Consider the following 144,179-nt stretch of genomic DNA (forward strand, 5'->3'; position numbering starts at 1 on the left):
GCCTGCTTTGCTTAAAATGAGCGCGTTCAGCACCTTCCATGACGTCAACGGCTTCTGATTGGTCACGTGCCGCTCATGTGACCGCCACGCGACCAATCACAAGCCGTGACGTCATTCTCAGGTCCTAAATTCCTAATTCTAGGAATTTAGGACCTGAGAATGACGTCACGGCTTGTGATTGGTCGCCTGGCGGTCACGTGAGCGCACGCGACCAATCAGAAGCCGAGACGTCATGGAAGGCCCTAAACGCGCTCATTTTAAGCAAAGAAGGCTGCCGGTTAACAGCGGTGAGGTGCAGGGGCCTCCGGAGAGGTGAGTATATCAATATTTTTTATTTTAATTCTTTATTTTACACATTAATATGGATCCCAGGGCCTGAAGGAGAGTTTCCTCTCCTTCAGACCCTGGGAACCATCAGGATACCTTCCGATACTTGTATTGGTATCGGGTATCGGTATCGGCGATATCCGATACTTTTCGGGTATCGACCGATACTATCCGATACCGATACTTTCAAGTATCGGACGGTATCGCTCAACACTAGTCATCACATTATATAGCACTGTGTACTAACAATTGCTCATTTTACCCTTCTACCAAGTTAATTGTTTTCTCTTCCAGGAGAAGAGAGGAGAGGAGCAGAGCAGATGGGTCAGGAGTTGAAGAGGGGGATGATAAATGCAGGGACAATAGACTTCCTGTTTCTATAGAGAGCAGAGGAAAGAGAAGAATTAACTGCGTAGAAAGGCAAAATTAGCAATTGGAAGTACACAGTGCTATATAATATGATGATTGCAATACATTAAGAGCATAAAAACCTTGATGGGAGTGGTTCTTTAATTACATTCATTCTTTTTGTGCAATATTCACATTTTTACTGGTCTTGTACCTTTATACCCTTGAAAGGTTTCATTGTATTATTATTGCCTCCATATATTTATTAATCTCTTTTTATATCTATTTATGTGTATTACTTTGGGCTATCAAGTTTTATGAAACCTTATTAATGCCTGTTCTCCCCACACCTTCTGTGATTTTAATGTCTTTTCATGTTACATGTTTTTTATGTGTAGCTAATTGCTATCAATAAAGATGAAAAATATACAAAAATGCTCATTCAAAAATAAGTTTGGGTTTTTATATAATACAGTTTCTGGTCTTGTTCAGAATGTGTGCTTAGATCCTATATTTTAGCTTTGTACTTGAGTTATTTTCTTCTAAAATAGGATTTCTCTCATTGATCTGTGCATCTGAGTTCCAGCGCAACAGGTGCGATGAGAATGTGGAAGTGGTGGGCGTGAGTACTACAACATAAGAAAGTATGCTAGCTGGTGGTATATAAGGGAAGTAATCCATTGTATGCATAGAAGGGTTAAATGAAACCCAAAAAAGGCAGGCTCCCTCAACCTGGATGGCGTTGCACCCCGACGCGCGTTTCGACAATTCATCTTCGCCTGACGAAGGTGTATTGCCGAAACGTGCGTCGCGGGGTGGATGCCAATCAGGTAGAGTGAGCCTGCCTGTTTTGTCAGACATTTAACCCTCCTATGCATACAATGAATTACTTCCCTTATATACCACCAGCTAATGTACTTACTATGCGGTAGTACTCACATCCTCTGCTGCCACATTCTCTTCCTACCTTTTAGTACTGGGACTATATCTATTACTATCTTGCAAGGTTAAGTGACATTCACTATGACTACTTCGCACTAGCACTTTACAAGCAACTTCCACTACCGCAACTTTGTTTCTACATCTATCTGTATGTATGATACATTTATTATTACCTATTTCATTATATAGCTCTTAGTGTTCGGATTTATTTAATAATTTATGTACACTATTGTGCTGCTCCCTCTTGATTACGGTCTTCTGTATACTTGGGCGTGCTGCCTGTCTTTTAGCATTGTTTTTAACTTTATTTTTCTTTGTATATTGTTTTGTATTCTATTGTTGTCACCTGATATAATCAAATAAAATCTCTACTTATTTCACCAAACTATGTATATGGACTTTATGGTTGGGTTCATTTCCTCCTCTCTTTTCAGAGTTGGGGCACTGTTGGGAGAGCATACTGTTTTGGAGGCACTGTAGAGGCATCATACTTTATTGGGAGCATTATGAAGGCACCATATTTAGCTGGGGGCACTTGTGTGTGGGGTTCATTTTTTGGGGAATCATACTCTGTGGGGCCCATGATTATGGTGATTATGGTGTCATTGTGAGTGAGAACAGCAAGAGGCTTTTGTAGGGGAAAAATTACTGTGTTAGAACACCAATACATGTTTTTCTTCCTCTCGGTAAAAGTTGGGAGGCATGCCTATTTGTGATTACACCTATGCGCTATGACTCCTCCTACTCTGCTATTTTTTTTTGGGGGGGGAGGCGGAAGAGGGCACAAATATGACTTTTGCTACAGGGCCCAATTATTTTTTTGGATGCTCCTGCATTTCAATCCTTTGCGAAAAATTGGTACAATAATTTTTGGTTCTTCGTTGGGGTAAACTCTACCCTTCTTGAGATACAATATGGTTCATGAGACTTTTTCAGCAAAATTAGTACTCTTGGCAACTATGATATGGACTGGGGTTGTCTTGATGAAAATACTGCAGTAGGTTTTGTTTGCAGTCCTATGTAAAACCACGGATAATATTTTTGGATATCACGGATATCACGACAAAGGTTGTGATACATTTCCTTAAGAAGTGTTCTACGATTTTTCCACTGATTTGTATTATTGCAGATAAATAGAACACGGCTTTAAGAATAGAATTCAAAATCTTTTAGTAAATGTTTAAATTAATTATGAAAATCCTACATTTGTTTGACTCAACCGTATCCCATTGTGTCGCATGTGGAATTTCTCCGACACCTGCTGCAGAATTCCGCCCAGAGATACTGCACGTTAGACGTGCCAATGTGGGCATGCTCTCTCGAAAATCTAAAGAGGGAATTCCAGGTGATGAAGAACAGAATCGGCTGAAAGTTGCCGTTGGCAACCGAGTTTATTACATAGAAATTAATCTCTAAAAGAAAATAATCACTTAGATGTTGAACACGACAGTCTCAAGCTCTTTCTGTGGATTTCCTTTCATGCAGTAACAATTCTAAGACTTATCGCTAAGATCAGATGGCGTAGGCGGACTGCCATAAAGACGAGGAATGCTTTTTTTTTCATTAATATGTTATTGCTGGTCGGGTAATGGAAATTTTACAAAAAAACATTTCAAATACCTTACGTGAGAGGGATCCCTCACTCGTTACTTGCTTTATTTAGGTGGTTTGGAGAGGTCTACAAAAGAGAGTTCTTACTACTGGAGAACCGGAATATGTGTCTTAAAGAGTAACCATAATTTTAATTGAAAATGCAACTGCTGTTTTACTTTTTGTTTCATAGATCAATAGAACAGATGAACATAAAAAACTTTGTAATATATGTTATCAGGGAAATCTGCTTCGTTCGCCTCCTGGATTGATCTTTCACTCTCATATGATGGTCAAAATCTACAAAATCTGTCCTCAGTGAAGACAGATTATTACATTACTGAGATAGGAGATGACTGTTGGTTCTTTCAAAAATTTATGGCGGAAGAGTAGGAGCTACAAGTAGACATTAACATTCTCCTGCAAGTCCTATGAAATGACCAGGGACATAAAGATCATGGTCGCAGAGGGTACAACTGTGACCTGACCCATGTGAGTGGAGGATCCTCCAATGCCAGCGGCTATCTTAGTACATCCAAGGACACACAATCAGCTGAAATGTGCTTCCACCAGCTCCCTGCACTGCATTACAAGCTGGTGGCCAATCAAAAGTTGGCAGATGATGTCTGCATGCCGGTCATGGGAGCGGCGCACGTCAAAGACGTCATGCATTGCTCATGGGTGGCAAGATGAAGTTAGCTGCCAGGGTCTGTGGGGGCTATGGGGTAGGATGCTGTATGTTGAGGAAGGTAAGAAGAATTGTTTATTTATTTTTTTAAAATGTGTTCGAGAAGAACGGGAACTACATAATTACAGGAAGGAGCCCAGGATAGGTGACAATATAGCAAAATGGGGGTCATTATACCAGCAAGGAGCCCAGGATGGAAGACAGAATACCAGGAAGGGACCCAGAATGGGTGACATTATACTGGCAAGGAGCCTAGGATGGAGGCCATTATACCAGGAAGGAGCCCAGGATGGAGGACATTATAACAGGAAGGAGCCCAAGATGGAGGACATTATACCAGGAACGGGCACAGGATGGACGACATTGTAACAGGATGGAGCCCAAGATGGAAGAAAATATAACAGGAAGAAGCCCAGGATGGAGGACATTATACCAGGAAGGAGTCCAAGATGGAAGAAATTATAACAGGAAGGAGCCCAGGATGTAGGACATTATACCAGGAAGGGGCGCAGGATGGGGAACATTATGCCAGGAAGGCGCTCAAGATGGAGCGAATTATAACAGGAAGGAGCCCAGGAAGGAGGGCATTATACCAAGCCGGAGCCCTGTATAGGGGTTCAGGATCGGGGGAATTATATCAGGAATGGGCCCAGGATAGGCAACATTATTACAGGGAGGAGCCCGTGATGGAAGACATTATTACAGGATGGGGGACATTATACCAGTAAGGGGCCCGGATGGGTAACATTACTGCAGGATGGTGTCAGGATGGAGGACATTAATACAGGATGGGGGACGAACACGTATGCCTTTAAAGGATCTAAAACGCTAAAAGGACCCATACATCTGTCCAAATTTTGCATCGGGAAGCATCAGATTCTAATTACGACACTGAAATTGACTGTTACAGTTTAGGGTTATTATTTATTTTTGCAGGACCATTGATTGGTCCATTACATGTTAAGAGAGTTTACATACAAAATGCATATATGAATTACAATGAACAAGCTATTAGTAACAAACTGGTACAGAGGGGGACAGGACCCTACCCTCATGGGCTCACAATCTGTAGGGTAATGGGGGTAGGAGACAGATAATTTCTTCATAGAATTTTGAGCACCAATTGTCATCTCCTATCTCGGTAATGTCAAAATCTGCCTTCACTGACAGCTGATTTTTACCAGAGAACTGAGAATTTTGAGAATGACCAGTCCTGGAAGAGAAAGAAGCAAATTTCTCTAATAAGATATATTACAAAGTTTGTTATTTTCACTAGTACTATTGATTTACGAAAGGAAAAAAAATAAAACTACTGGAGCTGTCCAGCAATATGCTAATGCTGTGAGCTTAACACAACTACAACACAACCCCCAATTTACATCAGACTACCTCTCATCTTACCACTTTCGATCCTAGAATTCCTGACATTTATCAAATCTACCTGATCAGTTTTACTGTTTTACTATTTTTGCTGCTGTGCACTGATGAGGGGCGAGATCCCCGAACATGCACCAGAAACATGTAGGATCTGTGCATTTCTTTCTGATTTTATCATTTTAACGCACTTCAATAAAGTTTGGAATTTTTTTACCTTGTTTTGAGCTAGATTTTCACCATATCTCTACTTGTTTGATGTCCAGGGCAGAGAATATGTTCAGGGCTCCGGAGGACATCTTGTTGTATTGGTGAGCTGGCTTTTATTTTATTTTTTTGTATCTTCTTTTGCAGCCTGTAGTCTTATATTTGGGCCACTTTGGACATAAAAGTCCAGATGCAACTGCAACCTCTGCTCTCCCTATACCCACACTCAGCGGCATAAGTATAGGGGTGCAGAATTAACAGTCACACATTGACTTTGGTACTTACGGGGGCAAAAAGCCCCTCGGCTACACAAGGAGGCATCGGTCATATTAATAGCACTTGGAGAATAGATTTTGATTCTGGTGCTGTCACTATGTGTGCTGTTACAATGTGACAAATACACTATATTGCACAAAATCTCTCAGCATTCACTTCCCTATTGTTTCCGTATGACACTAATTATTGAATTTTAACAATATGTGCAATTAAAGTGTCTGGTAAGACGTGTATGTATTCCCAGTTCAAATCCTGAATAAAAGCGTTGTTTCAGATGATGTTTTATAACCAGTGACACGGCGCTATAATATAGTCTCTGACATTACAGTCTTAATGGGATCACAATGGGAACAATGGCAATAACCTGAATTCCCTATGTCTGTATTTGTAGACGTATAGAAGTGAATGGCTGACACACTGAATGAGAAAATTATCATATTCTTCAATAATACAAAAAAAAATTAATAAAAGATTCAAAAACACCATACTATAGATTATCAATTGTCAGGCATTATCGTACTTGCCAACACTATATACGGTAGTACGTAAGGGCTTTTAATTACCAATCCATTGCAATAATTATGGTACCTCATTCCAGCTGGAAACAATCCTGATCCGCCTGAGTTGCCCTCTCTTGGATGGGGAGTTACATAAACCTTGCGCTTTCAAGGCCTGGGATTTTGCCTAAAATCTTGGGACCCTCACAGCTAATTCTGGACTGTTAGCAGCTACTTGTTTGTATTATACTGGACTTGTTCCACATGAACACACATAGGCTACTGCTAGAAAAAAAATTATGGATGAGAACAAAAAGAGGGAACAACTATGCGGCACGCTATGTGCACTTTGACAGATTTTGACCACCCTCCTAGCCACACTCATTTAACAGGAGGAGATGTAGGGGGCATAATGGCAGTGAGGAACATTCAGAAAACACCCGGGATTGCAGGATGTAAACCAAATATCGATTGTCCTGTTGCTTTCGTGCTGGAAAAGTGAGACGTGAAATGTGTCTTTGTTGGAAACCCTGCAAAGGAGTCATGGCTGGAGAAGTCGTCATGTTGGTCTGGGCCAGATGGAGAAAAAAGGAAAAGTGAACGATTCCACCAGCAAGAAAGTCAGCGGTAAGTCACCATCTGTAATGTCTTGTATGTTCTGCAGGACTGGCATCTAACACTGCATGGTCATCAGTAATAACATGGACATCTGCTGTGGTTCCCTTTTACCCACTATGATTAGGGGTTGCCACTATAGTTGTAAACCTGGTTACCAAGACTCAAGACATTTATGACATCTTCAAGATGTGACAGAGTCTAACTTCGTGGCCCCCCACCTGTCTCCTGAACTGGTGTCCCTAATACCCATCTTTTGGCCACTGTAAATGTAGAGGAGGCCATTCATGTGCCGCTCTCTAGACACTGCTATGGGAGTTCTGAAAACAGTCGCGTATCTGATAAATCTGAGTCCTAAATGCATCTATCAGACATTTATGGAATATTCAGTACATAAACTATAAATGTCAAAGATCAGTGAATGTGATTTTGAATACACATTTTTTTTCTTACACAATCCATGCATTTTCTCTGACTTTCTCATTTGTGCTACATTAGAGTAATGTCCATGACATTTGTTACTAGAGTTCATTATTTCCGTTCGTTGCTTCTGTTTATCAGCATTATGAACTTCCTATGGTGGACACCCTGGTGGGATGTCATAGTAATGAGCAGCATAATGATCAGCCATAACCTGTTCTCACACTAGTATACATCGGAACATGACACACATCTTTAATATCTGATGGGTTATTGTGCAGTATACATTAATGTCTAGAAGATCAATAGTATTAAAAGGGGTTATCCAGGATTATTTTATTTTACTATGTGCCTAAAAGCTAACAGGCAGGTATTTGCTAACTACCTAGCCTATTCTACACCGACTGCTCTTGCCGGTGATTCAGCTACTCAATGTCAACTGAACATCAACTCTCTACAAAGGGTGCTTTGTCGATGGGGCATGACTACCAATGTAATGCTGATTGACAGCTGACTCACCGCAGTTAGGCAGTGGGGAGACTGCTGTGAATCAACATGACGTCGGCAGTTACGCCCTGTCAACAAAACAGCTTTTCCTCTACAAGGCTGCTTTGTTGACAGGTCATGTCTGCCAATGTAATGCTGATTGACAGCAGGCTCCCTGCAGTTCTATAGACTGCAGACTTAACGCAACCTGTGGTCTACAGAATGGAGACTGTTAGTGCAAGGAGATCATGTCTCACTGCTCCACTGCAGACCATAATTGTATCAGCATGCTGATCACATCGATACAGTTAACAGTAGCATAGTTCCGCCCTCCCAAGAAGCTACGCCACTGACATACTCACAAGAACACACACTGAATGGCCAAAAGCAAGTCAACAAGCTTTCCATGGATCATTTTAAGTATGAATTCACATTAACATGGAAAATCAAGTGATCGCACTTAAAAATAAAGCATTTATTTGTCATCAATGCTAATTTAGCCGGGGCCAATTACGTAACCTTGTGGAGTTTTCTCTTGCAACAATGTTGAGAGTTTACCGAGGATGGAGTGATTGAAAAAACATCAAGAGAAACAGGATCCTGGGGACATAAATGACTCATTGATGAAAGGGGTCAGAGGGTCTGGCCAAAAATAGTTTTGACAAATATATGATACACAGTCAGGTTGTGTCCAACTAACATTTTGGAACGCAAAACTCGTCATTCCATATTGCAGATGGGCTGTAACAGAATATTACCAGTCTAAGTACCAATCATATCTAAAGGACAGTCTCCCGAGGGTAAGAGTACAAAAATCGAATCACTAAGCAGTAGAAAATCATTGCCTTGACAGATAAATCCAGATTTTTTGTTGCACCATCCCGATGGGAAGGTAAGAATCTGGGGCAAGTCCTATCACATGGTGAACTCTTCCTGAGAAGTATCAACAACTCATGTTGGTGGAAGTGGAGTAATGGGGTTGGGGTTGGGAATGTTTTCTTGGCCCAACCTGGGTCTTCTGATACCTGTGGATGTATGTTTGAACAGTATATTGCCTTGCAATTTTGGGTCCCATATTATTAAGGGGTATTGTATGCAATTTAGACTGCAGGTTATCACAATGCGTGTCCAGTCCGACTTCAACAAAGCAAAATCACAAATACAGCTTTGCTACATCATTATAGCAATATGTATTTTTCATTAAATGTTACTAATTAACAGCCCCCAGTGCATTATATTCCGCTTTAACAAACTAACAAAAGCTAGTTTTAACAAATCTGTGAACATCCTCGGATTTGCAAACACCATAAAGGCTAACATATGGACTGGGATTAAAAGAAGTAAAACGGTTTCAGAAAATTAAGCAGATAAAGTTAAATGAAAGTGGAAAGCAATGTGCGCAATGTTTTAGAAGGGCTTTTGTGTCATCAAGCAGAAAATACAATCTCAGGGCAATATTACCAGCTTAATTAAGTTTTTAGGTCCAGGCCTGCAGGAGAAGATCAGTGTAAGCAAGCTTCTATACGTCACTGGATCAGCGGCTGTATTATACTTGTGTTACTTTCAAGTCATTGTTACATTGGTCAAGTTAAAGGAGACAAAGAGCAAATACTTATGGGTCGTTCTTGACAAATGGGCATATGTTAGTGCTAATAAACCTGTGTCTCTCCAATATCCAGCATGCCATAACAGCTCCAAATCGAAGTGGGATCCCTTCCTGGTGCATGTGCTTGGTCAAAGTTAAAAAGAAGCTCCTCAAAGCCATCTCCATCATCAAGACATTGCTCTGACTTGCTCCTAAAAAAGGAACCTGATGAGTGATTCATCTAGGTAGGTTCCCATTAACATCACTCGATCAGGCTTGGCTAGATTGAACGGTCTCACCCAATGTTTTGTAAATTAATACACCTGTTTATCTAATCTGAGATTGATGGGGAGAAGATGGCTAGAAGCTGCCCAATTAATGTTCTCCTCGTTCCTGGTTTCTTTTCAAACCATGTTTTCTGGTCTGAAAAGGAGCCTGTACTGCTCCATATTGCATTGGTTCAATTAGCATGAATCACTCGACAGGCTCCATTTAATGCCTAATGGTACTTCCTAGACCACTTTTGCACCTCTGACTTTCATGGTCCGTGCTCAGATAGCAGTGTCTGTGCAGGCTGCTGGTCATCTGGCCATAACTCAACAGCCTCATATATGCCAATGAGGTTATTTAGTTCAGGTCAGGTTTGTAAGTGTGATAATTCCCTTACCTTCTCTTTCTTTGTTTTTTCCCCATCCTCCACTCCCCGATGCATTCCTCTGAAACATGTGAGTGAATATTTGTATACCTGGTATTTTCGTTTGCCCTCTTAAGTGTTGCCTTGTTCGTCTGGTTGGTGTACTGCAGTGCACGGTTGCTCCCCTCTTCCCTGGGTGGAGGGAAGGGTACAGATGGAGGGCAGATACAGGAGATAAGGCAAGGTTGGTGTGGCCTTGGCATCTTCACCTTTAGAAGTAACCCGGGGAATAGGGTGAGCTAGGGCGCCCCCTAGTGTTAGGGACAGGATAGGAACCCCTGGTCCCATGTCACCAGACAACCGAGTCATGACATTTAGTGTATTTTTCTCCAAAAAGCTTTTCTTGTTTAAAAAAAAAAAAAAAAAAAAAAAGGTAGACAAACTTTCACACAATATTGCCACCAATCAAAATGCTATAATAAGCAAAAGTGTTTGGCTGAATAAGAGAGATGCTTGTAAGTTTCACGAGATAAACCAAAAGAAAAATTGTGCTACAAAATGTCTCACAAATATGTCAACTTTATTAAATATAAGATATCATAAATGATTTTGTTAAAAAAGCAAAGTAGCTCAATGCTTGGCCCACAACAAACCTCCCCAGGCTATAAACAGTATACAGTTAGTATGCCCACATATCTGTTGCAGTACTTTCCCTAGTGTTTAACATATACATCAAATCAAAAATTATAGGTTGTAGATTTACAAAGTAATAATGTGGAGCCCTGTTAGGTGGGTAGCCCTGCACGCAACGCGCGTTTCACCGAGCTTCATCAAGGGTATAAACCAGCATTGGTTGGCAGACCCAATTTCACAATTTGTATTCCAAATCCTATCGCTTATATGTTCAGGGCCGTATAGGCGAACTAGGCGGCCGCCTAGGGCGCCGACCCTAAGGGGGCGCCAGAGAAAAAATAGAAAAAATTATAAAAAATCTTTTCAAAAGGCAAAAGGTGTATGGAGCGGAGCTGAATGTGTATGAGGTGTATGGAGGGGAGCCGTGTGTGTATGAGGTGTACGGAGCGGAGCCGTGTGTATGAGGTGTACGGAGCGGAGTCGTGTGTGTATGAGGTGTATGGAGTGGAGCTAAATGTTTACGAGGTGTACGGAGCGGAGCCGCATGTGTACGAGGTGTATGGAGCGGAGCGCGTGTGTACGGAGCACAGCCGCGTGTGTAGGAGTAGCTATGTGTGGCCATTATACGGTACGAAGTATCATGTGCGGCCAATATACAGTATGGAGCATCATGTGTGGTCATTATACAGTATGGAGCATCATGTGTGGCCATTATACAGTATGGAGCATCATGTGCAGCCAATATACAGTATGGAGCATCATGTGTGGCCATTATACAGTATGGAGCATCATTTGTGGCCATTATACAGTATGGAGCATCATGTGTGGCCATTATACAGTATGGAGCACTGTGTGGCCATATTTTTTTGTTTATAATTATTCTTTATGAAACAGTGTGATCAGCAGTGCTAAATGGGTGTGGTTGGGACATGGATATGGGTGTGGCTAGTTATGAATGGGTGTGGTCAGAGACGTGGCCTAAAATTTGCCGTGGCGCGCTTCGCACAACGCAAACTTTGTCCCTCTTTCCCATCTTCAAAAGTTGGGAGGTATGTTAAAAGTAGTAGGGGCGCAACAAAATTGTTTCGCCTAGGGCACCGTAATCTCTCAGGACGGCCCTGTATATGTTTGTCCCTTTCTCCAACCAGCTAGTATTGTAACACTGTATATTGAGTGGAGGTCTTACGGTTGGGGTTACACCAAAACATTCCTTATCGAAGCATATATTGAAAGTAAAACTCATAGCTGTGGCATGGTTTTGCTATTAAGTCCATTGTATTTTTCCCAAAAACTTTTTTCTTAAAAAAAAAAATAGGAAAACTTTTGTGCACTTAGAGTATGAAATTTCCTACTCTTCTATTGTAAGAGTCTGGAGCATTGCATCTTACTGGAATTAAGTTTAAGGAAATACTGTTGGGATTTATCATCACCAGAGAAAACAGTTATTAGGTAATTATGGTAATACAGTAAGTGAAGGTAATAGTGTTACACGGTGGAGGAAGATGAGGCAGTGCGATAAAAAATGGAGCAAATTTATGTTTAATAAATCCCGTAAGCATTAATTGGAGAGAGAAATAACATTAAGATGTTGCCTGGATGGAAATTGAACACGGCTGTTGTTTGTAGGTTTACATGATGCCTCAGTCTATGGTTTCCTCTAGACACTGATGTATAATTAACTGTGAGCGTTTCAGTGTCAATAACGGCTTGTTCATTACCTTCCATGGGATTCTAAACTGATAAGGGAACGTGAACGGCTTCAGATTCAATCACAAAGCCATTAACAAAGAAAGGTCCAGTTTTTATTCAGAATTTAATTACTTTTTTGTGTGTGTTTTAGCTGTTCTTTGGAAATGCAAAGTGACGGCAATGTCCATGGCAGGGATAACTTTTCTATAGTGGTGTACGTAAAAGAGACAGCAAAAATAATAGGATCCTAAACCTGGTTTGGGTATATTACCTTTTCTGCGCTAATAAATCAAAAAAGTAACCCCCAACTTCTATGTAGCTTGACCAATGAGAGAAATAGAGCAATGTTTCGTGAACCCAGGTTCTAAAATATTCAGAGTGTTCAGCGACAATGGTGCTGTGCAAAGTCAAGGATTAAGGGCAGAGACAGACTGTCGTATTTCTCGTGCGAGAATCGCATTGTAAACCTCGTACTGGCTGTCGGCTCTCCTGACCTGAGCTTGGCAGCTGCATAGAAATACATCATGCTGTCTTGCTCAGGTCAGGAGAGATGCCAGGCCAGTGCGTGCAGTGCGATCAGGGGCGCTGCTATCATGAAGCAAGTTGAATACTTTGCCTCAGGTGGCGGAGCATCCTTAAAGACAGGGGGCGGCAGAGCGGCAGTCAGAACACATGGTGCCGACTCTCCCTGTAATCCCTGCTCTGACTCTTGCTGACAGTGCACTGTCACAACAACCTAACGTGCGGCGTGCCCGGCAGGTGACTGTTACTTACCCGGGGTGAGGTGCAGAGGTGGTGCCCAGTCTCCTGACCTGCTGGGACACACACATTGCTGGGAGTCGGACTAGTAGCAGAGCAGTAACCGGCAGTAAGTAACTGTTAAAAACATCACCCGCCCCCACCGGCCCCACATGCTGCTGCTGCACAGCTCTGTCACGGTTCACAGCTTCCCTCCATCAGACTGTCAGAAGTAGTAGTGAACCAGCTGGGGTTTTCAGATCTGAAAGTAGTAAGGAAGTGGGATATAGCAGAGTCGGTGTGTGTTATCCTATGTGGATGAGCTGAGGTTGTCAGATATGATCCTGCTAAGACTTATTTGTACTGATTTTACTACGTGGGGGGCGCCGTTTTGCAGTTCGCCTCAGGCAGCAGAGAGGCTAGGTTCACCCCTGAGTGCGATGCAATCTTCACACAAGTTATACGGCAGTCTGTCTCTGCCCTTAAAGGAATAACCCCAGCTAATCAATTCAGGACTAGGGTTGAGCGAAACGGGTCGGCCATTTTCAGAAGTCGCCGACTTTTGGCAAAGTCGGGTTTCATGAAACCCGACCCGACTCCTGTGTGGGGTCGGCCATGAGGTCGGCGATCTTCTGAATCTGGTATCGGAATTCCGATACCGAGTTCCGATATGTTTGCGATATCGGGAATCGGTATCGGAATCCATATTTAAGTGTTAAATAAAGAATCAAAATAAAAAATATTGATATACTCACCCTCGGACGCGCCCTGGTACTAACCGGCAGCCTTCCTTCCTAAGAATGAGCGCGTGAAGGACCTTAGATGATGTCGCGGCTTGTGATTGGTCGCGTGACCGCCCATGTGACCGCTCGCGACCAATCACAAGCCGCGACGTCACCGCAGGTCATTCACGCGCTCATTCTTAGGAAGGAAGGCTGCCGGTTAGTACCAGGGCGCGTCCGAGGGTGAGTATATCAATATTTTTTATTTTGATTCTTTATTTTACACATTAATATGGATCCCAGGGCCTGAAGGAGAGTTTCCTCTCCTTCAGACCCTGGGAACCATAGTATCCCATTGCACTGCATTGGGTTTCGTGTTTCGGCCGACCCCGACCCCGACTTTTTTATAGGATCGGCCGATTTCACTCGACCCGACTTTTGAGAAGACCCGATCCTATAAAAATAAAAGTCGCTCAACCCTATTCAGGACCCCAATGAAAATAATACAGTGTATGCCAATCTTCTGCTGCGGTGCCCTTCTAGTGATACCGGTGCTGCTGTTCCTGGTGAGTGACCAGACTTATTGTGTCACATGCAGGCTGCAGACAATCAGCATCCCATTGTCAGCTACGGCCTGTACTATTTCATCAGAGCAGGCATCCACCCTAATGGAACATTGATGAGCCGCCGCGGCTGCAGTCTGCACGTGATATAGCAATGTCACATCACTGTCCGGGAAAAGGGGCACTGATATCGTTGGAATGGAGTCGCTGCATGAGGGGAGTATGCATTGTTTTGATTTTATTTGGGGTCCTGAATTGATAAAGATGGGGTCATCCCTTTAAAGAAATGTTCTGCATTCCATTAAGGAGTCAATGACCGCAAGATTATAGTTAGATATGAACTATATAAAAAGTTGTATAGCTATATCAGCACTTAGTGCTGAGCTGCTGCTGCCATTATTATATTTCAGAGCTGCATTCATAGTGTTGCTGGCCACTACTGGAAACAGTCGACAAGCTTGTTGTCAGACACCGCCCCAATAGCCAAGCTCATCACCCGCTGTACAATGCCTTTTCTATTACATTACAGCAGTGTTTGGTGTAAAGAGCCTATTTCCTAAAATGTACATCATGAAAACAAGCTCTGAGCAGTCATTAGCACAGGAAACCAATTAGCCTCGAAAATTGTGAATGCTGCACAGTACAGGAAATATAACATTTGAACTAAGATACTTTTTACATAGATTAATTCCAGATGTAAATTGTGGATATGCGGAGCTACAGTACCTCACCTTCCACAAAAATGTCTACTTCTAAAGGGTAAGTTCACACCTGGTGTTTTTTTCTTCTGCAGCAAAACCTGATCTCTTGGCAGGAAAGAAGCTGCAGAAAAAAAGCAGTTTTTCCTTGTTTTTTTTTTGCATTTTTTTCTGCGTTTTTTATGCTTTTTTTTGTGCATTTTTTGCAGCGGTTTTGGCATGCTAGATTTGTCTCTTGTGCATGCTGATAAATTTTAGCATTGGAAAAAAAAGTCCTATTCCAAAGAATGAAGTTTTGGCATAAAAAACTCTGCAAAAAATGATACCTGCATTTTTGGTGCATTTTTTCTGCGTTTTTTCACCACTAGTGATGAGCGAGTGTACGTGTTGCTTGGGTTTTCCCGAGCACGTTCGGGTGGTCTCCGAGTATTTGTGACTGCTTGGAGATTTAGTTTTTGTTGCCGCAGCTGCATGATTTATGGCTGATAGACAGCTTGATTACATGTGGGGATACCCTAGCAGCCAGGCAACCCCCACATGTACTTATGCTGGCTAATAGCTGTAAATCATGCAACTATGTCAACAAAAATTAAATCTCCATGCACTCACAAACACTCGGAGACCACCCGAGCGTGCTCAGGAAAACCCGAGCAACGAGTATATTCGCTCACCACTAGTGTTGAGCGATACTTTCCGATATCGGAAAGTATCGGTATCGGAAAGTATCGGCCGATACCGTCAAAATATCGGATCTAATCCGATACCGATACCCGATCCCAATGCAAGTCAATGGGACGAAAATATCGGAATTAAAATAAACCCTTTATAAACTTGTAGGTTCATTCTACATGAAGGAAAACAACTAAGAATAATGTAGGATGTATTGGGGGAGGTGGCGGAGACATTAAAGGCACAGAGGTTTAGCCCAATCTAATAGAATAGCAGGATTTTTTTTTTTTTTTTATGACGTTCGGCGTTAGAAAGATTTTGACTATGTTCATTTTTTTTTTATTTTGTCAGATATTGATGTTTCACTACTTCCACGCCCTTCACCTTCTTTTTTACTTCTCCCACACTTTCTTCTTCATTATCCTCATCATCAGCTTCTTTGACATCAACTTCTTCACCTTATTCATCTTCTTCTTCATCTTCTACCTATTATTTTTTTGGTTACATTGTTCATATTCTTTTTATTTTACTATTATCTTCTTCATATTCTACTTCTTCATCATATTCTTATTTGTGACAGGCATTGCCGTAGTTGTTATCTATAAAAGTTTGAAGATTACACCTTCCGTTCTGCCTGTCACAAAACAGTTACATTTGTCCGCGTTCAGTTTGGCCTGCAGCATCAGGCTTTATCCAGGGGCACCACGAGGAGGAACGGACTCACCCCCATACACTGCTTAGTCTTCTTCTGCTTATAATTTAGATAATATTTTTTGCTCTGATATTTTGTGTTATGCTTAATGTTCTTCTGCTCTTTGTTCTGCAGCCTCTTGTTCTTCTGCTTCTCGGTCTTCCAGGTCGTCGTCGTCTCCAGGGTCGTCGTCTCCGGGGTCGTCGTCATTGGGGTGGTCTTCAGGGTCGTCGTCTCCGGGGTCGTCGTCATCGGGGTGGTCTTCGGGGTCATCGTCTCCAGGGTCGTCGTCATCACGGTGGTTGTCGTCTCTGGTGTCGTCGTCATCTTAGGGGTGGTCTTCCGGGTCATCGTGTTTAGTCTCTTGAACTTGGAAATGTAGCAGAAGGTACAAGAAGGCTGAGAAAATGCCGAGAACCAGCTGATGGAACTGGAACTCGGATGGCTACCCGAAGGTCCAAGAGCCAATGGAACGACCGAGGACCAGCTGACATTACTGGAACCCGGTTACTAAGCAGGAGGTACCCGTGCCTGAAAGCACTACCAAGGACCACCTGACGTTGGTGGAACTCGGATACCCAGAGGGAGGCACTTAAGCCAAAGGCTCTGCCCGGAACCAGCTGACGGTACTGGAACCAGGATGGGGAGCAGAAGGTACAAGAGCAAAAGACACTGCCGAGAACCAGCTGATGGTGCTGGAACCCGGATGGGTAGCCGAAGGTCCAAGAGCCAATGGAACTACCGAGGACCAGCTGACGTTACTGGAACCCGGTTACTAAGCAGGAGGTACCCGTGCCTGAAAGCACTACCAAGGACCACCTGACGTTGGTGGAACTCGGATACCCAGAGGGAGGCACCTAAGCCAAAGGCTCTGCCCGGAACCAGCTGACGGTACTGGAACCAGGATGGGGAGCAGAAGGTACAAGAGCAAGTGTCTGCGTGGCTGTTGCAGGACACGTTGCCGGCTGCACAGCAGGGGAACAGCTGGCGGTGCTGAACCCCACTGACACATTGGCTGGTGTTTTTCTCTGTGCAGCTAGCAGTACCGGGCCCCAACTGGCGGTGTTAGAGCCCGGGGTCAGCAGGAGGAGGAGATGGAGCCGAGTGTAGGCCGAAGCCTGCACTGGCGGCAGCTTTGGGTCTGTTGTGCCTGCGTGGCTGTTGCAGGACACGTTGCCGGCTGCACAGCAGGGGAACAGCTGGCGGTGCTGAACCCCACTGACACATTGGCTGGTGTTTGGCTCTGTGCAGCTAGCAGTACCGTGCCCCAACTGGCGGTGTTGGAGCCCGGGCTCTGCAGGGGGAGCAGAGTGTAGGCCGAAGCCTACTTGAACCGATTTCAAAGGTAACCTTTAACCCCCCCTCAGGGGTTACAAAGTAGAAGAGCCACAGCTTATGCAGCAGTAGTGCTGCACAAGTCAAAGGTTGCTCTTTTAATTTGGCTCCTTGCACACGCTGAATGGAACACGTATAACATTTAGCCCTTTATACAGTCAAACTGTGTTGGAGGCGCGAGTTCCCTTTGTAATGAGACGCAGCACAGATGTCAAGAATCCCACCTTGGTGCTGGGTGCAGCCTCCTGAGCGTTGTTATTTGCTGTACAGGAGTCTGCGCTGTCGTGTTATCCCCTGGCCTAGCGCTGTTAGCGCTGCCCATTTTCTGACCTCATTTAATGTCGGCCGGTGCGGTTCGCGATGACCATGAATCCCAGCCCCGCGGTGTCTTAACATTGTTAAAACACTGCGGGGCTGTGATTCATGGCCTGGCGCAGCACATATGTTCGCCTCTCGCACTCGGGTCCTTACACCCGCTGCAGACTGTGCGGCGTCAGCTGATCCCTTATCGCATGCCACGGCCATGAAGCCGCACAGTCTGAAGAAGGCGGAAGGAGATGAGGGACAGGCGAACTGATGCACTGCTCATGCCCATCAAACACACCCTCGCAGTCCCAAGAAATAAGACACCGAGGGGCGTTGTGTGGGTCAGGGCGGCCGCAGAGGCGCAGGCAGCCAAACAATGATGCCAGAAGACGGGCAGCGCTACCAAGGGGGTTGCAGCGTGTCATTACAAAGGAAAGTCACACCCCCGGGACGGTTAAATGGTCACACAGAGGACACATTTCAGACGTGTTTTCAGTTCCACATGTGCGAGGAGAATACCTTTATGAGCCACCTTGCACACATGCAGCATTACCGCTGTACAAGGTGGCCTTAAAAACGTACAAACGCCTGGGGGAGGGGGGACAGGTTCCCTTCAATTTCAGTTCTTGTGTCTGCGTGGCTTTTGCAGGACACGATGCCGGCTGCACAGCAGGGGAACAGCTGGCGGTGCTGAACCCCACTGACACATTGGCTGGTGTTTTTCTCTGTGCAGCTAGCAGTACCGGGCCCCAACTGGCGGTGTTAGAGCCCGGGGTCAGCAGGAGGAGGAGATGGAGCCGAGTGTAGGCCGAAGCCTGCACTGGCGGCAGCTTTGGGTCTGTTGTGCCTGCGTGGCTGTTGCAGGACACGTTGCCGGCTGCACAGCAGGGGAACAGCTGGCGGTGCTGAACCCCACTGACACATTGGCTGGTGTTTGGCTCTGTGCAGCTAGCAGTACCGGGCCCCAACTGGCGGTGTTGGAGCCCGGGCTCTGCAGGGGGAGCAGAGTGTAGGCCGAAGCCTACTTGAACCGATTTCAAAGGTAACCTTTAACCCCCCCTCAGGGGTTACAAAGTAGAAGAGCCACAGCTTATGCAGCAGTAGTGCTGCACAAGTCAAAGGTTGCTCTTTTAATTTGGCTCCTTGCACACGCTGAATGGAACACGTATAACATTTAGCCCTTTATACAGTCAAACTGTGTTGGAGGCGCGAGTTCCCTTTGTAATGAGACGCAGCACAGATGTCAAGAATCCCACCTTGGTGCTGGGTGCAGCCTCCTGAGCGTTGTTATTTGCTGTACAGGAGTCTGCGCTGTCGTGTTATCCCCTGGCCTAGCGCTGTTAGCGCTGCCCATCTTCTGACCTCATTTAATGTCGGCCGGTGCGGTTCGCGATGACCATGAATCCCAGCCCCGCGGTGTCTTAACATTGTTAAAACACTGCGGGCTGTGATTCATGGCCTGGCGCAGCACATATGTTCGCCTCTCGCACTCGGGTCCTTACACCCGCTGCAGACTGTGCGGCGTCAGCTGATCCCTTATCGCATGCCACGGCCATGAAGCCGCACAGTCTGAAGAAGGCGGAAGGAGATGAGGGACAGGCGAACTGATGCACTGCTCATGCCCATCAAACACACCCTCGCAGTCCCAAGAAATAAGACACCGAGGGGCGTTGTGTGGGTCAGGGCGGCCGCAGAGGCGCAGGCAGCCAAACAATGATGCCAGAAGACGGGCAGCGCTACCAAGGGGGTTGCAGCGTGTCATTACAAAGGAAAGTCACACCCCCGGGACGGTTAAATGGTCACACAGAGGACACATTTCAGACGTGTTTTCAGTTCCACATGTGCGAGGAGAATACGTTTATGAGCCACCTTGCACACATGCAGCATTACCGCTGTACAAGGTGGCCTTAAAAACGTACAAACGCCTGGGTGAGGGGGGACAGGTTCCCTTCAATTTCAGTTCTTGTGTCTGCGTGGCTTTTGCAGGACACGTTGCCGGCTGCACAGCAGGGGAACAGCTGGCGGTGCTGAACCCCACTGACACATTGGCTGGTGTTTGGCTCTGTGCAGCTAGCAGTACCGGGCCCCAACTGGCGGTGTTGGAGCCCGGGCTCTGCAGGGGGAGCAGAGTGTAGGCCGAAGCCTACTTGAACCGATTTCAAAGGTAACCTTTAACCCCCCCTCAGGGGTTACAAAGTAGAAGAGCCACAGCTTATGCAGCAGTAGTGCTGCACAAGTCAAAGGTTGCTCTTTTAATTTGGCTCCTTGCACACGCTGAATGGAACACGTATAACATTTAGCCCTTTATACAGTCAAACTGTGTTGGAGGCGCGAGTTCCCTTTGTAATGAGACGCAGCACAGATGTCAAGAATCCCACCTTGGTGCTGGGTGCAGCCTCCTGAGCGTTGTTATTTGCTGTACAGGAGTCTGCGCTGTCGTGTTATCCCCTGGCCTAGCGCTGTTAGCGCTGCCCATCTTCTGACCTCATTTAATGTCGGCCAGTGCGGTTCGCGATGACCATGAATCCCAGCCCCGTGGTGTCTTAACATTGTTAAAACACTGCGGGGCTGTGATTCATGGCCTGGCGCAGCACATATGTTCGCCTCTCGCACTCGGGTCCTTACACCCGCTGCAGACTGTGCGGCGTCAGCTGATCCCTTATCGCATGCCACGGCCATGAAGCCGCACAGTCTGAAGAAGGCGGAAGGAGATGAGGGACAGGCGAACTGATGCACTGCTCATGCCCATCAAACACACCCTCGCAGTCCCAAGAAATAAGACACCGAGGGGCGTTGTGTGGGTCAGGGCGGCCGCAGAGGCGCAGGCAGCCAAACAATGATGCCAGAAGACGGGCAGCGCTACCAAGGGGGTTGCAGCGTGTCATTACAAAGGAAAGTCACACCCCCGGGACGGTTAAATGGTCACACAGAGGACACATTTCAGACGTGTTTTCAGTTCCACATGTGCGAGGAGAATACGTTTATGAGCCACCTTGCACACATGCAGCATTACCGCTGTACAAGGTGGCCTTAAAAACGTACAAACGCCTGGGGGAGGGGGGACAGGTTCCCTTCAATTTCAGTTCTTGTGTCTGCGTGGCTTTTGCAGGACACGATGCCGGCTGCACAGCAGGGGAACAGCTGGCGGTGCTGAACCCCACTGACACATTGGCTGGTGTTTTTCTCTGTGCAGCTAGCAGTACCGGGCCCCAACTGGCGGTGTTAGAGCCCGGGGTCAGCAGGAGGAGGAGATGGAGCCGAGTGTAGGCCGAAGCCTGCACTGGCGGCAGCTTTGGGTCTGTTGTGCCTGCGTGGCTGTTGCAGGACACGTTGCCGGCTGCACAGCAGGGGAACAGCTGGCGGTGCTGAACCCCACTGACACATTGGCTGGTGTTTGGCTCTGTGCAGCTAGCAGTACCGGGCCCCAACTGGCGGTGTTGGAGCCCGGGCTCTGCAGGGGGAGCAGAGTGTAGGCCGAAGCCTACTTGAACCGATTTCAAAGGTAACCTTTAACCCCCCCTCAGGGGTTACAAAGTAGAAGAGCCACAGCTTATGCAGCAGTAGTGCTGCACAAGTCAAAGGTTGCTCTTTTAATTTGGCTCCTTGCACACGCTGAATGGAACATGTATAACATTTAGCCCTTTATACAGTCAAACTGTGTTGGAGGTGCGAGTTCCCTTTGTAATGAGACGCAGCACAGATGTCAAGAATCCCACCTTGGTGCTGGGTGCAGCCTCCTGAGCGTTGTTATTTGCTGTACAGGTGTCTGCGCTGTCGTGTTATCCCCTGGCCTAGCGCTGTTAGCGCTGCCCATCTTCTGACCTCATTTAATGTCGGCCGGTGCGGTTCGCGATGACCATGAATCCCAGCCCCGCGGTGTCTTAACATTGTTAAAACACTGCGGGGCTGTGATTCATGGCCTGGCGCAGCACATATGTTCGCCTCTCGCACTCGGGTCCTTACACCCGCTGCAGACTGTGCGGCGTCAGCTGATCCCTTATCGCATGCCACGGCCATGAAGCCGCACAGTCTGAAGAAGGCGGAAGGAGATGAGGGACAGGCGAACTGATGCACTGCTCATGCCCATCAAACACACCCTCGCAGTCCCAAGAAATAAGACACCGAGGGGCGTTGTGTGGGTCAGGGCGGCCGCAGAGGCGCAGGCAGCCAAACAATGATGCCAGAAGACGGGCAGCGCTACCAAGGGGGTTGCAGCGTGTCATTACAAAGGAAAGTCACACCCCCGGGACGGTTAAATGGTCACACAGAGGACACATTTCAGACGTGTTTTCAGTTCCACATGTGCGAGGAGAATACGTTTATGAGCCACCTTGCACACATGCAGCATTACCGCTGTACAAGGTGGCCTTAAAAACGTACAAACGCCTGGGGGAGGGGGGACAGGTTCCCTTCAATTTCAGTTCTTGTGTCTGCGTGGCTTTTGCAGGACACGATGCCGGCTGCACAGCAGGGGAACAGCTGGCGGTGCTGAACCCCACTGACACATTGGCTGGTGTTTTTCTCTGTGCAGCTAGCAGTACCGGGCCCCAACTGGCGGTGTTAGAGCCCGGGGTCAGCAGGAGGAGGAGATGGAGCCGAGTGTAGGCCGAAGCCTGCACTGGCGGCAGCTTTGGGTCTGTTGTGCCTGCGTGGCTGTTGCAGGACACGTTGCCGGCTGCACAGCAGGGGAACAGCTGGCGGTGCTGAACCCCACTGACACATTGGCTGGTGTTTTTCTCTGTGCAGCTAGCAGTACCGGGCCCCAACTGGCGGTGTTAGAGCCCGGGGTCAGCAGGAGGAGCAGGGGGAGCGGAGTGTAGGCCGAAGCCTGCACTCGAGCAAGTTGAAAGGAAACCTTTAACCCCCCCCCCCCAGGCGTTTGTAGCTGAAAGAGCCATCGTGTACAGCACTAATGCTGGAAAAGGTAAACTTAGCTCTTTTAATTATGGTCCTTGCACATGTTCAACCTAACACTTATGAAATGTGTCCCCTCACAGCGTTAAACCGTCCGGTAGGTGGAACTTTCCTTTGTCGTGTGACGCAGCACAGCCATCAGTTTTACCCCCTTTGCGCCGTGCGCCGCCTCCTCAGCGTTGTTTGAATCTGTCCCGGAGCCTGCGCTGTTAGGTTAGCCCTTGGCCATGCACACATTTTGCGCTGCCCGTCTTCTGACATCATTTGGTGTCAGGCTGGCTGCGCCTGTGCGGGTGCGCTGGCCGAGATCCCGCCTCGCAGTGTCGTCTAATGTAATCCCACCGCGGGCCTGGGATCCGTGGCCATGCGCAGTGCATATCCTCGCCTCTCACTCCCCTCCCTACGGCTTCTTCAGACTGTGCGGTGTCACGGCCGTGGCATGCTATTAGGGACCAGCTGACACCGAACAGTCTGAAGAAGCCATAGGGAGATGAGTGAGAGGTGGAGGTTCAGATATGCACTGCGCATGTCCATGGATCCCAGGCCCGCGGTGGGATTACATTAGACGACACTGCGAGGCGGGATCTCGGCCAGCGCACCCGCACAGGCGCAGCCAGCCTGACACCAAATGATGTCAGAAGACGGGCAGCGCAAAATGTGTGCATGGCCAAGGGCTAACCTAACAGCGCAGGCTCTGGGACAGATTCAAACAACGCTGAGGAGGCGGCGCACGGCGCCAAGGGGGTAAAAATGATGGCTGTGCTGCGTCACACGACAAAGGAAAGTTCCACCTACCGGACGGTTTAACGCTGTGAGGGGACACATTTCATAAGTGTTAGGTTGAGCATGTGCAAGGAGCACCACGAAAATAGGCACTTTTTCCCTTTGCATCATTCATTACTGCTGCACAAGGTGGCTCCTTCAGTAACAAACGCCTGGGGGGGGGGGGGGACAGGTTCCCTTAAATGTAACTTGTTGTGCCTGCGTGGCGGTCGCAGTACACGTTGCCGTATACACAGCAGGGGAACAGCTGGCGGTGCTGAACCCCAATAACACATTGGCGAGGTGTTTGGCTCTGTGCGTACAGCACTTCTGGACGGCAACTGGCGGTGTTGGAGCCCAGGGACAGGTGGAGGAGGAGGAGGTGGAGGAGGTAGGAGGGATTGCCACACACACAGCAGGGGAACAGCTGACGTTACTGAACCCCAATAACAGTGGAGGGACTGTTGACTGTGCGTACAGCACTTCTGGACGGCAACTGGCGGTGTTGGAGCCCAGGGACAGGAGGGGGAGGTGGAGGAGGTAGGAGGGATTGCCACACACACAGCAGGGGAACAGCTGACGTTACTGAACCCCAATAACAGTGGAGGGACTGTTGACTGTGCGTACAGCACTTCTGGACGGCAACTGGCGGTGTTGGAGCCCAGGGACAGGTGGAGGAGGAGGAGGTGGAGGAGGTAGGAGGGATTGCCACACACACAGCAGGGGAACAGCTGACGTTACTGAACCCCAATAACAGTGGAGGGACTGTTGACTGTGCATACAGCACTTCTGGACGGCAACTGGCGGTGTTGGAGCCCAGGGACAGGAGGGGGAGGTGGAGGAGGTAGGAGGGATTGCCACACACACAGCAGGGGAACAGCTGACGTTACTGAACCCCAATAACAGAGGAGCGACTGTTGACTGTGCGTACAGCACTTCTGGACGGCAACTGGCGGTGTTGGAGCCCAGGGACAGGAGGGGGAGGTGGAGGAGGTAGGAGGGATTGCCACACACACAGCAGGGGAACAGCTGACGTTACTGAACCCCAATAACAGTGGAGGGACTGTTGACTGTGCGTACAGCACTTCTGGACGGCAACTGGCGGTGTTGGAGCCCAGGGACAGGTGGAGGAGGAGGAGGTGGAGGAGGTAGGAGGGATTGCCACACACACAGCAGGGGAACAGCTGACATTACTGAACCCCAATAACAGAGGAGCGACTGTTGACTGTGCGTACAGCACTTCTGGACGGCAACTGGCGGTGTTGGAGCCCAGGGACAGGTGGAAAAGCAGAGGAACACAATGTAGGCCGAAGCCTGAGAAAGTCGAAAGAGAACATTTAACCCCCCCCCACGGCGTTTGTAGCTGAAAGAGCCAGCTTGTGCAGCACAAAAGATGCAAAAGGAAAAGGTGGCTCTTTTCATCAGGCTCCTTGCAAACACAGAACTAAACACTTATAAAATGTGTCCCCTGAAACCGTGAAACCGTCCCGGAGGTGGGACTTTCCTTCGTAATATGACGCAGCACAGCCGTCATTCCTACCCCCCCGGCGCCGTGCCCCGGCTCCTCAGCGTTGTTTGATTCCGTCCCGGAGCCTGCGCTGTTATGTTATCCCGTGGCCAGGCACACTTAGCGCTGCCCGTCTTCTGACATCATTTGGTGTCAGGATGGCTGCGCCTGTGCGGCCGCGCTGGCCGAGAGCCCGCCTCGCAGTGTCTTCTGATTTAATCCCACTGGGGGCCTGGGATCCATGGACATGCGCAGTGCATATCCTCGCCTCTCACTCCCCTCCCTACGGCTTCTTAAGACTGTGTGGTGTCACGGCCGTGGCATGCTATTAGGGACCAGCTGACACCGAACAGTCTGAAGAAGCCATAGGGAGATGAGTGAGAGGTGGAGGTTCAGATATGCACTGCGCATGTCCATGGATCCCAGGCCCCCAGTGGGATTAAATCAGAAGACACTGCGAGGCGGGCTCTCGGCCAGCGCGGCCGCACAGGCGCAGCCATCCTGACACCAAATGATGCCAGAAGACGGGCAGCGCTAAGTGTGCCTGGCCACGGGATAACATAACAGCGCAGGCTCCGGGACGGAATCAAACAACGCTGAGGAGCCGGGGCGCGGCGCCGGGGGGGTAGGAATGACGGCTGTGCTGCGTCATATTACGAAGGAAAGTCCCACCTCCGGGACGGTTTTACGGTATCAGTGGACACATTTTATAAGTGTTAAGTTCTGCGTGTGCAAGGAGCTAAACCAAAATAGCTACCTTTTCCTTGTGCAGCAGTAATGCTGCACAAGGTGGCTCTTTCAGTAACAAACGCCTTGGGGGGGGGGGGGGGGACAGATTCCCTTACATTTCAGTTGTTGTGTCAGCGTGGCGGTCGCATGACACATTGCCGGCTACACAGCTGGGGATCAGCTGACGTTACTGAAACCCAATAACACTGGGTCGTATGTTTTGACTGTGCAGACGGCACTTCTGAGCCTCAACTGGCGGTGTTGGAGCCCAGGAATTTAAGTTCAGGTGGTAGAAAGATGAACACAACAGGAGACCTGGATAACGTATACAGTGACCTAATTATTTAATCAGGAGGAGGAGTGGCAAATTCCTGCGAGATCCAGGCCTTGTTCATTTTCAGGAAAGTAAGCCGGTCAACGTTATCGGAGGATAGTCGCATGCGACGGTCAGTTAGTACACCACCTGCAGCACTAAAGACACGTTCCGATAATACACTGGCCGCAGGGCAAGACAGCACCTCCAATGCATACTGGCTTAGCTCTGGCCATGTATCCAGCTTTGAGACCCAAAACTTGAAAGGGGAAGAGCCGTCTGGGAGTACAGCAAGAGGGCAAGACATGTAGTCTGTCACCATCTGACGGAACCGTTGCCTCCTGCTGACTGGAGCCGTCTGTGATGGTGTAGACTTTTGTGGGGGGCACAGAAAACTGTGCCACAGTTGGGCCATACTGGTCTTGCCTTGGGCAGAGGCACTGCTTCTGCTCCCTCTTTGTGCAGAGCCTCCACCACTGCCTGGACGCACTGAGCTGCTTTGGAATGCACTAGCAGCACTTCTCTCAGTTGGAATGGAGAAGATGATGGAATTGACCAGTGTGTCTTGGTACTCCCGCATTTTTCGCTCCCGGTTCAACGGTGTGATGAGGCTTTCTACGTTGTCCCGGTAGCGAGGATCGAGGAGGGTGAACACCCAATAATCAGACATGTTGAGAATGTGGGCGATGCGGCGGTCGTTTCTCAGGCACTGCAGCATGTAATCCACCATGTGCTGCAGACTGCCAACTGCCCAAGAAACGCTGTCCCCTGCTGGAGGCGTGGTCTCTGCCCGCTCGTCATCACCCCACCCTCGCTGTACACACTGAGTACTGGACAATTCGGTAACTCCCTCCTCTGGACGGATGTCTTCCTCCTCCATTGACTCCTCCTCATCCTCCTCACAAACTGTCCCCTGCCTACGCGTTTGTGAGGAACCACATGGCGCTGACTGTCCAGAAGATGATGGAAATGGTGAATCCTCATCCTCCACCTCTTCCACAACATCATCCCTTAGCGCTTGCAATGATTTTTCAAGCAGGCAGATAAGGGGGACAGTCATGCTGACTAGTGCATCATCTGCACTCGCCATCCGCGTGGAATAATCAAAGGGACGCAAAACCTGGCAGACGTCATTCATAGTGGCCCACTCTGTGGTTGTGAAGTCTGTACGGCGCTGACTGCGACTTCTTTGCGCCTGAAGCAGCTGGTACTCCATTACAGCTTGCTGCTGCTCACACAACCGCTCCAACATATGTAACGTGGAATTCCACCTGGTAGGTAGGTCACATATGATGCGATGTTCCGGCAGGCGGTGTCGGCGCTGCAGAGCCGCAATGCGCGCTTTTGCCGTGCTGGAACGCCGCAAGTGAGCACACTCTAGGCGGACCTTGTGCAGCAGTGCATCAAGATCCGGATAGTCCCTCAAAAAGCTCTGCACGACCAAATTGAGCACATGTGCCAGACATGGGATGTGAGTGAGGTTGCCGAGGCCCAGAGCTGCCACCAGATTTCGGCCATTATCACACACTACCATGCCTGGCTGGAGATTCGCTGGCACAAACCACACATCACTCTCCTGCTTGATGGCATTCCAGAGCTCCTGCGCTGTGTGGCTACGATTCCCCAAAAAAATTAATTTCAAGACGGCCTGTTGACGTTTGGCCACGGCTGTGCTCATGTCGGTCGTAACAGGTACACGTTCATCACGGGTCTATGTGGAGGTGGACTGTGACGGCTCCTGCAGCGATGATTCTGAGGAACTGGTGTAAGAGGAGGAGTCAATGCGTACAGAATGGATTCCTGCAATCCTTGGAGTGGGCAGGACACGTCCTGCGCCACTCGCACGGTCTGTACCCGGCTCAACGACATTAACCCAATGGGCAGTGAGGGAAAGGTATCACACCTGTCCATGTTGACTGGTCCACGCATCGGTGGTGAGGTGGACCTTGCTACTGACGGCGTTCAGTAGCGCGTGTTTTATGTGTCCCTCCACATGCTTGTGCAGGGCAGGGACGGCTTGCCTGCTGAAGTAAAAGCGGCTGGGCACATTGTACTGTGGGACTGCCAATGACATCAAGTCACGGAAGCTGTCAGTCTCCACCAGCCTGAATGACAGCATTTCCAGTGAAAGAAGTTTGGCAATGCCTGCAGTCAGAGCCTGTGCTCGTGGGTGGTTTGACGAGAAAGGCCGCCTTTTCTCCCATGCCTGTACTACCGATGGCTGTAGACTGGGCTGGGAGTGTGTGGATGACTGGGAAAGTGGTGCTGCGGTGGGAATTACAGCGGGTCTCTGGACAACAGGGCCAGAGGTTCTTCCACGGCGATCCTGGGAGGAAGCCGAACCAGCTGCGTGTGAGCTAGAGGAAGAGGCAACACGAGCTGAAGAGGTGGTAGCTGCCGCTGTTGGTTGGCCTAGCTCTTCAGTGTGTTTTTCTAACTCCGCCGGGTGCCTGTTGCGCACATGTTTCCACATGTTGGAGGTATTGAGGTTGCTGACATTTCGACCTCTTTTGACTTTTTGATGACACACCTTGCATCTGACATAGCAAATGTCATCTGCAACTGTGTCAAAAAAGGACCAGGCACTGCAAGTCTTGGGAGCGCCCTTTTTGGCTTTTGGAAGAGACGTGCTCCTAACGGGTGCCAAAGCGGAGGCTGCAGGATCCGCAGTCTTCCCCCTCCCTCTCCCTCTTTGGGCCGTACGGGGAATCTCGTCCTTAGAGCTGCTCCCACCACCTTCCTGTCCCTCACGCCAAGATGGGTCAAGGACCTCGTCATCTACACTACCCTCTGCCCCCAACTGCTCCTCCTGGGTAGTCTCAGCAGCAGAGCACGCACCAGTAAGTGGCACCTGAGTGTCATCATCAGCTGATGCGGCCTGCGATGTGGTGACCGGAGCCACTGGCCCACCCGCCTCTTCAGAGGAAGAGAGAAAAAGCTGTTGGGCATCACTGCACCCTGCCTCTTCTTCCATTTCTCCAATGCTGCTTGGCTGGCCCCCTGTTTCCAAGCCAAGAGATTCAGAGAACAGAAGTAGAGACGGCTCCTGTCCTGGGCTCTCTGTCTGCCTGGGCAATTTGGCAGGTGGTGAAGAGACAGATGGCTGCTCTCCAGTGCTCTGTGTCTGAGAGGATGTGGCACTAATTGAAGTTGATGCATTAGCTGCCATCCATCCGACAACGGCTTCAATTTGTTCTTCACGCAGCAGCGGTGTACGGCGCTCTGACACAAAGCTGCGCATGAACGACTGTTGCCTGGTGAATGTGGGTGCTGATGAGTCACCGGTGCCCGCAGCAGGCACAGAATCCCCACGTCCCCTCCCTGCTCCGCGCCCACGCCCACGCCCACGTGCCTTACTCACTGCCTTCTTCATCTTGGTTGACTGATAAAGATAAGCAGAAAAGTAAGAACGGCTTTGTGTGCTTATTCCTGAACAACTCCTCCTAACAGGTATAAGAAACACTAATTTTCTAAAGTGTGGACTAGACTTTAATATGAGCTAATGTGGCCTACACAAATGTAAAGTGGTGTAACTGGTGTGTTTGGTGAACTTTATTATTTATTTATTTTTTGGGGGCTGAACTGACAACAGATAGAGCTGCAGTCACACGGAGACCGTGCAGACAGCCGTAAACGGCGCTGCAAGGCCCAAAAACCCTCCTCTACGTTATCCTATGTAGTGTTTTTCCACAAATTAGCTGGAGACGGGTGGAAAGACACTAATAGGAATTTTTTGAAAAAATGTGCAGCAGCCTGCACTACTTAAAACAAAATGAAAATTGATTTGGCGGTATGACGCAGTGAACAACCCTGAGCTGGAGACAACCAGGCTACGGCTGCTCACAGACTACAGGGCGAGCTGCAGTCACACGGAGACCGTGCAGACAGCCGTAAACGGCGCTGCAAGGCCCAAAAACCCTCCTCTACGTTATCCTATGTAGTGTTTTTCCACAAATTAGCTGGAGACGGGTGGAAAGACACTAATAGGATTTTTTTGAATAAATTAGCAGCAGACTACACTACTTGAAAAAAAATGAAAATTGATTTGGCGGTATGACGCAGTGAACAACCCTGAGCTGGAGACAACCAGGCTATGGCTGCTCACAGACTACAGGGCGAGCTGCAGTCACACGGAGACCGTGCAGACAGCCGTAAACGGCGCTGCAAGGCCCAAAAACCCTCCTCTACGTTATCCTATGTAGTGTTTTTCCACAAATTAGCTGGAGACGGGTGGAAAGACACTAATAGGATTTTTTTGAATAAATTAGCAGCAGACTACACTACTTGAAAAAAAAAAAAAAGAACAGTATGAGCCAATGAACCACCCTCCCTGAACTGAATACAACCAGCTATGGATGGCCTATGTGGCTGCACTCAGACTAGAGAGTGGGCTGCACTCACACACACACACACACAGACCTTGCAGATCGCTGTGAAAACAGCGCTACAAGGCAAAAGCAAGGTGAATAGTAGGTGAACACAGCGGTTGCTAAATTAGCCTTTGGAAAGCACAAAGAAGCAAATCGCTATCTCTAAACTGTCCCTCAGTCAGCAAACAGCGTCCTGTCACTAACTGAATTCACAGCAGAGTGATCGCAAAATGGCGCCAGCGACTTTTAAACTGCATCATGACATCATTTCAGCAGCCAATCACAGCCTTGCCAGTAGTTTCATGCCCTCCATGCTAAACAGGATGTGCCCACACTTGGAATCATTCTCATTGGCTGAATTTCTGCATTTTGAATCTTGGAACTTCCGATTCCGGTATCCGATACGCGGCAAGTATCGGAATCCCGGTATCGGAATTCCGATACTGCAAGTATCGGGTATCGGCCGATATCGGAATGCTCAACACTACTCACCACTATTCACCACCCATTCAAGTCAATGGGGTAAAAACGTGGAAAGAAGTGACTTGCTCTACGTCCAAAAAAACAAATAAAACACCATATACTGATGACAACAAAAACTAAGCTGTGTGCATGAGATTTCTGAAATCTAGTCATAAGCGTACCTGGTAGCTGAATATTAGCATAAAAAAGCAACAAAAACGCCTAATGTGAACTTAGCCTAAAGGGTATTACTCACAGCTCAGACACCATGTGGATATGCTGTTAATGTTTGATAAATGCAAGCTCTGCGCTTATGCTAACAACAGGGGTCCACTGACCTATCGGGTAAAAGGCGAGTCAACGTGGAAACTGGATGGGGACTTTACCACACATGCCATGAATATGTGAGATGGGAATGTCCCTCAAACTGAATCGAAACAGTAAAATGTGACGAAGATTTATGTAGATAGGGACTTCTATCAACCATGAGCCCTAGGAAAAGACTAAAATACAGGACCAGAAGTTCTGTAATTAGACAACGATACAACTAAAACTTTGTTTTATGGGAAATGGGTAATATTACATTTAGTAAAATATGAACTAATTGTAGAGATAACATAAAACTAGGAAGCCACGGGGCAGTGAAGGAACATTCAGCTCCATTTCTCCTGGTATTGTGTATATTTTTAGAGTGCCAATGGGCACTAATTTGCTCTATATATGAAAGAATGAAAAAGCTTATGCAAAGTAGGTACTAGAGATGCAGGAATCAGTGCCAATCCAATCTGTTGTACTGGCCATAGATTAAATGCTTCAGAATGAAATGAATGCTGATTTTCAATTTTACTCTAAAGATATCATTTTTTTTGTCTCCCCCAATTCAGTCTAATTTACATGAACACTGGAGTATCTGGAGATGCCAAACTCTCGGGAACACAGAAAACGGGCTTTTTCTGCTTGGTTTCATTAGATGACATGGGAATTGGTTTATGGTTTGGTCTAAATGTGAACTATACAAAAAAAAGGTTAAACAGCTGGTTGTTAAAAAATGCGATGTATACAATAATTACATAGTAATATTAAATACAATATGATGGAAATGGAAAAAAAATCAAAGAAAAAAACTACCAAATAAAATGAACACATAAATATAAAATAATACACAGCACCAGTGAAAAGTTTGGACACACCTGATCATGGACTGATTTTCCTTGTCATTACTGGTGAGTTCACATTGTAGATTCAGACTGAAAGTAGGAAAACTACAAAGCGTTACATATGGAAATAAATATTAAAAGAAACAAACGTGAGTATCTTTTAAACTTTAGATTTTTAATGTACCCCCCTATTGCTCTGATGACAGCTTTACACACCTTTGGTATTATCTCAATGGAAATGAATGGCTTCCTTCAGTCTTGAAGAAGTTTCCAGAGATGCTGAGCACTTGTTGTTGCTCTGCGTTCTATCTATGGTTCAACTCATTCTGAATCATCTCATTCTGTGTTGAGGTCAAGTGATTGTGGAGGACATATCAACTGGTGCAGCACTCCATTCCTCACCTTCTTGGTCACACAGCCCTTACATGTCCTAGAGGGATGTTTTGGGTCATTGTCCTAAGACAACACAAATGATGCCATTAAGTGCAAACTAGGTGGCATGACATTGAAGAAAGCCATGGTAGCCATGCTTGATAAGTGTGACTTGAATTTGAAATAAATCACTACCAGTGTCACTTGTAAAACACCCCCACACCATCACACCTACCTCTCCATGCTACATGATGGCTACCCAACAAGTAGAAACTATGTGCTCATGTAACACCCCAGGTAACCGGTTTTTACAGTGGTATTGCCTTCCTTACCAGGAGGGTGATGCCATGCTTGGAAGCGAGGGAAGGATCCCTTTAACAGGTATTCAGCACATGCAACACTGTTCTGATGCCAAGCCAGAAGAGGGAGCTCTGAACCTGGTTTCAGGGGAGCTTCTCTCGATATATATTCTGGCTTGGAGGAGGAGTTAGTCAGTCTGTGAGAGGAGAGTCTGTAAGAGGGACAGAGAGAAAGTCTGAGAAAGGAAAGCTGGGGACATGCAGATGAGTAGTGCTGCAGCTCCTGGAAAGAAGAACAAGAAACAGAGCAGTCTGTAGGAAACTGATAGGGGAAGAGAGGCAAAGGAGAGTAAAGAGCTGGAGGGAAGCTGTGACTTAGCTTCCTCCACGCTGAAGCGCAGGAACCGGTGGCCGGAAGACCAAGGCTGTGTGGGACTGTATGCCCCACAGCAGAAACCGGCAGACAGGAGATTGCAGGTCGCCTGTCCTCTATTAACACTCGAAGGCACAGTAACACATAGAGCCCAGAGTCGTCATAAGAGACACCTGTAAAAAGGCTTGAATTACCTGCCATGCAGGTAGTGTCCTACGTAAGGGGGACAGAGAGAAAGTGAGGACTGTTGTGAATTTGGATTCTGGGCTCCCCCGGTGGCTACTGGTGGAATTGAACTGGTGTCTTCATCTTCTCTGTTCACCTGTTCCCATCAAGATGTGGGAGTCGCTATATAACCTTGCTTCTCTGTTAGTTGCTTGCCGGTCTCAATGTTATCAGAAGCCTCTCTGTGCTTGTTCCTGCTCCTAGACAACTACTAGATAAGTTGGACTCTTGTCCATGTTTGTTTTTGCATTTTTGTTCCAGTTCACAGCTGTAGTTTCGTTACTGTGTCTGGAAAGCTCTTGTGAACAGGAATTGCCACTCTGGTGTTATGAGTTAATGCCAGAGTTTTAAAGTAATTTCTGGATGGTGTTTTGATAGGGTTTTCAGCTGACCATGAAAGTGTACTTTCTGTCTTCTGCTATGTAGTAAGTGGACCACAAATTTGCTAAACCTATTTTCATACTACGTTTGTTATTTCATCTTAATTCACCGCCAATACATGTGGGGGGCCTCTGTCTCCTTTCGGGGTATTTCTCTAGAGGTGAGCTAGGACTAATATTTTCCTCTGCTAGCTTTATTTAGTCCTCCGGCTGGTGCTGGGCATCTAGAATCAACGTAGGCATGCTACCCGGCCACTGCTAGTTGTGCGTTAGGTTTAGTTCATGGTCAGCTCAGTTCCCATCTTCCAAGAGCTAGTTCCTATATATGCTGATGCTATGTTCTCTTGCCATTGAGATCATGACAGTTTGACCGGCCAGTAAAGGGTTAAAATCCTTGGCTGAGAAAGGAGAGAAATAAGAAGTCTGCTGAGATTTTTTTTTTTTTTTTTTTTTCCTCTTGAGTGTGCTCTTAATTGGACCTCTTGCCAGTCTGTCTATGCTGCAGCCTTTGTTTTTTTTTTTTTCTCTTTCTCTGCTTCTAATCTTTGAATGGCTCTGTGTCCACCTGTTTGTAATGGATCTTCAGAGTGTAACTGCAGGTTTGAATAATCTCGCCACGAAGGTACAACATTTGCAAGATTTTGTTTGTCATGCACCTGTATCTGAGCCGAGAATTCCTTTGCCGGAATTTTTCTCGGGGAATAGATCTGGGTTTCAGAATTTTCGAAATAATTGCAAATTATTTTTGTCCCTGAAATCTCGCTCTGCCGGAGACCCTGCACAGCAGGTCAGGATTGTGATTTCCTTGCTCCGGGGCGACCCTCAAGACTGGGCTTTTTCATTGACACCAGGGGATCCTGCGTTGTTCAATGTGGATGCGTTTTTTCTGGCCTTGGGGTTGCTTTATGACGAACCTCATTTGGAGCTTCAGGCAGAAAAAACTTTGATGTCCCTTTCTCAGGGGCAAGATGAAGCTGAAATTTACTGCCAAAGATTCCGTAAATGGTCTGTGCTTACTCAGTGGAATGAGTGCGCCCTGGCGGCGACTTTCAGAGAGGGTCTCTCTGATGCCATTAAGGATGTTATGGTGGGGTTCCCTGTGCCTGCGGGTCTGAATGAGTCCATGACTATGGCTATTCAGATCGATAGGCGTTTGCGGGAGCGCAAACCAGTGCACCATCTGGCGGTGTCCACTGAGAAGACGCCAGAGAGTATGCAGTGTGATAGAATTCTGTCCAGAAGCGAGCGGCAGAATTTTAGACGGAAAAACGGGTTGTGTTTCTATTGTGGTGATTCTACTCATGTTATATCAGCATGCTCTAAGCGCACTAAAAGGCTTGATAAATCTGTTTCCGTTTGCACTTTGCAGTCTAAGTTTATTCTATCTGTGACCCTGATTTGCTCTTTGTCATCTATTACCACGGACGCCTATGTCGACTCTGGCGCCGCTTTGAGTCTTATGGATTGGTCCTTTGCCAAACGTTGTGGGTATGATTTAGAGCTTTTGGAGACTCCTATTCCTCTGAAGGGGATTGACTCCACCCCATTGGCTAATAATAAACCACAATACTGGACACAAGTAACTATGCGTATTAATCCAGATCACCAGGAGATTGTTCGCTTTCTGGTGCTGTATAATCTACATGATGATTTGGTGCTAGGATTGCCATGGCTGCAATCTCACAACCCAGTCCTTGACTGGAGAGCTATGTCTGTGTTGAGCTGGGGATGTAAGGGGGTTCATGGGGATGTACCTTTGGTTTCCATTTCATCATCTATTCCCTCTGAAATTCCTGAGTTCCTGTCTGACTATCGTGACGTCTTTGAAGAACCCAAGCTTGGTTCGTTACCTCCGCACCGAGAGTGCGATTGTGCCATAGATTTAATCCCGGGTAGTAAATACCCAAAGGGTCGTTTATTTAATCTGTCTGTGCCTGAACATGCTGCTATGCGAGAATATATAAAGGAGTCCTTGGAAAAGGGACATATTCGTCCATCGTCATCTCCCTTAGGAGCCGGTTTTTTCTTTGTGTCAAAAAAAGACGGCTCTTTGAGACCATGTATTGATTATCGGCTTTTGAATAAAATCACTGTTAAATATCAATACCCATTGCCGTTGCTGACTGATTTGTTTGCTCGCATAAAGGGGGCCAAGTGGTTCTCTAAGATTGACCTTCGTGGGGCGTATAATTTGGTGCGTATCAGGCAGGGGGATGAGTGGAAAACCGCATTTAATACGCCCGAGGGCCACTTTGAGTATTTGGTGATGCCTTTTGGTCTTTCAAATGCTCCGTCAGTTTTCCAGTCCTTTATGCATGATATTTTTCGCGATTATTTGGATAAATTTATGATTGTGTATCTGGATGATATTCTGATTTTTTCGGATGACTGGGACTCTCATGTCCAGCAAGTCAGGAGGGTTTTTCAGGTTTTGCGGTCTAATTCTTTGTGTGTGAAGGGTTCTAAGTGCGTTTTTGGGGTACAGAGGATTTCCTTTTTGGGATATATTTTTTCTCCCTCTTCCATTGAAATGGATCCTGTCAAGGTTCAGGCTATTTGTGATTGGACGCAGCCCTCTTCTCTTAAGAGTCTTCAGAAATTTTTGGGCTTTGCTAACTTTTATCGTCGATTTATTGCTGGTTTTTCGGATATTGTTAAGCCATTGACCGATTTGACTAAGAAGGGTGCTGATGTTGCTGATTGGTCCCCTGATGCTGTGGAGGCCTTTCGGGAGCTTAAGCGCCGTTTTTCCTCTGCCCCTGTGTTGCGTCAGCCTGATGTCGCTCTTCCTTTTCAGGTTGAGGTCGACGCTTCTGAGATCGGAGCTGGGGCAGTGTTGTCGCAGAAAAGTTCCGACTGCTCCGTGATGAGGCCTTGTGCCTTCTTTTCCCGTAAATTTTCGCCCGCTGAGCGGAATTATGATGTTGGGAATCAGGAGCTTTTGGCCATGAAGTGGGCTTTTGAGGAGTGGCGCCATTGGCTTGAGGGGGCCAGACATCAGGTGGTGGTATTGACTGACCACAAAAATTTGATTTATCTTGAGACTGCCAGGCGCCTGAATCCTAGACAGGCGCGCTGGTCATTATTTTTCTCTCGGTTTAATTTTGTGGTGTCATACCTACCGGGTTCTAAGAATGTTAAGGCGGATGCCCTTTCTAGGAGTTTTGAACCTGACTCGCCTGGTAACTCTGAGCCCACAGGTATCCTTAAGGATGGAGTGATATTGTCAGCCGTTTCTCCAGACCTGCGGCGGGCCTTGCGGGAGTTTCAGGCGGATAGACCGGATCGTTGCCCACCTGATAAACTGTTTGTTCCTGATGATTGGACCAGTAGAGTCATCTCTGAGGTTCATTCTTCTGCGTTGGCAGGTCATCCTGGAATTTTTGGTACCAGGGATTTGGTGGCAAGGTCCTTCTGGTGGCCTTCCCTGTCACGAGATGTGCGAGGCTTTGTGCAGTCTTGTGACGTTTGTGCTCGGGCCAAGCCTTGTTGTTCTCGGGCTAGTGGATTATTGTTGCCCTTGCCTATTCCTAAGAGGCCTTGGACGCACATCTCGATGGATTTTATTTCAGATCTGCCTGTTTCTCAGAAGATGTCTGTCATCTGGGTGGTGTGTGACCGTTTCTCTAAGATGGTCCATTTGGTTCCCCTGCCCAAGTTGCCTTCTTCTTCCGAGTTGGTTCCTCTGTTTTTTCAAAATGTTGTTCGTTTGCATGGTATTCCTGAGAATATCGTTTCTGACAGAGGAACCCAATTTGTGTCTAGATTTTGGCGGGCATTCTGTGCTAGGATGGGCATAGATTTATCTTTTTCGTCCGCTTTCCATCCTCAGACTAATGGCCAGACCGAGCGGACTAATCAGACCCTGGAGACATATCTGAGGTGTTTTGTGTCTGCTGACCAGGATGATTGGGTTGCTTTTTTGCCATTGGCGGAGTTCGCTCTCAATAATCGGGCCAGCTCTGCCACTTTGGTGTCCCCGTTTTTCTGTAATTCGGGGTTTCATCCTCGATTTTCCTCTGGTCAGGTGGAATCTTCGGATTGTCCTGGAGTGGATGCTGTGGTGGAGAGATTGCATCAGATCTGGGGGCAGGTGGTGGACAATTTGAAGTTGTCCCAGGAGAAGACTCAGCTTTTTGCCAACCGCCACCGTCGTGTTGGTCCTCGGCTTTGTGTTGGGGATTTGGTGTGGTTGTCTTCTCGTTTTGTCCCTATGAGGGTCTCTTCTCCTAAGTTTAAGCCTCGGTTCATCGGCCCGTATAAGATATTGGAGATTCTTAATCCTGTTTCCTTCCGTTTGGACCTCCCTGCATCCTTTTCTATTCATAACGTTTTTCATCGGTCATTATTGCGCAGGTATGAGGTACCGGTTGTGCCTTCCGTTGAGCCTCCTGCTCCGGTGTTGGTTGAGGGTGAGTTGGAGTACGTTGTGGAGAAAATCTTAGATTCCCGTGTTTCCAGACGGAGACTCCAGTATCTGGTCAAGTGGAAGGGATACGGCCAGGAGGATAATTCTTGGGTGAATGCATCTGATGTTCATGCCTCTGATCTGGTTCGTGCCTTTCATAGGGCCCATCCTGATCGCCCTGGTGGTTCTAGTGAGGGTTCGGTGCCCCCTCCTTGAGGGGGGGGTACTGTTGTGAATTTGGATTCTGGGCTCCCCCGGTGGCTACTGGTGGAATTGAACTGGTGTCTTCATCTTCTCTGTTCACCTGTTCCCATCAAGATGTGGGAGTCGCTATATAACCTTGCTTCTCTGTTAGTTGCTTGCCGGTCTCAATGTTATCAGAAGCCTCTCTGTGCTTGTTCCTGCTCCTAGACAACTACTAGATAAGTTGGACTCTTGTCCATGTTTGTTTTTGCATTTTTGTTCCAGTTCACAGCTGTAGTTTCGTTACTGTGTCTGGAAAGCTCTTGTGAACAGGAATTGCCACTCTGGTGTTATGAGTTAATGCCAGAGTTTTAAAGTAATTTCTGGATGGTGTTTTGATAGGGTTTTCAGCTGACCATGAAAGTGTACTTTCTGTCTTCTGCTATGTAGTAAGTGGACCTCAAATTTGCTAAACCTATTTTCATACTACGTTTGTTATTTCATCTTAATTCACCGCCAATACATGTGGGGGGCCTCTGTCTCCTTTCGGGGTATTTCTCTAGAGGTGAGCTAGGACTAATATTTTCCTCTGCTAGCTTTATTTAGTCCTCCGGCTGGTGCTGGGCATCTAGAATCAACGTAGGCATGCTACCCGGCCACTGCTAGTTGTGCGTTAGGTTTAGTTCATGGTCAGCTCAGTTCCCATCTTCCAAGAGCTAGTTCCTATATATGCTGATGCTATGTTCTCTTGCCATTGAGATCATGACAGAGGACCTTGTGTGAGGCCTAAGGCAGCAAGGGACTACAACACAGTGCAGATAGGAAGGCTTCCAACCCCACGTGGATAGGGGGGATCCTGAATCGCTTCCAAGCCAGCCGGACCACACCAGCACCTGTGATCCAGTACCCTTGACAGTGACTGCCTTACACCAGTAAAAAGGTAAAGAGAATGCAACGTTGTGTCCTCTAGTTCTTCTTGGCACTGCACAATCTTTATCTACTACACCCGGAGCCTTGAGGACCCAGCTTCACCTGTGGGAAGCCATACCATCTCTGCTGCAGTGCCATCACCCCAGTGGACCCCTTTAAGCAGCGTCTGTTAACCCTGACCACAGGTGGCATCATGAACAAACTTTATTCAACAACTCCTTAAAGTCCTTTCCTTTTACTTGGACGCCCAGGGCCACGGACCGTGTCGCTGCCCCCATGACCACCCCTTTAACAATGACCTGACCCGGTACTGAGTACCCCATGGCCCTGGCGGGCGCTCTACTCAAGTTTTCTATGTCTTACAAAGCATGTTGTTTGGTACCAAAATCTTTGTCTCATCATACTATAGAACATATTTCCACTAATCTAATATCCAGTCCTTGTGTTGGTGGGCCAAAACAAGTCTCTTCCATTGTTTACTTGTTTGCAGTCCTCAGTATTAGGTTCTTTGCAGAAAATTGACCATAAACGCCTTCTACTTGTAGCATCCTCTACTCTGGGCAATATATGTTGAGATGTGTCTGCTACTTGATATCTGTGCATCATTTATGGGGGCTATTATCTGAGGTGCAATTAAATTACTATTTCTGAGGATGGTAACTTTTGTGAACTTATCCTCTGCAGCAGAGGTAATCCTTCACTGGGGTGGCCCTTATGAGAACCATTTTCATCATAGTGATTGGTGATTATCATTACTGCACTTGAGGATACATTCTAAGTTCTAGCAATTTTCTGGATTGACAGACCTTCGTGTCTTAAAGTATTGATGGATTGTTGTCTATCTTTACTCAGTTAAGTGGCTGTTACCATATTTTGACATTAAACAGTTGCGGAAGAGTGGTCAGCAGCACTCTATGGAGCCGTTTACCAACACTGCCTCAGAAAAATACACCTCTGAAGGCCAGTGATCCAAAAGATTCAACAAATGAACTCTTGACAAGTCTTACCTGTTGTTAGAGTCAACACTCCAAAAACGGACAATTTTTTTGTGACCTTGTCTTGCTAGGTATGCCACTGGCTGCACTTCACACCGAGCTTTGGGAATGTAAATGGCTTGTCTTCTGACACTTTGAAGTCCAATATAATGCTTTAATCTCCTGTAAAGTGTCATATTGTCATAAAAATAACAGGCATTTATCAAACATAAGTACAATTGCAGCTATATATCTGCATTTTGTCATGTACAACATGAAACCATACTCAAAATGCCTCAATGTAATGCTGAAGGGTCATGTATTACAGATGACTCACCGTATCTACTGCATACTCCCAGGAAGAGATATTGTATTAAAATAAAACCTGCCACTGATAGTATCACTGACCTGTTCTCAGTATTTGTGGTGTTCGCCGAGCAAAGAAAATGTAACACAGTAATATAGATGTGGGGCCGGTACAACCTGAAGCTTTGGAGACAAGATTTTGTGTCTTTATGATCCTTATTTTGTAAAATGTGACTTGACTTTTTTGTAACGTCTACAGTATATTCACTATAAAGACATGCAGTATTTAAGTATCTCATTTTTATCAACATTATTTAAGTATCTTAATATATTGTGTTTTTTGTGTTGTAATATTGTAGTTTTTTATGCTGTTTATCCCATATTAGCATTGTCACGCTGGCACTCTTCATGGTCACCTGGCAGCACTAAAGATGGCTACCACAAATAGGTTTGCCGCTACCTACTTCGTTTTCCAGAACCCAGGAGTTTCCCTGGCCTTTACCCTTTAACTCCTATACAGGGATCAGGACTTAACAGGGGCCCCAAAGCTGGGGCCACAGTGTTATCTGCTGTTCGGTGGTGAGAGCTGGCAAGAAGAATGGTCCGGCAGCCTGGTCAGAACCAGGCTAGTGCAGAGACATAATCATAAAGCAAGTAGGTAGTCAAATATCAAGGTCAAAGAATGGGATAGATCAGGATGAAGCAACAAATGCACAGAATAGAAGTATAGACCAGGAAAGTAGAACTATTGACTGGCAGTGGAAGTCAGAGCTTCAGGAGTATGAATAGCTGACTGTCCCACCCAAGGCAGTCAGGAAGAAGTGATGAAAACCATGTAAAGTTAACTCCATAGTTCCCTGATTAAGCAACACCAAAAGTCTCAGGAAAAAACAAAAACAGGACATTTGATGTCACGCATCGCCAGAAATAAAGGCGCACCACTGCCCAGTGTCCAATGCGGAAACAGATGATGCATGAAATGGCACAGATGTTACACGTATGCAATGACAACACAGTGATTAAATGTTTTGCAGGCAGAGGAAAAAAAAAAGTTTTTTAAATCTCTGATTAGTGTTGAGCGATACCTTCCGATATCGGAAAGTATCGGTATCGGAAAGTATCATCCGATACCGGCAAAATATCGGATCTCGCTGATATCGATACCCGATACCAATGCAAGTCAATGGGACGAAAATATCAGAATTAAAATAAACCCTTTCTTTCCTTGTAGGTTCATTCTACATGAAGGAAAACAACTAAGAATAATGTAGGATGTATTGGGGGAGGTGGCGGAGACATTAAAGGCATAGAGGTTTAGCCCAATCAAATAGAATAGCAGGAATTTTAAGTTTTTTTTAAGACGTTCGGAGTTACAAAGATATTGACTATGTTAAGATTTTTTTATTTTGTCAGATATTGATGTTTCACTACTTCCACGCCCTTCACCCTCTTTTTTACTTCTCCCACACTTTCTTCTTCATCATCATCAGCATCTTTGACATCAAGTTCTTCTTCACCTTATTCATCTTCTTCTTCATCTTCTACCTATAATTTTTTTTTGTTACATTGTTCATATTCTTTTTATTTAACTATTATTCTTCTTCATATTCAAGTTCTTCATCATATTCTTATTTGTGACAGGCATTCCCGTAGTTGTTATCTATAAAAGTTTGAAGATTACACCTTCCGTTCTGCCTGTCACATTTGTCCGCGTTCAGTTTGGCCTGCAGCATCAGGCTTTATCCAGGGGCACCACGAGGAGGAACGGACTCACCCCCATACACTGCTTAGTCTTCTTCTGCTTATAATTTAGATAATATCTTTTGCTCTGATATTTAGTGTTATGCTTAATGTTCTTCTGCTCTTTGTTCTGCAGCCTCTTGTTCTTCTGCTTCTCGGTTTCCCATGTCGTCGTCGTCTCCAGGGTCGTCGTCATCTCAGTGGTTGTCGTCTCTGGTGTCGTCGTCATCTTATGGGTGGTCTTCCGGGTCATTGTCTTTAGGGTCTTGAACTTGGAAATGTAGCAGAAGGTACAAGAAGGCTGAGAAAATGCCGAGAAACAGCTGATGGAACTGGAACTCGGATGGCTACCCGAAGGTCCAAGAGCCAATGGAACTACCGAGGACCAGCTGACGTTACTGGAACCCGGTTACTAAGCAGGAGGTACCCGTGCCTGAAAGCACTACCAAGGACCACTTGACGTTGGTGGAACTCGGATACCCAGAGGGAGGCACCTAAGTCAAAGGCTCTGCCCGGAACCAGCTGATGGTACTGGAACCAGGATGGGGAGCAGAAGGTACAAGAGCAAAAGACACTGCCGAGAACCAGCTGACGGTACTGGAACCCGGATGGGTAGCCGAAGGTCCAAGAGCCAATGGAACTACCGAGGACCAGCTGACGTTACTGGAACCCGGTTACAAAGCAGGAGGTACCCGTGCCTGAAAGCACTACCAAGGACCACCTGACGTTGGTGGAACTCGGATACCCAGAGGGAGGCACCTAAGCCAAAGGCTCTGCCCAGAACCAGCTGACGGTACTGGAACCAGGATGGGGAGCAGAAGGTACAAGAGCAAAAGACACTGCCGAGAACCAGCTGACGTTACTGGAACCCGGATGGGTAGCCGAAGGTCCAAGAGCCAATGGAACTACCGAGGACCAGCTGACGTTACTGGAACCCGGTTACTAAGCAGGAGGTACCCGTACCTGAAAGCACTACCAAGGACCACCTGACGTTCGTGGAACTCGGATACCCAGAGGGAGGCACCTAAGCCAAAGGCTCTGCCCGGAACCAGCTGACGGTACTGGAACCAGGATGAGGACCTATTCAAGCTTGTCTTCTTAGAGCCCCAACTAGTGGGGTTGAAGCAAAGGGTCAGCAGGGGGAGCAGAGTGTAGGCCGAAGCCTGCACTGGAGGCATTTGGAGGTCTGTTGTGTCTGCGTGGCATTTGCAGGACACGATGCCGGCTACACAGCAGGGGAACAGCTGGCGTTGCTGAACCCCACTGACACATTGGCGGGTGTTTTTCTCTGTCCAGCTAGCACTTCCGGGCGCCAACTGGCGGTGTTAGAGCCCAGGGACAGCAGGAGGAGAGGGAGCAGAGTGTAGGCCGAAGCCTAATTGAACCAATTTTAAAGGTAACCTTTAACCCCCCCCCTCAGGTGTTACAAACTAGAAGAGCCACACCTTGTGCAGCTGTAATGCTGCACAAGTCAAAGGTTGCTCTTTAAGTTTTGAATCTTGCAGATGCTGAATGAAACACGTATAACATTTAGCCCCTTATACAGTCAAACTGTCTTGGAGGCGTGAGTTTTCTTCTTAATGAGACGCAGCACAGCTGTCAAAAATCCCACCTTGGTGCTGGGCGCAGCCTCCTGAGCGTTGTTATTAGCTGTACAGGAGTCTGCGCTGTCGTGTTATCCCTTCGCCATGCGCTGTTAGCGCTGCCCGTCTTCTGACATCATTTCATGTCGGCCGGTGCGGTTCGCGTTGACCATGAATCCCAGCCCTGCAGTGTCTTTTCCTTAATTCACACTGTGGGGCTGGGATTCATGGCCTTGCGCAGTAAATATGTTCGCCTCTCACTCGTGTCCTTACACCTGCTACAGACTGTGCGGCGTCAGCTGATCCCTTATCGCATGCCACGGCCATGAAGCCGTACAGTCTGAAGAAGGTGGAAGGAGATGCGTGACAGGTGAAGATATGCACTGCTCATGCCCGTCAATCACACCCTTGCAGTCAAAATAAATAAGACACCGAGGGGCGTTGCAGGGCGGCCGCAGAGGCGCAGCCAGCCAAACAATGATGTCAGAAGACGGGCAGCGCTACCAAGGGGGTTGCAGCATGTCATTACAAAGGAAAGTCACACCTCAGGGACGGTTTAATGGTCTCAGGGAACACATTTTAGACGTGTTGCGTTCGGCGTGTGCAAGGACAATAACTGAATGAGCCACCTTGTACAAATGCAGCATTGCTGCAGTACATGGTGGCTGTTATACATGCCAACGCCTGGGGGGGAGGGACAGGTTCCCTTCAATTTCAGTTCTTGTGTCTGCGTGGCGTTTGCAGGACACGATGCCGGCTACACAGCAGGGGAATAGCTGGCGTTGCTGAACCCCACTGACACATTGGCTGGTGTTTTTCTCTGTGCAGCTAGCACTTCCGGGCGCCAACTGGCGGTGTTAGAGCCCAGGGACAGCAGAAGGAGAGGGAGCAGAGTGTAGGCCGAAGCCTGCACTGGTGGCAGCTTTGTGTCTGCGTGGCGTTTGCAGGACACGTTGCTGGCTACACAGCAGGGGAACAGCTGGCGTTGCTGAACCCCACTGACACATTGGCGGGTGTTTTTCTCTGTGCAGCTAGCACTTCCGGGCACCAACTGGCGGTGTTAGAGCCCAGGGACAGCAGGAGGAGAGGGAGCAGAGTGTAGGCCGAAGCCTGCACTGGCGGCAGCTTTGTGTCTGCGTGGCGTTTGCAAGACACGTTGCCGGCTACACAGCAGGGGAACAGCTGGCGTTGCTGAACCCCACTGACACATTGGCGGGTGTTTTTCTCTGTGCAGCTAGCACTTCCGGGCGCCAACTGGCGGTGTTAGAGCCCAGGGACAGCAGGAGGAGAGGGAGCAGAGTGTAGGCCGAAGCTTAATTGAACCAATTTTAAAGGTAACCTTTAACTGCCCCCTCAGGTGTTACAAACTAGAAGAGCCACACCTTGTGCAGCTGTAATGCTGCACAAGTCAAAGGTTGCTCTTTAAGTTTTGAATCTTGCAGACACTGAATGAAACACATATAACATTTAGCCCCTTATACAGTCAAACTGCCTTGGAGGCGTGAGTTTCCTTCTTAATGAGACGCAGCACAGCTGTCAAAAATCCCACCTTGGTGCTGGGCGCAGCCTCCTGAGCATCATTATTAGCTGTACAGGAGTCTGCGCTGTCGTGTTATCCCTTGGCCATGCGCTGTTAGCGCTGCCCGTCTTCTGACATCATTTTATGTCGGCCGGTGCGGTTCGCATTGACCATGAATCCCAGCCCTGCAGTGTCTTTTCCTTAATTCACACTGTGGGGCTGGGATTCATGGCCTTGCGCAGTAAATATGTTCGCCTCTCACTCGTGTCCTTACACCTGCTACAGACTGTGCGGCGTCAGCTGATCCCATATCGCATGCCACGGCCATGAAGCCGTACAGTCTGAAGAAGGCGGAAGGAGATGAGTGACAGGCGAAGATATGCACTGCTCATGCCCGTCAATCACACCCTTGCAGTCAAAATAAATAAGACACCGAGGGGTGTTGCAGGGCGGCCGCAGAGGCGCAGCCAGCCAAACAATGATGTCAGAAGACGGACAGCGCTAGCCTGCACTGTCGGCAGCTTTGTGTCTGCGTGGCGTTTGCAGGACACGTTGCTGGCTACACAGCAGGGGAACAGCTGGGGTTGCTGAACCCCACTGACACATTGGCTGGTGTTTTTCTCTGTGCAGCTAGCACTTCCGGGCGCCTACTGGCGGTGTTAGAGCCCAGGGACAGCAGGAGAAGAGAGAGCAGAGTGTAGGCCGAAGCCCAGGGACAGCAGGAGGAGCAGATAGGAGGTATTGCAGCACACACAGCAGGGGAGCAGCTGACGTTACTGAACCCCAATAACAGAGGAGCAACTGTTGACTGTGCGGACAGCACTTCCAGGCACCAACTAGCGGTGTTGGAGCCCAGGGACAGCAGGAGGAGCAGATAGGAGGTATTGCAGCACACACAGCAGGGGAGCAGCTGACGTTACTGAACCCCAATAACAGAGGAGCGACTGATGACTGTGCGGACAGCACTTCCAGGCACCAACTAGCGGTGTTGGAGCCCAGGGACAGCAGGAGGAGCAGATAGGAGGTATTGCAGCACACACAGCAAGGGAACAGCTGACGTTACTGAACCCCAATAACAGAGGAGCGACTGCTGACTGTGCGGACAGCACTTCCAGGCACCAACTAGCGGTGTTGGATCCCAGGGACAGCAGGAGGAGCAGATAGGAGGTATTGCAGCACACACAGCAGGGGAGCAGCTGACGTTACTGAACCCCAATAACAGAGGAGCGACTGTTGACTGTGCGGACAGCACTTCCAGGCACCAACTAGCGGTGCTGGATCCCAGGGACAGCAGGAGAAGCAGATAGGAGGTATTGCAGCACACACAGCAGGGGAGAAGCTGACGTTACTGAACCCCAATAACAGAGGAGTGACTGTTGACTGTGCGGACAGCACTTCCAGGCACCAACTAGCGGTGTTGGAGCCCAGGGACAGCAGGAGGAGCAGATATGAGGTATTGCAGCACACACAGCAGGGGAGCAGCTGACGCTACTGAACCCCAATAACACGGCAGCAAGTGTTATCTGTGCATCCAGCACTTCCAGGCACCAACTAGCGGTGTTGGAGCCCAGGGACAGCAGGAGGAGCAGAGGAACACCGTCTAGGCCAAAGCCTGATTGGAGCAAGTCGAAAGGGAACCTTTAACCTCCCCCCAAAAGGCGTTTGTAGCTGAAAGAGCCAGCTTTTGCATCACAAAGGATGCCAAAGGAAAAGGTGGCTCTTTTCATTATGCTCCTTGCAAACACAGAACTAAACTCTTATAAAATGTGTCCCCTGATACCGTGAGACCATCCCGGAGGTGGGACTTTCCTTTGTAATGTGACGCAGCACAGCCGTCATTCCTACCCCCTTGGTGCCATGGCCGCCTCCTCAGCGTTGTTTGATTCCGTCCCGGAGCCAGTTCTGTTATGTTATCGCTTGGCCAGGGGCACTTAGCGCTGCCCGTCTTCTGACATCATTTGGTGTCAGGCTGGCTGCGCCTGTGCGGCCGTGCTGGCCGAGATCCCGCCTCGCAGTGTCGTCTAATGTAATCCCACCGCGGGCCTGGGATCCGTGGCCATGCGCAGTGCATATCCTCGCCTCTCACTCCCCTCCCTCCGGCTTCTTCAGACTGTGCGGTGTCACGGCCGTGGCATGCTATTAGGGATCAGCTGACGGCGCACAGTCTGAAGAAGGTGGAGAGAGATGAGTGACAGCCTGAGGTGAAGATATGCACTGCACCTGTGATAGAAATATATATATCATGTAGATCTCACTTGCATGTATACTCCTCTATAATCATATATACTCTTATACTCACAGCTAATATATACATTATAATAAATGGTTTAAAATGGTTGACACGAACTAATATAACCCAGACAGATCATATGGGGTTTTCCATCCCTAAAAGCGGAATAGTGTCAGATGTTTGATGACTGCTGATCAAATGTCTCCACTTTGTCCTAGATTCAGAACTCAAGTTTAGTTGCTTAATCCGCTGTCATATGAGCATTAATCACAATATTCCATATATGTTTAGATAACCAATGACAGAAGAGCTAGACAATATGGTAATTAACTAACCACCCCTGACAACCCCTAACCACTCCTTTCTATGTGAAAATATAAAACTATGTATGTAAAATAAAGTACCAGTATTGATGGAATGTTGTTCTGTCACAGTTGTGTACAGTCCATTCTTGATGAGCGCTCAAAATACTCAGTCTAATTGGGAGCGGCCGCAGCACACACAGAGGGATAAATTTATCCAACCCTAATATTTCCACAACATTAATGGCGCCCAACAGCAAGGCACGGATGAAACGCACGGGATCCTTCTAACCGGAGATACGGAAGTTGTAGCCGTGGCCTTGGCACAGGGGCAGGAGACTGCACAGCTCCATAAGTAAGGTAAGAAAATGTTATCATCTTACCTGAAAGTCCCCTGTGCCCAGTCCTTGTCTATACCTCTTGCCGGTCAGGTGTGGTCTGGTCACAAATTCCCAGGTAGTGTAAAAAATCCGTAGCCACGAATCCACCCTGGGAGGTGTCTGCTGTGTGCCGTGTATGTGTTTGTGTAAAATCCGAGAGAAGAAGGAAAAAGTGACTTTTGTTTATGGTGGCTGGGTAACAGACAGCAGGAGGTCAAATAGCTGAATAAGCTATCACAGATTCCCGAGCAATAGGAGAGACAGGAAGTCTCGGGACAGGCAGTTCCATGATCCTGGCTCGGATGGTGATAGTTTTGACGGGCTGCCACAGATTCCCGTAGCCGGCGGCCAGTCAGGACGACCGGAGCGGAGGGTGGTAGAGTCCGGCATATGTGTGCCAGTGCGATTGATAGTTGTCTGTTCCCAGCGCAACCTGCACGTGTCACAGACTTTAAAAGGGCGTCTCTCGGATTGTCTATCTGTTTCTGTCTGTCAAGTGTTGCTTCTTTAAGAAGCATGAAATAGTGAAAAGAAAGTTTTGGTTTTCTTTTTTTTGTTCTCTTTCTCTCTTGAACTTCCTCTTTTTTCTGCTGTAGCAGAGAGATATGCATTGTAAATCACACTGTCACATCGGGTTTTTTTTTTTTACTGACCGTTTTCAGCTGCAATGCTAGCTATGTGTAGCTATTTGTGAAGAAGTGATTGTATCTATCATTTTTGATGTGACATACATGTTTTCAGATATGTGATTTTAGTGACATTTGATATTATTGCAATAGCATACGGAATAAAAAGAGGAAGTGTGTCTCTGACTGCATTTGAGCGCAGAGATTCTAAAAAAAAAAAAAAAAAGGAGAAGAGAAAAGCCGTTTTCATTTTTAATTTTTTTTACTCTCTTAACCCCTTCACCCCCAAGGGTGGTTTGCACGTTAATGACCAGGCCAATTTTTACAATTCTGACCAATGTCCCTTTATGAGGTTATAACTCTGGAACGCTTCAACGGATCTTGGCGATTCTGACACTGTTTTCTCGTGACATATTGTACTTTATGATAGTGATAAAATTTATTCGATATAATTTGCGTTTATTTCTGAAAAAAACGAATATTTGGCAAAAATTTTGAAAATTTCGCAATTTTCCAACTTTGAATTTTTATGCCCTTAAATCACAGACATATGTCATGCAAAATACTTAATAAGTAACATTTCCCACATGTCTACTTTACATCAGCACAATTTTGGAACCAAAATTTTTTTTGTGACGGAGTTATAAGGGTTAAAAGTTGACCAGCAATTTCTCATTTTTACAACACCATTTTTTTTTAGGGACCACATCTCATTTGAAGTCATTTTGAGGGGTCTATATGATAGAAAATACCCAAGTGTGACACCATTCTAAAAACTGCACCCCTCAAGGTACTCAAAACCACTTTCAAGAAGTTTATTAACCCTTCAGGTGTTTCACAGAAATTTTTGGAATGTTTAAATAAAAATGAACATTTAACTTTTTTTCACAAAAAAATTATTTCAGCTCCAATTTGTTTTATTTTACCAAGGGTAACAGGAGAAAATAGACCCCAAAATTTGTTGTACAATTTGTCCTGAGTACGCTGATACCCCATATGTGGGGGTAAACCACTGTTTGGGCGCATGGCAGAGCTCGGAAGGAAAGGAGCGCCATTTGACTTTTCAATGCAAAATTGACCGGAATTGAGATGGGACGCCATGTTGCATTTGGAGAGCCCCTGATGTGCCTAAACATTGAAACCCCCCACAAGTGACACCATTTTGGAAAGTAGACCCCCTAAGGATCTTATCTAGATGTGTGGTGAGCACTTTGACCTAACAAGTGCTTCACAGAAGTTTATAATGCAGAGCCGTAAAAATAAAAAATCATATTTTTTCACAAAAATGATCTTTTCGCCCCCAATTTTTTATTTTCCCAAGGGTAAGAGAAGAAATTGGACCCCAAAAATTGTTGTGCAATTTGTCCTGAGTATGCTGATACCCCATATGTGGGTGTAAACCATTGTTTGGGCGCAGGGCATAGCTCGGAAGGGAAGGAGCGCCATTTGACTTTTCAATGCAAAATTGACTGGAATTGAGATGGGACGCCATGTTGCATTTGGAGAGCCCCTGATGTGCCTAAACATTGAAACCCCCCACAAGTGACACCATTTTGGAAAGTAGACCCCTTAAGGAACTTATCTAGATGTGTGTTGAGCACTTTGACCCAACAAGTGCTTCACAGAAGTTTATAATGCAGAGCCGTAAAAATAAAAAATCATATTTTTTCACAAAAATGATCTTTTCGCCCCCAATTTTTTATTTTCCCAAGGGTAAGAGAAGAAATTGGACACCAAAAATTGTTGTGCAATTTGTCCTGAGTACGCTGATACCCCATATGTGGGTGTAAACCATTGTTTGGGCGCAGGGCAGAGCTCAGAAGGGAAGGAGCGCCATTTGACTTTTCAATGCAAAATTGACTGGAATTGAGATGGGACGCCATGTTGCGTTTGGAGAGCCCCTGATGTGCCTAAACATTGAAACCCCCCACAAGTGACACCATTTTGGAAAGTAGACCCCTTAAAGAACTTATCTAGATGTGTGGTGAGCACTTTGACCCAACAAGTGCTTCACAGAAGTTTATAATGCAGAGCCGTAAAAATAAAAAATCATATTTTTTCACAAAAATGATCTTTTCGCCCCCATTTTTTTATTTCCCCAAGGGTAATAGAAGAAATTAGACCACAAAAGTTGTTGTGCAATTTGTCCTGAGTACGATGATACCCCATATGTGGGGGTAAACCACTGTTTGGGCGCATAGCAGAGCTCGGAAGGGAAGGAGCGCTATTTTACTTTTCAATGCAAAATTGACTGGAATTAAGATGGGATGCCATGTTGCGTTTGGAGAGCCCCTGATGTGCCTAAACATTAAAAACCCCCACAAGTGACACCATTTTGGAAAGTAGACCCCCTAAGGAACTTATCTAGATGTGTTTTGAGAGCTTTGAACCCCCAAGTGTTTCACTACAGTTTATAACGCAGAGCCGTGAAAATAAAAATTCTTTTTTTTTTTCACAAAAATGATTTTTTAGCCCCCAGTTTTGTATTTTCACAAGGGTATCAGGATAAATTGGACCCCAAAAGTTGTTGTCCAATTTGTCCTGAGTATGCTGATACCCCATATGTGGGGGGAACCACTGTTTGGGCGCATGACAGAGCTCGGAAGGGAAGGAGCGCCATTTGGAATGCAGACTTAAATGGATTGGTCTGCAGGCGTCACGTTGCATTTGCAGAGCCCCTGATGTACCCAAACAGTACAAACCCCCCACAAGTGACCCCATATTGGAAACTATACCCCCAAGGAGCTTATCTAGATGTGTTGTGAGAACTTTGAACCCCCAAGTGTTTCACTACAGTTTATAACGCAGAGCCGTGAAAATAAAAATTCTTTTTTTTTTCACAAAAATGATTTTTTATCCCCCAGTTTTGTATTTTCACAAGGGTATCAGGATAAATTGGACCCCAAAAATTGTTGTCCAATTTGTCCTGAGTACGCTGATACCCCATATGTGGGGGGGAACCACTGTTTGGGCGCATGACAGAGCTCGGAAGGGAAGGAGCGCCATTTGGAATGCAGACTTAAATGGATTGGTCTGCAGGCGTCACGTTGCATTTGCAGAGCCCCTGATGTACCCAAACAGTACAAACCCCCCACAAGTGACCCCATATTGGAAACTAGACCCCCCCAAGGAACTTATCTAGATGTGTTGTGAGAACTTTGAACCCCCAAGTGTTTCACTACAGTTTACAACGCAGAGCCGTGAAAATAAAAAATCTTTTTTTTTCCCACAAAACTTATTTTTTGGCCCCCAGTTTTGTATTTTCCCAAGGGTAGCAGGAGAAATTGGACCCCAAAAGATGATGTCCAATTTGTCCTGAGTACGCTGATACCCCATATGTTGGGGTAAACCCCTGTTTGGGCACACGGGAGAGCTCTGAAGGGAAGGAGTACTGTTTTCCTTTTTCAACGCAGAATTGGCTGGAATTCAGATCGGATGCCATGTCCCGTTTGGAGAGCCCCTGATGTGCCTAAACAGTGGAAACCCCCCAATTATAACTGAAACCCTAATCCAAACACACCCCTTACCCTAATCCCAACAGTAACCCTAACCACTCCTCTAACCCAGACACACCAACCCTATTCCCAACCATAAATGTAATCCAAACCCTAACCCTATCTTTAGCCCCAACCCTAACTGTAGCCCCAACCCTAGCCCCAACCCTAGCCCTAACCCTAGCAATAACCCTAGCCCTATCACTAGCCCTAACACTAGCCGTAACACTAGCCCTAACCCTAGCCCTAACCCTAACCCTAGCCCTAACCCTAGCCCCAACCCTAGCCCTAACCCTAGCCCTAACCCTAGCCCCAACCCTAGCCCTAACCCTAGCCCCAACCCTAGCCCTAACCCTAGCCCTAACCCTAGCCCTAACCCTAACCCTAGCCCTAACCCTTGCCCTAACCCTAACCCTAACCCTAGCCCTAACTCTAGTCCTAACTCTAGCCCTAACCCTAACCCTAACCCTAATGGGAAAATGGAAATAAATACATTTTTTAATTTTTTTATTTTTCCCTAACTAAGGGGGTGATGAAGGGGGGTTTGATTTACTTTTATAGCGGGTTTTTTAGCGGATTTTTATGATTGGCAGCCGTCACACACTGAAAGACGCTTTTCATTGCAAAAAATATTTTTTGCGTTACCACATTTTGAGAGCTGTAATTTTTCCATATTTGAGTCCACAGAGTCATGTGAGATCTTGTTTTTAGCGGGACGAGTTGACGTTTTTATTGGTTACATTTTCGGACACATGACATTTTTTGATCGCTTTTTATTCCGATTTTTGTGAGGTAGAGTGATCAAAAACCAGCTATTCATGAATTTCTTTTGGGGGAGGCGTTTATACCATTTCGCGTTTGGTAAAATTGATAAAGCAGTTTTGTTCGTCGGGTCAGTACGATTACAACGATATCTCATTTATATCATTTTTTTTATGTTTTGGCGCTTTTATACGATAAAAACTATTTTATAGAAAAAATAATTATTTTTGCATCGCTTTATTCTCAGGACTATAACTTTTTTATTTTTTGGCTGATGATGCTGTATGGCGGCTCGTTTTTTGCGGGACAAGATGATGTTTTCAGCGTTACCATGGTTATTTATATCAGTCTTTTTGATCGCGTGTTATTCCACTTTTTGTTCGGCGGTATGATAATAAAGCGTTGTTTTTTGCCTCGTTTTTTTTTTTTTTCTTACAGTGTTTACTGAAGGGGTTAACTAGTGGGGCAGTTTTATAGGTTGGGTCGTTACGGACGCGGCGATACTAAATATGTGTACTTTTATTGTTTTTTTATTTTATTTAGCTAAAGAAATGTATTTATGGGAATAATATATATATATTTTTTTCTTTATTTAGGATATTTTTTTATTTTTTTTTTGCACACGTGGGGAATTTTTTTTTTACTTTTTTACTTTGTCCCAGGGGGGGACATCACAGATCATTGATCTGACAGAGTGCACAGCACTCTGTCAGATCGACGATCTGCTGTGCAGGGCTGCAGGCTTACCAAGTGTCTGCTCTGAGCAGACACTCGGTAAGCCACCTCCCTCCCTGCAGGACCCGGATGCCGCAGCCATCTTGGATCCTGGACCTGCGGCGAGGAGGGAGGTAGGAGACCCTCGGAGCAACGCGATCACATCGCGTTGCTCCGGGGTCTCAGGGAAGCCCGCAGGGAGCCCCCTCCCTGCGCGATGCTTCCCTATACCACCGGTACACCGCGATCATGTTTGATCGCGGTGTGCCGGGGGTTAATGTGCCGGGGGCGGTCCGTGACCGCTCCTGGCACATAGTGCCGGATGTCAGCTGCGATAGTCAGCTGACACCCGGCCGCGATCGGCCGCGCTCCCCCCGTGAGCGCGGCCGATCGGCTATGACGTACTATCCCGTCGATGGTCAGATAGGCCCAGGTCACCTCGACGGGATAGTACGTCTAAGGTCACAGAGGGGTTAAAGGGTCTTTTTCTTTTTGCGGCATTTTAAAATTTTTAATTAAGTTTTCCTCAATCTTCAATCTCTTTACCTTTTTATTTTTTATTTATTTATTTATTTTTGAAAAAAGTTTTTTTTTTCCTTTACTCTTGTATCAAAGTTTTGAGTTTTTGGTTGTGAACTAAGTTTTTGACGGTTTTTCTTATCGTTTTGGGTTTTTCTTAGAGTTTTATATACTCATTTTTAGAAGTTTTTTTTTTAGTACTGTTTTCTTTTTTTCATTTTTGTGTGTTTTTCATTTTTTTTGCTTTTGCCATTGGGAATAAAGTGGCCGAGCAACAGGAAAGTCTTTTTACTTCCTGATGAGAAAACAGCCCCTAGATAGTGGCAGAACACGAAGGTGTGAGTATGTGAAGATTTTGGAAGGTATAAAGTACGTGAAATTCATTAGAATGGCAGATTTCAAGCTGCGGAGTGGCATGACGTAGAAAGGAAAATAAGGGAAGTTAGCTGGTGTTAGATTGCTGAATGCCAATACATGGTATGAAGTGGCAGCAGAGCTTACATCGTTTAGGTGGTACAGAAAGTTATGTGAGCAAACCAGGAAGTGATTTTTGTCGGTATGAGACGGGAGAATCTGCGCAGTCTGCTTTTAGCAGAATCCATGGTATAGGTAGTTATTTTTGCACAGTATGTGGCGCGCCCCGTCTCTCCCTACAGGGAGAAGGCATAATTGCTCCTCTCTATTATTCTTGTTGTTCTCATCTATCCTCTTTTTTTTTCTCTGTCAGTCTTTTCTCTCCGCATTCTCTCTCTCCTTTCCTCTCCTCTTCCTCCACATTTTTTTCTCTTCTCTCTCTTCCCCTCTCTATCTCTCTCCTCCATACCCTCCATCTTCTCCTCCCTCCTTCTCCACTCCCCCACCACACCTTTCTCCTCCTTCTTTTCTTTCTCCACACCCATCTCTCCTCCCTCTTTCTCTGTTGTGAAATTGGATTTTGGGCTCCCCCGGTGGCCACTGGTGGAATTGAACTGGTGTGCATCATCCCCTCTGTTCACCTGTTTCCATCAGGATGTGGGAGTCGCTATTTAACCTTGCTCCTCTGTCACTTCCATGCCGGTCAACATTGTAATCAGAAGCCTTTCTGTGCATGTTCCTGCTGCTAGACAACTCCCAGCTAAGTTGGACTTTAGTCCTCGTTTGTTTTTGCATTTTGTTCCAGTTCACAGCTGTAGTTTCGTTTCTGTGTCTGGAAAGCTCTTGTGATCTGAAATTGCCACTCTGATGTTATGAGTTAATACTAGAGTCTTAAAGTAATTTCAGGATGGTATTTTGATAGGGTTTTCAGCTGACCATGAAAGTGCCCTTTCTGTCTTCCTGCTATCTAGTAAGCGGACCTCAATTTTGCTAAACCTATTTTCATACTACGTTTGTCATTTCATCTAAAATCACCGCCAATATATGTGGGGGCCTCTGTCTGCCTATCGGGGAAATTTCTCTAGAGGTGAGCCAGGACTATATTTTCCTCTGCCAGGATTAGTTAGTCCTCCGGCCGGCGCTGGGCGTCTAGGGATAAAAACGTAGGCAACGCTACCCGGCTACTGTTAGTTGTGCGGCAGGTTTAGTTCATGGTCAGTTTAGTTTCCATCCTTCCAAGAGCTAGTACTTATGTTTGCTGGGCTATGTTCTCTTGCCATTGAGAACCATAACAGTTTGACCGGCCCAAAAAGGGTTAAATTAATTGACAGAGAAAGGAGAGAAAAGAGAAGTCTGCTGAAGATTTTAGATGAAATGACAAACGTAGTATGAAAATAGGTTTAGCAAAATTGAGGTCCGCTTACTAGATAGCAGGAAGACAGAAAGGGCACTTTCATGGTCAGCTGAAAACCCTATCAAAATACCATCCTGAAATTACTTTAAGACTCTAGTATTAACTCATAACATCAGAGTGGCAATTTCAGATCACAAGAGCTTTCCAGACACAGAAACGAAACTACAGCTGTGAACTGGAACAAAATGCAAAAACAAACGAGGACTAAAGTCCAACTTAGCTGGGAGTTGTCTAGCAGCAGGAACATGCACAGAAAGGCTTCTGATTACAATGTTGACCGGCATGGAAGTGACAGAGGAGCAAGGTTAAATAGCGACTCCCACATCCTGATGGAAACAGGTGAACAGAGGGGATGATGCACACCAGTTCAATTCCACCAGTGGCCACCGGGGGAGCCCAAAATCCAATTTCACAACATTTCTCCACACCCCTCTCTCTCTCTCTCCTCTTTCTCCACTCCCCCACCACACCTTTCTCCTCCTTCTTTTCCTTCTCCACACCCATCTCTCCTCCCTCTTCTCCTCACCCTCTTTCTCCCCTCCTTCTCTCTCCTCTCTTCTCCTCCCTCTCTCTCCACATTCTCTCTCCCCTCTTACTATTCCTTTGTCTCACTCCTCAACCCCTCCCTCTTCTTCTTCCTCTTTTTTCCTCCTTGTTGCCGGCTGGGCCAACGCCCAATTCAAACAATATGGTGCTTTCAGCACAAGGTTTCCCTCTATGCCCCAGGCACAGTCCAGCCATTGCCAGTTGTGATATCGGGGAAAGAAAGTGAAAATCCCCCTACACACAATGCAGTGGGCAGCCCCCAGACACATCAGGTAGCAGACAGCTCAGCCCTGGGTGCAGAGGGGGGAGGAATGATATCAGAACGAGCTCACTGACAGATCCTCCGTTACCTCATTTCACAGTCAACAATATTGTAACCCTTAAGGTTTTACATGAACTTTGATATCACCATGTATTGATAATGTACAACTTCAGCACCAGTCAGAGCTGCCTACATTCACACCAACATAGAACTATAAGCCTAATCCATCATAGCTTCAGCAAGGGGGGAGACATCCTCACATAAAAAGCAACTTCTGAGTCCAATATCAGCCAGTGTATGACCCCAGTACAAGCTATCACAACTATTCCTCTGATGAAGATGAAGAGGGAACATCATATATGCTGTCCAGTACTAGAAAAGAAAACCACAGGCACCAAGAATACAGGGGCAGATAGAGGCACCACCATTACACTATGTGCACTGCACTTCAAGTCAGGTGACAATCTTCCAGACCCAGGGATGCATCCCATGCCATTTTACCGAAGAAAGTAGCAGAAGCAGTAAACATATGCAGCCACCTGGAATGATCTCTGGGCCATGAATGAAAAGAGAAGCAGGTGATGCACTCTGGCCAATCATGAAGGAACAATTCAAACTTCCAGCAGAATTAGATGTACATGCTTGGGAGTCAGGGCCACAGCTAATATAACAGCTCAGAGAGTGGGCCAAAGGCAGATTGGCAGGACAAGCCAAAACCAAGAGCCAAGATAAGACAGAGACTGTAAAGAAGTTTCATGGCAGAGTAATGCAAGTATTCCAAGACTTGGGCTTCACCATTCATGAGTCATGACCAGATACACAGGCCTTTGTGCATGGACTGAGACAGCCAATTAGGAAACCACTGATAGTGGCTAGGCCTGAGAACAGGTCAATAGCAATGGACTGACCCAGCAAAAATGTTTTATGTGCGCCTAGGAGACTGTTTATTGCCGATTGTCACCAAAATTGCCACCATTATAGCACCACAAAAGAGCGCAAAGAAGGAAAAGGGTGCCGTGCTGCTGAGATCGCCAGAAGGGAGGCCAGAGGTGAAAATGCTGCAAAGTGCCGATCAACACACCAGAAGAACCGCTGCAGACTCCAGAGAGGAGACACCGACCTCAATAAGGTTAGCAAAGGGGAGAAGCTATGTTGGAGCAGGGGGAAGAAGTGATGGCAGATGCAGCCGCAGCCCCTGTAATGCCCCAAGACCTTGGGTTGGATGCAGCCGCCGGTCTCATTGCACCTCTGGGCCTCGCCATGAATGCACCTGCAGGCCCCGTCTTACCACCGCAGCTTCAATCAGCGGGCCGGACCCCGCTGCCGCTGCAGTACCCATCATGCCGTTGTCCACAGTAGCCAAAGGGACTGAGTCCCAACCAGGGGTGCAGAAGACAGCCCCTCTCATGGTGACCACTGACCTGGAAGCGCAACCACCCTACAAAGACAGAAGTGTCAAGGGTTACATCTGTGGCAAGTTTGGCCATTTCCAGAACCAGTGCAGGGCACCCACGCCCCCGAAGAGACTGGACCCATGCAACCCAAGAGTTGGTCCAGAGAAAGAGGTCAAGGAGGAAGTGCAGAAAGCAGTGAAGTACCCCGTCCATAGGACAGAGGCAAGCAAGCCAGGCCCGCAAGACACTATGCTCCTGACATGTAAAACTTCATCTGCAAGACCACTACCTCAAATTACCCTTAAAATGGATGGCGTTGTCAGATCCAACGCGTTGCAGCCAGAAGTGTGATGACACCTGTGGAACTCGCTGATCCCACCTGCCTATCAGAATCCTCTGTGTCTTGCATGGGCATTGATGGTCAAGTCAGACATTCTCAGCTTACAAAGCCACTGAGCATGTACACTCAGCCAGGACACTCTATCCTGTCCCAGTTTGTGGTGTAAAGGACCTGCCACTCAACTTGCTGGGAGCAAACGTACTGCAGAAGCTGAAGGCAACCACAGAGTTCCACGAAGATGGGGCAGTGACACTTTCTTCATCCCTGACCCAAGAAGAGTCATGCTGGCGGCCCTACAAGAACATTAAGCAACCGATGAGGCCTACTCAAGGAGGTACTGGACATAGTACCAGAAAGTCTATGGTCTAAGGGACCCCAGCACGTGAGAAAACCTCAAGTTGCCCCAGTACAGGTGTCACTCAAGCCATGTACCCCGTACCCTCGTAAGGCCCAGGCCAGGCCTAGAGTCAAGCTGCCTCTGACCAACTGAAGGTCTACCTGGAAATAGGAATCATTGTTCCTCGCACATCGCCTTTCAATACCCCGCTTTTCCCCGTCAAGAAAAAGACTGTAAAAGGAGAGCCAGCCAAGTTCAGAATGGTACATGACCTGAGAGCTGTGAATGACGCCACGGTGTTAGAAACTGCAATTATGCCGAATCCGCACAATCTGCTCTCAAATGTGCCTGCCACAGCAAAAGTGTTCACAGTGACCGACCTGGCTAATGTTTTCTCCAGTGTTCCCCTTCATCTGGAAGACCAGTTCCTGTTTGCCTTAATGCACCAGGGGGGACACCACACATGGACAGTGATGCCACAGTGGGCCCAGAACAGCCCTTCACAGTTCACCAAAGCAATGTCCACAGTTCTCACCAACTGAGTCACAGAACAAGCAGAAGTAACCCTGCTACAGTACATGGACAATCTACTCCTTTGTGCAATTGACTTTGACACGTGTAAAGCCCATTCCTTGTATCTCCTACTCTACCTGGCGGAGCAGCACTGCAGGATCTCAAAGAACAAAGTCCAGTGGTGTCTGAAGCAAGTTACGTTCCAGAGACACTGTATTGCTCACCAGGCGAAACACCTGACAGATGACCGGAAGACCACAGTGGAGAAGATGGTCCCTCCGAGAACTCCAAAGGTGCTACAGGCCTTCCTTGGTCTAGTTTCGTATTGCAGAGCCTGGATCCCTGATGCTTCCGTCCTAATGCAGCCTCTGTGTGAATACATCAGCGTGACCCCGTTCCTCCAGACAGATGTGGCCTTCAGTTCGTTCAAGAAGTTAAAAGGCTCTGTAGTCTCAGCGCCAGCACTAGGCCTATCTGACTACAAGAAGCCATTCTGTCTCTACTTGATGAGAAGAGAAGGCCTTGCTACTGGAGTCCTGACACAGCTTCAGGGGGGAAAGCAGAGACTTTCGGACTACTTTTCAGCTTGCCTGGATCCAGTTGCAAGGGAAGCCTCTTCCTCCCGCATGAGAGCAGCAGTTGCAGCACACGCCCTCCTGGACAGGACTACTGACATCAGTGGAAAAAAAAAACCATTGGAAATCCTGGCTCTGCATGACATCTCAGCAATCCTCAACCAAACCCAGCTAAAACATCTCTCCACCGCCAGGCATCTTCGCCTCCAGTGCTCTCTACTCCTGCCCAACAATGTCACCATCTCCAGATGCACAGTCCTCAACCCGTCCACTCTACTCCCACTCCCAAGGGGGGATACAGATATGGACCCTCAGATAAAAAGTCTGCATGGGATCTGAATTTGTTCCGGACGGATGACCATGATTGCTTCAGCATCATGCCACAGGAAACGGCAGGACTACCCAAGGTGGCAGAAGAGCCACTGACCAACCCAGAGTTGATCCTCTATGTGGATGGCTCCAGATTCGCAGATGATGAAGGAAGATGTGCAGTGACCAGCAATCAAGAGATCCTGTGGTCCAGAAGTCTGCCGCCCAGTCTGTCAGCCCAGGAAGCAGAACTGATAGCGCTGATGAAGGCCTACCAGATGTATACTCCTCTATAATCATATATACTCTTATACTCACAGCTAATATATACATTATAATAAATGGTTTAAAATGGTTGACACGAACTAATATAACCCAGACAGATCATATGGGGTTTTCCATCCCTAAAAGCGGAATAGTGTCAGATGTTTGATGACTGCTGATCAAATGTCTCCACTTTGTCCTAGATTCAGAACTCAAGTTTAGTTGCTTAATCCGCTGTCATATGAGCATTAATCACAATATTCCATATATGTTTAGATAACCAATGACAGAAGAGCTAGACAATATGGTAATTAACTAACCACCCCTGACAACCCCTAACCACTCCTTTCTATGTGAAAATATAAAACTATGTATGTACAATAAAGTACCAGTATTGATGGAATGTTGTTCTGTCACAGTTGTGTACAGTCCATTCTTGATGAGCGCTCAAAATACTCAGTCTAATTGGGAGCGGCCGCAGCACACACAGAGGGATAAATTTATCCAACCCTAATATTTCCACAACACACCTTTTTTACAACAGAGTATTTTTGACCTCACTGTGCTCTTTTGTGTCTTCAAGTATTCTGGTGGTGTGAACAGGTTCCTACAGACTTGTTCAATGTGCAAGTGGCCCATGTGTTTCTTGTTCTATAATTGTTCTCTTGTTTCTACAAGACTGGGGAGTCCACCACTCCTCTGTGGGTCATTTGCATTTAACTGCTCCATCCTGCATGTCCACATGGATAGTCCTTCTCTGAACCCTGCTTATACAGGTATTATACAGATGATCAGGTTTTAAATACATCAGATAGGGATTCTATACATTACTTAGGACTGCTCTATAAGGGTATACCTTGACGATTTGGTGGAGCAGCTTAGTATACATTTTTTTGCAAAAAACCGTATCAACTAAATACCCTTTTTTCTTTACATCTTTTGACTAGCACTTGCTGATTACTGTGATTTTTTTTTACAACAGAGTATTTTTGACCTCACTGTGCTCTTTTGTGTCTTTTGTAAAGCACTAGCAGCACTTCTCTCAGTTGGACTGGAGAAGATGATGGAATTCACCAGTGTGTCTTGGTACTCCCGCATTTTACGCTCCCGGTTCAACGGTGTGATGAGGCTTTGTACGTTGTCCCGGTAGCGAGGATCGAGGAGGGTGAACACCCAATAATCAGACATGTTGAGAATGTGGGCGATGCGGCGGTCGTTTCTCAGGCACTGCAACATGTAATCAACCATGTGCTGCAGACTTCCAACTGGCCAAGAAACGCTGTCCCCTGCTTGAGGGCGTGATCTCTGCCCGCTCGTCATCACCCCACCCTCGCTGTACACACTGACTACTGGACAATTGTGTAACTCCCTCCTCTGGACCGATGTCTTCCTCCTCCATTGACTCCTCCTCATCCTCCTCACAAAGTGTCCCCTGCCTACGCGTTTGTGAGGAACCACGTGGCGCTGACTGTCCAGAAGATGATGGAAATGGTGAATCCTCATCCTCCACCTCTTCCACAACATCATCCCTTAGCGCTTGCAGTGATTTTTCAAGCAGGCAGATAAGGGGGACAGTCATGCTGACTAGTGCATCATCTGCACTCGCCATCCGCGTGGAATAATCGAAGGGACGCAAAACCTGGCAGACGTCCTTCATAGTGGCCCACTCTGTGGTTGTGAAGTCTGAACGGCGCGGAGTGCGACTTCTTTGCGCCTGATGCAGCTGGTACTCCATTACTGCTTGCTGCTGCTCACACAACCGCTCCAACATATGTAACATGGAATTCCACCTGGTAGGTAGGTCACATATGATGCGATGTTCCGGAAGGCGGAATCGGCACTGCAGAGCCGCAATGCGCGATTTTGCCGTGCTGGAACGCCGCAAGTGAGCACACTCTAGGCGGACCTTGTGCAGCAGTGCATCAAGATCCGGATAGTCCCTCAAAAAACTCTGCACGACCAAGTTGAGCACATGTGCCAGACATGGGATGTGAGTGAGGTTGCCGAGGCCCAGAGCTGCCACCAGATTTTGGCCATTATCACACACTACCATGCCTGGCTGGAGATTCGCTGCCACATGCCACACATCGCTCTCCTGCTTGATGGCATTCCAGAGCTCCTGCGCTGTGTGGCTTCGATTCCCCAAAGAAATTAATTTCAAGACGGCCTGTTGACGTTTGGCCACGGCTGTGCTCATGTCAGTCGTAACAGGTAAACGTTCACGGGTCCATGTGGAGGTGGACTGTGACGGCTCCTGCAGCGATGATTCTGAGGAACTTGTGTAAGAGGAGGAGTCAATGCATACAGACTGGATTCCTGCAATCCTTGGAGTGGGCAGGACACGTCCTGCGCCACTCGCACGATCTGTACCCGGCTCAACAACATTAACCCAATGGGCAGTGAGGGAAAGGTATCGCCCCTGTCCATGGTGACTGGTCCACGCATCGGTGGTGAGGTGGACCTTGCTACTGACGGCGTTCAGTAGCGCGTGTTTTATGTGTCCCTCCACATGCTTGTGCAGGGCAGGGACGGCTTGCCTGCTGAAATAAAACCGGCTGGGCACATTGTACTGTGGGACTGCCAATGACATCAAGTCACAGAAGCTGTCAGTCTCCACCAGCCTGAATGAAAGCATTTCCAGTGACAGAAGTTTGGCAATGCCTGCAGTCAGAGCCTGTACTCGTGGGTGGTTTGACGAGAAAGGCCGCCTTTTCTCCCATGCCTGTACTACCGATGGCTGTAGACTGGGCTGGGAGTGTGAGGATGACTGGGAACGTGGTGCTGCGGGTGGAATTACAGTGGGTCTCTGGACAACAGTGCCAGAGGTTCTTCCATGGCGATCCTGGGAGGAAGCCGAACCAGCTGTGTGTGAGCTGGAGGAAGAGGTAACACGAGCTGAAGAGGTGGTAGCTGCTGTTGGTTGGCCTAGGTCTTCAGTGTGTTTTTGTAACTCCGCCGCATGCCTGGTCTGCACATGTTTCCACATGTTGGAGGTATTGAGGTTGCTGACATTTTTCCCTCTTTTGATTTCATGATGACACACCTTGCATTTGACATAGCAAATGTCATCTGCAACTGTGTCAAAAAAGGACCAGGCACTGCAAGTCTTGGGAGTGCCCTTTTTGGCTTTTGGAAGAGACATGCTCCTAACGGGTGCCAAAGTGGAGGCTACAGGATCCGCAGTCTTCCCCCTCCCTCTCCCTCTTTGGCCCGTTCGGGGAATCTCTTCCTCAGAGCTGCTCCCACCACCTTCCTGTCCCTCACGCCACGATGGGTTAAGGACCTCATCATCTACACTACCCTCTGCCACCAACTGCTCCTCCTGGGTAGTCTCAGCAGCACAGCACGCACCAGAAAGTGGCACCTGAGTGTCATCAGCGGATGCGTTCTGCGGTGTGGTGACCGAAGGCACTGGCCCACCCGCCTCTTCAGACTCAGAGAGAAAAAGCTGCTGGGCATCACTGCACACTGCCTCTTCTTCCATTTCTCCAATGCTGCTTGGCTGGCCCCCTGTTTCCAAGCCAAGAGATTCAGAGAACAGAAGTAGAGACGGCTCCTGTCCTGGGCTCTCTGTCTGGCCAAATTTTGTGCTAAAAATCTCATGTGTTTTTTCATAAATTTCCCAAGCCATTATGCTGTTCACATTTCATGTATTGCACATTTCCTTGCTTTAGCACAATAAACTTGAGTGCAGCCATTATCTATTTGCTATGTAAGACTTTTTGGTTATGCACCAGTTCAGACTAGATGGCTGTTCAGTCAGTTTTTCTATATTTACTATGTATTGCTTTTTCTGACTTGAACGCCCCGCCCTTCACCATGCTGTGATTTTAACTACATCCAAACACAGTTGGTTCTAACCTCCTCTATAAATACAGGCTTTACCATTTTATTAGCCATAGGTAAGTGTTCACACTAGGCAGACAGGTTAGTTACCCATTCGATCTGAGATTACCTTGACGTTTGGTGAATGGGCTCACAACATTTGGCCAAATTTTGTGCTAAAAATCTCTTGTGTTTTTTCATAAATTTCCCAAGCCATTATGCTGTTCACATTTCATGTATTGCACATTTCCTTGCTTTAGCACAATAAACTTGAGTGCAGCCATTATCTATTTGCTATGTAAGACTTTTTGGTTATGCACCAGTTCAGACTAGATGGCTGTTCAGTCAGTTTTTCTATATTTACTATGTATTGCTTTTTCTGACTTGAACGCCCCGCCCTTCACCATGCTGTGATTTTAACTACATCCAAACACAGTTGGTTCTAACCTCCTCTATAAATGCAGGCTTTACCATTTTATTAGCCATAGGTAAGTGTTCACACTAGGCAGACAGGTTAGTTACCCATTCGATCTGAGATTACCTTGACGTTTGGTGAATGGGCTCACAACATTTGGCCAAATTTTGTGCTAAAAATCTCATGTGTTTTTTCATAAATTTCCCAAGCCATTATGCTGTTCACATTTCATGTATTGCACATTTCCTTGCTTTAGCACAATAAACTTGAGTGCAGCCATTATCTATTTTCTATGTAAGACTTTTTGGTTATGCACCAGTTCAGACTAGATGGCTGTTCAGTCAGTTTTTCTATATTTACTATGTATTGCTTTTTCTGACTTGAACGCCCCGCCCTTCACCATGCTGTGATTTTAACTACATCCAAACACAGTTGGTTCTAACCTCCTCTATAAATACAGGCTTTACCATTTTATTAGCCATAGGTAAGTGTTCACACTAGGCAGACAGGTTAGTTACCCATTCGATCTGAGATTACCTTGACGTTTGGTGAATGGGCTCACAACATTTGGCCAAATTTTGTGCTAAAAATCTCTTGTGTTTTTTCATAAATTTCCCAAGCCATTATGCTGTTCACATTTCATGTATTGCACATTTCCTTGCTTTAGCACAATAAACTTGAGTGCAGCCATTATCTATTTGCTATGTAAGACTTTTTGGTTATGCACCAGTTCAGACTAGATGGCTGTTCAGTCAGTTTTTCTATATTTACTATGTATTGCTTTTTCTGACTTGAACGCCCCGCCCTTCACCATGCTGTGATTTTAACTACATCCAAACACAGTTGGTTCTAACCTCCTCTATAAATACAGGCTTTACCATTTTATTAGCCATAGGTAAGTGTTCACACTAGGCAGACAGGTTAGTTACCCATTCGATCTGAGATTACCTTGACGTTTGGTGAATGGGCTCACAACATTTGGCCAAATTTTGTGCTAAAAATCTCATGTGTTTTTTCATAAATTTCCCAAGCCATTATGCTGTTCACATTTCATGTATTGCACATTTCCTTGCTTTAGCACAATAAACTTGAGTGCAGCCATTATCTATTTGCTATGTAAGACTTTTTGGTTATGCACCAGTTCAGACTAGACGGCTGTTCAGTCAGTTTTTCTATATTTACTATGTATTGCTTTTTCTGACTTGAACGCCCCGCCCTTCACCATGCTGTGATTTTAACTACATCCAAACACAGTTGGTTCTAACCTCCTCTATAAATACAGGCTTTACCATTTTATTAGCCATAGGTAAGTGTTCACACTAGGCAGACAGGTTAGTTACCCATTCGATCTGAGATTACCTTGACATTTGGTGAATGGGCTCACAACATTTGGCCAAATTTTGTGCTAAAAATCTCATGTGTTTTTTCATAAATTTCCCAAGCCATTATGCTGTTCACATTTCATGTATTGCACATTTCCTTGCTTTAGCACAATAAACTTGAGTGTAGCCATTATCTATTTGCTATGTAAGACTTTTTGGTTATGCACCAGTTCAGACTAGATGGCTGTTCAGTCAGTTTTTCTATATTTACTATGTATTGCTTTTTCTGACTTGAACGCCCCGCCCTTCACCATGCTGTGATTTTAACTACATCCAAACACAGTTGGTTCTAACCTCCTCTATAAATACAGGCTTTACCATTTTATTAGCCATAGGTAAGTGTTCACACTAGGCAGACAGGTTAGTTACCCATTCGATCTGAGATTACCTTGGCGTTTGGTGAATGGGCTCACAACATTTGGCCAAATTTTGTGCTAAAAATCTCATGTGTTTTTTCATAAATTTCCCAAGCCATTATGCTGTTCACATTTCATGTATTGCACATTTCCTTGCTTTAGCACAATAAACTTGAGTGCAGCCATTATCTATTTGCTATGCCTGGGCAATTTGGCAGGTGGTGAAGAGACAGATGGCTGCTCTCCAGTGCTCTGTGTCTGAGAGGATGTGGCACTAATTGAAGTCGATGTGTTAGCTGCCATCCATCCGACAACGGCTTCAATTTGGTCTTCACGCAGCAGCGGTGTACGGCGCTCTCCGACAAAGCTGCGCATGAAGGACTGTTCCCTGCTGAAACTGGGTGATGATGAGTCACCGGTGCCCGCAGCAGGCACAGAATCCCCACATCCTCTCCCTGCTCCGCGCCCACGCCCACGTGCCTTACTCCCTGCCTTCTTCATCTTGGTTGACTGATAAAGATAAGCAGAAAAGTACTAACGGCTTAGTGTGCTTATTGCTGAACAACTCCTCCTAACAGGTATAAGAAACACTAATTTTCTAAAGTGTGGACTAGATTTTAATATGAGCTAATGTGGCCTACACAACTGTAAAGTGGTGTGTTTGGTGAACTTTATTATTTATTTATTTTTTGGGGGCTGAATTGACAACAGAGCGAGCTGCACTCACACGGAGACCGTGCAGACAGCCGTAAACGGCGCTGCAAGGCCCCAAAAACCTCCTCTACATTATCCAATGTAGTGTTTTTCCACAATTTAGCTGGATACGGGTGGAAAGCCACTAATAGGAATTATTTGAAAAAATGTGCAGCGGGCTGCACTATTTGCAAAAAAGAACAATGGAATGGATAGAACTGTATGAGTCAGTGAACCACCCTGAGCTGGATACAACCGGCTGTGGCTGCACACAGACTACAGGACGAGCTGCACTCACACGGAGACCGTGCAGACAGCCGTAAACGGCGCTGCAAGGCCCCAAAAGCCTCCTCTACATTATCCTATGTAGTGTTTTTCCACGATTTAGCTGGATACGGGTGGAAAGCCACTAATAGGAATTATTTGAAAAAATGTGCAGCGGGCTGCACTATTTGCAAAAAAGAACAATGGAATGGATAGAACTGTATGAGTCAGTGAACCACCCTGAGCTGGATACAACCGGCTGTGGCTGCACACAGACTACAGGGCGAGCTGCACTCACACGGAGACCGTGCAGACAGCCGTAAACGGCGCTGCAAGGCCCCAAAAACCTCCTCTACGTTATCCTATGTAGTGTTATTCCACAATTTAGCTGGACACGGGTGGAAAGCCACAAATAGGAATTATTTGAAAAAATGTGCAGCAGCCTGCACTATTTGCAAAAAAGGACAATGGAATGGATAGAACTGTATGAGTCAGTGAACCACCCTGAGCTGGATACAACCGGCTGTGGCTGCACACAGACTACAGGGCGAGCTGCACTCACACGGAGACCGTGCAGACAGCCGTAAATGGTGCTGCAAGGCCCCAAAAACCTCCTCTACGTTATCCTATGTAGTGTTTTTCCACAATTTAGCTGGATATGGGTGGAAAGCCACTAATAGGAATTATTTGAAAAAATGTGCAGCAGCCTGCACTATTTGCAAAAAAGGACAATGGAATGGATAGAACTGTATGAGTCAGTGAGCCACCCTGAGCTGGATACAACCGGCTATGGCTGCACACAGACTACAGAGTGGGCTGCACTCACACACACACACACACACACACACACACACACACACAGAGACCTTGCAGATCGCTGTGAAAACAGCGCTGCAAGGCAAAAGCAAGGTGAACACACAGCGGTTGCTAAATTAGCCTGGGAAAAGCACAAAGAAGCAAATCGCTATCTCAACTGGCCCTCAGTCAGAACACAGCGTCCTATGCCTAACTGAATTCACAGCAGATTGAGCCCAAAATGGCGCCAGCGACTTTTAAACTGCAGCATGACATCATTTCAGCAGCCAATCACAGCCTTGCCAGTAGTTTCATGCCCACCATGCTGAACAGGATGTGCCCACACTTGTAATCATTCCTCATTGGCTGAATTCGTGCTGTTTGAATTGAGAACTTCCGATTCCGGTATCCGATATGCGGCAAGTATCGGATCTCGGTATCGGAATTCCGATACCGCAAATATCGGCCGATACCCGATACTTGCGGTATCGGAATGCTCAACACTATCTCTGATTCAAAAGTTATTCTGATGACACCATGACAGATCACAAATCCCAATCTATTCCGACTTATGTTTCCATTGGGGGGGGTTCTTCTTTTTTTTATTGACTGCTAGAATAGTCCGGCACCTTACGCTATTCTTGATGGCAACAGTGTGACAAAGCCTTTTTTTAAGTTTTAAGAAGATAAATAATAAAACTAATACTAACACAAGGAATTAAAAACGACAAAACTAGGTCATATTGAGTCTAAATGTTAATAATGATAATAATAATTGCAATAATAAGAACAATATGGTATTAAGAGTCATTATTAAAATAAATAGAGCCACACAAAAAAGGAATTGAAATTTCAAAAGAATTAAAAAATAATGTACCAAAATGACAGCCATTTTTACCAGCAAAGGACACAGAAACTAACTCACTAACCGGATGTAGCAGCCCCCCCTTGGTAAAGTCAGAGGCAACACAGGTGCAACATACTAAGGAAACAGCCAATCACAACAAGCTACCAATTAATGGAGGGGTGATGGCCTAGTACTGGAACAGCACACAGATACGGCTTGTATAGGGCGCTGGTCACACAAATGTGTGCAATTCCAATACCATTTAATCACATCCTCCATAAATTGATGGGTTGTTGTGAGTGGTTGTTTAATTATTATTTTTCGCCTGTGTTACTTTTGCCTTTACCATGGGGGACTGCTGCATCCTGTTAGTGCGTTAGTTTCTGCGACCTGTGCTAGAAAATAAAGTTGCCTTTTTTGCTATGTTATTTTCTAATTATTAAAAATAATATGTATTTTAAATAATAATGACAACAACATGGCATTAATAAATAAAAAAAATGATTTAATAATAATAATAATAATAATAAAATAATAATATCATGACAATAATAATATTAATTATTAAAATTATGTTCACATAAAATAAATACATTATTAACAATAATAATACTACTACTAATAAAAATAATAATAACACAACAATAAAAATATTAATTATTAAATTTATGTCTATATCAAAATAAATACAATAATAATAATACCATGACAATAAAATCGTCATTATTAAAATTATATTTATATAAAAATAAATACAATAATAACAATAATAATAATATCATGACAATAAAATAGTCATTATCAAAATTATGTTTATATAAAAATAAAGGCAATAATAATAATAATACAATGACAATAAAAATATTCATTATTAAAATTATGTTTATATAAAAATAAATAAATACATAATAATAATAATAATAAAAAATACATAATAACCTACTACTGCTGGAATAAAAAAATCCTAATTAATAAATGCATGATTAGATACTGCAAAATCATAATATCGTATTATCTGAAATATTGTCTTCTTTAAACTTAATAAGGAATATTTGACTTTACGCAGTAAAGAATAACAATAAGCCTTGCGCCTTAGATGTCTTAGATAATTGGCAATATTTCTAATATGTGCACTTTATTCGATATCAGGATTTCATTACCTCTGGAAATGACACATCTGCTACTGCAGTAATTGCGGGAGAATAAAATTGCCCATTGTAGCAAACAGTAATAAATATTATGTTAATTAAATATTGACAAGGCAGAGACAAGATTGCCATCAGCAGGATTTACAACCAGACGATTAATTACTTCGTTTATAGGAAGCGCAGCCTATGGCAAAGTCTTTGCATTAATGTCAGTGCCATAACCCGTAGATTCCACGATTCTCTGTTTTCCATGTTATATATTCACAGTCTTACATGAAATGAAGAGCGTGAAGCTTGGACATTGCCTTTTCCGTCAGGTAAAGGACAGGCGGATCATTTTTTCAGATATTAACAAGCTCTCAGAATCCACAGTCTAATTGGAGTGCATTTCATATTAACGGTTGCTCATCTTTAATTTCCCCCGTTTATGCCATTAGGTATCAGTTAAGCACGCTTTGTTTTTAATTAGCTTGAATTTCGCTTCCTTTTACCGTCATATACCATGTCTGATTCTCATTACTGATTCTACAGGATATTTTTCTCGCTGGTCTAAGACTCTTTTTTTTTGTCCATCTCTTTGCACAATTCTAATTCAGGCCCGTCTAAGGGCAGTTTTACTGTTTTGTTTTCCAGAACCAGGGAGTTTCTATAAAGCCATTATAAGTGGTATTGCTTTTAGGGTCCCATTCCAAAAAAAGGGTCTTACTGCCATGTACCATCTCCCAGGACCTGCACAATTTCCTTATGCTAAATCGACAAAGTCTTCTTAATAATTAGTAATGTGCAAAATGGAGTCAATCTTTACATGCAACCGAAAGAAAATAAGTGTCAGGAGGGTGTCACATCCCCCTGGAAGACCTGGAGTTAGACGGTCACATCGGGTAATGAATCGCAGTGCTTCTTTAGAGATGGTGTGATTTTTGTCCCATATTAAAGGAATTTAGTTTATTTTGGGCATTAAAGGTTAACAACCCTTTCTACGCTGGTCAGAAACTTGCAGCTCCATTTCAGCTGCTTCTGATCTGGTCATTACCTCTCCCTATAAATTAACTGGTTAGACCTTCTTGTCCCTGGCGGTGAAAGATTCTTCTTCCTGTGCTGTGTGCTAAAGCTAAGTGGTTGGAATAGAGTTGTTGCAGAAGTGTTCTGTGGGTTGCTGTGTGTTTATCTCCCATTTAGTTTATTCCTCCCTGTCCCTACCTTCCTCTCCTCCTTATTGATGGTTACTGTTTTTGTATGATAGAGGTTTTCTGTTAGCCCTGTTTTGTCTTTGTGTCTTGTTTACATTACATTTCTGTCCCATCCCTCATGGGTTGGGGAAGGGGACAGATCAGGGTTTAACAGGAGCAGATGTTTTCCTTGGTGGAATTTGTACCTGGGATCCCAGTGCTGCAAAGCAACAGTGCTAACCACTGAGCCACCGTGTTTTGTGATAAGGACAGAAAAAAAACATGAACGTTGTGTGCCATTTTGTTGCATTTGTTGAAAAAAATATCAGCGATTAACCCAGAGTTAAAAAAAAGAAATATGACTTGCAAAATATTTTTAAAGATGTGACTTTTTGCATGAAAAAGTGGCAAAAATGGTTAAAAACAGTAAAAAGACCATTGTTGTCTTCATGCAAAATTTAAAGGGGTTTCCCCATGAACAAAAGTTCATTTAAATCAATAGATCCCGGAGTAATAATAATTTCCACAATTGGATGTGTTTAAATAAAATGTTCCTTTGCTGAGATAATCTTATAAATGTGCCCCTGCTGTGTACTGTGTAATGGCTGTGTCTCACCATACAGAAACATGGTCTGATTATACCACAGCTCCTTGGCAGGGAAGGGGGGGGGGAGAGTACAGACTTTTCAGCAGGAGATTGCAAATGATTATTTAATTGAAGTAAAACATTGTTTAAAAACAGGAAGGGAAATCCTTTACCTTACAAAAAGAATCAGCTGCAACTATGTGCTATCCTGTCTGTATACTCTTTTGCTTCTTCCCTGCCCAGGAGCTGTGGTATGATCAGATCATGTTCCTGTACGATCAGACACAGCCATTACACTTTACACAGCAGGGGCGCATTTATAAGATTATCTCAGCACAGGAACATTTAATTTAAACACATCCAATTGTGGAACTTATTATTATTCCAAGATCTATTGATTAAAATGATCTCTTGTTCTTGGGGGAAAAAACCCTTTAAACCATGTTTAAATGAATTTGGTGCAAAAAAAACAACTAATGTTAAAAAAAAGTGACTGATGGATCGGGCTCTTTTTTATCTGCATTAAATGCTCACAGAATAATGCCGCCATTCAGACATGGATTTTCAAAGTAAGTCCACCAGCTGCATCAGGTCTAAAATATCTATTAAATAACGTATGCCATTTTTTAAAATGTTGATACCTGGCAACTTATTTGCTTTAAGAAACGAATGCAGGCTGTGCAAAAAAGTGTGGATCTTCGTATAAAAAGGCAGGGGTTGTATTCTATGTAGAAGAGTCGGAAACGGTTAATCTACCAATTCCCAGGTCACTGGCATGCGGTTTACATGGCTCGTGCTTGCTTGTCCTGGATGTGTTGACTAACTCAGGGCCAACCCCGTTCATCACTGCCTCTTCAGATTTAAACCTGAGCCCTTTAGTTAACCGCTGATCTCTAACAGCAATTGCCCTTTGCAATTCCACTTGGAATATGGTTTTTATGTCGATTAACATAGTCTTGACCTTTTCTGCATGAAAGGGCTGCGGGCTGGCTACACCTTCTGAATTCAATTCACACGACAGCAGCAGCGCTACGGCCTGGTGTAAATCAGCTTCTCTAAGGCATTGCCACAGAACCACGGCTTCAGGAATATTAGATTTTCTTTTTCTTCGGGGCCATTTTTAGATTTTCTGTCTCAATTCCAGAAAACACAATTCCCTTAATATAATGATATTTATTACATACTAGATGGTGGCCCGATTCTAAGGCATCGGGTATTCTAGAATATGTATGTATGCATGTATGTATATAGCAGCCACATAGTATATAGCACAGGCCACATAGTATATAGGAGGCATGTAGTATATAGCAGACAAATAGTACATGGCCTGTGCTATATACTATGTGGCTGCTATATACATACATATTCTAGAATACCCGATGCGTTAATACAGGCCACGCAGTACATAACACAGCCCACGTACTATATAACACAGCCCACGCAGTATATAGCAGCCATGCAGTATATAACACAGGCCACGCAGTATATAGCACAGTGCATGTAGTATATAGCACAGCCCACGCAGTATATAACACTGCCCATGTAGTATATAGCACAGCTCCCGCAGTATATCACACAGCCCACGTAATATATAACACGGGCCATGTAGTATATAGCACAGCCCACGCAGTATATCACACAGCCCACGCAGTATATAACACTGCCCATGTAGTATATAGCACAGCTCCCGCAGTATATCACACAGCCCACATAGTATATAACATGGGCCATGTAGTATATAGCACAGCCCACGCAGTATATCACACTGCCCATGTAGTATATAGCACAGCCCCCGCAGTATATCACACAGCCCACGCAGTATATAACACTGGCTACGTAGTATATAGCACAGTCCCCACAGTATATCACACAGCCCACGCAGTATATAACACTGGCCACGTAGTATATAGTACAGCCCCCGCAGTATATCACACAGCCCACGCAGTATATAACACTGGCCATGTAGTATATAGCACAGCCCCCGCAGTATATCACACAACCCACGCAGTATTTAGCAGTGTGGGCACCATATCCCTGTTAAAAAAATAATTAAAACAAAAAATAGTGATACACTCGCCCACCGGGATCCACCGAAGCTCCGCCGAGCCGCACGCGGCTGCCGCCATCTTCCGTTCCCAGGATGCATTGCAAAATTACCCAGAAGACTTAGCAGTCTCGCAAGACCGCTAAGTCTTCTGGGTAATTTTGCAATGCATCTCTGGGAATGGAAGATGGCGGCAACCACGTGCGGCTCGGCAGACTACGGAGGGTGAGAATAGCAGGTTTTTTGTTTTTTTTTATAATTTTTAACATTACATTTTTTTACTATTGATGCTGCATAGGCAGCATCAGTAGTAAAACGTTGGGGACACGCAGGGTTAATAGCAGCAGTAACTGAGTGCGTTACCCGCGGCATAACGCGGTCTGTTACAGCTGCCATTAACCCTGTGTGAGCGCTGACTGGAGGGGAGAATGGAGCGGGCGCCGGGCACTGACTGCGGGGAGTAAGGAGCGGCCATTTTGCCGCCGGACTGTGCCCATCGCTGATTGGTAGTGGCCGTTTTGCTGCAACCAATCAGCAACTTGGATTTCCATGACAGACAGAGGCCGCAACCAATGAATATCCGGGACAGACAGACAGATGGAAGTGACCCTTAGACAATTATATAGTAGATTATCATTTCTATTTATAACTCCCTTACCTAAAATGTAAGGGATAATATCAAATTAATTCCGAAACACCAGAACAAAGCACCACCCAAGTCCATGTGTGGCACTGTTGTATTCTAGTGGATGTAGTAAAGCTACAATACAAAACACACTCAAAAGTAGTGCAGATGAAAAAAAAGTAGATGAGTCTTTTTTTCCCTGTTTTTCCTCTCTCCAAATTATTTATACGAACATGTAGCTCCTTTAAAGAGTCCAGCTATATCTTCACATGGTCAGTCCGTTCTTCCATTAATGAGAAATCAGCGTTTGAATTGATATGCAAATAAGGCTGAAGAGCTATGATAGATCTGAAGCCTCTGTCACTCCAGCTCTATTACCCATACTCTACGCTGAGTGACTTCAGGCAAAGGAGCTATCAGTCAAGCAGGAGGAGGAGACGCTGGGCAGGGAATAGAGACTTATAGATGTTTCTTTCATAGTGAAAAACATTTTCACACACATGGTGTCCTTCCAATCCAGGGCCGGCGAAGCACACTGGTTCGCCTTACTTCATCACAGTCTAGCTTGTCACCACAGTCCTGAACAGCAAGTCTCTCAACCTGCTCATCCTATTTCTTCCACTACGGGCTCCCTGGATCTACGTCTTGGGGCCACCCATTACTCCCACAAACGCAGTCCTGTTTAGGTCTGTTGCCTTTGGCGTTTTGCAAGCTCAGGGTTTGTCGTCCTATCCAAGGATGACTTTAAGGTGGAAGGCCACTCTGTCTCAATATTCAGTCAGTTCCAGGTTGCGCTACTTCATTATACCCTAGTCTCTTTTTCTGTACTTCACCCACAATGGCAGCACTGCTCACAGACACTTCCTCCAAGTTGAACTTTAAAAAAATCCCTAGTGATAAAAAGGGTGACAATTTGACATCTGTGCAACGCAGGGCCCTCAAAGAGTTGGGGTCCATGCGGGATGTTGTAATTAAGCCAGCCGATAAGGGGGGGAATGTGGTCGTCTGGCCGACGGTAAAGTATGAGAGGGAGGCCTTTCGCCAGTTAAGAGACCGTGAATCTTACGTATCTCTACCATGTAATCCCCTGCCTGGTTTTTATGCTACTCTCTTTGAAATCTTAGATCGGGCCCTGACACGGGGGATCATAACTAAGAGGGTGTTTGAAGGCCTAATTGTCAAATATCCGGTTATCCCTACCTTCTACTTGCTGCCGAAGATTCACAAGGACCCACTGGAACCTGTTGTGAATTCTGTTGTGGGTTCTGCTCTTAGGCTCCCTCCGGTGGTTATAAGTGGTAGTGCTGCTGTTTGTCCTTCACAACAGTCATCAGCTGCTTCCACTTTGGACGGGGCTATTTAGTCTGGCTCCTTCCTTTATTGAGTGCCAGTTGTCCATTGTTTTCTAGGGATCCACATCTCTGCTTGGTTTCTCCTTCTGGATTTTCCAAATCATCAAAGATAAGTCCTGGCTCTGTTTTTGCAGTCCACATGCGGTGGACTTAATAGTTCTGTGAATTGCTATGTTTTTTCTTGTCCAGCTTTGTCTGTGTTAAGATTTACTCAGCCAAGTTGGAAGCTCTGGAGTCAGAGTTACTCTCCATGCCTTTAGTTAGGTGTGGAGATTTTTGTATTCTCTGTGGTGGATTTTGTAGTATTTTTTATACGGACTGCACAGTACTCTTTCCTGTCTTTTCTTTCTAGGTAGCGTGGCCTCCTTTGCTAAAGTCTGTTTTCAGTCTGCGTTTGTAATTTCCCTCTCCTCTCACAGTCAATATTTGTGGGGGGCTGTATTTCCTTTGGGAATTTTCTCTGAGGCAAGATAGTATTCCTGTTTCTTCCTTTAGGTGTAATTAGTCCTCCGGCCATGACGAGGTGTCTAGGGAGTGACAGGAACATCCCACGGCTACTTCTAGTTGATGTGTTAAGTTCAGGGTCTGCGGTCAGTATAGAGGCCACCTACTCCAGAGCTCGTCCATGCTGCTCCTAGGCCACCAGTTCCTAACAGTACAACTGGCCAACAATGAGCTAACCGCATCTCAAAAGAAGGGAAAGAAAGTGCTGAGCCATTTTTTTTTCTGTACTCTGTTGTGTTTTTTTTTCCCTCCACTTCTGGGTGGCTCAGGAGTTAGGCGTTGACATGGATGTTCAGGGACTTGCTTCTCGGGTGGATCAACTTGCTGCTAGAGTACAGGGTATTTCTGATTATATCGTGCAGACTCCTGTTTTAGAGCCTAGAATTCCTACCCCCGATCTGTTCTTCGGGGACAGGTCCAAATTTTTGAGCTTTAAAAATAACTGTAAACTGTTTTTTGCTCTTAAGCCCCGTTCCTCTGGTGATCCCATCCAGCAGGTAAAAATTGTCATTTCTCTGTTGCGTGGTGACCCGCAGGATTGGGCATTTTCCCTGGAATCTGGGAATCCGGCCTTGCTTAATGTAGACACCTTTTTTCAGGCGCTTGGGTTATTGTATGATGAACCTAACTCTGTAGAGCATGCTGAGAAAACACTTTTGGCCCTGTGTCAGGGTCAAGAAGCGGCAGAGTCATATTGCCAGAAATTCAGAAAATGGTCTGTGCTTACTAAGTGGAATGAGGATGCTTTGGCGGCAATTTTCAGAAAGGGTCTTTCTGAATCTGTTAAAGATGTTATGGTGGGGGTTCCCCACGCCTGCAGGTCTGAGTGATTCTATGTCTCTGGCCATTCAAATTGATCGGTGCTTGCGTGAGCGCAGAGTTGTGCACACTATGGCGTTGTCTTCCGAGCGGAGTCCTGAGCATATGCAGTGTGATAGGATTGTGTCTAGAGCGGAACGCCAAGGATTCAGACGTCAGAATAGGTTGTGCTTTTACTGCGGCGATTCTGCTCATGTTATTTCTGATTGCCCTAAGCGTGCCAAGAGAATCGCTAATTCCGTTACTATCAGTACTGTACAACCTAAATTTCTGTTATCTGTGACCCTGATCTGCTCATTATCGTCATTCTCTGTCATGGCATTTGTGGATTCAGGCGCCGCTTTAAATTTAATGGACTTAGAATTTGCCAGACGTTGTGGTTTTTCCTTACAGCCTTTTCGGAGTCCTATCCCTTTGAGGGGGATTGATGCTACACCATTGGCTAAAAATAAACCTCAGTTTTGGACACAGCTAACCATGTGCATGGAGCCAGCCCATCAGGAAGATTGTCGCTTCCTGGTGTTACATAATTTGCATGATGCTGTTGTGCTGGGGTTTCCATGGTTACAGGTACATAATCCGGTGTTGGATTGGAAATCTATGTCTGTGACTAGTTGGGGTTGTCAGGGGGTTCACGATGACGTTCCTCTGATGTCAATTTCCTCCTCCCCCTCTTCTGAAATTCCTGAGTTTCTGTCAGACTTCCAGGATGTTTTCGATGAGCCCAAGTCCAGTTCCCTTCCACCGCATAGGGACTGTGATTCTGCTATTGATTTGATTTCAGGCTGTAAGTTTCCTAAGGGCCGACTTTTCAACCTGTCTGTGCCTGAACATGCCGCCATGCAGAGCTATGTAAGGGAGTCTTTGGAGAAGGGGCATATTCGGCCATCTTCTTCTCCATTAGGAGCAGGTTTTTTTTTTTGTTGCCAAGAAGGATGGCTCCTTGAGACCCTGTATTGATTATCGCCTCTTCAATAAGATCACGGCCAAATTCCAATACCCTTTGCCTTTGCGTTCTGATTTGTTTGCCAGAATTAAGGGGGCTAGTTGGTTTACTAAGATTGACCTTCGAGGGGAATATAATCTGGTTCGTATTAAGCAGGGTGACGAATTGAAAACTGTGTTTAATACGCCTGAGGGCCATTTTGAGTATCTTGTGATGCCATTCGGACTCTCTAATGCCCCATCTGTGTTTCAGTCCTTCATGCATGATATTTTTCGGAATTATCTTGATAAATTCATGATTGTATATTTGGATGATATTTTGATTTTTTCAGATGATTGGGAGTCTCATGTGAAACAAGTTAGGATGGTATTTCAGGTCCTTCGTGACAATGCCTTGTTTGTGAAGGGGTCTAAGTGCCTCTTTGGTGTACAGAAGGTTTCTTTTTTGGGCTTCATTTTTTCTCCATCATCTATAGAAATGGATCCGGCTAAGGTTTAGGCCATTCATGATTGGATCCAGCCCACATCCGTGAAGAGCCTTCAGAAATTTTTGGGCTTTGCTAATTTTTATCGCCGTTTCATTGCCAACTTCTCCAGTGTGGTTAAACCCATGAGCAATTTGACGAGGAAGGGCGCTGATGTAGCTAATTGGTCCTCTGAGGCTGTTTCTGCCTTTCAGGAGCTTAAGCGCCGATTTACTTCTGCCCCTGTGTTGCGTCAGCCGGATGTTTCTCTTCCTTTTCAGGTTGAGGTTGACGCTTCTGAGATTGGGGCAGGGGCCATTTTGTCTCAGAGGAATTCTGATGGTTCCTTGATGAAACCGTGTGCCTTCTTTTCTCGAAAGTTTTCGCCTGCGGAACGCAATTATGATGTCGGCAATCGTGAGTTGTTAGCTATGAAGTGGGCATTTGAGGAGCGGCGACATTGGCTTGAGGGGGCCAAGCACCGTATTGTGGTCTTGACCGATCATAAGAATCTGATTTACCTTGAGTCTGCCAAACGGCTGAATCCTAGACAGGCCCGATGGTCCCTGTTTTTCTCCCGTTTTGATTTTGTTGTCTCGTATCTTCCAGGTTCTAAGAATGTTAAGGCTGATGCCCTCTCTAGGAGTTTCTTGCCTGATTCCCCTGGGATTCTTGAGCCGGTTGGTATTCTTAAGGAGGGGGTGATTCTTTCTGCCATCTCTTCTAATTTGCGACGGGCTCTTCAGGAGTTTCAGGCTGATAAACCTGATCGCTGTCCAGCGGGGAAACTGTTTGTTCCTGACAGATGGACTAGTAAAGTGACTTCTGAGGTTCACTGTTCTGTGTTGGCTGGCCATCCTGGGATTTTTGGTACCAGAGATTCTTTTGGTGGCCTTCTTTGTCACGGGATGTGCGTTCTTTTGTGCAGTCCTGTGGGACTTGTGCGCGGGCCAAACCTTGCTGCTCCCGCGCCAGTGGGTTGCTTTTGCCTTTGCCGGTCCCTGAGAGGCCTTGGACGCATATTTCTATGGATCTTCCTGTTTCCCAGAGGATGTCTGTTATCTGGGTGGTCTGTGACCGGTTTTCTAAGATGGTTCATTTGGTACCTTTGCCTAAGTTGCCTTCCTCTTCTGAGTTGGTTCCGTTGTTTTTTCAGCATGTGGTTCGTTTGCATGGCATTCCGGAGAATATTGTGTCCGATAGAGGTTCCCAGTTTGTTTCTAGGTTTTGGCGGTCCTTTTGTGCTAAGCTGGGCATTGATTTGTCTTTTTCTTCCGCATTTCATCCTCAGACAAACGGCCAAACCGAGCGAACTAACCAGACTTTGGAAACTTATTTGAGATGCTTTGTGTCTGCCGATCAGGATGATTGGGTGGCTTTCTTGCCATTGGCCGAGTTTGCCCTTAATAATCGGGCTAGTTCTGCTACCTTGGTCATTCTTTTGTAATTCTGGGTTTCATCCTTGTTTTTCTTCAGGGCAGGTTGAGTCTTCTGATTGTCCTGGGGTGGACTCTGTGGTTGACAGGTTGCAGCAGATTTGGGCTCATGTTGTGGACAATTTGGTGTTGTCTCAGGAGGAGGCTCAGCGTTTTGCCAACCGTCGTCGGTGTGTGGGTTCCCGGCTTCGGGTTGGGGATTTGGTCTGGTTGTCTTCTCGTCATGTTCCTATGAAGGTTTCTTCCCCGAAGTTCAAGCCTCGGTTTATTGGTCCTTATAGGATTTCTGAGATTATCAATCCAGTGTCTTTTCGTTTGGCCCTTCCAGCCTCTTTTTCCATCCATAATGTTTTTCATAGATCTTTGTTGCGGAAATATGTGGTGCCCGTGGTTCCCTCTGTTGATCCTCCTGCCCCGGTGTTGATTGATGGGGAGTTGGAGTATGTTGTGGAGAAGATCTTGAATTCTCGTTTTTCTAGACGGAGGCTTCAGTATCTTGTCAAGTGGAAGGGTTATGGCCAGGAGGATAATTCTTGGGTTGTTGCCTCCGATGTTCATGCTGACGATTTGGTTCGTGCCTTCCATTTGGCTCGTCCGGATTGGCCTGGGGGCTCTGGTGAGGGTTCGGTGACCCCTCCTCAAGGGGGGGTACTGTTGTGAATTCTGTTGTGGGTTCTGCTCTTAGGCTCCCTCCGGTGGTTATAAGTGGTAGTGCTGCTGTTTGTCCTTCACAACAGTCATCAGCTGCTTCCACTTTGGACGGGGCTATTTAGTCTGGCTCCTTCCTTTATTGAGTGCCAGTTGTCCATTGTTTTCTAGGGATCCACATCTCTGCTTGGTTTCTCCTTCTGGATTTTCCAAATCATCAAAGATAAGTCCTGGCTCTGTTTTTGCAGTCCACATGCGGTGGACTTAATAGTTCTGTGAATTGCTATGTTTTTTCTTGTCCAGCTTTGTCTGTGTTAAGATTTACTCAGCCAAGTTGGAAGCTCTGGAGTCAGAGTTACCCTCCATGCCTTTAGTTAGGTGTGGAGATTTTTGTATTCTCTGTGGTGGATTTTGTAGTATTTTTTATACGGACCGCACAGTACTCTTTCCTGTCTTTTCTTTCTAGGTAGTGTGGCCTCCTTTGCTAAATTCTGTTTTCAGTCTGCTTTTGTAATTTCCCTCTCCTCTCACAGTCAATATTAGTGGGGGGCTGCCTTTCCTTTGGGAATTTTCTCTGAGGCAAGATAGTATTCCTGTTTCTTCCTTTAGGTGTAATTAGTCCTCCGGCCATGACGAGGTGTCTAGGGAGTGACAGGAACATCCCACGTCTACTTCTAGTTGATGTGTTAAGTTCAGGGTCTGCGGTCAGTATAGAGGCCACCTACTCCAGAGCTCGTCCATGCTGCTCCTAGGCCACCAGTTCATAACAGGAACCCCCGGGGCGTCCGATTGTCTCTGGCATGGGAGGGTTGTGTGACCCCATTTGTAAGTTCATTGAATATTATTTGCATCGCTCCCCTCCTATGTCAGAGACACTACGGACGTCCTGAGAAAATTACATGGCCTCACCTTAGAACCAGATATGGTATTCGCAACGGTCGATGTAGAGTCATTATATACTAGCATCAAGCATGACGATGGGTTAGAGGCGGTTGAGTTTTTCCTGGGTATGAGTAACCTTGATTCCCCGATGCGTGCCCTGATCCTGGAACTACTTTTTTTCATTTTGACACATAATTTTTTCACGTTTAATGATCGATATTTTTTACAGAGCCGTGGCACTGCCATGGGTGCGGCGTGTGCGCCCTCGTACGCTAACCTCTTTCTCGGTTTCTGGGAGAGAGAGGTTTTTTTGGGGGGTGCATACGCCGCATCCCATGTGCAGTGCTGGTACCGCTATATCGATGACGTGTTTATGATTTGGCAGGGCCCTGAGCCTGTCCTCTTGGACTTCATCCGTGGACTTAATCAGAATGGCCGGAACATTCGTCTTACCCATAGGGTAGACAAGGATGCCATTGACTTTCTTGATATTAAGGTTATGAGGTGTGTTAGTGGGGAGGTTCAGACCGACATGTTCCGGAAGGAGACGTCGGTCAATGCCCTGCTACACTCTACATCAGCACATACAAAGGCAACCATACGTGCTATACCAGTAGGGCAGTTCTTAAGGATGAAGAGGATATGCTCCACGGATGAGGTCTTTGAGTGCCAGGCTCGGGACCTTACCAACCGTTTCCAGGATCGGGGTTATAGCAGGAGGGTTATCAAAAGAGGGTATCTTCGTGCCAGGAGGGCCCCAAGAGACCAATTGCTCTGCAGGCCTCCCGTGTCGACTCCGATTAAGAGAGAGCAACCACTTAGATTTATCTCTACATTTAATAGCAAGTGGGATAAGATTTGGGAGGTTCTGCAGAGACATTGGTCGGTATTAAAAACAGAACCCACGTTAAACAAGATTCTGCCTGACTGACCTCTTCTCACAGCTAGAAGAGGGAGAAGCCTTAAGGATCAGTTGGTGAGGAGCCATTACACCCCGGCCCCTTCCAGAATTTTTGGATCGGGTCCACAGAGATGGGGATGTTTTCCATGTGGGTCCTGTAAAGCGTGCAGGAACATCCTGCGTGCTACCACCTTTTAGGTGGCAGGAGGAGGTAGGGAATACCGTATCACGAGTTACATCTCATGCAGTACTACGTATGTAGTTTATTATGCTACATGTACCTGCAGCTTAATTTGTTTTGGCCTCACCTCTCGGAAACTCCGTGTCAGGGTCCGAGAGCATGTTAGGGCCATTTTAGCTGCGAGAGATGCGGATGATATCTCGGAACTTAAGACCATTCCGAGACACTTCAGGCTGTACCATGATTGTAATCCAGATGAACTGAAGGTACGAGGGATTGATTGAGTTCACTCTGGTATTTGGGGTGGGGATCTCAAACGAACACTGGCACAATTAGAATGCCGGTGGATTGTATCATTGGGGACCATCGCTCCCAATGGTCTCAATGAAAAACTGTCCTTTGTTCCATTTTTATAGACGTGTTGTAACATTCATTTTCTTTATTCCTCTGTGTTCATCTCTTTTTTATTTCTGTTGCTTAATTATTGTGGTTTTTTAATTCGTTTTGTTTTTCCTTGATTTCAGTTAATTAATATATATTCATCTTTGATACATCCGTTTTATGGACTATTTATGGACTGTATGATCAGTTAAGGAAGATGACCTATAGAAATTCTCACCAATGTCATCACAGGGATTTTGGCATTATTACTGTGGCATCTTAATGAAGACATGGACTTTGCCAGATTATTCATCTCCTTTTTTTCACTTGCATTTTATGTGCTCCTATTGTAATGTTGGGACTGAATAGCTGTATGTTCTACCTGTCTAGCAAAGAATGTCGTTCAGTATGATATATTCATAAGGATTTTTACATACGTTACCTGTATTTCTGTTTGCCATTACTTTTTCCCTGGTCCAAAATGGCCGCGGTAGTAATGCGCATGCTTAGTGGATCTCCGGTCAGGCCGTGCCCCCAAAGGCATCTTGAGAGCGACGAGCAGACTATATGACATCATGGGAGCATTTTCTCCCTCTCTGCGCGCCGTTTTGATTGCCAGAAGGAGCTCTGTGCCGACGGTTTGATCCACCCCCATGCGCCATGTGATCTAGGCGGTAATTAGACAGTAGGTGTGTTTGATATATATAAGACCCCCTGTTAGCAATATCCACACAGCCCCCCGAGGAAGCTCAGAACGCGAAACGATCATCAGGGCTATCTATCTGACACCTCCAGAGGGAGATCACATCATGGGTAAGCATTATCGGCAGCAGCTTAATTAGCTTTTTTGTTGCACTTTATGGGTTAGTGTAATTTGGGTGGGGGCGGTAGAGATTTGTTGGAGTTACATGGATGGACCTTTTTGGCTACTTAGCTTATGGTTTACATAGTACCTTTTACTCTAGTAGCCCCAATATTACTCTTGCCCCACCAAGTGGAGTATTTGCTCCACATGCTGCACTGTTTGCACCTCTACATGTTTATGCATGTGTCTCCCTATAGATGTGTCTTTTAGTCATTAACCCTATCATCATCAGTAACAGTTGTATTTTTACTTTTTGGAATTATGTCAATAAAATTTGTACGTTTTATAATGAAACGGTTTATGTTTTGATTATCTACGGGGCAGCATGCTCTCGGTTGATTTTTAGGATCATTTGTATGAGGGAGTATTGCCCCTCTTTTCTACCCCGCTGAAGTGCAATGGGCACTTCCTATAGAAGGGTTTGTTATATTTATGATTACATCCGTAAGGTCGGTCTTTGTTATAAATTAAGTTGAACTTGTCCCTAACTTGAGACTAAATGGGCTAGTCCTGAACGTTAACACTATCCTTACCCTAAGATCACTAACTATTGGGGCGCCCAGCCAGGGCCTAGGGGTACTCGGTACCTGGTCTGGTGGTCATTAAAGGGGGAAATAAGGTGGCCCGGTCCGTGGCCCCAGGCGTCCAAATGAAAGGGATGGTCTTTAAAGGGGTTTGAATAAAGTTTGTAAAATAAGAAATGTTCATGACGCTACCTGTGGTATCCGGTCACAGGTGACAGACGCTTCTAAATGGGGTCCTCTGGGGAGCGATGGCACTGCAGCAAAGATGGTATGGCTTCTCACAGGTGAAGCTGGGTCCCCAGGGCTTCTGGTGTGTTTGGCAAAGATGGTGTGGTGCCATAAATAAATAGAGGACTCAAAATTGCAGTCTCTTTATCTGGTTTACTGATGGTAGACAGCCACAGTCCAGGGTACGAACAACAGGTATTGGTGAGGTCCGGTCGGCCTGGAAGAAATTATGGATCCCTTTTCCAGGTGAGGTTCATAAGCCTTCCATCTCACACTTTTAAGCAAGTTCCTTGCTGCCTGTGGCTTCCGTCAAGGTCCTCTCTCTCCTGTCCTGGGACAGTACCTGCATGGTAGGTGACTTGAGCCTTTTTACAGAGTCTCTATCATAACTCAGTGTTGCTGTACCTTCAGGTTGGGGTGTGGATAGTCGACTTAAAATCTACTGTCCTCCGATTCTGCTGTGGGACATAAAGTACTACACAGCCTAAGGCTCCAGGTGCCCGGTTCCTGCGCTTCAGCTTGGAGGGAGCCAGTCACAGCTCTCCTCCAGCTCCTTTGTTCTCCTGTGCTTCTCCCCTCTGGCACTTGCTATCAATGCAACCAGTCTGCTTCTCTTCTCTCTCCTGGAGCTGCAGCACCAGATATTGCTGCAGGGCCCCAGCTCAGCTCTCACTCCTCTACCATCCGCTACCAACTCTCCTTCCAACTGCCTAACTCCTTCTCCAAGCCAGAATATATATATATGGGGAAGCTGCCCTGAAACCGGGTTCTGAGCTCCCCCTTCTGGCCTGGAATCAGAATATGTTGCATTGTAGGTGTACTACCTGTTAAAGGGATCTTCCTTGCTTCCAGGCATGACATCACCCTCCCCAAAAGGAAGGCAACATCACTGTAACAACCAGTTTCCTGGGGTGGTCACTATCTATGCTACCTACCTTATGTCCTAGGTCCTAAACTATTTCTTACCCTATACTATCCTACGTTCATCCTACACAATATACATTAATATACATTACATGGGCAAACACCACATGACACAATATATGCAAAAAGATGCAAGGCATAGCACACATTGTGTTATAGGAAGGAATACGTGACAATACACTTCACACCTCTTACATTAGCACTATATGGCTAATAGTAGTTGTCATAGATCCAGAATAAACTGCACGGTATATTCACTATTTCATGGGAAATGTTCATGTCTCTTTGAAAATATAGATCTCACTTTTAATTATTGTGCTGGCAGTAATGTAATTTTGCCATACTGTCGATGAACCATGTAGAGCAATACAAATAGAGATTAAGAATCCTATCAAATAGGTGAGATGGATATAGTAGTGCATTGAATTTCAGGAGAACGATTGATTCTCAATGGTAATGCTATATTATTTTAGAGTGCATCCTAGGAAGTACTTGTAATAGCTCTTAAGTGATCAAATAACCACATTTTTGGGTCATGCAAAGTCACAAAGTCATCTAAGACTCTGCACTAGACTTATCACAGTGTATTAGTTTTACCAGTTTCCCTTTAAAGGGAACCTGTCACCGTTTTAGTCCTATATGAGTTACGGCCACCCCCTTTCAGGGCTTATATACAGCATTCTATAATGCTGTATATAAGCCCCCAATCCGACCTGTAAGAGAAGAAAAATAACTTTTCTTTTACTCACCTGAGGGGCGGTCTGGTCCGATGGGCGTCTCTGGTCTTGGTCCGATGAGCGTCTCTGGTCTTGGTCCGGCACCTCCCTTTTTCTTACAATCCCCGTCCTCCTGCTTGCTTCATGTGGATGACATGTCACTGCATGTGAAAACTGTCACCATAGGTACCGGAGACACAGACGTGTGAAAGAGCCCTAAAAAAGAGTTGATACCCACATACCCATAGCCAATAGCCCGAAACACCATGTCCGCAAATTGAGATTATGATTTGGTTTGTATCCTAAGTCATATTACAAGACTTGTTAAAGGGTTGATTGTGACTTGTAGGATCGCTACTTCCAACAGGTGGCGCTATATAGAGTTCAAGTCCTCTTTCTCTCTGAAGAGGCAATTTGCACATACCCATAGACATTTGCAGCATTTCCATAGGATATATAAGATATGTTTGATAGATGACGAGGGTTAAACCTCTGAGACTCACATCCAGATTATGTGGAGATTGAGGGTCCTATAGTAGTCAATCCAATTGGACCACGATGTACAGACTGTCCATTGGCTCTCCTGATCCAAGTATGACAGCTTCATGTGTGGTGCCCTGTATAGTGAGGAGTCACAAATGTCTGTGAACTCTGATTGTGTAAGAAGCCAGCTCTTCAGCCACTTTAAGGCCATGTGCACACGTTCAGTATTTTTCGCGTTTTTTTCGCGTTTTTTCGCTATAAAAACGTGATAAAAACGCGAAAAAAACGCTAACATATGCCTCCCATTATTTTCAGTGTATTCCGCATTTTTTGTGCAAATGTAGCCTTTTTTTCCGCGAAAAAATCGCATCGCGGAAAAAAAAGCAACATGTTCATTAAAATGCGGAATTGCAGGGGATTCCGCACACCTAGGAGTCCATTGATCTGCTTACTTCCCGCACGGGGCTGTGCACACCATGCGGGAAGTAAGATTATGTGCGGTTGGTACCCAGGGTGGAGGAGAGGAGACTCTCCTCCACGGACTGGGCACCATATAATTGGTCAAAAAATAAGAATTAAAATAAAAAATAGTCCTATACTCACCCTCGATGTCTTCCCGCCTCTCCGCTACATGCTGCCGCTTCGGTTTCTGTAGCTGGTGTGCGGTGAAGGACCTGTGATGATCGTCTGGGTGAGTATAAGCATTTTTTTATTTTTTTTATTATTTTTAAACATTCTCTCTTTTACTATAGATGCTGCATAGGCTGCATCTATAGTAAAAAGATGGTCACACTTGTCAAACGCTATGTTTGACAAGTGTGACCAACCTGTCAGTCAGTTTTCCAAGCGATGCTACAGATCGCTTGGAAAACTTTAGCATTCTGCAAGCTAATTACGCTTGCAGAATGCTAAAAAAAACGCGAAAAAAACGGAAAAAAAACGCAAAAAAAAAAATGCGGATTTCTTGCAGAAAATTTCCGGTTTTCTTCAGGAAATTTCTGCAAGAAATCCGGACGTGTGCACATACCCTTACACAAGAAGTGCCAAACTGCCAGATGTTGTCAGGTAGGGATCAGAGGAGAGATGTCTAGATAAGATCCTTAGATGTCAGCGGTGGGAATAGAGCTGAGGTACTTTCCTGTAAGCCTGAGGTGGTGTGGATGCCAAGGTCCAGGCTGAGGGGAGACATTTTCATGCACGCATATTGCTATATTCAGCGGCAGTGAGGAAAGCTAATACACATTATCGGAAAGGAGCCGGGGTCATCAGACCATGTTGGCTCAGTGTGCAGAATAACTGTGGAGAGCTGTAATCATCATCATCAACTGCTCCAGTTAAAGATAGTTTTACTCGGACTCCCATGACAGCACGACGAGAGAGGGGATCCGCCCATTAGGAACAGGAAACCTACAGATACAAAAGGGCGGCACCTCTCCCCTGCATCAGTTGGTTTCCTGTTCCTAAAGGGACGGGTGCCTACAGATTAGCTAAAGGAGCCCAGGCCGGCCGGACCGAATCTGGTAGCGGGGGGGTCTCCTACCTCGGCCGGTGCGGAGAACCCTGGAGACGCCACGGTGGTCCTGGCTGGACTGCACGCGGTGGCGTTCGCAGCAGGGAGCGGAGTCCGGAGGATTTCCTGCCTCCATCAGCGTTGGCGCCGGTAAGTATACCCATTGGTGGTGCAGTGGTGCGGTGAATGTGGGGTGCCGGCGTCAGGGCTGCCTGGGTGAACTCCCGGAGCGCTGCGGTCCGTTCCCGGCGTCCTGCACCGCTCTCAGCGTGTGCTGGAGCGTTTCCGGGTGCAGTGACGTGAGGGGGCGGAGTTAGCAGCCGCTTCCGGGTCGCCGGGTGTCTGCGCATGCGCAGTCGATCCAAGATGGCGGCGCCCATAGCATCCTGATGCCGGTTTTCTCCCACATGGTTTCTGCCTCCCTGCGGTATCCTGAGCCAATGGGGCAGCGTCTGACCTATCTGCTGACCGGATCCAAGGGGGATTTAAGCAGGTGACAACTACAGAGCCCTGCTTTTGGTCGCAAATCATCATGGAGAGTGGTGGTGAGCAGCAGCAGCAGCAGCAGCAGCAGCAGCAGCAGCAGATGGATGAGGTGCGTCAGAAGCCCAAAGACAGAAGCGACCAGTCCAGTCGAAGAAGCTCATCCGCAAAAGGATCCAGAGCTTCGGCTAGGAAACAACCCCCTCGTATTCCGGTATTTACTTTGGCGCACGGGTAAGTGATCTACGTGAAAGTTCACTCTGTGACGCAGGCCCCCTATACTTTATCATTCTAGGGGAAGAAAAGCACGGACAAGTCAAGGCATAAGGAATGTGCCCTCTGTGGGATCCCCTTACCTGATTCTTGCCCCAAAAAATTATGTGCCCCCTGTATACAACAGATGGTGAGGTCTACAGGAGTGGTTGGGTGGAAGTGACATTAGGTCAGATAGTAGTTATCACCTATATTGTCCTCCCCTAGGTAGCGGAAGAATCTGTGAGTGCGGCTAACCTGAAAGAAATGATCCGTTTGGAAGTAAGGGAATCCTTACGGTCCCTGTCTCAAGCGGGAGGTTCCAAACATAGGACCCCCCTGGACTCTAATTCTTCGGAGGAAGAAAGAGAAGAGGGTGCCTATCACTCAAGTCCTTCCTCCTCTTCATCAGATGAGGAGTCTGGACGATTCTGTCTACCCCTGGATAGAATTGACAAAGTCGTCAAGTCTGTTAGAGGCACAATGGGGATAGAAGAGCCCAAACCGCAGCCCTCAAAGCAGGATATGATGTTCAGCGGATTGGATCGTAAGAAACATAGATCTTTCCCGGTGAACGAAAAAATCCAAGACCTGATTCTCCGAGAATGGAAGAAACCCGAGAAAAAGGGTTCCTTACCGCCAGCGTTGAAACGCAGGTACCCTTTCGACGATCCGGTTGTGGAAACATGGGATAAAGCCCCTAAGCTGGATGCGGCGGTGGCAAAAGCGTCGAAGAAGGCCTCATTGCCGTTTGAGGATATGGGGACCCTCAAAGACCCCCTTGACAGAAAGGCAGATGCTTTTCTTAAAGGAACCTGGGAGACGGCGGCAGGATCTCTAAGACCAGCAGTTGCCGCGACTTGTACAGCCAGGTCTTTAATGGTCTGGCTGGATCAGTTAGAGTCCCAGCTCAAGGACGGCGCTTCCAGAGATTCCATTCTGAAGGCTTTACCAACAATGCAGAATGCTGCGGCCTTTCTGTCAGACGCATCTGTGGACTCAGTCAGGATGGCGGCTAGAGCGGCAGGGCTCTCCAACGCGGCTCATAGAGCTTTATGGTTGAAGTGCTGGTCTGGCGACATTCAATCCAGAACTAAACTCTGCGCCATTCCGTGAAAAGGAGAATATCTCTTTGGACCAACTCTGGATGAGTTGCTGGAGAAAGCGGGGGATGATAAGAAGAAATTTCCCAATCCATCTTCAGCATCCTACCGCAGACCCTTCATTAAAAGGAGATTTGGTCGCGGGAAAAAACGCGGATCCTCACCCTCTAGAGAGAGTTTTAGATGGGAGGACAGACGCGGAAGAGGTACGGGCTATATGTTTCGCCGTTCCTCGAAAGAACAGAAAAAAACGGACCAATGACTAGCGGTCCCCGTGGGGGGTAGACTGTCAGCATTCTCATCAGCTTGGTTTGACATTACAAACAGTAAATGGGTCCGAGGCATCATAGCGAAAGGTCTAAGACTTGACTTTGATCACTGGCCTCGAGATAAATTTAATTTAACCCCTTTACGTTCCTCCCCCCTTGAGCAAGCAGCCTTGGAAGCAGAGGTCACAAACTTATGCTTCAAGAATGTTTTGGTTGAAATTCCAGTATCAGAAAGAGGGAGAGGATTTTACTCTCCTCTCTTTCTGATCAAGAAGCCAGACGGATCATTTAGAACGATCATAAATCTTAAAGGCCTTAATAATTTTCTGACCAATGAATCGTTCAAGATGGAATCAATTGGTTCAGCAATAAAAATGTTGTTTAAACACTGCTTCATGGTAGTTGTAGATCTAAAGGACGCGTACTATCATGTCCCAATACATGAAGACTTCCAGAGATTCCTGAGGGTAGCTGTGTCAATGGGGGGACAAATTCGTCATTTCCAGTTTAGAGCTCTTCCCTTTGGCTTATCAGCGGCTCCTAGGGTGTTTACCAAGACAGTGGCCAAAGTCATGGCGCACTTACGAGAGTCTGACATCTTAATTGTCCCCTATTTGGATGATTTCCTTATAGTTGGGAATTCAGCAGACCATTGCCTCTCTCAGCTACAGACAACCACAACCAAACTTGAGCATCTGGGGAGGATTGTGAATTATGAAAAATCCCGATTACAGCCCCAGAAAATACAGAGATTCTTAGGACTGTTGTTAAATTCAGAGACCCAACAGTGTTGTCTTCCGCCCGACAAGTTATTACACATCCAACAACAGGTGTCTAAAGCAACTGATAATCCATCCATGACACTTAGACAGGCTATGTCACTGTTAGGATCTCTAACCTCGTGCATTCCTGCTGTCCGGTGGGCCCAATTTCACACCAGACCCTTACAATCCGAGGTACTGGTTAATGACAGAATCTTGCAAGGCTCCTTGCAAAGTCAGATTACTTTGGGTCCAGAAGCACTGACATCTCTTAGATGGTGGCTAGTCACTGACAATTTATCGGCAGGAGTTCCCTGGGTGACACAGGCGACACGTATTGTAACGACAGACGCTAGCCCTTCAGGTTGGGGAGCACACATGGACGACATGATAGTTCAGGGTCTATGGGACCCCTTAACATCAGCCTCCTCCAACCAAAAAGAAGTAATGGCGGTTGAACTGTCAGTTAAAAAATTACTCTCATATCTGCAGGGTCACCACGTCAAGATCCTCTCGGACAACCAGGTGGCGGTCGCGTACATAAATCACCAGGGTGGAACTCATTCCGAATCATTGATGAGGGTGACAGATCGTCTATTCCAGACTGCGAACTGCACATAAGAGGAAAATAAATTGTAAAAGCGGACTTTCTAAGCCGCAACACCCTGAAACAAGGGGAGTGGTCTCTAAACAGTCTTGTGTTCGACCAGATTGTCCACAAATGGGGACATCCAGAGGTGGATTTATTTGCCACCAGGGACAATCGAAAGACAGTAAAATTCTGTTCCCTAAATCCCAGGGAGAATCCTCTAGCGGTAGACGCCTTTCTGATCAGTTGGAACTTTCGGCTGGCTTATGCGTTCCCCCCGCTGGCCTTGATACCTCTGGTAATCAGGAAGATAAGAGAGGATCGGGCAAGAGTTATTTTGATTGCCCCATTTTGGCCCAGAAGAGCCTGGTTCACCTGGCTCAGGATCATGTCAGTGGAGGACCCCTGGGTGCTTCCGGACATCCCAGATTTGCTCCACCAGGGTCCGATCAGCCATCCTCAAGTAAAGAATCTCCATTTAACGGCATGGAGTTTGAGAGGGCGTTACTGAGGGACAAAGGGTTCTCCCCAAATTTGATTGAAACCCTTATGAAAAGTAGAAAGCAGATTACAACAACAATCTATGCTAGAACGTGGCGGAAATTCCTAGCCTCTTCTGACTTTAATTTAGAGGAGGGAATTCCTATAAAACAGATCTTAGAATTCCTGCAAAGGGGCTTAGAGCTAGATCTATCCACTAGTACCCTAAAGGTACAAGTCTCGGCCCTAGGGGCCTTGTTTTCCTGTAACATCGCCAATAATTATTGGATCTCAAGGTTCATTAAAGCTTCTAGCAGGGCTAGACCCATACATAAGGATAGATCTATGCCGTGGGATCTTAATCTAGTCCTGTCAGCATTGACTAGAGAGCCATTTGAACCATTACAATCAGCTTCAATCAAGGCCCTATCCCTTAAAACAGCATTTCTGGTAGCGATAACATCTGCCCGTAGGGTAGGGGACATACAAGCTCTCTCCAGAATTTCCCCTTACACAGAGTTTCTGCCAGATAGGGTAGTCCTCAGACCGGACCCAGCCTATTTACCAAAAGTGTCATCACGGTTTCACAGGTCACAGGAGATAGTTTTACCATCCTTTCTTCCCAATCCCTCCAACCCTAAAGAAGAGCTACTCCATACACTAGACGTTAGGAGATGCCTGTTACAATACATCTCTGTTACTGATACATGGAAAAAAGATAATGCGTTATTTTTATCTTTCCAAAACCCTAGAAAGGGACTCAGAGTATCAAAGTACACACTAGCAAAGTGGATTAGGGAGGCTATCTCTTTGGCTTATACTGCAGGTGGGGGTCCGACTCCGCAGAATCTGAGGGCGCATTCCACCAGAGCCATGGCTACATCCTGGGCGGAAAGATCTGGAGTATCAATCGACCAGATATGTAAGGCGGCCACATGGTCATCCCCGTCCACCTTCTTTAAACACTATAGGTTGGATTTAGGGGCCTCCTCTGATCTCACCTTCGGGTTAAGGGTGCTGCAAGCTATAGTCCCTCCCTAAGGTAGTGTTACATCTCTGTAATTCTCTCGTCGTGCTGTCATGGGAGTCCGAGTAAAGCATTAAGCTACTTACGGTAGCGGCATTTCTCGGAGGCCCATGACAGCACCCTTAGTTCCCTCCCTATTCACGTGGGGGTTGCACCTCCTATAATGTATATATCTCACGTATGATACCCAGTTCCAATATAGGGGTTATAATATTGTATATAAACTGTATATAATGTATATTTTTGTGTGCCACTAACCGCGGTAGTCCTCTCAAGGCTCTGAAATACAACTGATGCAGGGGAGAGGTGCCGCCCTTTTGTATCTGTAGGTTTCCTGTTCCTAATGGGCGGATCCCCTCTCTCGTCGTGCTGTCATGGGCCTCCGAGAAATGCCGCTACCGTAAGTAGCTTAATGCTTTTCTGCCTGGTACCCCTATGGTCTGGACATTGTTTATCAAGACAAGCTGATCCTGCATCCCTTCCACAACTTTCCCCTTTTTATTCTGCTGAGTACAGCCTGCCGGCCAGTGAGACCTCCGTGACAGTTAATAATTTATAATAATAATAATAATTTTTATTTATATAGCGCCAACATATTCCTCAGCACTTTACAATTAAGCGGGACATGTACAGACAATAAATTCAATACAAGTTAAGACAATTTAAACAGTGACATTAGGAGTGAGGTCCCTGCTCGCAAGCTTACAATCTACAAGGAAATGGGGGGACACAATAGTTATTGTTATTTCAGGTCTGGCAATTATAATAAATAGGGATTTTCATACAAAGCTGCATGATCCGGTCATCAGCCCATGTGTTTAAGTGCAATAGTCAAGTGTGAAGTGCAGTTATCGTGTGCATATGGAGGGTGTGGAGACAGATGAATAGTAGGGTGCAGATTCAGAATAATATTTGGAAGGAGGGAACAGGGCAAAGTTAGTTTACTGAGTCGTTGATGTGGTAGGCTTGTTTGAAGAGATGGGTTTTCAAAGCGCGCTTGAATAGGTCGGGGCTAGGTATCAGTCTGATCGTCTGGGGAAGTGCATTCCAGAGAGCTGGCGCAGCACGAGAGAAGTCTTGGAGACGGAGGTGCGAGGTTTGGATTACAAGGGATGCTAGTCTTAGGTCATTTGTAGAACGGAGGGCACGTGTAGGGCGATAGACAGAGATGAGAGAGGAGATATAAGGCGGTGCAGAACTGTGGAGAGCTTTGTGGGTGAGAGAGATGAGTTTATACTGGACCCTGTAGCGAATGGGTAGCCAGTGTAATGACTGGCACAAGATGGAGGCATCGGTGAAGCAGCTGGACAGAAATATGACCCTGGCTGCCGCATTCAAGATGGATTGGAGAGGAGAAAGTTTGGTAAGAGGGAGACCGATCAGAAGAGAGTTGCAGTAGTCCAGACGAGAATGAATAAGAGCAACAGTAATAGTCTTAGCAGTTTCAAAGGTGAGAAAAGGTTGGATTCTGGAGATGTTTTTAAGATGCAGGTGACAAGAGCGAGTGAGTGATCAGATATAGGGAGTAAAGGAAAGTTCGGTGTCGAATATGACCTCAAGACAGCGGGCATGCTGCTAGGGAGTTATGGTTGAACCCTCCAGGGTAATTTCGATGTTGGGAAGAGTGAGGTTAGTAGAGGGGAGAAACACAAGAAGTTCTGTTTTGGAGAGATTTAGTTTCAGATAGAGGGAGGACATGATGTTAGAGACAGCAGACAGACAATCCTTGGTATTTTGAATTAGGGTAGGGGTGATGTCAGGGAAAGAAGTGTATAATTGGGTGTTGTCAACATAGGGATGATACTGGAACCCAAATCTGCTGATTGTTTGTCCAATAGGGGCAGTGTATAGAGAGAAGAGGAGGGGACCTAGGACTGAGCCCTAAAGGGGCTAGGAGAAGAAGAGGAGCCGGCGAAAGATACAGTGAAAGAGCGGTCAGAGAGGTAGGAGGAGAACCAGGAGAGGGCTGTGTCCTTGAGGCCTATAGAGCGGAGCATAGTGAGGAGGAGCTGGTGATCCACAGTGTCAAATGCGGCAGAAAGATCCAGTACAATCAGCAGGGAGCAATGACCTTTGGATTTACCTGTTGTTAGATCAGTTGGCTGCCATTACATCCAGGCTCAGTAGAGGCTGACTCAGACACATGTATTTCTATGCAGCTGTCATGCTTGGGTTGGATAGAACCACTGTGTATTGCATTCCAATCTCGATCCAATTTATAGGGCCGTCTGACTGCACATTTGGTCTAAAAGTAGCTGCTGATAGGCAACCACATTGTCCACATCAATTATGACATACAGTATTCTGTAGCCATGTCATACATATCAAAGTTTAAAAACTAAGTGACCACCTATGCGGTGGATGATTATGATCCAGCTTTCTGAAATATTCACACAAATTCATTGCAGAAACAATAGGATCATTTTATCAAAGTGTTTTTATGTAAGTTTCATTAACACTAAAAATATGCAAAAATTTGATGCAATGCAGAGTTGCGCAAAAATGTTGTGACAAAATTTTCTGAGCATTGGAAGAGTCAGGGCTATGTGTGGGCTCATACTGTATATAGGAGGCTACGTGAGGGTTCATACTGTATATAGGAGGCTATGTGAGGGCTCATACTGTATATAGGAGGCTATGTGAGGGCTCATATTGTATATAGCAGGCTAGGTGGGGGCTCAAACTGTATATAAGAAGCTATTTTAGGGCTTGTACTGTATACAGGAGGCTAGGTGAGGCTTATACTTTATATAAGAGGCTAGGTGGGGCTCGTACTGTGTATAGGAGGCTTTGTGGGGGCTCATACTGTATATAGGAGGCTATGTAGGTGCTCATACTGTACATAGGAGGCTATGTGGGGGCTTGTAGTGTATGTAAGTGACTATGTGGGGGCTCATACTGTACATAGGATATGTGGGGGCTTATACACACGGATGTACATGCCACTCATAAGATGTGCCAAATTCATTAAGTGGCTTGCACCTCCCAATGAATATGGAACATCTTGTTTCTCCACGCTCCCCATTAAGACTGGCGTACAAAACATCAGTGTTAATGAATTGGGGTCAATGAGATTTCACCATTCCCTTTTCAATGTTCAATATAAAAATGTTAATGACAAGCTCCTACTGCAATATTTCCTAGTGAAATTTCAGAGACTGGAAGCAAATCACATATAGAAGCTTTTCAATTCAGGATATATATTGAGACAGTATAATAGTACCTTCACAAGGATAAATATTAAAGCAGTAAATAAATATTTCAATATATTTACAGTATATATATATAAGCACAGCGCGAAACAGCTGTCGTCTCTCGCCTGCTCGCACGAGCTTCGGCTCCCTCTCTTCCCTGGCCATGTGTTTTAACTGGATCGTGTTGCAATAAAGGACTAAAGACGTGAAGATTGGTGAGTGCCCTCATTTCTTCTTTTGCTGCTGCACATTTATGGACACATTTTTTCGTTGAGGTGCACCGCCAAGTCACGGCTGTATGGTTTGACCGTCTAAAATCTGCACAGCGCACCTTGATTAGAGTCTATGAGGAGTTATAAAGACAGATACAGTGACGCTCTTCTGTCTTTTCTTTTTTGATTTTGGATATTTTGCCATTGTTTTGCATCAGAGCTGAGCACGCTATCGACAGGACTGTCAGGTGCAGATAATTAAATGAATCCTTCAATGGAGCAGATGGAATTGGCTACCGTGCAACCCAGTATGGGATTACAAGCTGGCCGTGAGGATGTTGAGAGTTATTTTAAAGAGTGTGAGCAGGCTGATGGGATACATGCAATGAGCACCAAAGCCTTGGAATTTAAAATGACAAATTTAGCTGAAAGAGAAATCAAATTATTCTGGACAAATAATTCTTTGAAATCGTACTGTGAAAGTGGAAGAGTTCCGCGCGGACTGAGAGTCTGGAAGCAGATATCCCAGCACAGAGATGATAGTACCTTCCGGAAGGAGTGGGAAAGCATTATGCTTAAATGTTCGCAAGAGTTATTGTCCTTGGTTTTAAGAACAAATTTGCAGAATTATGATAAAGTGAACAGCGAATTGGTTAAAGCACAAGCAGAATTAAAATCACGCCACTCTGAAAGTCAATGGGCTGCTTTTAATAAAAGATTGGATGGCAGACTGATACCTATTCAGGCAAATATTAAGCAAAGGAAGAGAGACAAATTTGTTCGCGATAAAGCGGATTTCGACACAGGGCGGGTTTTTTCGTGGAATACATCCCTGGATGGTGTTGGTAGGGGGAGGAACACCACGGTATGAAGAAGAAATAATGGAAATAGAAATAAAAATAAATATCGCAATAAAGACTATCTGACTACCGAGTCTGAATCTAGCCTTAGTGATGGCGTGGGTAACCTGACCGCGTCCTTAGAAGTATTGCCAACAACGGATATTGAGACTGTCGAAATGTCGACCCCTTTAGGCCATGTTCACACAGTGCGTTTTTTACTGCAGAACCGCAGCGGTTTTGCCGCTGCGGTTCCGCAGCTTTATTCCATGCAGGGTACAGTACATTGTACCCTATGGAAAACAGGAACCGCTGTGCACATGATCCTGAATTTAAAAAAAAAAAAACGCGCTGAATAGCTGCGGGAAAAAAGGAGCATGTCACTTCTTTGCCCGAAACAGCAGCGGTTCTGCACCCATAGACCTCCATTGTGAGGTCAAACCCGCAGTAAAACCCGCAGATCAAAAATATATCTGCGGGTTTTATTGCGGTTTGTGGTGCAGAACCGCTGCAGCCGGAAGTGTGGGGAAGCGGCCGGAAGTGCGTGGGCGGAAGTGCTTGGGCGGAGAGACATGGAGGCATACCGTCGCATGGGGATCGTGTCGGCCGTTTGATTGATTTGGTGTGTATGTGTGTGTGTCTGTGTGTGTGTATGTGTGTGTGTGCGTGTGTGTGTGTCCCCATGCGACGCTAGTGCCACCATTGTGCTAAGTCGCCGTATGGGACTACTACTCCCATCCGGTATTAGGATGGGAGAGTTGTCCCTGTGTCCGGCGACTTAGCACAATTGTAAAGTTACACAAAACACCTACACACAATACACATACATGACACACAGTACAGTACATACAACACATAACATAGAGTATATACTCACCAACAGCACACTTGTAGGCGAAGCCCTCGATCCTCCAGGAAAAAATCACAAAATAAAAAATCAAATTCATACTCCCTGTCCGCAGAATCCATAAAACGAGTGTCCCACGCCGATCCCCTGCTCTCCGGCGATACACTGCCAGGAGCGAAGCTCCTAGCAGTGTATCGCGTACTGTTCCGGAGTTCAATGACTCCGGCGTCTCGGTTAACGGCAGAAAAGCTGCGTTGAACTTTCTCACGCAGCACTGCCATTAAGCGAGAGTGCCGGGGTCAATGACCGCCGGTAAACTCGCTCGCGCATGCGCAGTGACACACCGACAGGAACTATGGCTCCTGTCAGTGTGTTGCTGCAGCCGTGGAGAGCAGACATATCTCTGGATGTGTCTGTTCTCCATGGAAAATCTTCGTGGGATACGTGGCACTTAAATACGTGGCAATTAAATACGTGGCACTTATACGTGATACGTGTCACTTAAATACGTGATACGTGTCACTTAAATATGTGATACGTGGCACTTAAATACGTGGCACGTGGCACTGAAATACGTGATAAGTGGCACTTAAATACGTGGCACGTGGTACTGAAATACGTGGCACTGAAATACGTGGCACTGAAATACGTGGCACTGAAATATGTGGCACTGAAATACGTGGCACTGAAATACGTGGCACTGAAATACGTGGCACTGAAATACATGATACGTGGCACTGAAATACGTGGCACTGAAATACGTGGCACTGAAATACGTGGCACTGAAATACGTGATACGTGGCACTGAAATACGTGGCACTGAAATACGTGGTACTGAAATACGTGGCACTTAAATACGTGATACGTGGCACTTAAATACGTGGCATTTAGGCTATGTTCACATTTGCGTTGTGCGCCGCAGCGTCGGCACCTCAACACACAACGCAAACAAAAACGCAGCAAAACGCATGCACAACGCTGCGTTTTGCGCCGCATGCGTCCTTTTTTTGATTGATTTTGGACGCAGCAAAAATGCAACTTGCTGCGTCCTCTGCGCCCGGATGCGTGCGCTGCAGTGACGCATGCGGCGCAAAACGCAAGTGCGACGCATGTCCATGCGCCCCCATGTTAAATATAGGGGCACATGACGCATGTGGCGACGCTGCGGCGCCCAACGCTGCGGCGCAGACTGCAAATGTGAACGTAGACTTAAATAGCTGGATAGAGCTGGATTCGCGGGCTGTGATCTGGCCTACGCTCAGCACTCTGCGGAGCGCTGTCATTCAAAACACGTCCACTCATTTTGGTGTTTAGTCCCAAAATGGAGGATGGAAGAAGAAAAGGGTTGGACAAGGAAATGACATCACTTCTTTTTTTTTTTTCCCCCACTGCAGTTAAAGCTTTATTTGTGTCAAACACAGACAATCTGCAGAGAAAACTGCATAAAAAAACGCACTAAAAACCGCATCAAAAACCGCATCAAAAACGCACCAAAAACGCACCTGCTTTTTCTGCCAAGAGCTGCGGTTTTTGTCCTGAAAAAAAAGGATTGAAATCAGGATCGTGTGAACATACCCTTAGGAGGAGGATCCGGAGGGGCAGAAGGAAAAGCCGGCGGGGGCAGGCAGCGCAAGCGGAAGCATGTAGCTTGGACCCGGAGATACCAATAGCCCCGACGGGGGATGTAATCATAAATTTAACTGATCATGTCCTAACTCCAGCTCACTTGTCACTATTGTCCAAAGGTTTGGGCTTCTGTATACCACAGGAGTTCGATCTGACAGAGTTTAAAATTGACTTGTTTAAGTCTATCAGGAAAATTCACCTTTTCAAAGCGTTTTCTAATAAAACTACTACCAGTAATGTTCTGGAGGGGGAAAATCCTTGTACTATTGGCCCCTTGGGCTTTATGGCTGGCACAGGAGCTTTAGCCGATATGAGGGAAGATACTAGACTATTATTGAATATAGCAGAGGAATCAGTTGAATGTTGTAGTGGTGATACAGCAGAATTTGCTCCCTTTAGGGGAGGAGTTCCCTCGAGGTATATGCCCGTGACATCTCCAGGTAATATGATTGATTTGTTTGAGGCTCAGGTAATAAAAGACGTGGAGGCTGTGATTTATCAAAAAACCCCCAAGAACCTGTCGGAAGAAGAGAATAAGGCCCTGCAGGAGATTTGTAGGTGGGAGGACACAGTAGTGAGGGCTGCAGATAAAGGTGGAAAGATTGTGTTGCTTCCCAAGTCATACTACATTGCCGAAGTCAAGAGACAATTGTCTGATACTAATGTGTACAGGTTGCTCCCGAGTAGCCCCTTGCAAAAATATAAGAGCGAATTAAGATCATATTTGAGAAAATATGTTGAGCTGGGCATTATTTCCAAGAAAAAGGTGGAGAAATTGCTGTCGGAGTTCCCAACCAGGCCCCACTGGTATCACATCCCAAAGGTGCACAAGTCTGTGGATAGTCCTCCTGGACGGCCAATCGTGTCTGGGATAGGGTCGCTCACTGAGCCCCTGTCCCAGTACATTGATTGGCTGTTACGTCCCATGTTGAAAGACATCCCGGCCTATCTGAAGAACACTAACTCTTTTCTGCGTGGTATCCAAAATGTCGAATGGCAGGAGAATTACTCACTGGCTTCGATAGATGTTGAAAGTTTATACATTAGGATCCCCCAGAAAATAGGGGTCGAGGCTATCAATCAGATTTTGTGCACCACGGGAAAGAGCCATGATTTCATCGGCTTTGTCTGTGAGGGTTTGGAGTTCATCCTTGCGCATAATGCGTTTATGTTCCTGGACGAATGGTATGTGCAGTCAGTGGGGACTGCGATGGGAACTCCGGCAGCTTGCACCTTCGCAAATTTATTCTTGGGGCTCTTCGAGGAGAAATATGTTTACACAAATGAAAATAATTTTTTGCATAGCATATAAAGCTCTATCAGAGATATATCGACGATGTGGTAGTGATTTGGGATGGAACAGAAGAGGCTTTCAGTAGCTTTGTAACTTACCTGAATCAGAGTAACAACATGAATATGGCCTTCACGTCAGTATTCGGAGGGCAACGGCTGGAGTTCCTGGATTTCCTGGTGGAAATTAAGGACGATAGGGTTTGCACGTCGCTTTACCGTAAACCAGTAGCAGGTAACACCATGTTACATTTTAATAGTTTCCACCCGTTGCACACAACGCTCTTTGCCCCACAGCCAGTTTCTGAAAGTGAGTAGGGTCAATAATACAGATGAGGGTTTTGATCGGCAGTTAAATGAGATGGAAACTAGATTCAAACAAAGAGGGTATCCTGATAGGGCATTAATGGCAGAAAAGGAAAAAGTGAGAAGTGAGAGGAATTGTACAGGTAAGAATGTAAAGATGTTGCCTTCCAATAGGGTTGACGTAGGTAAGAAATTTACCTTCAGTTTCCAATATAGTAATATGGACCAGCAAATCAGATTAGCCATTAAGAAAAATTGGCACATTTTGGGTCGGGATAAGGAGCTGGCTGAGGTTGTGGCTAGAGGCCCCCTCATAGCCAATAAACGGAGCGTTAGACTAAGGGACAAACTAGTGAGGAACCGAGTGGTTAGGTCAAGTCAGAATTGGTTGAGCACTGCTATCCCTAAAGGCAACTTTAAGTGTGGGCACTGCCCTTGGTGTAAGGAACATGTAACTGACTGGGTTCTCCACATAGGTGCAGTGAAGCACATGGTTAAAGATTTCATCACATGCAGGACAGATCACGTAGTTTACGTGGTGTTCTGTCCCTGCAGATATTACTATGTGGGGAAGACGATTCGGCCACTATATGTTCGTTTTCACGAGCATTGTAAATCGGTTACTTCAGGGAAAGGTGTTCCACGGTTAATCACGCATGTTAGGGAGAAACATGGCGGTGATGCAGGGGTCCTTACCTTTGCCGGGATCGAGAAAGTCAGTCTGCCGGTACAAGGAGGTGACCTGGATAACCTGCTCCTGAGATGTGAGACGAGATGGATTCTGCGCAGTGAGGCATTGGGGCCACTTGGCTTCAATGACCGTGTGGATATGTCGATATTCCTTTGATTATTCTTTGTTTGAGGTTTTTTGTTCCACTCTGTACTGATGTTTATAATTTTAAGACGGGTTGATGATGTGAGTAGCCCGGCGGTGGTTATGTATTCTGCATCATATTGCGCGCTGCTGTTAGCAGTGAGGGTTTTAACCCTCAATGCTTTATAAGATGAAGTGTGGTTCTTGGAATAGTTCTGAATATCTTCAGTTGTCTTTGTTGTTAAAAGGTTTTTTATCAACGTAGGTGGTGTTAGTGGTTTTAAGTGTGGTTTTTAATGTATATGTATGTATCGTTTGGTTTGTGGGAGGGCATACAGCGGTGGGTGGTGTCATGGCCGGCACTACATTTCCGCTGTTTCGCCTATGCACAAGCTGACCTGTAGAAGCGCTAAGCACAGCGCGAAACAGCTGTCGTCTCTCGCCTGCTCGCACGGGCTTCGGCTCCCTCTCTTCCCCGGCCATGTGTTTTAACTGGATCGTGTTGCAATAAAGGACTAAAAACGTGAAGATTGGTGAATGCCCTCATTTCTTCTTTTGCTGCTGCACATTTATGGACACATTTTTTCGTTGAGGTGCACCGCCAAGTCACGGCTGTATGGTTTGACCGTCTAAAATCTGCACAGCGCACCTTGATTAGAGTCTATGAGGAGTTATAAAGACAGATACAGTGCCGCTCTTCTGTCTTTTCTTTTTTGATTTTGGATATATATATATATATATATATATATATATATATATATATATATATATATATATATATAATAACAAATTACCCTGATGTACTATAAAAAGAGAGGGTGAAAACCACTCAGAACAAGTTAAAATGCCAAGAACCATGGAATGCCTTAAAAATAACCCAGACAGGAATATACAGTGTGGTAAAAAAGTAGGTGGGCAGCATGTGTAATAGGGTTATGAAGGGGGAGATTTATCAAACATGGTGCAAAGTGAGACTGACTCAGTTGCCCTTAGCAACCAATCAGTTTCCACCTTTCATTTTCCAAAGAGTCTGTGAAGAATTAAAAGTGGAATCTGATTGGTTGCTAAGGGCAACTGAGTCAGTTTCACTTTACACCCTGTTTGATAAATCCCCCCCCCCCTTCATAACCCTATTACACATACTGTCCACCTACTTTTGGACCAACCTGTATACATAAATTATATGACTTTATTAGATACTAGATGGTGGCTCGATTCTAACGCATCGGGTATTCTAGAATATGTATGTATGTATGTACATAGCAGCCACATAGTATATAGCACAGGCCACGTAGTATATAGGAGGCATGTAGTATATAGCAGACAAATAGTACATGGCCTGTGCTATATACTATGTGGCTGCTATATACATAAATACATATTCTAGAATACCCGATGCGTTAATACAGGCCACGCAGTACATAACACAGCCCACATACTATATAACACAGCCCACACAGTATATAGCAGCCATGCAGTATATAACACAGGCCACGCAGTATATTACACTGCCCATGTAGTATATAGCACAGCCCCCGCAGTATATCACACAGCCCACGTAGTATATAACACAGCCCCCGCAGTATATCACACTGCCCATGTAGTATATAGCACAGCCCCCGCAGTATATCACACAGCCCACGCAGTATATAACACTGGCTATGTAGTATATAGCACAGTCCCCACAGTATATCACACAGCCCACGCAGTATATAACACTGGCCACGTAGTATACAGCACAGCCCCTGCAGTATATCTAACAGCCCACGCAATATATAACATTGGCCACATAGTATATAGCACAGCCCCCGCAGTATATCACACAACCCACGCAGTATTTAGCAGTGTGGGCACCATATCCCTGTTAAAAAAATAATTAAAATAAAAAATAGTGATATACTCACCCACCGGGATCCACTGAAGCTCCGCCGAGCCACACGCGGCTGCCGTCATCTTCTGTTCCCAGGATGCATTGCGAAATTACCCAGAAGACTTAGCGGTCTCGCGAGACCGCTAAGGCTTCTGGGTAATTTTGCAATGCATCTCTGGGAATGGAAGATGGCGGCAGCCGCGTGCAGCTCGATGGACTACGGAGGGTGAGAATAGCAGGTTTTTTTGTTTTTTTATAATTTTTAACATTACATTTTTTTACTATTGATGCTGCATAGGCAGCATCAGTAGTAAAACGTTGGGAACACACAGGGTTAATAGCAGCGGTAACTGAGTGCGTTACCCACGGCATAACGCGGTCTGTTACAGCTGCCATTAACCCTGTGAGCGCTGACTGGAGGGGAGAATGGAGCGGGCGCCGGGCACTGACTGCGGGGAGTAAGGAGCGGCCATTTTGCCGCCGGACTGTGCCCGTCGCTGATTGGTCGTGGCCATTTTGCCACAACCAATCAGCGACTTGGATTTCCATGACAGACAGAGGCCGCGATCAATGAATATCTGGGACAGACAGACAGATGGAAGTGACCCTTGGACAATTATATAGTAGATAATTTGGCAAGAGAAATACTACATTAAAAACATGTGCATGATGTAGGATCCAAAAATTATATGTATGAATGAATAAAACATAGACAATATAAAATCAATAAACAATAAAGTGGGCCAAAGATTGTAAAAAAAAAATATACAAATGTATAGACCAGAATAGTAACTTGGGCACCGGTAATATACCTCCCTCATAAAATTTTAAAAACTAAAAGTGAACATACTGTACCTTATGGTGATAAAATCACAAAAAGTGACAAGTGCAAAAATGTCACAGTGAGAGGCCAAGAGGAAAACGGGGCCTCAAGGTACAATTAAAGTGCAAAATACAGTGCTTACAAAATAGAATAGGGGTCTATACCTTTAAGGTTCACCTGGTCACTATGGCGCACTTGTAGCGCCCCCACTGCCACAGGGCCGAGGGGTACCCGGTACCGGGCCTCTGAGTCTCTGTTCTGGGGTTGTCACGGTGGCTAGACCCGGTCCGTGACCCTGCTGAGGGGCGTACAATGAAGGTGGAGGTATGGTGATGATGTTATGATGTGGTGCAGGTCGCAGTAAATAACGAGGACACCAGGTTGTAGTCTCTTTACCTCTTTACTGAAGGCTTCAGGATCCTCAGTCCGCAATTCGGTTAACTGGGCTGTGGGAGTCCGGCCGGTCCGATGGCACCTCCAGAGTTCCCTTTGCAGGTGGAAATCTGTGCCTACCTTCTAGCGCTTGTGTGTTGTGGTACTCCCCTGCTGGGCTTATGGGATAGTCCCCACAACTGTGGTGTCTGTTTCTGAAGTTCCCTCACAACTCGATTATGATGTTCTGCTTCGTCCCCCAGATGATATGGCTAGGACGCATCCGTATGACGGGTAGGCTCGGAGCTCTTCCAGGACCCTAGTGTCGCCTGTTATGACCCCAATGGCGAGGGTCTCAGAGAAACAAGTAAGTCTGCGACGTACAAAAATCCAGCTCATAGGGCAGTGGTAACTGGGTTGACCATATATCTACTCCTAACGCCAACACTAGCAGTAGCCGGGGAACATGCCTACGTTGGTCGCTAGATGTCTCGCGCCAGCCGGAGGACTACCTACCCCTAGAAGAGGAAAACAAAGACCTCTCTTGCCTCCAGAGAATAGACCCCAAAAGTAGGATAGTAGCCCCCCACAAATAATAACGGTGAGGTAAGAGGAAATGACAAGCACAGAGATGAACTAGATTTTAGCAAAGAGAGGCCCACTTTACTAATAGCAGAATGTAGTAAGATAACTTATATGGTCAACAAAAACCCTATCAAAATCCACGCTGGAGATTCAAGAACCCCCGAACCGTCTAACGGCCCGGGGGGAGAACACCAGCCACCCTAGAGCTTCCAGCAAGGTCATGAAACAGATTATATACAAGCTGGACAAAAATGCAAACCAAAACAAATAGCAAAAAGCAAGGAAGCAGACTTAGCTTAGTCAAACAGGAACCAGGATCAGTGGACAAGAGCACTACAGATTAGCTCTGATATCAACGTTGCCAGGCATTGAACTGAAGGTCCAGGGAGCTTATATAGCAACACCCCTACCTAACGACCCAGGTGAGCATACAAGGGATGAATGACATACCCAGAGTCAAATCACTAGTAGCCACTAGAGGGAGCCAAAAGGTAAATTCACAACAGTACCCCCCCCCTTAGTGAGGGGTCACCGAACCCTCACCAAGACCACCAGGGCGATCAGGATGAGCGGCGTGAAAGGCACGAACTAAATCGGCCGCATGCACATCAGAGGCGACCACCCAGGAATTATCCTCCTGACCATAGCCCTTCCACTTGACCAGGTACTGAAGCCTCCGCCTGGAGAGACGAGAATCTAAGATCTTCTCCACCAAGTACTCCAACTCGCCCTCAACCAACACCGGAGCAGGAGGCTCAGCAGAAGGAACCACAGGCACAACGTACCGCCGCAACAAGGACCTATGAAATACGTTGTGGATGGCAAACGACACCGGAAGATCCAGGCGAAAGGATACAGGATTAATGATTTCCAATATCTTGTAAGGACCAATGAAGCGAGGCTTAAATTTGGGAGAGGAGACCTTCATAGGAACAAATCGAGAAGACAGCCATACCAAATCCCCAACGCGAAGTCGGGGACCCACACCGCGGCGGTTGGCAAAACGCTGAGCCTTCTCCTGTGACAACTTCAAGTTGTCCAACACATGCCCCCAGATCCGCTGCAACCTATCCACCACGGAATCCACCCCAGGACAGTCAGAAGGCTCCACATGTCCCGAGGAAAAACGAGGATGGAAACCAGAGTTGCAGAAAAATGGCGAAACCAAGGTGGCGGAACTAGCCCGATTATTAAGGGCAAATTCAGCCAACGGCAAGAAGGTCACCCAATCATCCTGATCAGAAGAGACAAAACACCTCAAATAAGCCTCCAGAGTCTGATTAGTTCGCTCCGTTTGTCCGTTAGTCTGGGGATGGAAAGCGGATGAAAACGACAACTCAATGCCCATCCTACCACAAAAGGATCGCCAGAACCTGGAAACAAACTGGGATCCTCTGTCCGACACAATATTCTCAGGAATGCCGTGCAAACGAACCACGTTCTGGAAGAACACAGGAACCAGATCAGAAGAAGAGGGCAGCTTAGGCAAAGGAACCAAATGGACCATCTTGGAGAAACGATCACATATCACCCAGATGACAGACATGCCCTGAGACACCGGAAGATCAGAAATGAAATCCATAGAGATGTGTGTCCAAGGTCTCTTCGGGACAGGCAAGGGCAAGAGCAACCCGCTGGCACGAGAGCAGCAAGGCTTAGCTCGAGCACAAGTACCACAGGACTGTACAAATGACCGCACATCCCTTGACAAGGAAGGCCACCAAAAGGACCTGGCCACCAGATCTCTGGTGCCAAAAATTCCCGGGTGCCCTGCCAACACCGAGGAATGAACCTCGGAAATGACTCTGCTGGTCCATCTAGCAGGCACAAACAATCTGTCAGGTGGACAAGAGTCAGGCCTACCAGCCTGAAATCTCTGCAACACACATCGCAGATCTGGAGAAATAGCAGACACGATAACTCCTTCCTTAAGAATACCCACAGGTTCAGCGACTCCAGGAGCATCAGGCACAAAGCTCCTAGACAGAGCGTCGGCCTTCACATTCTTAGACCCTGGTAAATACGAGACCACAAAGTCAAAACGGGAGAAAAACAATGACCAGCGGGCCTGTCTAGGATTCAGGCGTTTAGCAGACTCGAGATACATCAGATTTTTGTGATCAGTCAAGACCACCACACGATGCTTAGCACCCTCGAGCCAATGACGCCACTCCTCAAATGCCCACTTCATGGCCAACAACTCCCGATTGCCCACATCATAATTTCGCTCTGCCGGCGAAAACTTCCTAGAGAAAAAGGCACAAGGTCTCATAGTAGAGCAACCAGGGCCTCTCTGTGACAAAACGGCCCCTGCCCCAATCTCCGAAGCATCCACCTCAACCTGAAAAGGAAGTGAGATGTCAGGCTGGCACAAAACAGGCGCCAAAGTAAACCGGCGTTTTAACTCCTGGAAAGCCTCCACGGCAGCAGGAGCCCAGTTAGCTACATCAGAGCCTTTCTTGGTCATATCCGTCAGCGGTTTAACAACGCTAGAGAAATTTGCGATAAAACGACGGTAGAAGTTAGCAAAACCCAAGAACTTCTGAAGACTCTTAACTGACGAGGGTTGAGTCCAATCATGAATAGCTCGGACCTTGACTGGATCCATCTCCACAGCAGAAGGGGAAAAAATGAACCCCAAAAAGGGAACCTTCTGTACACCAAAGAGACACTTTGAGCCTTTTACAAACAAAGAATTTTCACGCAGAATCTCAAAAACCATCCTGACCTGCTCCACATGCGAGTCCCAATCATCAGAAAAAAACAGAATATCATCCAGATAAACAATCAAAAATTTATCCAGATACTTCCGGAAAATGTCATGCATGAAGGACTGAAAAACTGAAGGTGCATTAGAGAGACCGAATGGCATCACCAAGTACTCAAAATGACCTTCGGGCGTATTGAATGCGGTTTTCCATTCATCGCCCTGCCTAATGCGCACAAGGTTGTACGCACCACGAAGGTCTATCTTGGTGAACCACTTGGCACCTTTAATCCGGGCAAACAAATCTGACAACAGCGGCAAAGGATACTGAAATTTGACAGTGATCTTATTTAAAAGCCGATAGTCAATACAAGGCCTCAAAGATCCGTCCTTTTTGGCCACAAAAAAGAATCCCGCACCAAGAGGGGAAGAAGAAGGACGGATATGCCCCTTCTCAAGAGACTCCTTGATATATGAACGCATCGCGGTATGTTCAGGTACCGACAGATTAAACAGTCTCCCCTTAGGAAACTTACTGCCAGGAATCAAATCTATTGCACAGTCACATTCCCTATGAGGAGGCAGTGCACTGGACTTAGACTCGCTGAAGACATCCTGATAATCAGACAAATACGCCGGAACTTCCGAAGGCGTAGAAGAAGCAATAGACAAGGGCAGGGAATCTCCATGAATTCCATGGCAGCCCCAACTTGACACTGACATAGCCTTCCAGTCCAAGACTGGATTATGGGTCTGTAACCATGGCAAACCCAAAACAACCAAATCATGCATTTTATGCAGAACAAGAAAACGTATTACCTCCCGATGTTCGGGAGTCATGCACATGGTAACCTGTGTCCAAAACTGCGGTTTATTTTTTGCCAATGGCGTAGAATCAATACCCCTAAGGCCGGCGTCACACTCGGCGTAAGACAATACGGTCCGTATTTTACGGCCGTAATACGGCCGAAATACGGTGAAATGTTCCCAAAATAGTGATCCGTAGGCAGGGTGTGTCAGCGTATTTTGCGCATGGCATCCTCCGTATGTAATCCGTATGGCATCCGTACTGCGAGATTTTCGCGCAGGCTTGCAAAACCGACATCTAATGGATTTATGTGCTCAAATGTTCATTAAAACATATATACAGTATATATATATATATATATGTCATTGAGACACATATATATATATTCTGTATTTAGATTTCATTCAGTGCGATATCTTTGACCAGCCGCTAATTCAATTGCCGGCTTTTCATTTCTCCTGCACAAACCCGACAGGATATGAGACATGGTTTACATATAGTAAACCATCTCATATCCCCTTTTTTTTTGCATATTCCACACTACTAATGTTAGTAGTGTGTATGTGCAAAATTTCAGCGCTGTAGCTGCTAAAATAAAGGGTTAAATGGCGGAAAAAATTGGCGTGGGCTCCCGCGCAATTTTCTCCGCCAGAGCGGTAAAGCCAGTGACTGAGGGCAGATATTAATAGCCTGGAGAGGGTCCATGGTTATTGGCCCCCCCGTGGCTAAAAACATCTGCCCCCAGGCACCCCAGAAAAGGCACATCTGGAAGATGCGCCTATTCTGGCACTTGGCCACTCTCTTCCCACTCCCTGTAGCGGTGGGATATGGGGTAATGAAGGGTTAATGCCACCTTGCTATTGGAAGGTGACATTAAGCCAGATTAATAATGGAGAGGCGTCAATTATGACACCTATCCATTATTAATCCAATTGTTGGAAAGGGTTAAAAAACACACACACACATGATTAAAAAGGATTTTAATGAAATAAACACAGCGGTTGTTGTAATAATTTATTGTTCTCTCAAATCCATTTGCAGTCCCTCACTTGGCAACATAATAAACGCACAATATACATACCTTCTGATGTACTGTCAGGTCCAACGATGTAATCCATCTGAAGGGGTTAACTAATATTACAGGCAGGAGCCCTGCTATAATGCAGCTGTGCTCCGTGCTTGTAATTCCCCTGCGAATGAATGAAATGTAGGTCATTGACCTACATTTCATTCATTCGCGGTGAGGCGCCCTCTGGTGGATGTTCTCATGAACTGCAGCCTGGGAACTTTTTCCCACGCTCCAGGTCATATGAGGACATCCACCAGGGGGCGCATCACCGCGAATGAATGAAATGTAGGTCAATGACCTACATTTCATTCATTCGCAGGGGAATTACAAGCACGGAGCACAGCTGCATTTAGCAGGGCTCCTGCTTGTAATATTAGTTAACCCCTTCAGATGGATTACATCGTTGGACCTGACAGTACATCAGAAGGTATGTATCTTGTGCGTTTATTATGTTGCCAAGCGAGGGACTGCAAATGGATTTGAGAGAACAATAAATTATTACAACAACCGCTGTGTTTATTTCATTAAAATCCTTTTTAATCATGTGTGTGTGTGTTTTTTAACCCTTTCCAACAATTGGATTAATAATGGATAGGTGTCATAATTGACGCCTCTCCATTATTAATCTGGCTTAATGTCACCTTCCAATAGCAAGGTGGCATTAACCCTTCATTACCCCATATCCCACCGCTACAGGGAGTGGGAAGAGAGTGGCCAAGTGCCAGAATAGGCGCATCTTCCAGATGTGCCTTTTCTGGGGTGGCTGGGGGCAGATGTTTTTAGCCACGGGGGGGCCAATAACCATGGACCCTCTCCTGGCTATTAATATCTGCCCTCGGTCACTGGCTTTACCGCTCTGGCGGAGAAAATTGCGCGGGAGCCCACGCCAATTTTTTCCGCCATTTAACCCTTTATTTTAGCAGCTACAGCGCTGAAATTTTGCACATACACACTACTAACATTAGTAGTGTGGAATATGCAAAAAAAATGGGGATATGAGATGGTTTACTGTATGTAAACCATGTCTCATATCCTGTCGGGTTTGTGCAGGAGAAATGAAAAGCCGGCAATTGAATTACCGACTTTTCACTAACAGCGCTGCGTATTTCTCGCAAGTCACACTGCTGGTCCGTGTGGAATCCGTATTTTTCTCGCCCCCATAGACTTTCATTGGCGATTTTTTTGCGCAGTACGCTGACAAACGCAGCATGCTGCGATTTTGTACGGCCGTAGAAAGCCGTATAATACTGAACCGTAATATACGGCTAATAGGAGCAGCCCCATTGAGAATAATTGTGCCGTATGTTATGCGAGTTTTACGGACGTAGTTTCTGCGCTCTTACGTCCGTAAAACTCGCCAGTGTGACGCCGGCCTAAGAGGGATAGGATTTTCCAATGGCTCAAGAACAAATCCGCAGCGCTTGGCAAATGACAGATCCATAAGGCTCAGAGCAGCACCCGAGTCCACAAACGCCATGACAGGATACGATGACAGTGAGCAAATCAAAGTTACAGATAGAATAAATTTAGGTTGCAAATTACCAATGGCGACCGGACTAACAACCTTAGTAAGACGTTTAGAGCATGCTGAGATAACATGTGTAGAATCACCACAGTAGTAACACAAGCCATTCTGGCGTCTATGAATTTTCCGCTCATTTCTAGTCAGGATTCTATCACATTGCATTAAATCAGGTGTCTGTTCAGACAACACCATGAGGGAATTAGCGGTTTTGCGCTCCCGCAACCGCCGGTCGATTTGAATAGCCAGGGCCATAGAATCATTCAGACCTGTGGGAATGGGAAAACCCACCATCACATTCTTAATGGCTTCAGAAAGGCCATTTCTAAAATTAGCAGCCAATGCACACTCGTTCCACTGGGTCAGCACGGACCATTTCCGAAATTTTTGGCAATACACTTCAGCCTCGTCCTGGCCCTGAGACATAGCCAGCAAGGCCTTTTCTGCCTGAATCTCAAGATTGGGTTCCTCATAAAGCAAACCGAGCGCCAGAAAAAACGCATCAATGTCAGCCAATGCCGGATCTCCTGGCGCCAGCGAGAAGGCCCAATCCTGAGGGTCGCCCCGTAAAAAAGAAATAACAATTTTTACTTGCTGAGCGGAGTCTCCAGATGAACAGGGTTTCAGGGACAAAAACAATTTACAATTATTCCTGAAATTTCTAAATTTAAATCGGTCTCCGGAAAACGGTTCAGGAATCGGTATCTTAGGTTCTGACATAGGACTTCTGATAACATAATCTTGTATGCCCTGCACACGAGCAGCAAGCTGGTCCACACTTGTAATCAAGGTCTGGACATTCATGTCTGCAGCAAACACAAGCCACTCAGAGGTAAAGGGGTAAAGAAAAAAAAATGAGAGAGAGAAAAAAAAACTCAGAACTTTCTTTCTTATAATCCCGCTTCTGCAATGCATTTAACATTTAATACTGGCCTGGCAAACTGTTATGACCCCAATGGCGAGGGTCTCAGAGAAACAAGTAAGTCTGCGACGTACAAAAATCCAGCTCATAGGGCAGTGGTAACTGGGTTGACCATATATCTACTCCTAACGCCAACACTAGCAGTAGCCGGGGAACATGCCTACGTTGGTCGCTAGATGTCTCGCGCCAGCCGGAGGACTAACTACCCCTAGAAGAGGAAAACAAAGACCTCTCTTGCCTCCAGAGAATAGACCCCAAAAGTAGGATAGTAGCCCCCCACAAATAATAACGGTGAGGTAAGAGGAAATGACAAACACAGAGATGAACTAGATTTTAGCAAAGAGAGGCCCACTTTACTAATAGCAGAATGTAGTAAGATAACTTATATGGTCAACAAAAACCCTATCAAAATCCACGCTGGAGATTCAAGAACCCCCGAACCGTCTAACGGCCCGGGGGGAGAACACCAGCCACCCTAGAGCTTCCAGCAAGGTCAGGAAACAGATTATATACAAGCTGGACAAAAATGCAAACAAAAACAAATAGCAAAAAGCAAGAAAGCAGACTTAGCTTAATCAAGCAGGAACCAGGATCAGTAGACAAGAGCACTACAGATTAGCTCTGATATCACCGTTGCCAGGCATTGAACTGAAGGTCCAGGGAGCTTATATAGCAACACCCCTACCTAACGACCCAGGTGAGCATACAAGGGATGAATGACATACCCAGAGTCAAATCACTAGTAGCCACTAGAGGGAGCCAAAAGGTAAATTCACAACAGTCGCCCCTCTCCAGTTGTTGCCCCCTATGTCTTCTTAGGTGATTTGAGTGAGACAGCCCGCCTATAACTGACTGTCCTGCCGTAGGTTTGAAGTAAGGCCTGGAGCTCTATACTTCCTCGGCGTTCCGGCCACCGGCTATGCGCCTCAGTAGGATGTTGCCTCGTCTTACAGCATGACTCCTACTGGTGTTTCTCCTTGTTGCGTTGATCTCGTTTCTCACTCAGCACAATAAACCTCGCTTCTTGTCCTTTCTTGGGGTACCGCCGCGATGAAGTGCAGGCGTGGTCCCGTAACGTTCTCTCTGTTCGCTAGGCCTCTGTCAGGATCCCACCCCTGACAGGGACCCCCCTGAATCTTCCCCTGCAACACCCTCTGCCACAGGATGTTGCCTGGTTCCAACCCAGTCAGCTTCTACTAACTTCCTACCTAACCCCCAGTTTTACCAGATTGTGAGGAGTGGCCTAATACATAGCACCCTTAGCTCCCCCTGGAGGCCAGACTGTGAAGTGTATTGGTGTCTGTGATACCTGGTCAGGTGTACTCCTTCAGTGCCATCAGACGTACCATAGCCCCCCTTAGCAGCGGAGCATCAGTACTGCAACGACCAGGACTCTGGGGCGCTGCACACACACCCCGACGCGTGTTTCAGAATGCCTACCTTCGTCATTAGTTTTTACAATTTTATGAGGGAGGTATATTAGTAGTGCCCCAGTTACCATTCTGGTCTATACATATGCATATACTGTGTATATATATATATATATATATATATATATATATATATATATATATATATATATATATATATATATATATATATACAGTTAGGTCCATATATATTTGGACAGAGACAACATTTTTCTAATTTTGGTTATAGACATAACCACAATGAATTTTAAGCAAAACAATTCAGATGCAGTTGAAGTTCAGACTTTCAGCTTTCATTTGATTGTATCCACATTAAAATTGGATGAAGGGTTTAGGAGTTTCAGCTCCTTAACATGTGCCACCCTGTTTTTAAAGGGACCAAAAGTAATTGGACAATTGACTCCAAGGCTATTTCATGGACAGGTGTGGGCAATCCCTTCGTTATGTCATTCTTAATTAAGCAGATAAAAGGCCTGGAGTTGATCTGAGGTATGGTGCTTGCATTTGGAAGGTTTTGCTGTGAAGTAAACATGCGGTGAAAGGAGCTCTCCATGCAGGTGAAACAAGCCATCCTTAAGCTGCGAAAACAGAAAAAAACTATCAGAGAACTTGCTACAATATTATGAGTGGCAAAATCTACAGTTTGGTACATCCTGAGAAAGAAAGAAAGCACTGGTGAACTCATCAATGCAAAATGACCTGGGTGCCCACAGAAGACAATCGTGGTGGATGATCGCAGAATAATCTCCATGGTGAAGAGAAACCCCTTCACAACAGCCAACCAAGTGAACAACACTCTCCAGGAGGTAGGGGTATCAATATCCAAATCTACCATAAAGAGAAGACTGCATGAAAGTAAATACAGAGGGTTCACTGCACGGTGCAAGCCGCTCATAAGCATCAAGAATAAAAAGGCTAGACTGTACTTTGCTAAAAAACATCTAAAAAAGCCAGCACAGTTCTGGAGGAACATTCTTTGGACAGATGAAACCAAGATCAACTTGTACCAGAATGATGGAAAGAGAAAAGTATGGCGAAGGCGTGGTACAGCTCTTGATCCAAAGCATACCACATCATCTGTAAAACACGGCGGAGGCAGTGTGATGGCTTGGGCATGCATGGCTGCCAGTGGCACTGGGTCACTAGTATTTATTGATGATGCGACACAGGACAGATGCAGCCGAATGAATTCTGAGGTATTCAGAGCCATACTGTATGCTCAGATCCAGCCAAATGCAGCCAAACTGATTGGTCGTCATTTCATACTAGAGATGGACAATGACCCAAAACATAAAGCCAAAGCAACCCAGGAGTTTATTAAAGCAAACAAGTGGAATATTCTTGAATGGCCAAGTCAGTCACCTGATCTCAACCCAATTGAGCATGCATTTCACTTGTTAAAGACTAAACTTCAGACAGAAAGGCCCACAAACTAACACCAACTGAAAACCACCGCAATGAAGGCCCGGCAGAGCATCAAAAAGGAGGAAACACAGCGTCTGGTGATGTCCATGAGTTCAAGACTTCAGGCAGTCATTGCCAACAAAGGGTTTTCAACCAAGTGCTAAAAATTAACATTTTATTTAAAATTATTGAATCTGTCCAATTACTTTTGGCCCCTTTACAAACAGGGTGGCACATGTTAAGGAGCTGAAACTCCTAAACCCTTCATCCAATTTTAATGTGGATACCCTCAAATGAAAGCTGAAAGTCTGAACTTCAACTGCATCTGAATTGTTTTGTTTAAAATTCATTGTGGTAATGTCTATAACCAAAATTAGAAAAATGTTGTCTCTGTCCAAATATATTTGGACCTAACTGTATATATATAGATTTAAGCCATAAAAGTGAAATTGATATATGACAAATGTTTTTTCTTTACGTTCAAACATGCCCTACAAATTCTAAACTAAATCACAAAAATTCCCTTTTAAAAGAATATGTCATCCCCAGAATTACCTGTTTACCTGAAGATATAGGGTAAGTTTTATTCTGCCCTGGGCCACTCGCTTCCAGTCGTCGGGAGGTTACAGTCACTGATCACTATTTGTGAGCCCAGCTGTAATTTCTCCCCTGTTCTGCGGCTGACAGCCAGCTCTTTGACTGACAGCCAGCTCTGCACACACATTGCCTACACAATCTGCAGAGTGAGCTGTCAATTTAAGTGCTGGAGAGTGGCTACAATGCTCTCACAGGATAGTGATTGGTGACTGTAACTGCTTCCTGCTTTGTCCTGATGACTGGAAGGGAGCAGCTGAAGGGAGAATAAAACTTAATTTTCCCCCTGAAGCCGCTTCTCCAGTAAGGTAGTCAGGTAGGATTAAAATGTTATTTACCTGCAGATTAACCCTATTTTTACAGGTAATTAGCGTTTATGGACATGACAGGTTCCCTTTAAATGTGATGTTAAGTTGATCCATCTGTATGTAGATGATAAATGAATCATCATCACTGTTAACATTTATAGACCGCATTATTGTCGGCACAGACCTATGAGATTGAAATCTTCCGTTTATCATTTATTTATTACTAGATAGCATCCTCTTACAATGATTTTCTCCAAACTGAATGCAATTATCTGGTTGAGCTGGTGGGTGAACTGTAGCCCCTGACCTGTACTGATACCGAGGTCACGAGATTTTAGGTTAGAGGGGTCGATGGGTACAGTTGAGGTTAAATACTTAGTTATTAAATATTGATTGCACTTTTTGCATTATAACCATAATGTTTTGTAAATGTATAACTTCACCTTCCCATCAAGTTTGAGCACTGAAAACAATATATTTTATTCACAAGCCTGTCAACTCTCCTGTGATGATCACATGACAGGTAGGTCAAAAATATGAGATGTGTCTCACTCTGAATCACTACAGCATTTTAGAGAAAACATACTTTTAAAAATCATATGGAGATCAGGCTGCTTTGGTGACTAGTCCAAGAGTCTAGCCAATACTTGTTGTCTTCTCCCCGCTTTACCCTACTTGAGTAACTGGTCTCTCCCTACACGAGTTAGACTATTTTAGACCATTCGAGTCACATGTCCCGTACATTGTATTCTATGGGGTTGGATTTATGGAACACTTACATCAATGTTTGCAGATTGCAAAACAACCCTATCAATCATTAAATGTTGCACTGTCACCCTAATATAGTGATCTTGTGACCCTTGCTTAAAAGCAATTTAAATCTTGATTGCCATTTTTTTTACTGTTCCAAAGCATTTAAAAGGAATATCTATCAAGAATGTCTCTGTATATTTGTCCATTCATTCTTCCAATTTTTGGCAGCCTGTGCACTTAGTGCATAGCCTTTATGAGTCTAGGAGTACCACTACATGACAATTTGAACAGAATGTGTATGAGTCCCACCTTTATCATAGTATCATAGTTATTAAGGTTGAAGGAAGACTTTAAGTCCATCTAGTTCAACCCATAGCCTAACCTAACATGCCCTAACATGTTTATGTTTATTACGGGGTTTATCTGAGTATCTTTTCCATCACATTTTCAAAGGCATGTAAACTATACTTTCAGTTATGTCCTCGCTCCTCTGGAACTGAGGAGCAATGGGTGAAGCACTTAACTTTGCTCCTTCAGGGTGATCCTAAAGTCTGGGCATTTTCCCTTCCAGCTGTCTCTCAGTTGCTCTGGACGGTTGAGAAACTTTTTCAGGAGCTGGATCAGGTACAATGGAGCATTGGTCTGTGACTGTTGCTTGATGTTTTGGGAGCGTGCAAATCTCATTCTCTCCTGTTTGGCTTACCTACCTTTTCTCCCCAGTGTTTCTCTCTGTTCTCTGTAAGTGTATATTTGTATGTTTGGTATTTCATTTATCACTGTAGGTCCTCCATTATTAGTCTGGTTTGTGTATATACATATACTATTACTCCCTGCTTCCCTGGGTGGCGGAGAGGGACAGAAATAGGGCTGATTCAGGAGTTTAGTACAGTACATGGCCCTGACCTCTTCACCATCTGAAGTAATCCAGGGAGCAGGGATAGCTAGTGCACCCCTAGCATTAGGGACAGTGGAGCGGCCCCCAAACGCAGGGCAGCGGGGTACTCGGTACCGGGTCTCTCTCTCGGTTCTGGGGATGTCACGGTGACCTGACCCAGTCCGTGGCCCTGCTAAGGGGCGCCCAATTAAAGATGTAGATGACGGTGTAGGTCGCAGTAAATAACGAGGACACAGGGTTGTAGTCTCTTTACCTCTTTACTGAAGGCTTCGGCATCCGCAATCCAGAGCACTGCTAACAGGGCTGGCTGAGACCGGCCGGTCCGAAGGCACATCCAGAGTTCCCTTTGCAGGTGGAAATCAGTAGCCTTCCTACTAGCGCCTGGGTGTTGTAGTACTTCCCTGCTGAGCACCACGGGATAGTCCTCACAACTGTCGTGTATGTTTTTTTTCTCTCTCCGTCCCCCAGATGATATGGATAGGATGCACCCGTATGACGGGTTAGGCCTGGAGTTATTTTATAGGGACCCTAGAGACGCCCCTCTCCCACAATTGCCTCCGTTGTCTTCATTAGGTGTAAAGGTGAGACAGCCAACCTAAAGTTAACTGTCCTGCTGTTGGTTTAAAGTAATGCGTAGAGTCTGTTACTTTCTCGGCGTTCCGGCTACGCGCCTCAGTAGGATGTTGCCGATCTCGGCACGACTCCTACTGGTTCTATCGCCTTTGTGCTGTGATCTCGTTTCTCACTTCTCCACAATATACTTCGCTTCGTGTCCTTTCTTAAGATGCCGCCGCAATGAGGTGCAGGCACGGCTCCGTAACAATCTGTCCTTTCGCTAGGCCTCTGTCAGGATCCCACCCCTGACAGGGACCCCCTGAATCTTCCCAAGCAACGCTCTCCTCTCACTAGGTGTTACGTGGGCAAAACCCAGTCAGCTTCTCCCTAACTTCCTATCCAACCCCCAGTTTTATCAGAGTGTGAGGAGTGGCCTAATACATAGAACCCTTTGCCCCCCCTGGTGGCCGGAGTGTGAAGTGTAATGTGTGACTGTGATACCTGGTCAGGTGAACTCCTGTAGTGCAATCAGACGTAACATCGCTCCCCTTAGTGGCGGAGCGACAGTACTGCAACGACCAGGACTCTGGGGCGCTGCACTAGCAAAGGAGCCCCTAGCCCTGGGTATTCCAAAAACAGAGTTCTGATATTATGAGATCTGATTTAGATAGGTGAGAGGCTCTGGACTGGGGTCTAAGAGGTAACGTTTCTCCTTGTGGACAGTGACAAGCCAAGCCTGGCATGTCAGAGTGGGGAGACTTATAACCCATGCATTCTCCTCTGGGAAATTAAATATGCAAATGATCTCTTCAGAGAGGAAGAGGAGTAGAAACTCTAGCGTCACCTTTTGGAAGCAGCAATCCTAAAGGTCAAAGACCTTTTAACGATCCTTGCAATATGACTTAAGAAAAAAGCCAAACCAGAATCTCAATTTTTTTCAGACAGTGTTTTCGGGTATTGCCCTTCATCAACACAAAGTATGAGATCTCATTTGGCTAAGTGAGAGGCTCTTGACTGGGAGCTAGAGTTCTAGTCCTCCATAAATTTATATTGGCCCTTTTCATCTATGCTGCCGGTAAAAAATGGACATGTCTCTGTGTTTTGCAGATTCATGGTCCATGAAAAACATGGATATGCGAACAGCAGCATAGATTATAATGCATATATGTTGCATCAATGAAAAAAACGGATACAACACGTACTTGCAACATAGACGTCTGAATGAGAACTTATCTGTTATGTTTATTCCTTTTTAACTGTAACTTTTATGCTAAATACATTTCCATTTTATTCAAATCACCTGTGAAGACCGGATCTTTGCTAGCAGCGCACATTTTCAATATCGCTTGCATGCCACGCCATAGATTTCCTTTGGATTACTTAAATGTAAAAGATGCAGCGGTTTTATATTGTACATATATTATAGTATACTACATTTTCTCATTGCCTCCCAGTAATTAGGATTTCAACAAAGTTCTGTCTGAGACTGTAGCAAATCATGAAATTGCTTGTTAATGCTTGACATTTGGGTTATGAAACTGATGATGATCGTATTACAAGTAATAAAACAAACATGTGCTCACGGACCAAAAGCAAGTGGGGCAGCAATTCACTAACATGCCAAAAATTAAAAATCAACATATTAAATCTTCAAAAAGCCTCAATGTTTAATTATATTGTTAGTCCTTCAGGGAAGGCAATTTGGAATAGTAATTGTCAATTTGTCCTCTATAACCAAGGGCAGATTTAGTATTAACTCAGTTGCGGCTCAGGTTTATTTTTTTACATTTTCTTTGTTACGTCTGGATATTAATAGGATGAATGCAGCCGGTGGTGATTGTGCTACTGTTCTAAGGTGCAATTATTGTTTCTAGATGGTCCTTTCAGGACAAGATAATCCTGAGACTAATAGTGACAGAGATTGAAAATGGCTTATGTGCTTGACGCCTAAAAAGTAAATGTGAGAAAATGGACATTATCCCAATGCATTTGAATCCAGTTGGATAAAAGCCCAGACAGACTTAAGCTAAATAAACAAGCACACTATTACTTTTATGGCAAACTTGCACTTCCGAGAATGTATAATTGATACAAAAAAATTGCAACGCCTTTTTTGTCTACTGACTGTCCTTTATCAAGGGTAAAACTGTTAAAAGGGAAAATAAAAATGTTGTGTTTGCATTTTAGTTTTTGCCATTTTGGAAAAAAATATAAATATAAAAAAATAAATGTAGAAAAAGAATAAAAACTAAAAGGTGGTAGAAGCAGGGTTAGGGACAAAAGCACCGCCCCACTCCACAGCTTCACTGCCCTAAAATTAATCATCATGAGGGACCAGTGATAGAAGCAGGGTGAGAGACAGCAGCCCACTCCACAGCTTCTATCACTACTTTCAAATTAATTATCATCAGGGACCAGTGGTAGAAGCAGGGTGAGTGATGCCAGCATCACCCAATAGCTTCTATCACCGCCCTCAAATCGATCATCACCAGGGATGGATGATAAAAGCAGGGTGAGACACAGTAGCCCCACCCCACAGCTTCTGTCACCGCTTTCAAGTTAATTATCATCAGGGAGCAGTGATAGAAGCAGGGTGAGTGACGCCAGTATCATCCAATAGCTTCTATCACCGCCCTCAAATGAATCGTGATCAGGGATGGATGATAAAAGCAGGGTGAGAGACAGCAGCCCACTCCACAGCTTCTATCACTGCTTTCAAATTAATTATCATCAGGGACCAGTGGTAGAAGCAGGGTGAGTGATGCCAGCATCACCCAATAGCTTCTATCACCGCCCTCAAATTGATCATCACCAGGGATGGATGATAAAAGCAGGGTGAGAGACAGTAGCCCCACCCCACAGCTTCTGTCACAGTTTTCAAATTAATTATCACCAGGGAGCAGTGATAGAAGCAGGGTGAGTGACGCCAGCATCACCCAATAGCTTCTATCACTGCCCTCAAATGAATCGTGATCATGGAGCGGTGATAGAAGCATGGTTCATGACAGCAGCTCTGCTCCACTGCGTCTATCACTGCTCTCAAAGGAATCATCTTCAGGAGCAGTGATAGAATCAGGATGATTGACACCAGCGTAACCCCGTGATTATGATAGAGGGCAGTGATAGAAGAAGTAGGGCAGTGCTGCTGTCACTCATCCTACTTCTATCATTGCTCTTGATGATGTCTTGTTTCACAGTAAGAGTGCTGGTGCCTCAATCACTTCTCTAACACCTTCTATTAGCACCATGGATTCGGGAAATCTTCAGAGGGTGGCAATGAATGACACTGTGGTAAATGACCATATCGCCACCACCAGATGTCATCCTGTTCCAGGTGATAGACGCTGCACAAAAGTAACTGCAGCCCCAGCCTCCTGATGATGTCTTGTTTGAGTCTCCTCTAAAAGGAAACACTGTAAGTGAAGTAAAAAAACACATTTAAGAATTAGCTAGATACGGGGACGTGTAGGGTATGTTCCAATAATATAAATGAGAAAAAAAAGGGGGTAAAACCAGATATTTATAAAAGGATAATTTAGGTATTGGACCACGCTTTTAAAACATTAATATGCATTATAAAGATTAGAGACGGGAGAATCAATTTGCAGGACTCTGGTCCATTGGCCAGGTCAGTAATCTATGACTGCTGGATAGGAGGCCTGTGAATCTCCTTATCTTATATTCCAGGTTCTTTTTTAGCCAAGCTGGAGCAATGTCATGTGTGCATCATGCTACAATGTTGACATGGCATCAGATTGGATAATTAAAAGAAGAGCCGGGAATGCCGGGAGGTAAAGAGATTTGCAGGTCTTCTGCCACAGATTACTGACCTGGTCGATGGACAAGAGTCCTGCAAATCGATTTTCTCATCTCTAATGAAGATGATCTGGCATGGACAATTATTTCCTTCCAGTGTGACTTTTTTTGATGTGGAGCTGACACCGAGTCTTCAGCAATTATTGCTTGGAAATGTTGTTCCCATTTTCATAAATTAGGCATTTTTTATTCTAGTATTCTAGTTGTTAGGACAACCATGTAATAAACTAAGAAGTTTGTAATCCTCTTATCCCGTCCCACCTGAAATACTTATTTGTGTCTCTACCTTTAAATCTGTTGTTACATGGCAATATGATGAAGCATAGTGCTACACTGTTGGTTTGCTTTTTAGGAGGAGACCAATAAAAAGGTTTATTGAGAGGTGTAAGGAGGAAGTGAGGGGAGTGCCGGAGTAACCACTCAGAATGCTCAAGGAGCATTCAGAGTTTGCTGCACAGCAGGCGTGCAGCCACCATGAGACAAGCTGGTGGGCTAGAGGTAGAGACCAGAGGCGCAGCTAGGGTTTTGGTTCAGTGGGGATGAAACTTCTGAGTGAGCCCCTAACCAGGTAATCTTACAAAAACTTGATACCAGCTCACCCAGTTGCTCTATGCTCATCCACCTGGGGCTCAGACACCGGCCTCGCCCTGGCCTCACATCAAGAAAAATAGAAAAAATTGGAGTCCGGCTCAACAGGACTGGATTTTCCTTTTGTTTTAATTTTTCAAAAGAAAATGTAGTGTATACAATATGCACTATATTTTCTTTTGAAAAATAAAAAAAAAAGAAAAATCCAGTCCTGTTGAGCCGGACTCCAATTTTTTTTCTATTGGCCTTGATTACAACTGGGTGATGCACCCTAACAGAGGAGGAAGACCTCAGCAGATGATCGCGCTGTTACTGAAAATAATCTCTATATAAAGACCAACACTGATATTACAGCCATATGGTCAGTGGTAGATACCAGTCCTACAGCATATATAAGAGATCACAGTACAGTTGTAGATGATGCACTTGCAATGATGGGCGGGGGGCCACTGCTTGAACTGGGAGATCTGCAGCAGAATGTAACTGTATCGGCGAGCTGTGCACGCCGATACAGTTACAGTAGCATAGCTCTGGGTGGACCCCCTCAGAGAGCAGGGCCTGGGGTGACCGCCACCTCTGCCGCCAGTAGCTACGCTACAAGCAGAGACTGAAGGGTCTCCATGAGATAAGATAGGGGGTTGTTTGAGTGGTTAGTGTGCCGATCGTGATCCTGATTGTATAGCAAGCAAAAACGACTGTCCTTAGACAATCTGGAGAGCCCATGCGTTCAGAGTTAAGAAGGGTGAGTGGACTTTTGGGTCAAGAAGGGCCAAATAAAGTGTTATTCCGTCCAATGTGCCATGTGCTGCAAAAAAAAAAAGTTTACAGAACAGTGCTCAAAAGAGATGGTATCCAACCCTTCCCAACTGTGGTAGGCATTTCAGTGGCCTGGGAACTGTGGTTCTGTGTTGTGCAAAATATTATTATTATTATTATTTATTTATATAGCACCATTAATTCCATGGTGCTGTACATGAGAAAGGGGTTACATACAGGGTTATAGATATAATTTACAGTAAACAGGTTTACAGTGACACACTGGTACAGAGGGGAGAGGACCCTGTCCTTGCGGACTTACATTCTATTATGCAACAAGCATGGCGCATGGCTGGCTAACAAGTGTCGTAAGGATGTGAAACCTGGGGAAAAGCAGAGAAATTCCCATTACAAGTGACAGGTACAACCTCATGAATGTTACATAGATTGGACAAGCTGTAGCAGAGGTCTCAAAGACCAAAAGCAGCTCAGTAGTTTGATCAATGAGTCAACAAACCTCACTTGACTTGACTTGCTGATGCCTCCTGTGGAGCAAGAGATAACGTCTCTGGTTAAAGACCACTCTGAAATGTTCTAGTATTGGTTTTACTGTATATACAGTATAGAAGGGTGGGTATACATTATAGGAGGTACAATGAATGGAAGTCATAAAACAGTAAAACAGCAAATAAATTGCCCAGGAAAAGATGTAGTAAAGTCCCTCCCAACAAAGAATGACAGGGAAGTGGCATACAGAGCCTTGTGTATGTGGATGCTTTATTATATTACTATCTAATCTATCTTGTTTTAAGCAATAAAATAGATTTGATATCTGTTAGATGGCCGACAATCTTTATATTAATTAATAGTACAAGCTATTAAAAAAAAGTAACTTAGGGAATAGATTACACTTGCATATGGAAGTGTATTGAGAACTGATTGAAAAGCAGAGTGAAAGAGAAACACAGACACAGTAATTGCTTTAGCTTGATTTAGCTTACCACAGTCCTGGATTCACAGCTACACTGCTCAGTAATGTTGCATGATATCATTCATGCTGCTTTTTCTGGACATATGCTGCATAGAGACTGAAAAGTTTAATCATTTTTACCCTTTGTTTACTGTATAAGGGAGCATAGCAGTTAGTTTCTACCCACTAGAACAGACAGCTGAAAATTAGACATAGAGCACGCAGGATTAACGTGAATACTGTAATCCTTCGAGCTGTACACTGGAAACAAATGGAAAAATAAAGAATATAATGATGATTTAAATAATTTTCTTTTTAATTATAAATCCCCTTTTAATATTTAATTTAACCGAACATTTACTAGGACCAATTTAAACCTGTAAAATTCCCTTTTTCTTCTTTACTTTTAGCCATCGAACATGAAAGAAACCCTAATGATTTTGTTATTTATGAGCTCTTCTTCTTCAACATCACAAAAATATTTTATATCAATTGTTAAGATAAGCAATTATGTTCCACTTGAGGCTGCAGAGTAAAAAAGTAAAGAAAAAACAAATTTGTACATATTCATAAAACTTCTCTGCGCAATAAAAATGTGCGGCCGGGGGCAAAATTATGTAGTATTGGAGATTAGAACAAATGAATTTTTTTGGTTTGCATGCTAAAATTGAGCTGAATGAATCAGGAAAAATATTTTAGAAGTGATAATGCCAGACATTTTGTTCTTTCCACCTTAAGGGCATTGTCTGAACTGGGCGGAGATGCTATCTACAGCCTGTGGTCTTGAAATGTAAAATGCATAACATGGTCCTTGCGTTGTAAAAAACGGAAATTCTTATGAGCATACACTGCGTGCAGAATTATTAGGCAAGTTGTATTTTAGAGGATTATTTTTATTATTGATCAACAACCATGTTCTCAATCAACCCAAAAGACTCATAAATATCAATGCTTAATATTTTTGGAAGTTGAAGTGTTTTTTTTTTTATTTGGCTATCTTAGGAGGATATTTGTTTGTGCAGGTAACTATTACTGTGCAGAATTATTAGGCAACTTAATAAAAACCAAATATATTCCCATCTCACTTGTTTATTTTTACCAGGTAAACCAATATAACTGCACAAAATTTAGAAATAAACATTTCTGACATGCAAAGACAAAACCCCCAAAAATGAGTGACCAATATAGCCCCCTTTCTTTATGATGACACTAAACAGCCTTCCATCCATAGATTCTGTCAGTTGCTTGATCTGTTTACCACCAACATTGCGTTCAGCAGCCACCACAGCATCCCAGACACTGTTCCGAGAGGTGGACTGTTTTCCATCCCTGTAGATCTCACATTTTGAGAGACCACAGGTTCTCTATGGGGTTCAGATCAGGGAACAAGGGGGGTCATGTCATTATTTTTTTCTTCTTTGAAACCTTTACTGGCCAGCCACGCTGTGGAGTAGTTGGAGGCATGTGATGGAGCATTGTCCTGCATGAAATCATATTTTTATTGAACGATACCGACTTCTTCCTCTACCACTGCTTGAAGAAGTTGTCTTCCAGAAACTGGCAGTAGGTCTGGGAGTTGAGCTTCACTCCATCCTCAACCCGAAAAGGTCCCACAAGTTAATCTTTGAGGACACCAGCCCATACCAGTACCCCACCTCCATCTTGCTGGCGTCTGAGTCGGAGTGGAGCTCTCTGCCCTTTACTGACCCAGAGTTTGATACTCCAGTAACGTTGCAGCTCTGAAAAATGGCACAACTGGTGGCAAATGGCATCTTGGCAGCTTCATGCTTGATTTTCCTCAATTCATGGCCAGTTATTTGGCGCCTTTTTTGCACAACACGCTTCTTGCGACCCTGTTGACTATTTGCCATGAAACGCTTGATTGTTCCGTGATCACACTTCAAAAGTTTGGCAATTTCAAGACTGCTGCATCCCTCTGCAAGATATCTCACAATTTTGGACTTTTCAGAGCCTGTCAAATCTCTCTTCTGACCCATTTTGACAAAGGAAAGGAAGTTGCCTAATAATTAAGCACACCTTATATCGGGTTTTGATGTCATTAGACAACACCCCTCCTCATTAGAGATGCACATCACCTGATTTACTTAATTGGTAGTTGGCTCTTAAGCCTGAACAGCTTGAAGTAGGACAACATGTATAAAAAGTATCATGTGATGAAAGTACAACTTGCCTAATAATTCTGCACGCAGTGTATTTCATATGGTTCAGTAGGAAATGAGGTTCTAATCCTCAGGAAATGCAGAATAAACCAGAATAATCTAACATGTCACACTCACTCAGCAGTGCCCATTATGGCATCATTTGAAAAAGAAAACATCATTTTTACAGGATCATAAAGTGTTTTAGTTTGGTGTCATGTACATGGCCCATAGCTTGATTTGTTTTCAGAGTTGACATTAGCATGAGTGTTAGTGAGGTTGTCATTATTAGCTATTAATTTCCTTTATTTTACATTTTAGTTTACATTTTTTAGTATAGTAGTTCCCACTGTGCTTTTGTGTTCTTCTGTATTGTATTTATCTGGTCTCAACTTTTTTTAGGCATTCCACCATTATATGTTAGGAGATAGCTAAGCATCCTAGGTGTAGAGTCTTGCATGATGATTAGGAACTCCACATTTTCACAGCCATGGTAGTATTAGCATAAAAAGATGTAGTTAAAGAAGAACAGCCATCAAAGTTTTTATCCTCCTAATATATTACAGTTTATTTTCATATTATATAGCACTGCCACTGTGTACTTACAATTGCTCATCTTGCCTTTCTACCCAAATAATTCTTCTCTTTGCTCTATGTAGAAACAGGAAGTCACTTTTCCTTGCAGAAATCATCCCTCTATTCAACTCCTGAGTCCTGACCCATTTGTTTCCGCTTCCCCCTATCAGAGACTTCTGCAGTGAGTTAGGAGTCATGCAGAGAAAATTGACCTCCTGTTTTTACAGAGAGCTTAAAAGGATTCAGCTAGTCATAGACCTAATACAGATCTCCCAACTTTTGAAGAACCGGAAAGGGACAAATTGTGCAGCACGTGTAGCATGGCGAGGCAGTTTTGGCCACGTCCCTGGCCAAACTCCAATCAACGCCCGTTTACCATTTTTCTTTCTAGCCTGGGAGGATGAGATGTCAGAGGGTCGGTGGCATTCAGCAGACGCCTGAGACTGCAGGGCGTAGACCCAAATCCGGGACAGTCCGCTGTATCTGGGACAGTTAGCACTAGAGATGAGTGCATGGATTCCCAGGTCTTTGGTCCGGCGCCTATCTCAGTGCTACCTGCTGACTGGACTTGAGGCTTGCGAATCTCAAACCTTCCAGCGACCTTGACGTGGCTTTTGATTAGCCAGAGCCGGCGTGACGTCCTCTGTGCGTTCTGATCAATTCCAGTTGGGACCTGTGGATGATTTTTTGCTCCTTTATTCACAGTTGGAGCCGCCAGAACTTTCTCATCTTTGTGTAGCTTCACTATAGGACATCCGGCTTTTTGTACCTGTAAGGCCGTATTCACACGTTCCATAAATACTGTGTTTTCTGCAGACTTCCGGACAAAACTACGCAATAACTATCTGCTCTGGTTATTGCATCTTTGCTGCATTTTGTTATGCCTTTTCACCCTTATTTGATGCATTTTAATGCAGATGTGAAGCCGCCTTTTTAATGCGTTTTTTAATAGTACAGAAAAGATTTGATTCTGCACTTAAAAAAGTTTCTGCAGATTTTTACATGAGTTTTTTTAATCATCACATAGAAGCCTTTAAAGAAAAAAAAGCAACAAAATAGCACAATTTAGCAATGTCTTTAGACCACAGGGGACGCAGTTTTCATGAAATCACACCCACTTTGCTTGGACAGTTAATTTGCTGTGCAAAAAAAGCAGCAGAAAATGTGCAGCATTTACGCTACATGTGAACAAGGTCTAAATTTCCAAGCAAAGTGGATGTGATTCCATGAAATCTCTGCCCTTTGTGCGTCTAAAGATGCTGCTGAACTCTGAAGTTTTAGTGCATTTTTTCTCTATAGGCTTCTTCTGAAAAAAAAAAAGCATAAAAAAATGCTGCTGCATTTATAAACATAGAATTAAATCTTTTCTGTACTATTAAAGCATTAAAACTCAGCTTCATGTCTGCCCAAAAATCGCATCAAATAAGGGGAGAAATGATAAATGAAACGCAGCAAACACACAATAATCAGAAGAAAAAAAAAACAGTAGAAAAAATGCAGCATTTACGCTACATATGAACACGGACTCAGCGTTACATTTTTATTACATTTTTGGGGGGTTTAATAGAGAAAAAATATCAATCATTCCAATTTTTTACTTTGTTTACTGATCCCCATAAATAATCTGATCGCGGTGTTTTGCAAATTGTTACTATTACAGACACAAAATCTGTCTGTTATTTGCTGATTTGTAATGTTTTTTTTTTTAATGTGTTAATAATGACATTATTTTAAGTGTTTTTCATTAATTTTTAGTAATTTTATAGAATGAAAAAAATCTCAGTGAGATCATCGCAGTTCACCACTCACTGAGGTCAGCACAATTCATTGGCCTGCTCTCACTGCAGCGAGTCATTCTCCCGTGCTCTTTAGCATGAGTGGTCACCTCAGGCTACCGCTCACACTGATAAACAGATGTCACACACAGATGGATTACGGCAAAGCACATTCTGTATTCTTTCAACTCCGGACAGGTTAGGGATATTGTTGTTTTTTTATTTCTGTTTATTTACAGGGGACACTGGCTTCAGGGTATTAGGTGTAAGCTGAGTATAAATGTGTTTTTTTATTTTTTTCTTAATTTTACTCTGGATGTAGACAGTGGGGGCTGACATTGTGCCCTGCTGATCTTAGGGAGAACATTGGACAATTGTGAGAGCTGCCTCCAGCAGCCGGCAATGGGGATCAGCGCGAATAGTACTACTAATTCCAAGGCTCCGGTATGTGTCACACTGATGACACAAGTTTGTCATCTGTGGGTCATCAGTGTGCACGTGTGCATGATGTTTTACGGCCCATGCAGCTAATAAAAAATGGATATGTCAGTTTATTTTGCCCGCAGACACACAGTCCGTGTAAACACACTGGCATGTGCGTAGACCCATTCACTTGAATGAGTCTATCTGTATAAGTGCCTCTGTTACTTGTGAAAACTGTTACCACACATACCGGAGACACTGACCTTTGAAGGAGGCCTATCACAAGGTGAATTGAACAATCTTGTTAGGCTACATCAATGAAATTTCCTAAGGGGTGTTTAGATTTTTTTGTTCCACAACCATGATAAATATCTTGCCCAATACTACTTCATGGAATATTATATTGTGGCATGCAACACCAAACTTTACCGTTGGAGTTCGCTCATCCCTACTCAGTAGTTATGTGATCAGCTAGCTGAGCAAGCACAGGAGCAAGTCTCCAATTTTATTTCCAACATGTTGAATAAGACTTTCATGTTTCCAGACCAGAGTTTAGATGGGCTCCACCAACTGTGGTAACTTTGTTGCAGAGAATTATTTTTCATGTCAGTATCAAACCTTGCTGGATGATGTCTGATTCTGAGTTACTCAATGCTGGGAAGCTTTTTAAAAGCTCGGTGTCCATCTGCTAGGAAGTGATAGGAATCTATGATCTGTGCCACCTTGATGTAGTTGTCCAGCTATGTGACTATTTTCTGTAGTTGGGGGGAGAATGGTAAAATTGTAGAGCACCAGTTCAGAAACTGAGGAGTTACTCTAATAAATGAAAAGTTTTCTGCTTGTCTTCTGAAACTGGTCAGCTCTAATCATCATGAGATTGGTGGGAAAACAATGAATCAGGTTGTTTAATATTTCATTCAGCTCAGATGTAAATCTTAATTTAAATTTTTTATGCTTTGCATCATGTTTCACTTTGTCACTCAAAATCTGGCTCCCTATTAGTATGTTTTTGAAGTGTGGGAGGAAACCGGAGAACCCCGGAGGAAACCCACGCAAACACGGGGAGAACATACAAACTCCTTGCAGATGTTGTTTTTGGTGAGATTGGAACCAATGACCACAGAGCTGCAAGGCTCAAGTGTTAACCACTGAGCCACCGTGCTGCCCCGAACTTGAATTAGGTAAGTTGATTCTGCTACAACATATTCATTCGTCACTTGTTCAGTCTTGTACTGTACAGTAAGGTGAGCGTTTTTCCTTGTCTCTTCACCCCGAGTTACTCTTGTTGCTGTAACATCCTTACATGGTGGCCAGTTGATGTAATCGGCCACCACAGCGGTGGCAATAAGATTTGTTATCAGGTATTTTTCTAAAACACCCGATTCTAGGAGGATAGAAATAATATTGGTTAACAGACTGGCAAGAATGTTGGTTGGTAACATGGATTGTATCAGAAAGAACAAATTGTAACAATACATTAAGAACGGGCCCTAGCATACAAAATATAAAATGTAGAATCCTTAAAGGGGTGTTCCCCTACTAGAATAAACAATTTTTGATCAAAATGTTTGGCTCACATAAAATAATAAAGCTTATACTCACCTCCCATGCCGGAGCCGGTCCCACGGTGTCGGCACTCACTCTTCCCGGGGCTCTCAAGTGGTGTTGTGACGGGATTCAGCTGATGTCGGACTTCCTCTTCCTGCTTAATTCCACAGGAGGTGAGAACAGTGATGCCAGCCTTGATTGGGCGCGGGCGTCACGTGTCACAATACCATACAAGGACCCCGAGGAGAGCAAGTGGTAACTGTGCAAGCACAGGAGGTGAGCATAGGCTTTATTATTTTATCGGGGCCATCAAGGAGTATGAGAAGAAGTTATCCAAGTAGTGGACAACTTCTTTAACCTTACTGCTTCCAGACGTTAGTCTACACAGATTATAGTATAATATAAAAGAATAATACCAATAGAACCACATCGGTGTCATTCCACAGTGATTGTGTTTCATGAGAAATTGAATGATCAGATTGACTTACCTGTCATTACATAAAGTACATTGATAGTAGAAGTTATACTTTATAGTACAATTGTGACATACCATCACCTCTGGATCCTAAGGATGGATAGAACTGATTATTTTTGCATACGCCTGCCATAACGGACCATGGTTGTCACACTGTTCACCATCAATCAACCAGCAGGCAACATGACACATCTCGTCTGCAAGTGTTGATCTTAATCGCTCTGAAAATAAGTGTTTATACAGGCATGAGAAAAACTAAGTGCACCCTGTTTGAATTCTTTGCTTTTACATATCAGGACATAATAAAATAAACCTGGACCTTAGAAGATCTCCAAAGCAGGGAACTACGACCTCAGGTGAGCAAAACTGTGTAATTATTTATTTATCAAAAACTGTGTAGAAAGTTAAGTATACCATAAAAATTTATAGTTTGCAAAAGAAGCAGGAGCTGCCAGCCTTCAGTCATGCAGGCAAGTCCAGAGCAATTACAGACACCACTTAGAGCTCTGGGAGCAGTGGATGTGAAAACACTGCAGCACCCACTGACAGCCACACTGAAATGTGTACTGCAGAGCTGGCTGTCAGTCACTGGTGGGATATGGTTACAGTCGCTGCTCTCAGTACTGTGAGTGGTGACTGTAATTGCTCTGAGTGTGACGGCATCACTGAAAGCCGGTGGCTCCCGGGTAAAGTAAAATACATTTTCTTTTAGGTTCCTCAGTTTCAGTAAAGAGGCCTGTTAGCTTCATAATGTTATTAACCTACACTTTAACCCTGTATCATGAGGCTAATACCACTATCGAGCCTAATAGGTTCCCTTAAAGTCTATATTATAGGAAGAACATGGCTGCTAATTCACCTCTTAATTCCTATTAAAGCAGCAAAGGTGTACTTAATTTTTTATATACTGAATTTGCATGTTGGCCTACTTTTTGACAAATAATGACACAGTGTTATTTATCATGAGTTGTTTTTGAAGTTGTATTTACCTAATTTTAAGAGATTCTAATGCCCAATTATTTTTATTTTGAATTTTACATAGAATTAAAAGAGGGTGTACTCCTTTCTTCTCATGGATATATGTAAAATGAGTATATAACATGTATTATAACACAAGTAGCAGTTTTTTACCATGTACATAATTTATCTTATGAAGATGCTGTAAGTGATGTAGTAATATTGAACCTACCGGCAGAATCCAAGACTTTATCCGAAAGTTCTATCACGGACGTATGTTGGTTATTCCAATCATTGTTAAAGGTCTGAGCAGATGGTTTGGTCAACCTCTTATTCCACACAATTTTTATCTTTGTCAGAAGCTAAAAAGGGGAATTAAATTCCATTATATCTGTAAACTCCTAGGTGCCAATCTAACAAAGAACCCATCTATCATGTAATGTACATTACTGGTCTCCATATATGAGGCATGGGGTATTTTCAGAAGTCCAAGTTGTGAGAGGAACAATAAATATAAACTTAATCTAAAATATCCAGATGTCAACTAAATTATTTTATCTATAAATGTGAAAAATCCTTTGAACTTCACACCAAAATTTGAGAATCTCTATGTCTATGCATGGTGGATCTCATGTAAGGTCTCCACTCAATCCATAGATAAGATGGTTTTCCTGACATTTTAAATAACAACATTTCAGAACACTGACAAGAGAGTTAGGGTACCGTCACACAGTGCAATTTTGATCGCTACGACGGCACGATCCGTGACGTCGCAGCGATCGTATGATTATCGCTCCAGCGTCGTAGACTGCGGTCACACGTTGCAATCACGGCGCTGGAGCGATGCCGAAGTCCCCGGGTAACCAGGGTAAACATCGGGTAACTAAGCGCAGGGCCGCGCTTAGTAACCCGATGTTTACCGTGGTTACCAGCGTAAAAGTAAAAAAAAACAAACCGTACATACTCACCATCTGATGTCCGTCCGGTCCCTTGCCGTCCGCTTCCTGCTCTGACAGATCCGGCCGTACAGTGAGAGCAGAGTGCAGCGGTGACGTCACCGCTGTGATCTGCTCTCACTTTCCGGCCGGCAGACAGTCAGAGCGGGAAGCGGACGGCAAGGGACCGGACGGACATCAGATGGTGAGCATGTACGGTTTGTTTTTTTTACTTTTACGCTGGTAACCACGGTAAACATCGGGTTACTAAGCGCGGCCCTGCGCTTAGTTACCCGATGTTTACCCTGGTTACCAGCGAACGCATTGCTGGATCGCTGTCACACACAACGATCCAGCGATGTCAGCGGGTGATCAAGCGACGAAAGAAAGTTCCAAACGATCTGCTACGACGTACGATTCTCAGCAGGATCCCTGATCGCTGCTGCATGTCAGACACTGCGATATCGTAACGATATCGCTAGAACGTCACGAATCGTACCGTCGTAGCGATCAAAATTGCACTGTGTGACGGTACCCTTAGGGTGCTCTCTAGAAAGCTAAAGCCACTTTTCTTGGACATAATTGTGGGAGGAGGGAGAAGATGGATAAGTGTTGTATAATCCAGATACTGATGATAGGATACCTTACTCCCGAAGACAGTTTTATTATACAGTTGGTACAGTCGTTCCACAAGCTCCACTTTAATCTCCTGGAAGTTGGTCACGTAGATGGAACTTGGTGATATGATTTCTTCCAGGAAACAGTGACGGATTTTGCACATTGGCAAACTGGGAAAAATAAGGAATCATTTATATATTCACAAGAAACATTTCTTTCTTAATTCACGGTTTTATACGATGATCAATATGTTCAACGCAACTCACCTCTCCTCAGTATCAGAGCTCTCCGCACTATCAGGTGGTTCATTATCTGTACAGAAATATGAAAGAGTGAAAAGATTTTTCTAAGTCTTAGGCTAAAAATTGATGATTTTGCTAATAAGACATGACAGTATATAAGTCCATACTGGAGGGGCATCTATAAACGTGGAGTTAATAGGACTACAAATATAGGGTCAAACCAGAGCAGAATATGTCGCTGATCAAACTACAAGAGAACCATAGACTCCTACATTAGGATCAGGGTCTCGGACATTTTAATGAGGTTCAAACACAATAGGACCCTGGAGTTTTAGCAGATGTCTACCCCATCTATTGCTCAGTTACACTGTCCTGATTAGAAGTGATCATGTCCTAAGTAGCCGGAGGGTGACCCTCCACAACCTCAACCATACTAACAATGGTTGTCAGGAAATAAATGCAAGCTGAGATTACCCATCTCCAACTAGATATGGAAAGTGAAGTCACTTTGTGTTCTCACAATGCAGGTAATACTGTCAAATAAATTAATTATTTATGGAAGATTAAAAGAAAAAGATAGAGGTCTGTCCTCTGGGTCCTCCATCTAACATGAAAACAAACATCTCATAACTAGTGTTGAGCATTCCGATGCTGCAAGTATCGGGTATCGGCCGATACTTGCTGTATCGGAATTCCGATACCGGGATTCCGATACTCTTGTGGTATCGGGTATCGGGTATCGGAACAACATTAATGTTAAAATGTGTAAAATAGAGAATTAAAATAAAAAATATCGCTATACTCACCTGTCCGACGCAGCCGGGACCTCAGCGCAGGAACCGGCAGCGTTGTTTGTTTAAAATTCCCGCTTTTACATGGTTACGCGAAGTCCCGGCTTGTGATTGGTCAGGGCGGCCATGTTGCCGGGCCGCGGACCAATCACAGCAAGCCGTGACGAAAATACGTCACGGCTTGCTGTGATTGGTCCGCGTCCCGGCAACATGGCCGCCATTAACCAATCACAAGCCGGGACGTCACGGGAGGCTGGACACGCGCCCATTTCAAAATGAGCGCGTCCAGCCTCCCGGCTTGTGATTGGTTGATCGCGGCGCAACCAATCACAAGCCGTGACGTCACGGGAGGCTGGACACGCGCCCATTTCAAAATGAGCGCGTGTCCAGCCTCCCGTGACGTCCCGGCTTGTGATTGGTCAGGGCGGCCATATTGCCGGGACGCGGACCAATCACAGCAAGCCGTGACGTAATTTCGTCACGGCTTGCTGTGATTGGTCCGCGTCCCGGCAACATGGCCGACCTGACCAATCACAAGCCGGGAATTCACGTAACCAAGTAATAGCGCGATTTTTAAACAAACAACGCTGCCGGTTCCCTCGCTGAAGTCCCGGCTGCGTCGGACAGGTGAGTATAGCGATATTTTTTATTTTAATTCTTTCTTTTACACATTTATATGGTTCCCAGGGCCTGAAGGAGAGTTTCCTCTCCTTCAGACCCTGGGAACCATCAGGGATACCGTCCGATACATGAGTCCCATTGACTTGTATTGGTATCGGGTATCGGTATCGGATTGGATTCCGATACTGTGACGGTATCGGCCGATACTTTCCGATACCGATACTTTCAAGTATCGGACGGTATCGCTCAACACTACTCATAACCTTATTTCCTGTGTTATGGTGGCTTCCATAGTATTTAATGGAGATGTGGGAGCAATTGTATAGGACTCTATTGATGGACTTATGGTAAAACTTAAGCAAATTCATTGCACTGCTGTAAGAAATTCTATACAGACAGCAGTAGCCATAAGTCAACATGGCGGTCACGTATTTTGCCAAAATGTCCATGCCATGAGACATCACAGAAAACGAAGAATTGTTCTTTATACAAAAACATAAACCAGAATTTTATCTAGAAATTATTACTTACTTTTATTCGTGGAAGTTTCTCCTTTATTAGAATCCTCATTAGTACTATAAAAAATAGTGTCAGCATCATCATCGATTCTGTGAAATAAACGTAATAAAATATGAGTCCACCACGAATCATTAATCCCCATGAAGTATCTAGTAAGAGATAAGATGTATGTCTTACCTGGAGGTATTCTCCAAATCACTATCTGAAGATGGTACTGCAGATGCAAAAAGCATAAATCTCTTTTTAGAATATTGTATTAATAATGACAGAAGCTGAACATCAAAGAAATAAATGCTGATAAAGTATTCAGTGTACCCCTAGATGTACATGGGGAAAATGATCACATTGAGACACAGTAAACTGCACTGTGGCCAACTTCACTCAACGTGACTCAATGAGAAGATATCCCCAAATCACATTTCTGTCTGAATTAAGAATGACAGCATGAATAGCCAGCAAGTGGCTGGCTGATACACCACTAACTAAGAGGACTGAGGTATATCCACTTAGTGAGAATTTCAATCTCACTTTTTTTTTTTTGGACACTGAACCCAAACTCAGGCCAAGTGTATAATACAACACAATGTGAGTGGCAGCAAGTGGCTGGCTGATACACCACAAACTAAGAGGACTGAGGTACCGTATTTTCCGGCGTATAAGACGACTTTTTAACCCCTGAAAATCTTAAAAGTCGGGGGGTCGTCTTATGCGCCGGGTGTCGTCTTGTACGCCGGGTGCAGACCAATGTATATATGGTGGGTGGGGGGGAGTGGAAAAAACGGACCGTATTTCCATACGCTGAGTGTGACGCCGGCCTTCCTGTTTGATACTGTCTGCTGACCCATGTATCTGATCCTATACTGTGATACTGTCTGCTGAGCTGTGTATCTAATCCCATCCTGTGTGATTCTGACTGCTGAGCTGTGTGTCTAATCCTATCCCGTGTGATACTGTGTGCTGAGCCATGTATCTAATCCTATCCTATGTGATTCTAGGTACCCCCTGCAGTCTGTGTCAGAGGGTGGTCTGTGTCGGCACGGTAATAAATTGTGTCATTTCCAGCTTTACAGAAGGACGATAACACCATAGAAATGATAGGAATTATAGGCCTCAGGCCTCAGTTGCCACAACTGTCTACAAGGAAAACTGTTGCTCATAGCAACCAATCACAGCTCAGCTTCTTTAAACAGCTCTGGTGAAATGAAAGATGCTTAGTAGTGATGAGCGAGCACTAAAATGCTTGGGTGCTCGTTGCTCGGATCGAGCAGATTGGAGTACTCGGGTACTCGGGTACTCGGCCAGAACAACGAGCCCTATGTAAATCTATGGGAAACCCGAGTATTTTTACAGCAATCCCCCACGGGGTCTTTTTAAGGTCTAAAAACGTCTGAAAATGATGAAAACACTGCTCAAATGACACAGGAACCTCATGTAAGCAATGTTGTCAGAGTTTCACGTCATTTTTACAGGTGCACCAAAAAACATACAAAAACGAAACCAAAACTGATTTTGCTGGGAAATATGTTAAGGTACATCCTTTCCAGGGTAATGACTTGTATATAAGGCAAAATAATTAACCCGAGACCAAAATGTTCCTCCACCACTTAGGCTATGTTCACACGCAGCATTGATGCATTTTGCCTCATAAAAGAAATGTCCCATTACAAAGGACACTAAGTGTATGGGCTGGCAAACATTTCCCCATGGGGGGGTACAATTTTTAAACAATTTTTATGGGGATCATAGACATCCTTGCCAAAAAATTGACTGGCTGTAGCAGCACGGAACACGCTAACCCTGGTGATCTAGTGGCAGTGGATGATGAGATGTGGAGGAAGGCCTCCTTAAAAACTAGGCCCAATTTAAAGGAGCGGGTCTCGTAGACTTGAAATGCCCATACACTAAGTGTATGGGCTGACAAACCCCCATGGGGGGGGTAAATTTAAAAAAAAAAATCAGCCCAAAATAGTGTTTACTGTTTAGAGCTGGGGTTACACACAGCAAAAAAAGGTGAATGGAAGCCTGAAAAGCACTCTTTGTAAACTAAAGATACATGAGGCGTGTCACGGAGATACCACACTGTAAAATATGTGAATACAAAAATACCCAGACTCTTATTATTCAGTATGCCAGGCAATAGTCGCCTAGGTACCTACATACCATTCCATAATCAATATGCTCAAAAAGGAGAAACATAGGAGTTTATGGTAAAAATCTTATAACAACTTTTATTGAAACAAACAGTCAACAAATATCAACAGACAACAATTAAAAAATGTGGTAAAAAAGGACACCAATACAGGCGGCACACAGTAAAATATGAAATACCAGTCCAAAGAACTTCAGTCAACAATGTATTTCAGGGACCCCATCTAATACCATGTCCATACGCCTGCTCCCAAATGTTATTGGAGGGAGGACACCTCTAGGGATCCATCTCCCATGCTGCCACCTAGGTAGTTGTGGTCATACCATCAACCTGTAATGAGTTGAATGAGGGGTGATCTTACCCAGACTGAAGCACACCGCTAGACAGACCAAAAATTAGAATGTATGCTTGAAAAACAACTATTTTTAGACCACACATAGAACGGGCGTCGGACGGAGATTACAGACTGTTTTAATATGTGGCCTGTATTTTTTAAAAATGTTAAAACCACAAAATACTGTATACACCAAAGGTATCAGACCAAAAACTGTAATGTATGGCTGAAAAGCCAAGATTTGCAGACCACAGATAGATCAGACGTGTGACTGAGATTACAGACAGTTTCAATATGTGGCCTGTATTTTTATAAAATTTTAAAAGCCTGGGATAACAGACTGATCAAAATGTGGCCTTGAGTTTTTTGGGCACACCAAAATTGTGTCAACAAGTTGGCTATGACACTAAAAAAGCAAATTGAAGTACTAAAATTGTAAGATATTTGGTGCAATGATATGCGATGAGTGTGGCGAACACTCACAGTGATAAATATAAGAACTGTAACTAAATATTTTTGGGCCAGCTACAAAATTTTGGGGCAGCAAAATGGTGTCCAAAAATGTTGTAAGACACTACAAAATATTAGATAGTACATAAAAAAAGGACAGATTTTTTTGACGCACTCTCATCTGATGCCTGGGACAAACATTTTTTTTTTTTAAATTCTTAGATTTGCACGCTCTTGCATTGCAATGACCTGGCTGTAGTCTGCAGCTTGACCAAGCAAATAAATGTAGAAAAAAGGGGGCTATGGATTGCTTTATAATAAAATGAGCAGGTGTAAGATGCCAAAAAAAAAATTGCCACGGATAGCTGCAGCTAAGTATATATTAAATAAGCAGCAGCAGACAGTAATGGAGCTTTTTGAGGTATGCAGTGAGATCTATGTACTCACATACAGTACCTGCAGGATTTGCACTGATGTGGATATGTGCACATAGACTCCCCTGCCTACCTAGCGCTGCAATCTATGTACCCCCGAATTAGCCTTAAAAAGGACTGTTGGTTTAACAGGATTCTGACCCTATCTCAGCAGCAGCTCTCCCTACACTAGCTGACTGCGGAGCAGAATGCGGCGAGCAGGGCGGCGTCAGGTCTCTTATAGACCTGATGACGATGTGCGGCCAGCCAATCACTGTAATACCACAACAAAGATGGCTGCGGCATTACAGTGCATGGCAGACAATCTCTGCATGGTCATTGGCGCTCTAAAGAGTGTAAAAATTGCAGGGCGGAGACCCGAGCTCCCGCTGAATAATCCCGGAAATACTCGGTGCTCACCGAGTACACTGAGCACAGTGAAACTCGGTTGAGTACCGAGTAGTGGCGAGCACGTTCACTCATCACTAATGCTTAGTGATTGGGTGGGGCTATGTGGAGTGGGCGTGGCCGATTTATGCACACACACATACATACACTCAACTTTATATTAGATTTTACTCTCGATGTAGACAGCGGGGCTGACATTGTGCCCTGCTGATCTCAGGGAGAACAGTGGATAATGATGAGAGCTGCCTCCTGCAGCACCCGGCAATGGGGATCAGCGCGAACAGCACTACTAATTCCAAGGCGCCGCTATGTGTCCCACTTATGACACAAGGATGTCAGGGAGTAAAAATGTCCTGCATCCAGGACTTGTTGACCCAAGTAAGATTTTGTTTACTATTTGGTATTTTGACATGTTCCAAGAAGGACTTCTTGGATTTGACGTGCGCTTCAGCCTTGGGTAAGGTTAACCGAATCCTTCCATGAGGTGCTGTGAGCTAATGTTTATTTTATCGAAGTGCACCTCTATTTCGTCATCCTCTGAGATGTACTGCGATGATCTGCTGACCGTGTGCACTAGCTCTCCGACGTATAAAGTGGGTACGAAAAATATTCATACCCCTTTAAATTATTCACTCTTTGTTTCATTGCAGCCATTTGGTAAATTCAAAAAAGTTAATTTTTTCTCATTAATGTACTCTCTGCACCAGATCTTGACTGAAAAACAAACGTAGTAATTTTTGCAAATTTATTAAAAAAGAAAAACTAAAATATCACATGGTCATACGTATTCAGACCCTTTGCTCAGTATTGAGTAGAAGCACTCTTTTGAGCTAGTGCAGCCATGAGTCTTCTTGGGAATGATTCAACAAGTTTTTCACACCTGCATTTGGGGATCCTCTGCCATTCTTCCTTGCAGATCCTCTCCAGTTCCGTCAGGTTGGATGGTGTACGTTGGTGGACAGCCATTTTCAGGTCTCTCCTGAGATGCTCAATTGGGTTGAGGTCAGGGCTCTGGCTGGGCCAGTCAAGAATGGTAATAGAGTTGTTCTGAAGCCACTCCTTTGTTATTTTAGCTGTGTGCTTAGGGTCATTGTGTTGTTGGAAGTTGAACCTTCGGCCAAGTCTGAGGTCCAGAGCACTCTGGAAAAGGATTTCCTCCAAGATATTTCTGTACTTAGCCACATTCATATTTCATTCAATAACAACCAGTCATCCTGACCCTGCAGCAGAAAATCACCCGCAAGGCATGATGCCTCCACCACCATGTTTCACTGATGGGATTGTATTGGGCAGGTGATGAGAAGTGCCTGTTTTATTCCACACATTCCACTTAGAATTATCACCAAAAAGGTCTATCTTTGTCTCATCAGACCAGAGAATTTTATTTCTCATAGTCTGGGAGTCCTTCACATGTTGTTTTGTTTTTTTAGCAAACTCTATGAGGGCTTTCATATGTCTTGCACTGAGGAGAGGCTTCTGTCAGGCCACTCTGCCATAAAGGTCTGACTGGTGGAGGGATGCAGTGATGACTTTGTGGAACTTTCTCCCATCTCTCTCTACTGCATCTCTGGAGCTTAGCCACAGTGATCTTGGGGTTCCTCTTTACTTCTCTCATCAAAGCTCTTCTCCCACGATTTCTCGGATTGGCTGGACGGCCAGGTCTAGGAAGACTTCTGGTGGCCCCAAACTTCTTCCATTTAAGGATTATGGAGGCCACTGTGCTCTTAGGAACCTTGAATACTGCAGAAGTTCTGTTGTAACCTTGGCCAGATCTGTGCCTTGCCCCAATTCTGTTTCTGAGCTCCTTGGCCAGTTCCTTTGATCTCATGATTCTCATTTGGTCTGACATGCACTGTGAGGTCTTATATAGACAGGTGTGTGCCTTTCCAAATCAAGTCCTATCAGTTTAATTAAACACAGATGGACTCCAATGAAGTAGAACCATTTCAAGGAGGATCACAAGGAAATGGACAGCAGCATGTGACTTAAATATTAATGTCTGAGCAATGGGTCTGAATACGTATGATGTGATATTTCAGTTTTTCTTTTTTAATCAATTTGCAAAAATTAATACGTTTCTGTTTTTTTCAGTCAAGATGGGGTGCAGAGTGTGCATTAGTCAGAAAAAAAAACTTTTTTTGAATTTACCAAATGGCTGCAATGAAACAAAGAGTGAAATATTAAAAGGGGTACGAATACTTTCTGTACCCACTGTATATTTTCAAACATAAAAAGTGGTTGGGCATCAGTGCACATATTCTATTCAACTTTTGGGGCAGGGACAGGTGGATGGGCCATGGAACCCCAGCTAGTAGACTCATCAAAAAGCAGAAGAGGTTGCTGCATGACTTTGGATATAGACTGCCTGGCTGATTTGCAAGGAGGGGTGTTGTGAATTCCATTCTTGGGCTCCATCCTGTGGTTGCGAATGGTATTTTTGGGAGTTCTGCTCTTGGGCTCCCTCTGGTGGTTTCAAGTGGAACTTAGCAGCTGCGTTCACTAATCGGTTCCCTGGCCTTTGTTATTTAACTGGGCTTTTGGCTGTAGTGGATGCCAGCTGTAAATGTTTTTCCTGTGGATTCAGTCCTTTCCTGGAAGTTCTCTGTTGGCCAGTCCATTTTCAGCCTAAGATAAGTCTGCTAGTTTTTGGGTGTTTCCATGCTTATGACCTTCTGTTCAGTTTAATTTTGTCTCTTTTGTCCAGCTTGTCATTATGAAATATTCCGGCTAGTTGGAAGCTCTGGGGTCGGTGTGGTGGTTATTTTTTGTAAACTCTGCGTGGACATTTAGTTTTTATACTGACCGCACAGTAGCCTTTCCTATCTCTGTCTATTTAGATAGTATTGGCCTCCTTTGCTAAAAAATCTAGTTTCATTTCTGAGTTTGTCATTTCCCTCTCCACTCACCATCAATATTTGTGGGGGGCTGTCTTCCTTTGGGGGTTTCTCTGAGGCGAGATAGTTTTCCGTTTCCATCTTCAGGGGTAGCTAGTTCTTAGGCTGTGCAGAGGCGTCTAGGCAGAGTTAGGTACGCTCCACGGCTATTTCTAGTGTTGGTGTAGGGATAGAGTAGGGATTGTGGTCAGTAGAGTTACCACCTCCTCAGAGCTAATACATTATTTGTTTTACCCACCAGGTCATTTCAGTGCTGCTCCGTATTCA

This window comes from Ranitomeya variabilis, chromosome 4 (genome assembly GCF_051348905.1).
Source record: "Ranitomeya variabilis isolate aRanVar5 chromosome 4, aRanVar5.hap1, whole genome shotgun sequence".
NCBI classification, from domain to species: Eukaryota; Metazoa; Chordata; class Amphibia; order Anura; family Dendrobatidae; genus Ranitomeya; species Ranitomeya variabilis.